Consider the following 143,130-nt stretch of genomic DNA (forward strand, 5'->3'; position numbering starts at 1 on the left):
CTACTTACTAGTCCTTCCAGACAAATTTCGTATGCATATACACCAAAGTTAATAAGTATTAAGTATTATGGAGTATTAAGTAGCAGTCTGTCAGTTATTAAAATTTGTAAAATCTATTTATGAAAGGTTATTAAGCCATATCATGTTAATTTGCTTTTGTAATCAAGGTGACTAAGGAAATAATTTCAGTTATACAAATAAAATCATGTATCATAAAAGGCGTAAACTTCTTTTCTCTTTTTAACTCCCTCGTTAGAAACATCAGGTTCCTGATTTTGATGTTTCCGTGTAAAGATTGAAATATCACAAGGAAATCTGTTGTTGTCACCCCTGGGGAAGTAACAATGCTCAAAGAACTAGGAGGTGCTCGGTGGTACCTTTGATTTATCTTACACAATATGTATGGGAATAGGTACATTTGTGGTAACTGTTAAAACTCCCCTTATCCCAACCTTCAGGAAACTTCTTCCTTCATGTTTCCTTCCCTGAAATAGAGCAGCAGCCATGTCGAGTTCAGGTATCTGTGGTTCTCTAGCAAATGTGGTTTATTTCTTGAAGCTGGAGTTGGACAGATATATGAGAGAGGGTGTAAAACTTGTAGCCAAAGCTGTAGGCCCACTGCAGTCAGAGGAAACATTCTGAGCCACTATGAGGGTTAAAAGACTACATGCTTCTGTGTAAGTCCTGTTGGGTTAGGCAGGCTCTCTCTGAACTCCTCCTCAAATGCCTGGCAGGGGTCCGGTGGGTCAGTTGACAAACACAAGCTGTTACCAACATAAATCTGATTCGTGGTTGTGTTGTGTACTAGGTGCCAAGGGCCCATGTTGTTTCCCATACACATGTGCATGCATGAAGACACACACATACACACACACACACACACACACACACACACGCATGAGCTGCTCCTGGCCCTCGGAGCTCCAGCTCCTGGCCCTCGGGACCCATTTCTGCTCGTGGCGTCCTCCTTCAATCTGGATCACGGAAACTGGAAGTAAATATAATTCGTAAAGTGGGCTATTTGTTATAGCCTTTTCCTCTGAACGTTTAGAAACCCATGCTGAGAAAAGCTAATACTAAAATACTAAAAGCCCCTTTTACAAGAGCTTTGAACTGCCATCAGGAGTGTGTGTGTATGTGTGTATGTGTGTGTTTGGTTTATTTGTCTTAAAAAGCACATTTCTCCACCAACTTCCACACAGGAAGCTTTCCCACCATAAGGCCATCTTATTTTAAGGGTGGAAATTTAGTTGAAGATAATGTCTGAGAACAGGGCGTGGACAAATACTTTATATATAAAAGAAAATTCAGAAGAAAAGCATAGGCTTCCCCAATATAAATGAAGCATTTGTCCCCCGGTGAATGGTTTCCTCTTCCCCTTTGAGCATATTCACATGTAGGATATTTAGCAGGTAACATTTTAGGGTGGTTCTAGAAGGTGCCTGAGAAACCCTTGGTTCTGTGGCCCCAGAAAGACATAGCATTGATCTGAAGGCCATGTTCAGCAGCAGGGCAGGGTGGCGTGGGGGTGGGGGTGGGGTTCCTCATCCTTTTGGCATGAAGATGTGTGTGGAGCTTATCCATAGCTCTTGCCCTCGTATGAACAGAAAACAGCCCTCTCTTCTGGGACTCTTCTGTTCTCGTCTCTCCTCCACAGGCAGCAGTCTTGATGGCCCCTTTAGAACTGTAGGGATTCATAGGAAGATTCTTAGCTGACATCACAAAAAATCAGCACCTCCACATGGAGAATCTTTCCATTTGAAACCCCTCTCCCCATCTGCAGCCGAGGCTGGCTGGGCGGCAGTGTAATAATGGCAGAGAGAACACGCCTCGTGCCCAAGGTTAAGGGGTACTATGAGTGCCCAGAAGAAATCACGGTTTATCTTTGCCACTCAGGTTTTCATGGTTGTGCCAAGCGATGAGATATTTTTGCAGGTGTTTCTGGGATGTGCAAATCACAGGACCTGGCCAGCCAACTCCTCTCAACCAGAGCCTGGGCCCAGAGTGTGACAGGAAGGCCATCAACAGGAACATGGTGACTACAGGAACATCAGTGTCACAGGGAACCGGGCCAGGTAGCATGGAAGGAGTCACAACCTGAGACCACCCCAAGCACTGTGAGTTCAGGAGTTCTATAGTCCACACCAGGAGGCACCATAATCCTGCATCCTTTCAGAGGACACTGAGAAATTCATGTTCAAAGTTAGCATGAACAGGCAAGGTAAGTACCTTCCAAAACTAAAAAAATACCAAAAAAATTTTTTTGAAAAGGAAATAATTTTGATATGCATACACAGGCAATATTTACTGTGAAAAGGGTCAAATTCATGAATAAAAATGTTATGTTCATTTTAAGTGTCCCTGTTTCTGTTTATCTTGGTCAATTTTGTAAGCAGTGCCAGGGTAAGTCATATGCTTTTTGGTTGCTCCTGTTTGTCACCTCCGCCAGTCCTTTTCTGCACATGTCATTCACCCCGTGGAGGAAAATCATTCCTGTGTGCTGGAAAGGGTCCAGCCCCAGAGAAGGAAGTATTTGAGGCTGCCTCTTGTTACCTGAGGCAAGAGACTTTGCCTGGAAGTCTGCAGAGAGCCCGCATGGTACCTGCGTCACAGCCTATCTTCAGACACTTCTCCCACCAAGGGCCTATGATGTGCTGCACGCTTTGTGCCTCTTAAGAGTTTTAAAGAGCTTAAAAATTTTCCTGGAGGCTCTGTGGCCACAAGACCTGGCAGTCCAGGTGCCTGCTAAGGGTCTGGGGGACTCCCTAAGTATATGGAAAGAAGAGATTATCAGAAATGATTTTTAAGAAAAGAAATGGCACAGAGGATGCAAAGGTTCTGGTTTCTCATAAGGTAGTCATTAAAAGAAGTAAAAGAAGAATTGTGGTAGAAAATTGTTTTTTTTTTAAGAGAAGTCCAATTACATATAATCTTTAGTTTCACAGAAGCAAGTAAAGACCATCCAAATGAAAATGAACAGAGGTTGTTTATTCTGGACTTGCTATAGCGAGGGAGTCAACCACCATCACTTGCTTTTAAAATAAATGTAAAGCAGGCAGAGGAGGGGAAAAGATTTATAGTTTAAAAAGGAGGTGAGGGAGGGAGGCTTCAGGCATGTTGTGACTGGAGGTTGTTGGCACGGGGAATCTGGAGGTAGGCTACCTAGAAGCCAGGCATCTTATGAGATTGGCTTTGGCAATATACTTGGCTTTCTCTGGTTGGTCCTGATTTGGAAATAACAAAAGTGGCACCAGCCCTGACCATTCTGGACTGGTTCCTGCAGAGGTGTGGGTCAGAGTTTCTCAGTTTACATGTGGTCCAATCATTGTCTGTTTGCATATTTGGACTCAGTCCTCCTTTCGGATCATTTGCTTGCTTGTGAGAAGTTGGAGAATTCAGGGAAGTCTAGAAATCCAGATCTTCGCCACTTTGAGATCGATTGTCCAGTCATCTCTCTGGCCAACTGTACCATGAGGTCTTTTCAACCTTTCTGTTATATCATCATGGAGATCATGTGATCTGTGCAGAAGCATTTCAGACCCTGGAGAGAATGCAGTAGACCAGTATCACGACCACTATGACAAGAACAAGAACAATTAATAACCCCTGTAAGATGCTTTGAACCCAGAACCCTAATAACCCAGGCCATGAATAAATCCCATGAGGTAGCTTTTGCTCTTAAGGTACTGTATTGCCTGCCCTACTTTCCCTATGTCACTGATCCAAGTATAATATTAGGAAGGGCACACACCATGACTAACCCACATGAAATTTAAAAACAATGCAACTGTCTATTTACAGCTTTTTTAGTGTTGCTTTAAGGTAGTAATCAATTTGTGCTCTATGAGTAGTATCAGGGAGAAATTTAGCTGTTTGGCATGATGATCTGTAGTGTTTGCTTGAGTTTCAACCTTGTCTCTTTTTTGCATGGTTCTCGAACTTCATAATAGCCACCTTTGCAGTAAGTAGAGTGCATCTAAAAACTGCTTAACTTGCTGTCCATTTTTGTGGGGGTTCTAGCATCCTAAAGTCGTGTAGTACTCCAAAAGCCTATTTTCTGTCTACATATATGTTTACTCTCTAGTCTTTGGCTAGTTAACAAGCTCTAGTAAATACAATGTATTCTGCCATTTGGACTGATTTTATCTCAGGAGAAGACTATATTCTAAAGGATCTCTTCAATTAATGATAGTATATGCTGCTTGATAACTTCCAGTTTCGAGAATGATTCATCAGCAAACAGGATTAGCTCAGGGTTCTCAATATGAGACTATAATTAACATATGAGTAAGGTACAGAGAGTTCTCAAATTATCTGATTATCAAATTATCAGCAATAGGCTCCCCTTCTTCTGATAGAGGAAGGAGAGTGCCTGGATTCAGGGTGTTGTAGCAGTAAGTAGGACCTGAGAGGGAGAGAATAATAGAATTTCATAAGAGTTTAATCAGTGGCTGAGAAGTGCTATGTTTCCAGTCAATAGTAATGTATCTATTTCAGGAAGAATCATGAGGTCAAGCAAGGAGCTTGGAACTAGCTCAGCAGAAGCATCAACAAATTTTGTAGCTGAGCACTTGCCCTAACACTGGGGGGATAAGTATTTACAGTGTGTCAAGGGAAGGCTACAGTAAGTGATGGGTTTTGGATAGTTCCCATGGAAGTCCAAGGGCTTGTCCAGATTGCTCTTGCACAAACAGGCAAAAGGGCTTTCTCCTGTCTCAGATGTCTAGGGAAGGAGACCTTTGAGGAGCCACCCACAGGTTCTAGAAAGCCTGTTCATATCTGGGCTCCCAGAGGAGAGAATCTCTTATTGTAAGTGTTGGCAATCAAGGGCTCGATGCTTACAGTTAACCATTCAGAAAACAGAGGAAAACTGTGGGTTGTTTGAAATGCTTTCCATATGCCATATGTTTACTCCCAGGAAAAAATTGAGCAAAAGTGACAGGGTTTAATTCAGAAAGAGTGGCACTTGAATCTACCAGAAATTGAAGAGGTTGCCATCTATAGTGGGTAGAATTGACCCCCCCAAAAGATTATGTTCAAGTCTGTAATTCCACAGCCTGTGAATTTGCCCTTATTTGAAAATAGGGTCTTTGTGGATGAAGTCATATTGCACTATGGGGGCCCCTAATCCAGTGATTGGTACCCTTATAAGGAGAGGGAAATTTGGACACAAGGAAGACACAGGGGAGAATACCATGTGAAAATGGATGCTGGTCTGGAGAGAACCCCAAACTCAGGTCTGTGAACCAACTTGAGCAACAGTGTTCTAGGGCCTATGCCAGCGTTCTGCCCTATGATTCTCCATATGTTAAACAAACTTTTAGAAAGTAGGCAAAACAGTAACATAAAAGACAGCAAAAGGGGATGAAGGGAATGGTCTGATTCCATCAAAGATTCCAAATAAATGGGAATCAATAACAAAACCAGATTCCCAAACTGAGAATTAATAGCCAAGGAACTCAAGGCAAAGCAAGCAGAGGTCAGACCCGATGCCAATTTGCCATATCCTTATAAACCAAGAACAGCAGGGCACAAGGGGCCTCTGTGAATACCATGCCTGAGTGAAAGCTATGGTCTGAGGCAATAAACAATGAAGGCCATAGCTTGGTGGCCCCATTAAGGAAACTATGGAAACAAACATGGCTCAGTGAGAATAGGCAAAGGTTCTTTAGAGCTTGCTATATAGCAAGGGAGTCAGCCCTCATCACTTCCATTTGGCAAGAGCTCAAAAGCAGGTTAGGGGAGTGGGAAAGCTTTATAGTGGAGGAAGACGAGGATGAGGAGTTGGGGGGGAGTAGGGGGAGGGGGAGGAGGAGAAAGAAGAAGAAGAAAGAAGGCACCGCCACCTCAGAGTGGAGATTCTTGTGGAAAAAACTCTATTCTTCTGATATTAATATACCATAACAGTACTTTTGTATTTTTCTCAATGGAACTACTTATTTTATTTGTATCACCCATTATCTGCCACAGAACTTGAATTATGCATTATTGTCTCTCCAAATTTAAATTACATGTATTTAGTATTTGATTTAGCAATTCAAAAAATAATAAAAAGCTAACAATTTAAATCCATTGATGGCAGAACCTCAATTATTTTAAAAACAACAATGCTAATGAAGAATCCAACTAGCAGTGTACAAGACATGACTGCTAACCCTAACCGCACTGCTTCAACTTCTGGTCGGTTCCTGTCCTGGGTGAGCCTCTGCAGTTTCCTCTCTGAGTTTCTGTTTTCTCTAAGGTAAACTGATGACCATAACCTACTCCACAGGGATGTCAATAAGATTGGAAGGGTTAAAACTGGGAGAAGCACCTGCTGCTGAATGCAGCCTGTGCCACACATGGCTACACAGCATGATCAGTAAGGAAAGTGTAGGATAAAGGAAGAAAAACAAAATGCTATAAATAAAAAAGAAAACCCAACACTGATAAGGCTAGTGGAGGTAGACAAAAAATAGAATGTTTAACGTGGAAGGGAGTGGTTCTACTGTGCACTGCCACACAATAGAAGGTGAGGCTCTTTTGCATCTGATTAGTGGAGTAGACTTATCTTGCTATTACTTGGCCCCCACTAGAGGAAAGTTAGAGCTGTAGAATTCACCAGTATTCAGTCATTCATGCATCTGTGGGTATGCAGTGGGCACGTATAATGGCTCAGGCCCTGTGCCTGGCTTAGGGGTCCTTGAGAGAAAAGGAGAAGCCATGTCCCTGCCCTAGGAGAGCAGATAGTCTCATCCAATTTAAAGTCTGTAGCGGCAGCAGAAAAAGAAAAAAGCCTAAGCATTTGCCGTTATTGGATATGAAACTGGAGGACGAGATCCACATACCCCTTTTTCTGTAGACTCCTAAGGTCCATCAGCAGGAATGTCAGGCACAGGTTGATTACAATGTCTTAACTAATAATATGTAGTAACTTAGAGTGGGATGGAGGGCTTCAAAGCTGCCAGCCTGGGAACATAATCCCATGACAGTTCAATGGACTTCCATTTATATTTACTTGCAGTAACCCCTTAAATATTTAAAGTACTTCTGTCTTATCCTCTTAAATTCACCAATACTGTGCTCTGTACCCACTCCCTAATTCTCCCACGAGAATTTACATTTGCATTTATACTCCCAAGCTGGATCCTCAGGTTCACAGAACAAAAACACCCATGGCAGTCTTAAACTTTAGAGAATTTATGCTAAGTAGACTCACACAAGGCTGACTGCCTTACCAGAGCATAATCAGGCATCTGTACAGAAAGCTTAATCATTCATGCCATCCTCTTGAGGGGTCTGAGATTCTGGATAAAGGAGAGATACTTGTGTATTCTTATTTTAACCAATTCAATTCACATTTATTGAATGTTTCTTACGTGCCGAGTAGTGGTAGATGAAAAAGACATGGTCCATATCTTCACAAGGTCCCAGACCCATGGAATCTATGACTAGATGAATTATTTACTCTTGGGCCAGGTTGAGGGAAAGAGTGTTAAAACTATAAATGCTTACAGTTGCTCAGAAATGACATGAGAGTGGAATGACACCTTGATATTAGGAAGAGGCTGGACATCCAGCAAGCCTGGCTTAGAAGTAGGCTATCTACTCTCTTAGCAATGGGACTTCCCACAAGACGTATGGGAGGAGAACATCTGTATTAAAGACATCCCAATAACCATCACACAATGAAGACAGCTGTGATTGGGAGCAAATCTTCCCTTCTAGGAATGCCACTTCTATGGGATGCATCCCATAGTCACCCGTCTTCTGCTCTAACTAATGTACTTAATGGTGACAGTGAGCTTCAACTGCCTGCCACCTGCCAGGCAGTGTGCCAAACGCATCAAACACAAAATTGCATTTAACGCTCACAACACCCTTAGGAAGCATATGCTATCATTACTGTCCCTACAACACAGCTGAGGAAACAGGCTAAGAGAGGCTAAGTGTGGTCACCTGCCAGGGTAGCCACTAAGGAAAGCAGAGCATGGTGGGAGGCAGACCCCACAGCCACTCTTAACCACCTCCGTGTCCTGCCCAGACACAAGCAGGGGCTGGTGCTGCCTGATATCTCTCCCCATGCACAGGCTATCACTCTTCAAGGCAGCGTCCTTGGGGGATGCTCTGAAATAAGCAGTTGAGTGGAAGGGATATTGGGGAGGGCTTTCTTTTTTTCCACTCACTAAGATCATACAGTCTTAGCTCTCAAGCCATCTTCCACAATGTCTCCCTCGTTTCACATATAAGGAAACCCACCCACGTCCAAAGTAATGGAAATGGCTAAAGGTCCAGTGGCAACTCAGGACTTCCTCGCTGGGGACATCAAGCGCAGCCCAGCACCCTCGAGGATGCTGGGACATCTCTGTCGATCTGTCAGTCCTTAGCTCAGTGCCCACGAAGGCACTCTTCGCCCCTTCGGGCTCCCAGGACAGAGGTCGCGAGCAGAATGGCGCTGCCATCCTCGGCTGAGTCCCTCCCTCTCGCAGTCAGCGGTCCACTGGAGCTGGTACTCCTCTCCCTGCAGACTCTTGTTCCTGCGGGAACGATTTTCTGCCTGGGGCACTCTGCCGGTCGCTCTAAATCGTTTTTGGAACTACACACACACATATTCTAAACAGATAATCGATTAGTCGTTACTGTATGTCAGTTACTGAGCTTCCCAAGCCTGACAAGGGGCGCGGGCGAGAAAGTGGGCGGGGCTAGGGCGGGGCTGCCGGGGTTTGGGTGTGGGCGGGGCGGGGCAGGCGCGCGCCGCGGCGGCAGCCTCATTTCCTCACGCGCGCCGGAAGTGGCGGTCGTCTGCGCGGCCGCGTGTGGTGGGCTGTGAGGCGGTGATAAGCCCTGTGCGCCGGGCGCCGCCGGGGTATGCCCGCGGCCGGGGAGGAGGTGGCAGGGCGGCGGTGGCCTTGTGCGGACTGGTGAGCGCGGTGAGTACCCGGCCCCACCCGGCCTCGCCTGCCAGTGGCTCTGGCGGCTCGGGCCGGGGCAGTCGGGGCGCGGGCGGAGGGCTGTGGGTCCTTGTCCGGGTCGGGTGGCTTTACTGACGAGCCCGCTGGGGGACCCTATCCCAATGGGGTCGCCTCCCGGACAAGCCCTCGGGAGGCCGCTGCTCTGTCAGGAAAAGTCACAGTTTTTTCGGAGCGGTTTGAGTTCTCTTTTGAGAACGATGCTGTCAGAGGACCGTTGGTTTGGGTGTGTTTTATTTTTATCACTTTTTTTTTTTTTTTTTTAAATCTAACTCACCACTCTCTGTGCTTCTCTCAGTGCATAAACTTTGTAGTCAGCTGTTACCTCTTTATGGCGTTAATGTAGTAGTCTCTTGACAGCAGCCCCTCGCTCTATCTGCCAGAAACCAGACGCCTTTAAAGACGCACATCTGTGTAGGAATTAGTGGGGCCGAGGAGACTACAGGACCGGGAGCTTCTTGCATTTTCAGTCTTCATCTACAAAATTGCGCTGTTTCTGAACAGTGGGCGGAGGAATCATTTGTAAACGCAATACTGATGCTTTTATTGGTGATGACATTATTTGCAGAATGAAAATTTAATTATAAATCTTAAGCTCTTATCCTTCAGCCTGTTCTTGAGATTTATATGCAGCGTCTGGACATTTAACCTCATTGAAGGTTCTCAGGAGCTGGGTCTTTATTTCTGGTGCAATTAATGTTGTCTTTAAATGTATTAAAACAGTGCTTCCAGGGCGCCTGGTGGCTCAGTCCTTAAGCATCTGCCTTTGGCTCAGGTCCCAGGGTCCTGGGATCGAGCCCCGCATCTTGTCTCCCTGCTCAGCCCGGAGCATGCTTCTCCCTCTCCCCCTGATTGTGTTACCTGTCACGCTGTCTCTCTCTCTCTCTCTGTGTCAAATAAATAAAAATAAAAATCTTAACAAAACAAAACACAGTGCTCCCAAATTTAGACATGGGAAATCAAGTATCATGACTCAGAATGCTAACCTTCATTTTGTATTATTTTTCTGATACCATTTGTTTAAAATCATCTTACAGCTAAAAGAATATAAAAAGGATTTGGGGTTTCCAATATTTATGACTGAATATGGTTGACTACAATATTTATTGAATATTGACAGCTTGGAAATTACATTTTTTCTTAACTTTTCTATTGAGGTATAAAATACATGTGAAGTCATCAGGTACATAAATCTTAATTATACAACTGAATGGATTTTTATATATTTATTAACTTGTGTTACCACAAGCTAGACCAACAAATTATATTTACAGAACATTTCCATCATCCCAGGAGATTTACTGTTTCTTCCAAGTTTTACTCCTGCCCCCAATCAGTGTTATGATTTCCGTCATCATCTTAGTTTTGTCTGTTTTGCGCTTGGTGTTAATGGAATCATGCAAAATGCTTAGCACATTGCTTGTGAGAGTTACCATGATGTTTCATGTATCAATGGTTCATTAACTTTTATTGATGGTTAATATGCCATTGGTATGACTACATGGCTATTCTTTTGTTGATGGATATTTGTGTTTTCAGTTTCTGTTATTACATATTTTGAAGAATACTATGAACATTCTTATAAATGTTCTTGGTGAACACCTGTGTGCATTTCTGTCAGCTATGGAATAACTATCATAAGGTGGGCAGAAAATTGTTTTAACCAACATGGAGTCTTTCTTTTTCAGTAGAATTTGTTATTTTAACTTCTGTAACATTAAAGATTGGTAAAAAGCAAAACTATTTTGAGTTCAAGACTTAAGCGATTCATTACTGTATTATTATTTATTTCTTTAGTTGCACATCTGTGACAATCTTCTACCAGCCTCTGATTACTTGTTTAACTGTTAGATAAGTCTGTTAGAGCTGGTGACGATCTGTCCCTGAAGCTTATTGCATAACACTTAGATAATAACTGTGTTACTCAAGTTGGTGGTTGTTAAGGGAAATGAAACACCAAAATGATGTGACTAAAAAATGGATAGAAAATCATGGGTTTGCAAGTTAAAAAATTATCTTGTTGTTGTCATACTATACAAGTCTGGGTGTAAGTATAAAATTGAATTATAGGGTTAGTTACAAATGTGAATTTACTGCAGGAGTACAGTGATTACCATGTATAATGAGATGCTGATACCTTTATAATGGGGATAAACAACAGAAATTAGTAGCGTGTAAGAGATATGTAGAACTGGATCTGAAGCAATGGAGTTGATGTAAGGAATAGAAGAAAACTTTAAAATTAATATTAGTATGCTCAGGTTTGGGAGGGCATCATACCTATTTAACATATATAGGCTGCCTTGAAAATAATTAGTTCTTGAATATTAAAAAGTAGAAATAGGAAAAAATAGTTATGACATGGAAAATAGATCCAGAAGAATCAATGAACATCTCATAGCAGTTCCAAGAAGAAATAGAAATTAGAAGAGGAGAAATAACTGCAGATCATGAGGGTAGGAGTATCCAAGCTGAATCTTGGGCATCCAGAGCCAAACAGAAAGATGTATCAGGAGACAAAGTGTTGGCCAAAAATCAGCCCTTCCCTCTCTGGTCTCCATTTCATCTGTGTAGTGGGAATGATCAGTAAGTATACCTTTTCAGCAAGCTTATAGAAAGATGTGACACAAGTCAAGAGTTTCTGGCCAGCTAACAGCTTCTATTCCCCATTCTCTTCCCCTTGCAACTCACAGTAGATGCCTGATTTCCCTTTCTCACCTTAGGGTAGAATGTCAAAAGAAGAAAGGAAAGCAACAGGACATTTCTCTAAGAATTATCTGAGTTTATGAATGGACTGTCTAGTTCATTCATACAGAGTCTTTTTTTTTTTTAAAGATTTTATTTATTTATTTGACAGAGAGAAATTACAAGTACACTGAGAGGCAGGCAGAGAGAGAGAGAAGGAAGCAGGCTCCCTGCTGAGCAGAGAGCCCGATGCGGGACTCGATCCCAGAACCCTGAGATCATGACCCGAGCCGAAGGCAGCGGCCTAACCCACTGAGCCACCCAGGCGCCCCCATACAGAGAGTCTTAAAAGAGTATTGATAGACACAGTAGATACATTCCAATGAAATTTATTAACCTCATGGGTAAATTAATAAACAGTCACATAAGTTTCCAAAGAGAAACATATGGTTACCTATAAGGAGTGGAAATCAGATGTGCACTTAGTCTTCTAATCTTGAACATAGAATGTTAAATAGCAGTGGAACATTATTTAAAAAGTGCTTACGAGACATCTTTTGAACTAAGAAACATCCCTAACCAACCTGTCATTCAAAGTGGAGGCAAAATAGGGGCCCTGGGTGGCATGGTCAGTTAAGCATCTGACTCTTGGTTTCAGTTCAGGTCAGGATCTTGGGGTGTGAGATCAAGCCCTGTGTTGGGCTCCAAGCTCAGTGAGGAGTCTGTTTGCTGGAGTTTCCCTCTCTCTCTGCCCCTCCCAGCACTTGCCCACTCTCTCATTCTCTCTAAAATAAATAAATAAATCTTTAAAAAAAGAAAAAGGTAGGGGCAAAATTGTAAGAGTATACAAAAATGTAAAGATTCAGAGCACAAGTTGCCAAATGTGGCTGTTCACCTATTTTAGTATGATCTGTGACCCAAGAGTGGCTTTTATACTTTTAAGTGCTTCAAAACAAAACAGTAAAAGAAGAATAATACTTTGTGTCATTAATTATAGGTAGTTCAAATTTCAATATCCATTGGAATATAGCTATGCTCACTCATTTACAGATTTCTGTGGCTGCTTTTGTGCTCCAAGGCAGGGTTGATGGTTATGATATTTACTACATGGCCGTTTACTTGAAATGTTTGAAAATGAAATGTTTGCCCTGATTTAGAGCCAGAAATAGATCTCTTCCACATGTATAGGAATTTTGCTTATGGTAAAGGTGGGATTTCCAATTAGTGACAAGAACATGGATTATTAAATAACTGGTAAGAATTGACTATTTGAGAAAATAAGTTTTATATTAGGATTATTTCCAATAAAGCTGAAATGGAGAAGTCATTCAGGAAGAGACCATTTGACTCCATTAACAACAACAAAACAAAACTTTACATAAGTGAAGTAACACCTAACACTTACTGAGCCCTTAATGCTTGTCATGTTTTACTTGACTAATTGTTATAATTGTTATAATATAATTGAAATGTTGGTTTTATAATTATTCTCGCTCAACAGATGAGAAAACTGAAGCTTATATATATTTTTAAGGATTTTATTTATTTATTTGACAGACAGAGACCACAAGTAGGCAGAGAGGCAGGCAGAGAGAGAGAAGGAAGCAGGCTCCCCGCTGAGCAGAGAGCCGATGCCAGGCTCCATCCCAGGACCCTGGGGTCATGACCTGAGCCGAGGGCAGAGGCTTTAACCCACTGAGCCACCCAGGCGCCCTGAAGCTTATAGAGATTTTAAAAACTTACCTATAATGAAGAATTAGAAAGTGGTAGAGGGAATATATGAATTTAGCCAATTATATGGATAAGACAAACTAAGAGAAATGTTTATAATCTGTTAATACCATTTTATAGGTGTTATCTATGTCAACACGTCTGGGTCTACCTTATTCTTTATGAATATTATATGACTGTCTGCAGTTTACTTCATCTTCCTATTGATAGACTTTAAATTGCTTTTCTCTTGCTGTTACATATAGCAGTAGTAAACATCTGCATGTGACTGTATACTAGTATGAGTATTTCCATAGTATAGAGTCTTAAAATCTTAAAAATGGAATTGTGAATTGCTGGATTAAAAAGCGTGTGCATAACATCAAATTTGTCCTCCAAAAAGTGTTTGTGTCTATTTTTAGTTTATCTTTAATGAAAGGAATTGGAACATCTTGGAAGAAATCTTGGCCATCCAGACAAATTATCTCATTTTATAGATGAAGGCCAGATAGGTTTAAGTATTGTGCCCAAGATTACACAGCTATTATACTTGACTTTTTTAGTTGCTTTTCCTGTGCCACAGGCTGCTCTTGACACATTTTTGCCTGTATTGATAGCATGAATATTTCTGTCATTTGTTTTGCTGAAATCTGAGTACCTTGAATATAGTTTAACCCAGAAACACTTCTCAAAATGATCTGGTATTACTTGTTCTTAGCACCCAACACAGTGTCTATCTTTTTTTTTTTTTTTTAAGATTTTATTTATTTATTTGACAGAGAGAGATCACAAACAGGCAGAGAGGCAAGCAGAGAGAGAGGAGGAAGCAGGCTCCCTGCTGAGCAGAGAGCCCGATGCGGGGCTTGATCCCAGGACCCTGAGATCATGACCTGAGCCGAAGGCAGCGGCTTAACCCACTGAGCCACCCAGGCGCCCCTAACACAGTGTCTATCTTAGTTAATTTCGACAGCCATAACATAGTACCACAGACTGACTTATGAACAAGAGAAACTTATTTCCCTTAGTCTGAGATCAGGCACCAGCATAGTTGAGTTCTGATGAGGGCCTTTTCTGGGACTGTCAACTTTCTGGCAGAAAGAGGGCTATGTTGTTCTCTGGGATATCTTTCATAAGAGCACTGATCCTATTAAGGAGGCCTCCCAAAAGCCTCATCCCCTAATATTATCACATTGGGATTAGGATTTCAACATATGAATGGGGATTGGGGGAGGAACATTCAGTCCATTGCAATACCTAACACACTAGGTATTCAAATATTTTTTAATGAGTACTACCTTCTGGTGACCAGTACTTTTATTTCTAAATACTTACAAACCATTTATTCAATGACATATTTTAAAAATCCATTTATCATTGTAACTCATCAATTGCTCAAGAAATAAATGGTTCTAATTCCTTTCCTTATAAATACTGATATTTCATAAAGTTTTAGGTTTTGTTTTTCCTGTTGGTGCTTCTGTTTCCCAAATAATTTTGTAACTTTGTTTTCATTGTGTAAAAAGTGAACTAAAAATTACAAATTTAGTTTTTGAAAACTATAGTAAGAAACTGTGCAGAAATTTAGGAAGATTATACAGAATAGAACTTTTAAAGTAAATAGATTCAAATGGATTGTATTTTGCAAAAGGCAGTAAGTTACTCTTACTACATAAGTTATTTTGGCACACTGCAGTATAAGTGCCATGGAAACGATGTATGAAATATGTATAAGTAGTACTGTAATATTAGAGAATCAAAAGATTGAGTAGGGGGTGCCTGGGTGGCTCAGTGGGTTAAAGCCTCTGCCTTTGGCTCAGGTCATGATCCCAGAACCCTGGGATCGAGCCCCACATCGAGCCCCACATAGGGCTCCTGCTCAGCAGGGAGCCTGCTTCCCTTCCTCTCTCTCTGCCTGCCTCTCTGCCTACTTGTGATCTCTGTCAAATAAATAAATAAAATCTTAAAAAAAAAAAAAAGATTGAGTCGAAACTGCTTAAAGGTCATATTGTTATGTAGTGATCAACATCATAGGATGAACTGTGTTTAGCACTCTTCTGTTGTCTCAAAATCACAAGGCAAATAGAAAAGATGTGAGACCTTCAAAGTAATAGGAGTTCTGCTTTTTTAAGAGTGGGTGTTGCTGATTTTGTTTTTGTTTTTTGTTTTTAAGTAATCTTTACACCCAACATAGGGCTCAAACTCATAACCCCAAGACCAAGAGTCATATGCTCCACCAACTTAGCCAATCAGGTGCCCCTCTTATATTGTTTTTTAAGTTCAAACTTGGAGTCAGCAAGTCTTCATGCTCATCTTTTTAATGAACAAAATGGAGTTTTCTTAAAAATGCTTCTTCAGTGCTACTACTAAAACTAAGTCTGATTTGGTTTTATTTTTTTAATGGCTTCATTGAGGTATAACTGACATATATATGCTATACGTATTTAAAATATATAATTTGATAATTTGAACATATGTATACATCTGTGCAATCATCACCACAGTCAAAATAATAAACCGTATCTATCACTCCCAAAAGTTTCCTTGTGCCCTTTTATAATTGCTTCCTTTTACCAGTTCCCTGACTCCCACCTGGTCCCAGGCAACCACTGACTCTATCTGCTTTCTGTCACTACAAGTTACCTTATATTTTCTAGAACTTTATATAAATAGAATTATACAATATGTACTCTTCTGTTGTTGAATTTCTTTCACTGAGAATAATTACTGAGATCCACCCAGGATAATGCATATATCAGTATGGCTGTACTACGGTTTATTTATCCATTCACTTGTTGATAAACATTTGTGTTGTTTCTAGTTTTTGGCTGTTACATCTAAAGCTACTATGAGCATTTGTGTACAAGTCTTTGTATGGACATATGCTTCATTTCTCTCAGATAAATATCTAGGATTGAAATAATTGAATCATGATAGGCTTATGTTTGACCTATTAGGAAACTAAAAACCATTTTACATTACCACCAGCAGTATATGAAAGTTCTGGTTCTTCCACATTGTCACCAACACACCCACTTTTTAATATTAACCATTCTAAAATTAGCCATTCTATGTAATGGTATCTCATTGTGGTTTGATGGTGTTGAACATTTTTTCATGTGCATATTTGAAGTGTTTGTTCAAACAGTTTGCCAAGCTTAGTCTGAATACAAGTCCTTTATGAGATATATGCTTTGCACCTATTTTCTCCTGGTCTGTAACTTACCTATTCATTCTCTTAAAAGTGTATTTCAAAGACTACAAGTTAACAAATTTTAATGAAGTCCAGTTTATCAGTTAGGGTGTTACTGTTACATCAAAGAAGTCTTTGCCTGACTTAAGGTCACAAAGATTTTCTCCTGTGCTTGCTTCTATTTTCATAGTTTTAGGTTTTTCATTTAGATCTGTGATCCATTTTGAATTATATCCTAGTGAATGTGTAGTACCTTCTTGTAGTTTTGATTTGCGTTTCTCTATTGGCTATCGATATTGAGCCATCTTGCATGTGCTTACAGGCCATTCTTAATTTTTTAGAGAAATTTCTAATCAGATCTTTTGCCCATTGGGTTATTTATCCTTTTAAATATTGAGTTGTAAGCGTTCTTTATATATTCTAGACACAGGTCCCTATCAGACAGATGATTTACAAATATTTTTCCCCATTCTATAGTTGTCTTTTTACTTTACTGAGGATATCCTTTGTAGGACTGAAGTTTTTAATTTTAATGAAGTCCAATTTATTTATCTTGTCTTTGGTCTTCTGGTGTCATATCTAACAAATCATTGCCCAATTGAAAACTACAGAGATTTACACTTATGTTTTCTTAGAGCTTTATATTTTTAACTCTTACATTTAGATCTTTGACCCACTTTGAGTTAATTTTTTAATACAGGGTAAGGTAGGATTCCAGTTTCATTCTTTTGCATGTGAATATCTGGTTGTCCTAGCACCATTTATTGAAAAGACTATTCATTCTCCATTGGATTACCTTTCTACCTTGTGGAAATCAGTTGATTTAATGTGAAGACTTATTTCTGGACCCTAAATTCTATTGATCTGTGTGTCTATTCCTATACGAGTACCGCACTATTTTTATTTATGTGTATTTAGTTAGTTATTGGGGGGCACATGTGGGAGGAGGGGCAGAGGGAGAAGGACAGGGATAAATAGACTCCCACTGAGTGTGGAGCCCAATGTGGGTCTCTATCCCAGGTCTTTGAGATTTCAGCCTGAGCTGAAGTCGGACACTTAACCAACTGAACCACCCAGGCACCCCAAATTAATTGATTTTTAGATGGTACGCCAATCTTGCATTTCTTGGATAAATCTCACTTGGCCATGTTGTATTATACTTTTTTTATATGTTGATGGATTCATTGTACTAATATTTTGTTGAGGATTTTTATGTCTGTATCATTAAGGAATATTCGTCTGTAGTTTCAGTGTCTTTATCTGGTTTCGATAAAATACGGGTCTCAGAATGAGTTGGGATGTGTATCTATTTTTGAAAGAGTTTGTGAAGAATTGGTTTTAATTCTTATGAATGCTTGGTAGAATCCACTAGTGAACACATGTGGGCCTGGATTGTTTTTGTGGGTAGTTTTTGATTATTTAGTGTCAACATAGGTCTACTCATATTTACTGTTCTGTCTTGAGTCACTTTCAGTGGTTTGTGTCTCCAGTTGAAAGGGATTTAAATAATTTGAAAATTTATCATTATCCATATTGTTAACATTTCTGGTTTCTTCATTGCTTTTTGTAGATTCCTGTTTCCATCTGGTATCATTTTACTTCTGCCTAAGGAATTTACAGTGCAGGTCTGATGGTGATGAATTCTTTTAGCTTCTTAAAGTCTAAAGAATTATTTTCCTTTTAAGATTTATTTATTTACTTGAGTGCGCATGTGTACATTTGTGGGGAGAGGGCGGTCAGAGGGAGAAAGAGAGAAAGAAAATCTCAAGCAGACTCCCTGCTGAGCACAGATCCCAATATGGGGCTCTGTCCCATAACCCCAAGATCATTATCTGAGCCAAAATCAAGAGTCTGACACTTAACCAACCAAGCCACCCAATGCCCCCAAAATTATTTTGCCTTGTTCTTTTTTTTTTTTTTTAAGATTTTATTTATTTATTTGACAAAGAGAGGGAGAGACCACAAGCAGGGGGAGTGGGAGAGGGAGCAGTAGGCACCCTGCTGAGCAGGCAGCCCAATGTGGGGCTTGATCCCAGGACCCTGGGATCGTGACCTGAGCTGAAGGCAGAAACTTAACAACTAAGCCACCAAGGTGCCCCTTGCCTTTGTTCTTGACAGATACCTTTTCTGCATATAGAATTCTAGGTTGACATATTTTTCCTTTCAGTTCTTTTTTTTTTTTTAGATTTTATGTATTTATTTGACAGAGAGAGATCACAGGTAGTCAGAGAGGCAGGCAGAGAGGGGCGGGGGAGGAAGCCGACTTCCCGCCAAGCAGAGAGCCCAATGCAGGACTCGATCCCAGGACCCTGAGATCATGACCTGAGCTGAAGGCAGAGGCTTAACCCACTGAGCCACCTAGGCGTCCCTCCTTTCAGTTCTTTAAAGACATTGCTCCCCTGTCTTTGTTTCTTATATGTGATATGTGTTTTTCTTGCCACTTTCAGGATTTTCTATTTATTTTAGGATTTGAGCAATTCAATTATCATGTGCCTCATTTTAGTTTTGGGTTTTTTTTTAAGATTTTATTTATTTATTTGACAGAGATCACAAGTAGGCAGAGAAGCAGGCAGAGAGAGGAGGAAGCAGGCTTCTTGCCAAGCAGAGGGCCTGATGCGGGGCTCGATCCCAGGACCATGGGATCACAACATGAGCCGAAGGCAGAGGCTTTAACCCACTGAGCCATGCAGGCACCCCTCATTTTAGTTTTCTTTATGACATTTGTATTTGGTATTCATTGAGCTTCTTTTCATAAATTTGGGAAGTTTTCAGACTTATGTCTTTAAATACTTCTCCTTGTCCCCTCTCCCTTCTTTAGAGACTCTAATTACATATGTATTAGACTGTTTGAAGCTGTCAGACAGCTTTCTACATGCTCTATTCATGTTTTTCATTCTTTTTTCCTTCTCTGTTTTGCATAATTTCTATTGCAATATCTTCAATTCATTAATATTTTATTCTGAAATGTCTTATCTACATTAATTCCATTCAATGTATTTTTCATCTCAGACATTGAAGTTTTCATCTGAAGTTTTCATTTCAGTTTTTTATGTTATCTGTGTCTCTGCTTAGTTTTTTTAACATGAGTATCTATTTAAAAACACTTATAACAATTTTATTGTCCTTTTCTATGAATTCTAGCATCTGTATCAGCTCTAGATCAGTTTCAGTCATTGATGATTCTCATTATAGGTTCTGTTTTTATTTTTCTTTGTATGCCTGATCATTTTTGTTTAGATGTCAGACATTGTGAATTTTATTTTGCTGGGTGCTCGATATTTTTATATTCCTATAAATATTTTGAGGCTTCTTGTGCAGTTAACTTGAAAACAATTTGATCCTTTCAGATCTTTGTTAGGCAAGACCAGAGCCATGTTTAGTCTAGAGTTAATTTTTTCCCCATTACTGAGGCAAGACCTTTTTGAGTACTATGCCCAATGCCCCATGAATTTGAGGTTTTCCAATCTGTCTGGTGGGAACATGCACATTATTCCTGGCCCTGTATGAATGCTGAGTTCTGTGTCTTCTAATTTTTTTTTTTAAAGCTTTAGTTTCTTTATATGCCTGCACTTGTCAGTGCTCTGCTCAGTACCTAAAGGGTATGCTCTTCAGATCTTTGGAGTTCTCTCTCTCTATGTGGCTCTCTCTTCTGGTACTGTACCCTTTCAACCTAGCTGCTTTGATCTCCTCAGACTGCTGGCTCCATCTCATCAACTCAATAAGTCACCAAGGCTCTACTTAGGAGGGGACTCCCTGGGATATGGCCTAGAAACTAAGGCAGTAAGCTGGGCAGTCATTTGTTTCCTGTTTCTACCAAGGATCACTGTCCTTTATTACCTAATGTTCAGTATCTTGAAAACCATTGTTTTATATTGGGAGGGGCGGATTCTGGATTTTATTGGTTGATTTTTTTTTTATTGTTTTAAGTACAAGGGTAAATCTGGTCCTATTGTTCTATCTAGGCTATAAGAGGAAGTCTGTTTAGTCTGTCTTAAAGAGTAAGAAAATTAATGGCTCCTAGGGCACCTGGGTGGCTCAGTGGGTTAAAGCATCTGCCTTTGGCTCAGGTCATGGTCCCGGGTCCTGGGTTCGAGACCTACATTGGGCTCTCTGCTCAGCAGGGAGCCTGCTTCCTCCTGTCTCTACCTGCCTCTCTGCCTACTTGAGATCTCTGTCTGTCAAATAAATAAAATCTTTAAAAAAAATTAATGGCTCCTAGGGTTTCTTTCAACTCTGAGATCTATGATTTTGTGTTATATATCTTTAATAGCTCATTTTCCCATCTCCACAATTATCTCATTCTCTCCTCACACTACTTAACTATTTGCTGTTTGTGCATAGAAAGTTGCTTGAGATTAACTCCGGGTTACAAATGAATCTTATTTATGATATGAACACATTACATAGAATGACGACAGTCAAGGTGTAACAGCTGAAAAATTGATGTTTTCTCCAACATGTTAATGTATTTAGAACTGTTATAATCTAGCCTTCTAGGATTTGGCTAAAGAGTTCCCTTCAAGAACTACACAAATAAGACTATAATTGCTATTGATGGCAGACAGGAAAGAAAATAAGCATGGTCTGCCTCCCTGAAAAAAAAAATTTGTGTTTGTGGTTTACAATTAATTTCATAAAAATTGTATTGTTAAAAAAAAGACTATAATTGATACATTTTATTTTTAACAACCACAGAGGTATGCAAATAACACTTATATTCTAAAGTAATTACAGCAACTTTTCTTTTGTTTCAGTGGGTAATATTCAACTGTAAAAGATGTAACTGTAAGATAAGCATGTAAAGTATTGCAAAACCTGTATTTTGCTTAAGGGAGGGGAAAATGAAAAACTCAGCTTTAATAATCCCACTCAATAGTTATAGAACCTTACTTACACCTTTCATTTTTTTTAGCTTATTGTTCCTTTCCAAAATGAAGTTAATATCCACATCCATTTTAAAAGGATGACATAGAAAATATGTAAAAATACTTTATAAACCAGGATTCTTCAGGATTTTTGGACCACAGCTCCCTTATAAATATGTTTTATGTAGAGATCTCATACATATATATATAATTGCAATACAAAACTTATTATATGTGGTGTACACTGATATTTCCTGGTCTTTTTCATTGAAAAGTAATCCTGTATTTAGTGACCCATTAAATGGATCATATCTCACAGTTTAAAATATATTGTCTATATAATGAAAAAAAAACTATAAAGTATAATATTAATAAAATTAATTAATAAAAATTAATAAAAAATAAAACTTAGATACTAAGTACCTCTTAGATACTTAGATACTTAGAACTAACATACTGTTAGTTCTTTTTCAAGTTTCATTTCAAAATAGTTTGAGTATAGTATAGTTATGCAATATTTTTGCAATTAGCACCTTTGCCATAAGCATTTTACCTGCATAGCTAATTGTCCATAAAGCAAAATCATGAAAAAAAAAAGGGACATTTATTAAAAAGGACATATGAAACATGAAAAATGAACAAAATTTAAGACTATTGTAAATTACAGATACTTATATTAAAATGTGTGTAGATTCATGGCAATATTATATAAATAACTGATTTTATTTTGTGGATTGTACCTAAGTACTTGTGTTCATAGTCTTTTGCTCATAGTGTTGTACTTTTTTTTTTTTTTTTGCTTGTTGATCCATGCCCTTGTTCAGCATTGCACTTTCTTTTTTCATGAAAGTTGTTTCTTTCATTAAAGAGGCATCAGTTTCCAAATACTAGAATATATATTTATAATTGAGCTTCCTATTGTATTGTGAAAGCCTTCTACACTATTGTTTGTTCTTGGCATATTACCAGGTGTCCATTGATAAACATTCCAAAGTTCTATGGGAAATGTGGGTTCAAAACTCTACCACTGTATAGATTATTATGAGGGCTAAGATTTATATAATATAAAAACAGGAGTACTGCATTGATGGAGCAGTGAAACCAAACTGTCAGCCAGTTGTTTTTTAGTCTTCTACAGGATTGCCTTATGGCCTATTAGCTATGCAGTGAAAATGCTTGTTGCAAATATGCTTACAGCAAAACTACCTGGAACCTAGTCAAATATGTATAATTTATTAATAATTAATACAAGATTATGACTCTGCATTTCAGTTTTAGTCTTTTTTTTCCCTAACAAGCAGGCTAGTAAGAACTTAAAATAGTTAAAAGAGATACCTCTGAGTTTTAGCTTTCAAATGATGATACTCAAGTTATTTCTTATGCTAAGAATTATGGTTTTGAGACATGGTAAAGTCCTAGGACTAATAACTTTGCATCCTTATTTTTTAATTAGATACTTGTCTCTTTTTTTTTTTTTTTAAAGATTTATTTATTTATTTATTTGACAGAGAGAAATCACAAGTAGACAGAGAGGCAGCCAGAGAGAGAGAGAGAAGCAGGCTCCCTGCTGAGCAGAGAACCCGATGCGGGACTCGATCCCAGGACCCTGAGATCATGACCTGAGCCGAAGGCAGTGGCTTAATCCACTGAGCCACCCAGGCGCCCCTTAGATACTTCTCTTTATACCAAAATTTTTCCTATTTTTTTCTGCATCACTTAAAACAAGCTTTACAATCATAAAACAAATGGCATCATATTAAAACTTCTTTGTAGTAGATTAAAATTTTCATGATACTTGGTTATCATTTGTTTATTGAAAGTAACAAATGGCTACAAATGGGTACTTAAGTACCCATTTTTAAGTCCATTATTTTGGTCTACTAGCTATAAGAAGTTTGAATCTATCCTACATTTTTATATAGATAGGTGCCACAAGGAAAAAAAAAAAAAAGGAAAAAGAAAAAGGCATTAAGGCTTTCCTAATCACTGAGAAGGTGACTAGGACTGATGTTCCCCCAGTGATCTCCCTTAAGTTCTGCTGCACTGGTAGAAACCATCTCTATTAAAAGCCTGCTGGAGTATCACACATCCTTGACAAATACTTTGTTAGAATGAAAGTTCTCTCTGCAGTGGAGGCCTCCTGTCTCCTAAATTTAACATTCTCTATTTATAAAATTAAGGATTCTTAGTTTAAAAAGAAATACGGAAGAGCTCACACAACTGGTTGAGTTGTGTGAACAGTATGGTATGAACAGTAGTGTGTGATTTTACATTTATTTTAAGTGTTTTTTTAAATTTTTTTCCCAGTAAATAACATTAAAATGGTCATCTTTTTTCTTTAAATAGATTCTAAACCTTTCCAGACTTGTAGGAAATCTGTTGCTGTGTAATACAGTGGAAAGAATTAGGTGATCTAATGCTCAAATAATCTATGGGAGGACTTTGGATGTAAAAATGTTTCTTAATGTGTTTTCCAGATGTCTGTGACCTTTTGGAATTGTCTCTCCCCTCACACACAGACTTAATTTTAAGGCTTTTTTATTGGTTGGGTTCAGCCATAGAAATTAATGAAATAGAATGCTTGAATTAAATAAACTAGAAGAAAATATCTGTCCCTAGTAAGCCATTATTAATATAACAAAAACAATTTATGGAAGCTCAGTTCCCAAATGGTGATATACACTAGGTGAGAAATGGCATAATAATCTAAATTTTGTGTTAATGAAGGGTTATAAATGTTAAAATTTTCAAATAATTAGAGTAATATCTCTGTAGCACAAAGTATGCTATACATAATTTTAATGCTCTGATTCATTCAGGAGGTTATGGTTGTGTAGACATTGTGGTTAAAAGTTTTAAATGTGGGATTTTAGTGTTTTATAAGATATTTCTCTTAATACTTTCTTCGAGCATTTACTGAATATTCTACATTGTATTAGCACTTCTCATGGTGTTCTACATAGAGTAGTCACATCACTAAGTTTACCGAAACTACCAACAATTTGATACATTTAAAGAAATAAGATTCTGGGGTGCCTGGGTGGCTCAGTGGGTTAAAACCTCTGCCTTCGGCTCAGGTCATGATCACAGGGTCCTGGGATCAAGCCCTGCATCGGGCTTTCTGCTTGGCAAGGAGCCTGCTTCCTCCTCTCTCTCTGCCTGCCACTCTGCCTACTTGTGATCTCTGTCTGTCAAATAAATAAATAAAATTAAAAAAAAAAAAAAGAAATAAGATTCTGATCGACTCTATCTATTTCTTTCAGGAAAATCACCACCCATATAATGGAATTTTATCTGATTCTATAGATAAGATTTCTTTATTCTGGATATCATGGTAACAATACAGGAAGTATGCACTATTTCTCATTTCTGCAAGTAGTCTTCACTGCTGAAGGAAGAAATTTTTAAAGCTATAACAGTTCATTTTGGTACCTTTAATGGAAATTCTGATTTTGTTAATTTTTGATAACTTTTTGCAAAGGTATGAACAACCAAAGAACTTATCTTGTTAGGCAAGTCCACATTAATAAGAATGCCTAGAAGAGGATTGATTCTTCAGACCCGGACCCACTGGCTACTCTTGGGTCTCGCTTTACTCTGCAGTTTGGTATTATTTTTGTACCTCCTGGAATGTGCCCCCCAAACTGATGGAAATGCACCTCTTCCTGGTGTTGTTGGGGAAAATTATGGTAAAGAGTATTATCAAGCCCTCCTACAGGAGCAAGAAGAACATTATCAAACCAGGGCTACCAGTCTAAAACGTCAAATTGCCCAACTAAAACAAGAATTGCAAGAAATGAGTGAGAAGATGAGATCACTGCAAGAGAGAAAAAGTGTGGGGGCTAATGGCATAGGCTATCAAGGCAACAAAGAACAAACACCTAGTGATCTTTTAGAATTTCTTCATTCCCAAATTGACAAAGCTGAAGTTAGCATAGGAGCCAAATTACCTAGTGAGTATGGAGTCATTCCCTTTGAAAGTTTTACCTTAATGAAAGTATTCCAGTTGGAAATGGGTCTCACTCGCCATCCTGAGGAAAAGCCAGTTAGAAAAGACAAGCGAGATGAATTGGTAGAAGTCATTGAAGCTGGCTTAGAGGTCATTAATAATCCTGATGAAGATGATGAACAGGAAGATGAAGATGGTCCACTTGGAGAGAAAATGGTATTTAATGAAAATGACTTCATAGAAGGTAATGTGAAAAATATGTTGATCCATAATTATGTTAGTATGACAATTCTATTACTCTATGCTGGTATTATAAGTCAGTAATTATTTACAGTATTAAAATATTTGAGTTTTTACTCAAATAATGAATTTGAAGTGGCTTTTAAAAAAAAGTTATAATGTGACCATAATAAAATAGAGGACCAGGGAAATAGAATAAATCTATATATATATATATATATATATCCTATAAGGGAATATATATATATATATATATATTCTATATATATAAGAATATGCTATACAGGGCTCAAGTTGAAGGGCTCTTAGAGCTATACGTATATTTGTACATGTATGTTTTTGCATTCTTATCTGGTCTTAATGTTCCCTTTTTGTATTTTTCAAAATATATGAACTAAAATTCATGATTTGAAAACCATTTGATGAAGGAAGGGAAAAAAACCTAATTTAGTAGATTGATGGTGATTCTATATTTTAGGGGGAGGAGAACCACATGTCAGAACATCAAGGGGGCATATGTAGTTTTGAAAAGCATATTTGGTATTTGAAAAAGTAAAGAAATAACCTGTTTTCCTAATACAGACTGCAGAAAGAGCATGAAATGTATACGTATCAAGATGGAGTATGACTCAAAAGTTGAGGAACATTTCTGTAAACTTAAGATATTTGCTGATTGGTGTAAATAGAAATACAGATCCCCACCCATCTCCATCTTAATATCTCCTGCCAGATATTTAGTGACAGGCTTAAAACGATTTTGGATATAAATCTGTCTTGAAAGTTCTCTTTGCTTGATTTTATGAACAGTATACCACATGTAATTTCTTTGGGCTTGAATCATCATGGATAGTACTTGCTATACTACAGTGTAGTAGCACCTTAAGCCTTTGGAGGCCATCAGGAAGGGCATTGTGCTTTCCATGGTACTTCAGCTGTCTTTTCATTGTAGTCACTTCTTTTTTTTGTTGTCACTTAGTGCAATTTTGAATGGGCTGTTTCTCTCAAAACTCTTCGAATTTTTCTTCAAATTCAGCTTTTTGTCTTTTTACCGTATTTGTAGCTTATAGCAGAACTGAAAGCTGCTGAGGAAATAACTCACTAAAGTATAAAATGTCTTCACATCTGCCTTAATAAAGGAAGGAAGCCATGTCAGTTTTATATTCTACAGCTTCTGCTTATCTTATAACTTTCTATTGATTCTTTCACTGACAGGATTTTTCTCTGCATGGAACATAATTTTGTCCCCCACTTTTCTTCCACTCTGCTAACCCCCTGGCAAAAATAAAAAATACTCATTATTCAGTAAGTCTTATTCCTTTTCCACACTTTAGCTTAGATATCACTTCACTTAGAAGTCATCTCTAACCTGCAAGTCTTAAGATAACAGTACTTCCTGTATTCTCTTGTAACCTTTACCCATGTCCCCTCTCATAGTACTTGTCATAGTATATGATGTTGCCCGTTTCCTGATTTGTAGTTCTCTTAGGCTGTTGTAAGCCTCAGCAGAGAGTGGATTGGTCTATCTCGTTCTTTATTTTATTCCCAGATATTAACTGACTCACACATTTATAGGTCTTCCCTCTCTCCTGATTATACATTTAAAAATCAGATTGCCCAGGAGACTTCCAAACTTTTCTCCTGAAGTTACCTCAAATCATCATTTTTAAATCTGTACTGATTTTTCTTTGTCTGACTTCACTCTCTTCAGAGAGAGAGAGAGAGTGAATGTGTGTGTGTGTGTGTATGTATTTGTAGAGTGAAATATGTATCACTGTATTGTTTTTATTTCCTTATTTTTCTGTCTCCCTCACTAGACTGACTGTTCCTCAAAACCAGGACTGTATATATAGCCCCCTTTATACCACCGATGAGTGACATGAAGGCACTCTATTCATTTTAGTTGAACTGAACCAAGCAATAGAAGTTTGACTCTCAGATCTAGAATTTAGTATTGGTAGAAGTAATTTATTTTCATCATATGATTACTGTGTTGATAGGCTATACTACTAAAAAAGTCATATGTAAAAAGGAATAATTGTGATTTGGAACATATTTTTGAATTGACTAATAATAGAGGAGTGAACATTTTTTGTAACCTCTCCTTTTAAATAAATAATTGTTTTCAACTGTACAATAGGGACAATTATTTTCACAAAATGATTAAAAACACTACATGTCTGGTTTTGTACTTTTGATCTCTGAGTAAAATCAATATTCACATTGAATTTATAAACTTTGACATGGAGACATCTTTGTCCCTAACTCTTTCCTTTAGGTTATTATCGCACCGAGAGAGATAAGGGCACACAGTATGAACTCTTTTTTAAGAAAGCAGACCTTATGGAATATAGACATGTGACCCTCTTCCGCCCTTTTGGACCTCTCATGAAAGTGAAGAGCGAGATGATTGACATTACTAGATCAATTATTAATATCATTGTGCCACTTGCTGAAAGAACTGAAGCATTTGCACAGTTTATGCAGAACTTCAGGTAACTCGCAGGGCTTAATGATTTGGCTAAGCACTTCTAAAAAATCACATTTCATGCCGATTTGCTTAATTTATCTTCACTGAGTGTGATTACTTAGAATTCCAGGGTAATTTTATAGGCTTTGGGGAATCTTAGTTTTTGATACTCTTTTTTTAAAAGCATGTATAATATATTGTGTTATTGGCGATTTGATTTTTTTTTTAAGATTTTATTTATTTCTTAGAGTGAGCACAGGGAGACAGAGTGGCAGGCAGTGGCAGAGGGAGAAGCAGGCTCCCTGCTGAGCAAGGAGCCAGATGTGGGACTCAATCCCAGGACGCTGGGATTATGACCTGAGCCAAAGGCAGCTGTTTAACCAACTGCTTAACCAACTGAGCCACCTAGGTGTCCCTGGCAATTTGAATTTTGAAGTAAATTGAGAGTGACAACGATTAGAAACTATATTTGACGACCTTTATAATTGTGTGTGAATTCATTTTAGGACGAGTTGAATTTTTAAAAATAGCTTTATTGAGGCACAATTTACATACAATAAAACCCACATATTTTAAGGATACAGGTTGCATGTCTTTTGACAAACCTTTATGCTCATAATTGCTTTCCCAATGAACATACAGGACAGGTCATTGCTTTTTCTCCAGAAAATTCCCTAAGAACAATTGGAATTTTAACATTGAAATAATTTTAGAAATACATTTAACTAAAAATGAGAGTTATTCCATCTTGAGAAGCAGAGACTATAATAATTTTTAAAATAATTTTTTCCTTTTTTTGTCATTAAATTTGGATATTTTAAAATGCTGAAGTGTTAAAATGTTAACAAGTATATATCAAGGTAGCCATGTGAGGAAAGTTTTGCCTTTTTGTTTGACAATTGCCATGTTTTTAATATTTTAATATGCTAGTTTTAATGCTTTATAATCCCAATCTTTATTCTCGTATTGAAATCATTGGATTTAAAAATTAATGTTTGGGACGCCTGGGTGGCTCAGTGGGTTAAGCCTCTGCCCTCAGCTCAGGTCATGATCTCAGGGTCCTGGGATCGAGCCCCACATCAGGCTCTCTGCTCAGCAGGGAGCCTGCTTCCTCCTCTCTCTCTGCCTGCCTCTCTGACTACTTGTAATCTCTGTCTGTCAAATAAATAAATAAAATCTTTTAAAAAAGTTTTAAAATAAATAAATACATAAATAAAAGTGAATGCTGCTCTGTAGCAGAATATCTAGAAATCATGCTTCCAAATGAGTTTTGCCTATTTGAAATTGGTCACCTGAGATCTGATTTTCTAAAGCATTTTTAACTGCTTTTCTTGGAATTGCTTTCAGATGCTACATTATTTTTACAGTAAGTAATCTCAGCCATGGCAGATATTTATTCCTTGATGAAAGGTATAATTTCTGGAATTAGCCAGTCTGAGGACAAAATAACTCTTGACTAACAACTTGAATATTTAGTTATTTGGTTTTTAGACTTCTTTCCTTGAGTAACTTGTAATTTGCTTCTGAAGGCAATACCAAAGCAAAAGTTTCAAAAATATTTTGGAATATGGCAACTTCTGTGGACCTTCAAGGACTGTATTCATGTGGTTATATTGTTATGCATTTGCTTATATTATGTCGTTAATAATTCAGCAATATTTCCACTTTTATATTTACTTAAAGCTTCATGCAGTGTCATTCTAAATGAGTAATGCCTTACTTGTTTTGTTAAAACTTCATGTGACTGCTTTCTGAATGAGTAGTGCCTTATATATTTTTTTGAATGAACTTTACTTTTCAATTCTATTAGGGATGTGTGTATTCATCAGGACAAGAGAATTCATCTCACAGTGGTGTATTTTGGTAAAGAAGGATTATCTAAAGTCAAGTCTATCCTAGAATCTGTCACAAGGTTGGTGAGCCATGTCCAAATTGAAGTCTTGATACATAACATTAGAAGAATGAGAATTTCAGATATTTAATGAGTTGATTTTTTTTATAAACATATAATGTATTATTAGCCCCAGGAGTACAGGTCTGTGAATCGCCAGATTTACACACTTCACACCATAATGAGGTGATTTTTAATAGCTGCTCTTTAAAAGTTGGCTGAGCAAATGAGTGGTGGTGCTAGTAAGTTCCTCATTTCACCCCTAAGTTCACTCATGCAGCTCTAAATGATTTGTCTTCCCTGACCTCTTGGCAGCCAGCCTGGCATGATCTGAGCCCTCTCACTCTGTGGCCCAGCCACCTTCTATTTATTTGCCTCCATTTATTACTTCTTCATTCCCTTCTGTTGGACTCTTCCCCTTTTTCTAAATCTAATCCCTTCACTTTGATGTCATCTCCTAAGCTTTTCTCTCACTTGTCACCTTTCTTTCCTTCCATTTTCCCAAGTTCCTTCTTCTTGCCCTGCAAATAATGCTTAGGTCTCTCCTGTCGTTAAGCCACCACCACCTGACTCTGTAGTACCAGTAGCTGCTGGTAGGTTTCTGTTCTTTCATAGCTAAACCTCACCAAACAGTAGTTCTCTAATCAGACAACTCACATAGTACCTGGCACATAGTAGGTACTCAGAGGTTTGAATGAATGAATTACTAATTCCTTAATACTCCGACATTAATTCTATAGCTTTTCAGCCTTTTCATCTCTAAGTTATAGGCCCAAAGTTTTGACCTAACTGCCAAATTCAGCCTTTTTTCTGTCATCCTCTTTGGTCGCTTTTTTACATTTGATGCCTAACCAGTATTTCTTTCTTAACATATTCCTCTGATGTTTGTAAAATGAATATATTTTGTAAATGTAAATACGTTACAGTGTAAAATTTTAGGTTGATTGCCTTTTCAGACCAAGCCAACTCTGTATCCTTTACCTGCTTCTTTACCTTTCTGCTAGTTGTGGCCATTCCCTAAGAGTCCAGATTTGGCCGGCCATTCTTCTCGAATTGTTCAACTAACATTCCTTGAGTCCCACCAACTATGTTCCAGGTACACCGCTCGGGAGTCTAACTGGGGTGGTTGGAATAGATGAGCACAGAAGAGAGTGTTATAGTTCCTACCCCAAAGGGACTCTCACAGTACATGTATTAAAAAAAACAAATACTGTCTTTTCTTCTCCCTTCACACTAGCTGCTTCTCTTGGTGACCCTCTTTCAGTTCAGACTAAGACCATTATCATGATCCCCTGGGATTCATGTCTGAGAGCTAGCATCTTTCATTCTTTACCTCTAGTCAGTTCTTACTTACTGCCCAGGACCGTTTCCCTGTCCTTTCCCTGCTACTGCCACCACCCTAACTCTTGTTCCCCCTCCTTCATTTCTTTCCTTCTCTTCCCTCTTCACCATTTCCAGATCACCCACTAAATGCCAGGCACTTACATTGGTACCACTGAAGCTATCACTGCATTACTTAAGACTCCTCTGTGGCACATGATAGAAACGCATCTTGAACTTGCTTAAGGAAACTGAGAGTGTTAATGGAAGAATCTTGGATAGTCCCCAAACTGAAGGGATTATTACAGCCAAATTTGGGGAGAAAAACCAAAACAGCTTTGATATTTTAGGGACTGGAACCAGAGACTTGAGCACCATGAAAATTCTCTTGTCTTCTTGTCTGTTTTTCTCTGCCTGTTGACTTCATTCTCCTATTGCAGATTGGCTTCTTCCACATGTGAGGTATATGGCTGTTGGCGGCTTTGGGCTCACATCTTCTCAGCTTTGCCATCAGAGAGGAAAGAGCTTTCTCCCAGATCCAGTTGAGAAAAGCCCAGGGAAGGAGTTTTGCCCACTCTTAAGTCAGTCACTATGGCCAGGTGGGATTTGGGTATTATGATTGGCCCAGCTTGAGTTTGGTCCCTGCCTCTAGGAAATTACTGTGGTTTGGGTGTTCTATGATTAGTTCCTCCACTAGGTGGTGGGAGTGTGACGTGGTAATCAGCAGTTTTCCCAAAAGAAGGGAGAGATTGATATCCATGAGAAGGGTAATGTGGGCATTCGGAGCATATGGAGTCCTCTCTGGAAACTATTTGAGCCTTTGCTTCCATCTCTCCATTCCCATTCTATACATTTATAAAGAGTAATCTTCCTAAAATGCCCCTTTTTGATCTGGCCATATCCTAGCGTAGTAGTTCTCCACCTTTAATATCCGAGTCCCCTGGTGTGACTTAACCCAGAGAGACACAGATGCTCAGCATCACCCCTAGTATTTGATGCTTGGGTGGGGCCCAAGAATTTGCATTTCTATTGCTTTCCCGGGGGAGGCTGATGCTGTGGGTGTTGGGACTTCACTGTGAGAACTGCCCTGGAGAAAAACTCCTTGCCTCAAGGACACTGACCAACTTCTTTAACTTCTCACAGAAGCTACTCCTCAGTCTGTCCCCTTTTCTGGTCTTCTCTCATTGTTCCCAATTTAGGATCCCTTCGTTCTCATCCAATTTGTCTAATCTCTGTTCTCTAAAATGCTTTCTACTTTCTTACCTTTTTGCCTTTGAGAATAATTAATTGGAATAACCTTTAAACTCACTACCAAATTCAGGAATTTAATCAAGGCATAACTTTAATTCTGCTTCTAACCTCTCTAGTCTCTAACTACTCTCAGACAAAAGCAAACTTTTTTCTCAGAACTGCTGTTCATTCATTCATTCAGCAAATATTTATTGAACTCTACTCTTTGAGGAGGCACACTATATCCACAATAATGAACAAAACAAAATCCCTGCTCTCATGGAGTTTATGTTCCAGTGGGTGGGGGGAGACACTCAAACAAACATGTCTGGTGTTGCTGAGGAAAGCAAAACTGGGCAGAGGGATAAAGATTAAAGAGAGGGAGGTCGGGACAACTTCACAAATGGAATGAGGGGAATCCCTCCGATAAGAGGACATGTGAGCAAAGATCCAAAAAACACAAGAGCACTCTTTGAATGTACCATTCATATGGAATGCATTGTTTATTACCAAACATTATGGCCATTTTTCCATGTGTATATTCCTTATCTCCCCAATAAGTTTTTAAGATCCTGAGGAGCAGTGATCCCTCAACACTTTTTAAGCTCACACCACAAACATGTTGCCTCAGATACGGCCATTTAGTGAATATCTGTCCCTGATGTTGATCATACATGTGAAGCTGATAATTTCCTTTCCCTATATGACTGTAGAACCAAAATTGAAAAATACTTGAAGTATAAGACATATTTTGTACGTCTTGTTGAAAGAAGAGAGTTGTTAAATTTTAAGTGGGACTTACCCTTTGTTATATATGCTTTTCTCCTAGTGAGTCTAATTTTCACAATTACACTTTGGTCTCCTTGAATGAAGAATTTAATCGTGGACGAGGACTAAATGTGGGTGCCCGAGCTTGGGACAAGGGAGAGGTCTTGATGTTTTTCTGTGATGTTGATATATATTTCTCAGCTGAATTCCTTAACAGCTGCCGGTTAAATGCTGAGCCAGGTGCGTAAAATCTTGGTAGATGAGTTGAGTGTAGAAATTGAGAACAGTGTCAGCATGTCTCATATTTTGGATCAAGTTAATTATGTTTTCTTAAAGTTATATTAGGCATACTTTAACTGGAATATCAAGTAGAAAAGTTAAAATTTGCCCCTCTGAAGTTCATACTCCTGTGCTCTTGTGGCCAAATCCATTGCCAAAATTTGAATCCAAATAAACAAAAGCAAAGAAAATGTCTTAAAATTGACAAGGAGGAAGCAGCACTTATCAGAAAAAGAGCCAAGCAGACAAGATGGAGATGTGTGAAAGAAGTACTCTACCTCAGGCAGGTGGTACCAACAGAGACACACACACATGAAGAAGCCTAGATATAGATGGTGCTTGGCATCCATACTACGTATGGGGATCATTTACTATACTTTGCTTTATGCTATAGGTATTTTTTGAAAATGTATGAGCAAATGATATTTTTATAAATCAAATTTTATTTTAAATGTGAAAAGAAAATTTTCTGTGCCAAAAAAACTCCTAGTAAATGCTTTTTGTGTAGAACTATTCATATCCTGCAAATTATTAGCCTATTAATTATTTTCATTAGGGATCTTTATCAGGAACTCTTTGAGCACCTAGTGAATAAATGAGGGTTCGGTTTACTTTTTTTGCACCAGACAATATGAAGTTCACAATGTGAAAGTGGAAGGAAACATATTTGCTCAATGTAAAAGAAATATTTTAATGTCTAGAAATAGATTTTCCTTGGGAATTGAACTTCCATTCCCTAAGTGAATTTTAACAAAGGTGAGATGAGCATCTGGTAGGGATTTTGTAATAGAAAGGCTGCCACATTACCACAAGTACTTGACGGTTCCTGAGCACTTTATATTATCATGTCTAACTGAGGCCCATCTTAGCAAGGGCTTCTCTGTTGAGGGCTCCTTAGTCTTCACAGGTCCCTTCACTGCTATCAGTTTGAATGCTAATGACAAGATTTTCTGCAGAGGCTATTAGATCAGGTATTTTTAACTTTTCCAAATCTTACCAAAATCTGTCTGCAATTCTGTATTTTAATTATTGTATACAAATCTGTTGATTTTATAGTATTCTTTGGATTTACTGTTCCTGTGATTCATTTTGAAGGATGGATTTAACACATTTCTAAGTTCTTGGTGATTGTCAGACGTTAACCTACATCTATCACTGCTAATCAGATGAAATGATGAGTAGTAAATAGCTCACCTATTGAATAACTGACCAAAAACTTGTGTATCTCTCCAAAGTCAGATGGAGTAAATGTGTGTTACACCCTTTAGTCTGTTTTTTTAGTCTCTTTTAGGTTATAAATTTTGTAGCTACTGATACATTATAAAATCATCATGTTCATCAAATCAGCATGATGTTTAGTAGCCTGAAAATTTACAAAATACAATATTGATAAAGTCACCATATATGACTAAAGAAATAGCAGTATTAAATATTGATAACACGGTATTGATCAGTCTTTCATTTTATGACTTTGTTATGTGATGTAACTGTGTATTTTAATTTATAGGTAAGAAGGTGTTTTACCCTGTGGTTTTCAGTCTTTACAACCCTGCCATTGTTTATGCCAGTCAGGATGTACCACCACCTGTGGAGCAGCAGCTGGTAAGACTCATTGTTAGTTATGAAAGGCCACAACGATCCTTGCTAGATTCCTTTATGTTTGTTTCACAAGTAGAAAAGAAAGTTTCGATAAAAAACTGTAGTTTTTTTTTTTTAAGATTTTATTTATTTATTTATAGGAGACTGAGTACAAGCCAGGGGAGCAACAGAGGGAGAGGGAGAAACAGGCTCTCCCTCTGAGCAGGGAGCCTGATTCAGGGCTCAATCCCAGGACCCCAGGGTCATGGCCTGGGCCAAAGACAGACATTTAACTGACTGAGCCACCCAGGAGCCCCCCAAAACTCTAGCTATTATAAACACTTTTCATAGTATCTTTTACCACCCCCCATAAGGTGATTTTCCACTTCCTGTTTTAGAATCAAGTATCATTCTAGAGAGGGAAAGAAAATTAGGCCACAGAGAAAACTTAATGTTCTAGAATATGTAGATTTTACAGTCACATCTGCCAATGTATTCTCAGTAATACTGAAAATAAGTTTTAATTTTAAAAACCTTATTTACTAGAAATTAAAACTACAAAATAAACTAAAAAGGAATGATATTCTGTGGTTAATTACTAAAGAAGTCATGGAGTGGGAATGCCCATAACAGAACTTACAGTTATTGATAAAGCTATATAAGTTTTTTTTTACTTTAAGTAAACATACTATGTTGGAATAATTTAAATTATTCCAGAAAAGTTGGAAAGATAGTATAGAGCATTCCTGTATTCCACCCCGTTTTCCCTCAGAATAATATCTTATGGAACGATTTGTCAAAATGAGAAATTAACATTGCTAAGTTACTACTAACTACACTGTAGATTAGGATTTCACCAATTTTTCTACTAATGTCCTTTTTGTGTTGCAGGTTCCAATCAAGAATACTATATTGCACTTAGTTTAATCTTTTATTGTTAATATTAAATAAAAATGGAAATAAATGAGCTAAGAAGTCAATTTAAGATATTAAAAAAATGAGTAACTCTGAGAAAAGAAATAAAGATAAGGCAGAAATTAATGAGCCAAAAATAATAGTTTGACTAATATATAGTAGCTTATTCTTTATGTGCAAAAAAAAAATTTCTTAACCAAAGTGGGCAGATTTGGGGTAAAAAGGAAAATATGACAACTGAGAGGAATCAATTTTTATGTGGTAAATTTTTTTATGTGGTAAAATTCTAAATAAAAGATTTGAGAACTTATAAACTATTAACACAAGCAAATTTTGTGTTAGCATTTTATATATAAAAGAGATGGAAGCTCTGAAAAGACTAAGAACCACTTAAAAATTAGAACAGTTATCAAAAAAATTACCCTGCATATGAATAGGTACAATGTTTTATTGGTGAGTTTTTCCAAACTTTTGAAGAACAGGTAAAGTAATACCATATGACCTACTTAATAAGTTTTATGAATCCAACATTATCTTCAGACTCCAGTCCTGCCTTTAGCAGAGGGGCTGGATATAATAAGCAATATATCTAATAGCTACAGTTGATGCTATAGCAATATAGCTATTAGCTACAGTTGATGTGTCTGTATACACACACCCTCTGCCTTATGTGTAGGCCAGTATTACTTGGGAATATAGAAACAAATGGGATCAAAATGACAAACCAAGCACCCACATGCCTTATCTGAAACCCTAAATCCTTTGTAAAAGCGAATTACTAAAAAGAAAAAAGTATATTAGCTTTGGAAAATGAGAGAAGTGCCCTTGGTAGAAAATTTTGAGAAATTGATATAAAGTGGCAATAGTTGGCATAGGATTGATAGAAGAAAGAAGAATCTGGAATATGTTCAGGAGAACACAAGATGGGGCTGCTCTGTATCCTCTCATCCTCTGAGCTCATGGAAGACAGAGCATGATGGAGTACATATTCTCTGGGCATGTGCTACGCAGCAGGCATCACAGGGATTGGACTACAGGCTGCGGCAGTGTATGTGGTCCCTGGAGCAAGAGAGGTAGGGTAAGGTTTTGGTAATATTGAGTTGTAGGATGGATAGGGAGCGCCAGGCTCTGAAAATGAGCTGCTGTTGGCACATTGTCCCCAAGACTACATTCAGCCCCTCTTCCACTATTACTAGAGATAGGCCCCTGTGATCTTAGCTGACAGCCAAGGGTTTTTGAACAATGATATTTTTTTTTCTTTAAGTATGCTCATTGTCCAGCGTGGAGCCCAACATAGGGCTTGAACTTAAGACCCCGAGGTCAAGACCTGAGCTGAGATCAAGAGTTGGTTGCTTAACTGACGAGCCACCCAGGTGCCCCTGAACAATGATTTTTGAAACAAAAAACAGTAGCAGTGAACTGAGAGTAGCCAAACCAACATTATGAAAGGGAGGCACCAAATTTTAATAAACAGAAAAGATATCACATGAGAATATGAATAGAGAATGAAAACAATTTAAGGTAAATAAGTCTTCAGGGAAAGAAAACATTAAATTAGTAAGACTAGGTTTGTTGCTAAAAAGGTCAACTTGGAAATTGTGAAAATCTAAAACTCAGTAAATGGGCTTAATATTGGAACGGTTACAGTTGAAACAAGCCTGTAACTAGAAGACAAGTTACCTGGGCACATAAAGACCAAGAAATAATGTAGAGAAAAATTGAGACATGAGGAATCACTCAAGAAGCTCCCAAAATTGTTAGAAGGAGCTCCAGAAGGGAGAGAAAAGCGAGAACAGACAGTGGATGAAATAGAAGAAAACTTCGAAGAGCTAAGGAAAGACAAGTCTGGCATTTGAGAACTTGTCTGCAAAGGAGTAAGAATCGGATTGGCATTTGCCTTCTTTTTGATGATAATTGGTGCTAGAAGACAATAAAACAATATCTTGAATGTTGTGAGAGAAATAACTTTAATTCTGTAATTTATATTTCACCTATTTGAGGGCAAAATAGATATTGTTGAATATTCAAGGACTCAAGGTTTACTTCTTACAGACCTCTTCAGCAGAATGAGAAATGAACCCGTTTGAAAGAAGACCCGAGAATAAAACAGTAGTCACCAGCACTAAAACCCCAGTAAAACTTGTTTAATGAAACACATAATAAAAAAAAAAAAAAGAGGATAAGGGTATATCAAAGGGATACAGCAGGAGCCTGAATAAACTCCCAATGGCAAAGTTAGAACAATTTGAGCAACAAAATAAATAACATAGTACTGGATTGCAACCCCAAGCATAAAATAACTATCCATGAGTACATACTGATATAAATAAATTAGCAAGTGAATAAATAATAATAATAATAAATCAATGGAGAGACTGATTAGATAGGAGTATATAAGGGAGAAGAGCTAAATCTTTGCTACAGAATTCTGAATAACTTATGTAGATACTTTCTTTTCCAGTAGGTGGAGCTAGGTGACTCACTTCTAAAGAATTGAGTATGGAAAGAGAACTATTCAGTGGAGAAACCTGGCAGATACCACCTTAAGCCAAGTAATGAAGGTTAACATCACCAGTGTTATTATGCACCCCAGATTTGATGAATCAAGAAGGGCATTTCACTTCTGTGGCCTTCCTTCCAGAAACCTAATCATGAGAAACACTTCATTCAAACCCACATTGAAGAGTATTCCACAAAATACCTCAGCAATACTTTAAAGTGTCAAGATCAAGGGTGCTTAGCTGGCTCAGTTGGAAGAGCATGCGACTGTTGAACTCAGGGTTGTGAGTTTGAGCCTCAGAGTGGGTGTGGGTATTACTAAAAAAAAAAAAAAAAAAAAAAAGTAATTTTTTAAAAAGTGTCAGGATCATCAAAAAACAAGGAAGACTGAGAAATTATGAGTTTCCAGACCAAGGAGGCATAACAAATGAATGCAGTGTGGTGCCTTGGACTGGATCCTGGAACAGAAAAAAGGACATTAAAGGAAAACTTGTGGAATCCAAATAAAGTCTAAAATGTAGTTAATAGTTGGGTGCCTGGGTGGCTCAGTCATTTAAGCGTCTGCCTTCAGCTCAGGTCATGATCCCAGAGTCCTAGGTTCAAGTCCTGCAACCAGCTCCTTGCTCAGCAAGAGTCTGCTTCTCCCTCTGCTTCTTCCTCATGCGTTCTCACTCTCTCTCTCTCTCTCTCAAATAAATAAGTAAAATCTTTAAAAATAAATAAAATGTAGTTAATAGTAATGTACTAGTGTTGGTTTCTTGTTTTTATAATGTACCACAACAACAATGTAAGATAATAACATTTAGGTGAAGTTAAAACTAGGTGAGAAGTATACAGGAACTCTGTTTACTACTTTGCAGCTTTTCTGTAAATCTAAAATTACTCCAAAATAAAAATCTTATTTATAAAAAAAAAATTGCTTGATAAACACAGTGTTAAATGGAGTCAATATGTGAGGGTGAAGAGGAATGTAAAAGCATGCTAATATTCTTGTCTGGTTTGGGAGGATGTGGGAGAAGAATGATTTGAATGTGGGTTCATTCTAGATGTTCCACACAAAAAAATAAGTTTAAATACTTCCACTTCAAGTTGTAGTTTCACTTTGTAACCTTTGCAAGTTACCCTTTCTAAACTTCAATCTCCTCACTTCAAATAAGACAAAAGCTTGCTCTCCATAATGTGTAATATTTTCTCCTTGATATTAAAAGTAAACAGGAAATACACCATTAGAAAAAAAAGGCTAAAAGACAGTTGGTAGTATTTCATAATAAACATATTTAACCAGCCTTACTAAGAATAAATAAAAAACAGCAGGGCAATACTTTTTTGCTGCTGTAAAATCAGTTTTTAAAACAGCCATGCAAACGAGGCGGTGGGGTAGGAGTTCTTCCATCCATGCTGGTGGTGTAGGAATGCAGACAAGCTTTCTGGATCAGGAGTTTTCAAATAGGTTCATCCCTCTGATTCCGTAATCTCCACTCCCAGGAGTCTACCCTGAGAAAACAGAACCGTAGAGCAGCAATACATATGATAATATCAACAACATTGGAAGCAGCAAAACTGTAAAAATAATGAATTATAGTACATAGGATGGTGAATAGGTAGCAAGAGGAAAATGTTCATGAAATGTAGATTATACAGTCATGTAAATGTAGAGGAAAATATAAAGTCTAAAAAAGGGAAATTATGTGTATTTTTTATATTTTAATACTAATACTATTTTTTTAGCTATCCTTTTCTTTGGGTAAGCTATTGTTCTGTTTTTCATACATGTTAACTCATTTAATCCTTCTTACACCTCTGAGGTATATGCTATTATTACCCCTGTTTTACAGATGAGGACACAACCATCTGGTGGTTGAGTGCCTGCCTAGTTGCACGGCTGGCATGGCTGGGGCCAGGGGCCCGGGCAGTGTATCTCCACTCTTATCCACTGCACAGATTTGCCTGTGTTACCATAATTCATCCAATAGGGTTCATTCTAGGCCAGCCACTATTTACTGCTGGAATCCCCAGCACCTAGAACCATATAGACATGGTTATTATTCATAAGAATCTTTATTCTGGTAGGAAGAGACAGAAGATGAAGTCAATTAATAAATACCATGCAGATCATTAAAACGGGCTGAGTTGTGAAAAATTATTAGGTGTTTCTGTGGTGTGTTTAGTCAGAAAGACCTTTTTGAGATGAGGCTGTTGGAGAGGCCATCCAAATAACAGGAAAGAACCTGCTACCTATTAACTGGGGGAAAGACAGTCCCAAGCAAAAGGAACAGCTTAACTAGGTTTCCTAAGGTGTCTAGGGCACAAAGCTGGGCCAGTCATGTTGAGCTATAAGGAATTTAAGCTCAGTATGATAGAAAACCTGGGGAGGGTTTTGATTCTGTAAAGAATGGATGGGGTGTGGCTGGCTGTAGCTACAAATAGCCAGTTAGGCTTTTACAGTGTGCCAAGGAGGTGACCGTGGCTTGGGTAAGGATGGTAATCGCAGAGAAAGTTTGAAGTATGATTTGTCTGACAGAACTTGCTGGAGAATTAGATGTGAGGAATGAAAGACAGGAATGGCAGAAGGAGAGATTAGGGATTCAACCTGAGCGTGGTAGGTGTATATGTTGTTTATTATTAGACCTCCAAGGGAGGTCAAGTTGCCACATGGATTTGTGAACCTGGCAGCCTGTGAGGGCCTGGGGGCTGGAGATGTAGATTATCTGTGGACACCTGCATCCCCCAACTTGCTTAGGAGAGGGAGAGAGAAAAATGAAATAAAACATTAACAATTCGGGATTACAGACAGTGGAAATGTGTTCTTTAAAAATGGAACAAAACTGTGGGGCACCTGGGTGGCTCAGTTGTTGGGCATCTGCCTTTGGCTCAGGTCACTGTCCCAGGGTCCTTGGATCAAGCCCACATCGGGCTCCCTGCTTGGCAGGAAACCTGCTTCTCCCTCTTCCACTCCCCCTGCTGTGTTCTCTCTCTCACTGTGTTTCTGTCAAATAGATAAATAAATCTTTAAAAAAAAAAAATCAAAACCAATGACTCCTTTCCCCAAGTGTGAGAATATAATATGGGGATTTTTTTTAAGAAACTAAGTTATAAAGGAAGACTTAATATTTGTAAAATTATAATTGTCATGGGGTAGAAATGTCAGAGTGAGTGTTTTATTTTATTTGCATGGAGTGGGGAGTGTTTTGTTTTAATACTTTGCACCAGGATTATGTTTTGACTAAGAAGATAAGAATATTGGAACCTGGTTTTGCCACAGAAATTATAATTTCATTTGACAAATGTTCATTGAAAGCCTACTATGTGCCTTGCCTTGTTTTAGGTGCTCCACATATAACAGTGATCAAAATCAACAAAAAGTCCTGCCCTCTAGGAGCTTTACAGTCTAGAAGGGGAAGAAGCCCTCCCCTGACCAAAAAAAAAAAATTTTTTTTAAAGAAAATACATACCTCACTTATTAGTTCCAACTTAAGCTGAGTCCTCAGTGCTGCCTGGTTCTTCTATTTTTTTCAGCCAATTCTCCCATTACATACAGCAGCTTTTTCAGACTCTTCCCACTCCTCTCAAGATTTGCCTCCTCTGCAGACCCATATACTCCCTTCATTCCCGCTATCTGCAGTATTTTCATGTGCTACCTTGTAGATCACTCACATTCATTATGCTCAGAACCCAGGTTTGCACCATTCAGCTCTGGGCCCTTTCCTCAGTGCTCCCACTATTGGGGGATGGCACTACCACATACCCATTATCCAGGACAGCAGGCTGCTGTCAGCCTTGGTTGATCCGTCCCTCTCACCCCAACTCCTGCCCATTCAGTCACTTCTGACTTCTATCAGTTCTTTGTCCTCAGTCTTTTTTTTTTTTTTTACACCCACATGCAATTTTTTCTTTCTGAACATATCATGGTAATTTTTTCTCTCTGAACATATTATCAGCTTCCCATTCCCAGATTATAACTATTGCCTCTTAACCATCCTCTCAGCATCCCTTCTTTTCCCCTCTTCTATCTCTTCTCTATACTCTAGCTAGAGTGATCTTTCCAAAATGTCACCTGATCATATTACTCCTCCTGTCCTGATTCTTCAGAGAATTTCCATTGCTATTAGGATAAAGCCAAAATATGTGACCAGGTATCCTGTTCTCTCTGATGTGGCCCTGTGGGTCCCTTAAACCATGGGTCATCAGTCTACGGTCTGTTGGCCAAAACAGCCTACTGCCTAGTTTTCTGTGGCTCATGAATGAAGAAGAGTGGTTGACAAATATTTTCAAGAATACAAATTTCAGCGACCATAAGTAAAGTTTATTGGAACACAGCATGCACACTTGATTACTTAATGTCTGTGACAACTTTCACACTACAGTGGCTAACATAAATAGTTGTGACAGACTTTATGTTCTGCAGAGCCTAAAATATTTACTGCCTGCTCTTTTGTAGAAGTTTGCTGAGCTCTGGCCTACATTTGTGGGCACCTGTACTTCTGTCTCCAACGTGGTCCCACCATCCTTCATCCACATGCTCTCTCCAACCTCCCAAGTCTTTGCACAACCTGTTCTTTTGTCTAGACCTTTCTCCAGCACGTCCCTCAGTTGACTAACTCTGGCTTATTTCTCAGATCCTAGTTCCAACTTCATTTCTTAGAGGAAACTGTCTTAGAACCTTGCACTTTGGGTGAGGTAACTCTCCTTTCTGTCACCCTTCTCATGTCTGCATCCTCATGTCTCTCCTTACCAAGCTCCAACTTTATAGTCAGCAGCCTCCTTGCCATACTCACCTTCATCCCTCACCCTGTCCAGTGTTTTCTCTTAGAACCCCAGCCTGGTTAAGGGCAACTCTTACATAGGCGCTTGAGCAGTGGAATAGGGAGGGTAAGAAACACACCTATAGTAAAGTCCCACTATAGGGCCACTGCCTTAAAAAGATGACCACAGGTCTCGGTTCCACAGCTGCCCTGACATTTGTACCTGACCGTGATCTACCCACTGTCCATCCTGCAGGCCAACCATACTGTCCTCCTTCTCTTGTCTCCCAGCACCCCTCACCACTTCTCACTCTCCACATACCTTGCTTCATATTTCACTTAGAACAGAGAAGCAGACATTTCACTTCCTTATTCTATCATAAGACTCATCAACCTCTCTCCATTCCCAGTGGAGGAACTGCGCACATCCCTTCATAAGGCCAACCTGTCCTTTTCTCTTGGACTAGAGCTCATCTTTCATGCCTAAACAAGCACTCCCCTCCAGCCATCCTTCACGCTCTCCTATCCTAACATTATGCTTCTTCTAGATCATTACCATATGCATACAAAAGAACTGTAATACCAATTATCCTTTAAAAATGTTAATAGCCCTTTCTTTCCACAGGACCTCATTCCTCTGCTCTTGCCCTTTTTTTCTCTGCTCTTGCCCCACTCATTCCCTTTCTGCTTCATAGCCATCATACATGCTACCCTCTTTGCCTGGAATGATCTCCTTTAGATATTTCACAGCTCACTTCAGTATTTCATTAGGGCCCCTGCTCGAATGTTATCTCTTCAAGGAGACCTCATATGGCCTTTATATCCAAAATGGGCTTTCTGTCTCTCATGGTCTCCCCTTCTCCTACTGTATTTTTCTTCCTAGCATGTATTACCACCTGAGATATATATTTATTTATTTGCTATTTTTCCATCAAAACAGAGGCTCTGTGATGGCAGAGACTTTGTCATCTCTATTCATTGCTATGTTCCTAGCTCTCAATACCATGTCTGATGGGTAAAAACACTTGCTGAATGCATGAATAAAATAAAGAATCTTTATCAGGTGTCAACTTTTACTTGATTCTGGGGTTATATATCATCAGAGCCCTGATTTTCTTTTTATTTCTCTGTTTGGACTTCAGTGGTGACAATTTCATTTTAAAGGACTATAGCAATTCCAAGCTTCACATCTATACCCTATACCAGGAGTTGGCAAACTTATTCTGTAAAGAGCCACAGAGAAATATTTTGGCTTTGCAGGCCATATAGCTAAATCCCTGTTGCAGCTACTCAACTATGCCACTGTACCATGAAATACACATAGACAGTTTGTAAACAAATGAGTATGGCTGTATTCCAATAAAATGATTTTCAAAAACAGGTGGCAGGCCAGATTTAGCCTGGAGGCTGTAGTTTGCTGACTCCTGCCCTACACCATCCAAAAAAAGCAAGTGTCTTTTCTAGTAGTTCTCTCAGAGGAATGAAGGGGCCTTGTTTTCCAGAGTTCCCAACAACCCTCCCCTTTTACCATGTTGGCCTGAATTTTGTCCAGTTCCTGTTAGTCAATCAATTCCTGCAAAAACTGGGTGACACTGTGCCACTGATACAGGCATGGTCCAATCTAAAGCTGTGGGTGGAAGGAGCTTCCCTGAAGCTCATGTGCTACATGGAGCCAAGTAATTGCCAGAGCAAAACTGTACACAGTTAGGTAAGGAGCAGGGAGGTGAATGCTGGATAGGCACCAAATAAGGTCTGTGCAGAATTAATTACAGTGTATTATAGGATGAGTTGTGCAACTGCTATCCTCCAAGAATGGAATGTAAGCTCTTTGAGCTCAGGCACAATACTGTTTGGTCATTAGTAACCCAGTTTGCACCTTGCCAGAGGGCTTAAATTCAGCTAAATTGAATGTAGCAAGAACCCTTTGCTGACAGAGAGTACTGTATTTTTGTTGATTTTATTTTTAAGGATTTAATCATGTGAATGCATGTGATCCATTGTCAGTCACAGAAATGACAGGAAAAATTGTTATTTGGAAAGTTTTAATTTTTTTCATTGTTGATTAAAACTTCTAGTTCTTGAGGTATTAAATTGAATTTATTTTTTTTAACTGAAGGTTCACAAAAAGGATTCTGGCTTTTGGCGAGATTTTGGCTTTGGAATGACTTGTCAGTATCGGTCAGATTTCCTGACAATTGGTAAGCATACCTTATATTTATGGAGGGGGTATACATATTTACTGTTGTGCTTTATGGCATTTTTCTCAAAGGCCTCAGAATCAAATATTTTCCTATTAAATTATGAATGAGATTAGCTAAAAAGAGGCATCTAGAGGTGTGAAAGGCAAAGTAAGTTTATAATTAATGTCTCTAAGTAGCAAAAATGAGATCATTTTTAAAAAGTAAAATAGAATATTTACTTGTTTCTTTAAAATCAAAACACTAGTTTTTTAAAATCATCTGTTTGGCTTGTTACCAATATTTACAGTTGTTACAAATACTCTTACAAAAGATCTCTACATAACTTTGGTGTTGTGCTCACAGATTGTTACATCTGGAAGTAATGTTAGATTATCTAATCCAAGGGCTTTTGCATTTTTTTAATTTAGAGATGAAACCCTCTTTAACTGTCTATTGAACTATTAATGAAATCCTAGTATTTAAAACAAATGAAAAGATAGCTTATCTTTCTAGCTCTGGTTGAAGTTGGAATGGGGCACTTGGAGTCACTGGCTTAGTCATCCACTCCTTGAAGCCAAAATAACCCTGAAGAATCTGGTCTAAGCCTCCTGCCCCACTCTAGCTTCAGTCTTACCCAGCAAAAAATGCATCAGAGTATGGTTTAAGAAAGCAGGCTGAAACCTGATTCCATGTCTCCTAATCAGTTGGTGGCTACACTTCCATAGCATATAAGAATGTATTTTATATATTTATGCGTGTGTGTGTATATATATCTAGATATGTATATATACATAGATGTGTATATATATCTAGATATGTATATACATCTATACATAGATATACATATTTACATATATATACACATACTTATCTATATATACACATGCATATACTGGGTTTTTTTATATTTTGTAATAGAATATATTTTGTGTACTTTTTAAGTCCATCTTACATTTATTTTTTATAATCAGCCATTTATTGTGGAAGTTCCTTCACCTTGTCTCTTTATCATTGTAACATCTGAATCATGCAAACAGCAAATAGTAACAAAAGGACTATTAAGTTAAACTAATGCCCTTTTCCCTGATTTCTGGATTAATAAAACCGGAAGGATACATCACTGCTTTCTAACCTGTGTTATTTCTCACTGCTCCTTTCTCATTATCTTTTTCCTCATATTCCTATTTGGTATGTGTTGGTATAGCTAATAGTGTTCCACATTTCTCTGAGACTCTGTTCTTTTTTCATTATTTTTTATTATTATTATTTTCTTTTTTTTTAATTTTCATTATTTTTTTGTCTCTGTTCTTTGGATTGCATAATCTCAATTGGTCTGTCTTCAAGTTCACTGATTCTTTGTTAAGATCTAATGAGCTACTCTCATGAATTTTTCATTTACATTGTCCTTTTTAACTCCAGAATTTTTTTTTTTAAGATTTTTCTTTTAAAGATTTTATTTATTTATTTGACAAAGATCACAGGTAGGCAGAGAAGCAAGCAGAAAGAGAGGAGGAAGCAGGCTCCCCGCTGAGCAGAAAGCCCGATGCGGGGCTTGATGCCAGAACCCCGGGATCATGACCTGAGCCAAAGGCAGAGGTTTTAACCCGCTGAGCCACCCAGATGCCCCATAACTCCAGAATTTCCACTTGGCTCTTTTTATATATGTAATTTCTCTCTCTTAATTAATATTTTCTATTTGATGAGACATTGTCATCTTGCCTTCTGTTACTTCTTTAAGCATGGTTTCTTTTAATTCTTTGAACATATTTATAATAGTTTTGAAATTGACATCTGGGCCCTCAGTTTCTCTTGCCTGCTTTTTCTGGTATATGGATCACACTTTTCTAATTCTTTACATGCCTCATAATTTTTTTCTTGAAAACAGGGCATTTTAGGTAATATATCATGGTAAGTCTGGATATTGATTCCCACCTGACTCCAGGGTTTGTTTTTTGTTCTTTTTTTTTGCTTGTTTATTGACTTGACTTTACTATTTTAATGAATTTTATCTCCCCCTTCCCCAGCAATATGAAGCCTCTCATGTCACTCCTTGGGGCATGGGCACAGTCAACTCTGAGATGACATGGATTTAGTAGGGCTCTCTTTTTTAAGATAAATAAATAAATAAAATAGAAAGACTATTTATTTGAGAGATAGGAGGACCAGGGGGAGGGGCAGAGGGAGAGGGAGAAGCAGACTCCATACTGAGCGTGAAGCCCAACACAGGGATCAGTCCAGGACCCCGAGGTCATGACCTGAGCTGAAGTCAGGTGCTCAATCGACAGCCACCCAGGTGCCCCTAGTAGGGCTGTCTTTTATGGTCTCTGTGCCTTTGTTGATAACACCCCCACTTGTTAGGCTCCACTCATTGCTCTCTTGTTTTTGACAGTGCTCTGGGGCATAAAAATCACTGTGCAGTCTGACCCCATTAAATTGAACCCTTTTGCAAGGTAGTTTTTGAGGCACATCTTTGAGTTTTGTTCAGACCTCAGGAGGGTTCTTCTTATCTCTCTCTTTCCCTGTTCTCTCCAGTAAACTAGCTGGCCTGCATTTTAGCTTATTGCTCTAATGGAGCTGTCAGCCTTCTCTTAATTGCTTACCACCGAAATCTCCATTATGTTCAAGAGCCCCCTTAGGCTTGAACTTCTGCACAGTTTCAAATAAAGTCAGTTCCTTCGAGAAGAGCTTTGGAGCAGTCTGTTCTTATGCACTGGCTCCTCCCCAGGGAAAAGTCTCCAAGCCTCCTCTGGAGCTGGGGATGGAGACACTGACAAACTTCTCTCTCCCCTGCATTAAGAGTAGGACATGGGGTGGAGGATCAGGGGTCCCACTACTTCCTGGGGTATATCCTCTACCTTATGACTATGGGCTGGAGGAGAAAGGGAGCCCCTGTCTTCCCAGCAGCACTTGTTTGGAATTTGGCCTCTTTCATTTTGGAGCTTCTGTTCCTTTCTCTCTTTCCTCTCCTTCTGATATTCCCATTATACATATGTTATACCTTTTGTATACAGTTCTTAGAAATTCTGTTCTGATCTGGCTTCCCCACCGCCATCCTCTTTGCTTTTCTTTTGCCTTTTCAGTTTTGGAAGTTTCTCTTGACATGTCTTCAACCTCAGAGATTCTTTCCTCAGCCAATACAAAGGCATTCTTCCTCTGTTACACTATTTATCTTTAGCATTTCTTTTTTATTCTTTCTTAGAATCTGTCACTCTCTGCTTACATTACCCATCTGTTCTTGCTTGTTGTCTACTTTTTCTGTTAGAGCCCTTAGCATATCAATTATACTTGTTTTAAATTCCCAGGCTGATAATTTCAATACCCCTGCCATATCTGAGTCTGGTCCTGATGCTTGCTCTGTGTCTTCAATCTGTTTTTTGTCTTTTGGTATGCGTCATTGTTTCCTTCATAGCTGATTATGATATATTGGGTAAAGGAAACTGCAGTAAATAGGCCTTTAATAATAGGTGGTGAGGTGTGCAGAAAGAGGAAACATTCCGTAGTCCTGTGATTAGGTCTCAGTCCTTTAGTGAGATTATGTATCTGGACCATTAACTTCACAAGTATTTCTCAGACACTGCCCCCAACCTTAAGTGAGACAGGATGACTAGTGTGGGCTGAAGTTGAGTATGTCCTTCCTCCAGGTAGGTTTGACTGTAGTAAAATAGTTTCTCCTGAAGGCAGGCCTTGTTAAGAAGAATAAAGTGCTCTGGCATGTTTCAGAATGATTATGTTCCCACTGCCCTTGCTGAAAACACTAGGGGATTTTGTTCCAGTCTTCACAGTGAGAACCTGCTAGAGCTCCAGAAGGTAAAACTCACACATGCATAGGGACCCTCCCACGACCCAGAATTTTCAACTCTCAGGCTTGGTCCTCTGAGCCTCTAGCGATTCATCATCTATAGTTCAGACTTTTTTTTTCCTACCCTAGTACTGGTTCCCCTAGAGATTTCTAGTGGTGGGTTTCTGCTCACATAGTTATGGTTCTGTTTTACCTGCCTGTCTCTCCAATTTGCTCTGTGACCTTATTTCTTTGAGGGATCTGAGAAAATTTGTTTATTTTTCAGTTTGGTTTTTTACTTCTTGTTAGGACAATATGACTTTGAAGCCCTATTATGCTGGACCAGAAACTGGAAGTCTCCCATTTATTTTAAGTATCTACACCATTTCTAATATTTGAAGACCTTTTATCTACAAAGAAGAAAAACCAGTATGTATTAGACATAGCTTTTAGTAAAGCTGTGACTATTTAAGGTAATACTTTTCAGAGATCTCAGGATTATTGTCATCCTGTGAGTATGAATCTAAGTAGCATATAATTATTTGATAGAAGAGATAATTTGGAAACCTAGCTCTTAATTGAAGAATTGATTTTTTCTTGGTTTTTAAGAACCTTTGCTAATTCTCAAAAAATTCCAAATGATTTGTGTTCTCCATGCTTTAGAAAGTTTGGTGTTCATCTTAAGTCAGTTTGAAAATAGTCTCAATTTTATCTCCCATTTCATGTGTTCACCCAGTCCAGTAAGCCATTTGCCACATCACTCCATCAGAATTGTTCTGGTAGGTAAGGTTATAAGTGATATTTATGTTGCTAGGTCTATTAGTTGTTTTGGGGGGGGGGGTAGTTAATTTATTGAGCAGCACATGCTTGACCGTTTCTTCCTGAAGACACTTTTTTTCACTTGACTTCTCTGATAGCTCATTCTTCAGAATTTTCTCCATCCTCTGGGATCATTTTTCAGTCTCTTTCTGATTTATCTTTCTCTGCATGTTTAACCTGTACATATTGGTATTGCTTAACATTTAGATCTGGGCCCTATTTTCTTTCTAAACTCCTTCAGTAATTTCATCCATTCCTGTGACTTTGAATCACCTGTGTGTCCATTCTCAAATGTGGATGTTCAAACTAGCCATTTCTTCTGTTTTCCACTCTGGAAAGTTGTCTGTGACCCAGAAAAACTTGTTATCTCAAAGGATAACTGTATTAATTACAATATTGATAGTGCTGAAATTATGGATAATTTCTATTTCCTTCTACTTTGACTTTCTCTAGATTTTCTATATAACTTAGACATTTACAAAGCATTCTTAAATATTTAACTTCATTTTGATACTCTGAACAACAGGCTTGAGCTCCTAGATCTCAGCTTCTAGCTGGACTTCCAAACCAGAATGTCAGTCCTCTATATCAGATATCTTTGGGCTGTAGTGTGCCATCTCATTTGAAGCAGAACATCTTAATTCTTATCAGGGTTGACTGTGATCTGGCTATCAGATATATACCTATAGTGTCAGTTTTCATCCTGCAGGTGGATTTGACATGGAAGTAAAAGGTTGGGGTGGAGAAGATGTTCATCTTTATCGAAAATACTTACATGGTGACCTGATTGTGATTCGGACTCCAGTTCCTGGCCTTTTCCACCTCTGGCATGAGAAACGCTGTGCTGATGAGTTGACTCCTGAGCAGTACCGTATGTGCATCCAGTCCAAAGCCATGAACGAGGCCTCTCACTCGCACCTGGGAATGCTGGTCTTCAGGGAGGAGATAGAGACGCATCTTCACAAACAGGCATACAGGACAAATAGCGAAGCTGTCGGTTAACATAATCACTGGCACATTAGTCTGAACCAGAAACCAGCACTATTTATTTAGCCTTAATTCCAATTCCAGATGCAGTGCCTCTTTCAGAGAAGACATGCTTATCTTTTGTGTTCTTTCTGATATTACTTTACTTAAGCAGTTTAACTTGTTATGAGAAGAAAAAATCAAGTATTTCAGTGCAAAGCCTGTTTTGTGGGCATACCATACTATGGAATCGCTGACAAATCAAAATCTGGTGTTTGCCCCAAAAGTAGTTTTGAGTTCGTTTCTACCCTGTACCCATGTTCTAATGTGCCCTGATTGCATATGGGTTGAGGGTTGGAATGGTGTTGTGCTCATGATAGGTCAGGAGCATCCAGCTCCTGCAGAGAGGAAAGAGTCAAATTTGATGCAGTGTGTAGACAAGGGTTCTTCCCCTGCTGACCACCAAGGCAACTTGCTTTTAAATTAAGATCTTTAGTCAGTTGCCTGAAGAATTCTTTTTCATTGAAGCAGAGGATGACTAAATGACACATCTGAAATTCACAGTCAATCAAAAGAAATAAAAACCCCTTAAACTGAATGTTGCTTATCTCCCTTAATGTGTTTTTAAATAAATGGATGATAGTAGAAAATACTTAGCTTAGAATCTATGACTTGATTAAAACTGTAATGTGTTGTTATCAGGATTAGTAGTCAACATTGTTATAAATTATTTTAAACAAACAAATAAAATGGAAATGTCTTTAATAGAACATTTAATTGTGTTGGAGCATAGGGCACTAATGATATCTGGGAACATCAGTTTACATGAGCCAGGGTGCTATCGGGGCCTTCTTATAGTGATTCAGAATAGATGAGCATAGCATGGTGTTGCGTGTTTTTTGCTTTGCATTGTCTTATGTAGCATGAATCCATATGTATTTATTATCCTTCTTTTTACAATATGTTAACAAAAGCTACATCTCTGTTTATATTATGATACTTTGAGTTCAGTTTCACTGAAGGGAGAAAAAAAAAATTTAATGAGGTATACCATAAAATTATACTGACTTGAGAAAAGAGGTGAAGGAGAAAGTATGAATAGAAATCTGAATTACAGAATATTTTAGAAAAATCTATTGTCTGCAGATAGAATAATATTTTAACTGAGGTATAAATTATGTTAATGAGACAAGATGAATAAGAAGTTATATTCAGATAGAACTGTACTATGTTATTTATCACACATGGATCTTTTACCATACGCTCCATTGCTAGATTCAGAAATTGGAGATATGGTGAAAGGCATGCACAGATTTTGAACCTTTGGCTTTCAAAAGGGACCTATATTGTATTCTTTCTATTTGTATATAAACCCCTGAGAATTCACAGAAGAAAATCTACTCTTTTTACTCAGTGAATCATATCACCTAAAGTATAAATCCCAAATTTCTTGGTGCTACATGAATTCACTTTACAGTAATTCTTAATAAATTATTTGTACAAGTTTTAAGTTGGGTAGCATTTAGGCTTTTTTAAGATGTGTAAAATGTGCAGAATTATTAAGGCCAATATCTCTTTTTACATACAATTATTTATTATGAAGACCAGTGAGTGTAGGTATTTAAAGTGAGAGAACCTAATTATTTGCAAAGGTAAGTTGCAGCTTGTTTTTTTGACAGAATCAAATGACTTTACCTTAGTGAGCTTTCAATTTAAAGATAGAAACTAAGTGATGGAAACAGTATATGCTATGTTTTTGACATTAAACGGTACCAATAAAGTATTTTATTACCAAAAGCTAAATGAAAATGTGATAACTAATTTCTCTCCATTACAAAATACCATAAATATGAAAAAGTATAAAAGATGTAATTGTGTACTTTAAAGAATAATAAAGCAAACAGCTACCCAGATTAAGATAACATATTCAGTGAAAGGCCTTTATGGGCCTCTTCTTGATCACACACCCTTACTCTCTGTAATTGTAACCATTCTGATTTCTGTGATAATTTTTCATTTGTTTTTCTTAGTTTTCCCAACTGTTATATACCTCTACCCAAAAGACTATGTAGTTTTGCCTGTTTCTGAATTTATTTGCATATTATTTCATTATCTATTCTCTAACTTTCATTCAGTATTATATTTTTGAGGTTCATTCATATTAGTCTCAAAATTCATTTTTATTACTGACTAGTATTCCACTGTATGAATATACTAAATATTCAGTAACTTTATTTTTTTATAGATATTTGGGCCGTTCATAGTTTGTTCTTTGCTTTTTGCTATCAGAAGCACTATTGTCATGAATACTGCTTTACGTGTCTCTTATAAGTGTACAAGAGTTTCTCTAGGAATAATGATGCTGGGTCACCGTTTGTGTGTACATTCAGTTTCCTTTCCAAAATGGACCATCTCCAGCACTGTGAGAGAGTTCATTTTGCATCCTTGGCAACACTTAATTTTGTCAGGTTTATTAATTCTTGCTAATCTAATAGACCTTAGGCATGAATTGTAGTTATAGTTTGCATTTCGGTCCTCTTGCCCATTATTATCAGTTCTTAGGAATTTTTCACATATTCTGGATACCAATTCTTGTTGGTTAAGTATCTTTTCCCAGAATGTGGCTTATCTTTTCCGATTCTTGGTGGTACTTTTTCATTAATAAAAATTGACTCTAATGGGACTATTTTTTTTCCTTTATGTATTCTACTTTTTAATTACTGGCTTATGACCTCATATTAAGGAAAGATAACTTAAAGCTGTTATTCTATATTGTCTTCTGAATACCTCATATATAGCTTTGCTTTTCCTAGTTAGGTCTTTAACCTAACTGGAGGAGCTTTTTGTGTATGACACAAGCCAAGGATTGCATTACACTTTTTTCCACCATCATCTTACAATATAGTCCATATTTTACCTGCAGAACCACTCTCATCCATCAGATGTCCAAATGCACAGGTCTGATTCTGGCTCTCATCTGTTCAGTTAGGCTTTTTGTCCATCACCATACTATTACATCATGGTCTAAATTACTTTAACTTAATACAAGTCATTATCTCTGAGAGCTAATCCACTTGCCTTACTCTTAAAAAGATTGCCATGGTTCTTTGTAGCCCTGGCACTTTGACATAAATTTTTGAATAAGCTAAATTTCACAAAACTTTCATGAATTTGATTGGAATCTCATTGAATCTGTAAGATCACTTTGGGGGAAATTTACATCTTTATGATACAGAGTCTCCCAATCCTTGAACATGACATGTCTGTTTAGGTCTTTATTGTCTTTAAATTTTATACTTTTTCACACAGTGGTTTTACATGTATTACTTTATAGATTTTTCCCTAGATACTTTGCATTTTATATGCCATTATAACTGTCTTTTTTTTAATATTTTACTGGTATTTAGAAGTCCAATTGCTTTTGGGTTCAGCAGCCTTGCCAAAATGCTTAATTCTGGTAATGTATTTCTAGTTTCTGTTGTGTGTTTTCTGTTATGCAGTCATATATCTATGAGTAGTGAAAATTTTGTTTCCAGTTTTTATATCTTTATTTTTCTTGTCTTACTGTGTTTATTGATTGGTATTTTATTATGCAGTGTTGACTAGAAGTGATAATAGTGGAGTTCCTGCCCCTGTTTCTGATTTCAAGGGGAACACTCTCAGTGTTTCATCAGTAAGTATGGTATTTGCTGGAAGTGTTTTTATAAATACCTTTTATCAAGTTAAAGGAGACTACTTGGTGAGTTTTTATCATGCTTGAGAGCATTTATCAATACTTTTACTGTATCTGTTGAGATGATCATGTGATTTTTTTTCCATCTTTGATATATTAAATTGAGTTCATCAGTTTTCTGAAGTTTCTTGCATTCGTAGGGTAAACTCGTCTTTCATGATGTATTATTCTTATTATACATTGCAGGATTTGGGGGGTGTGTGTGCACACACTTCATTTGCATATCTGTATATACTCATGTGGGGGTGTGTGTGTATGTATATATGTTTCAGGTGTTTTTCATCTGTGTTCATGAGTAAGAATGCCCCCTTCTTATGTTTATTGGGCTTTTTTTTTTTTTTTTATTAAGGTTACGCTTGCCTGTAAAGTACATTACAGGTGTTCTTTCTTACTGTTTCTAAGGAAGTTTTGTAAGACTGGAATTACTTCTTCCTTGAATATTTGGCAGAATTACCTGAAAGCCACCTGACTTTGTTTTGTGATGTTTTCTAAATGGGAAGATTTCTGATCACCAGTTCAATTTATTTAATGATTGTAGAACTATTAAGATTTTGTACTTCTTGGGCGCCTGGGTGGTTCAGTGGGTTAAGCCGCTGCCTTCGGCTCAGGTCATGATCTCAGGGTCCTGGGATCGAGTGCCGCATCGGGCTCTCTGCTCAGCAGGGAGTCTGCTTCCTCCTCTCTCTCTCTCTGCCTGCCTCTCTGCCTACTTGTGATCTCTCTCTGTCAAATAAATAAATAAAATCTTTAAAAAAAAAAAAAAAGATTTTGTACTTCTTTAAAGTCAGTTTTGGGGCACCTGGATAGCACATTGGTAAGCATCTGACTCTTGGTTTCAGCTCAGGTCATGATCTCAGAGTCATGAGATTGAGCCCAGATTCGGGCTCTGTGCTCAGCATGGAATCTGCTTGAGATTCTCCCTCTCCTTCTGCCCCTCCTACTCTTGCTCACTCACTCTCTCTCACTCTCTCTTTCCAAAAGAAATAAACCTTTTTTTAGAAAAAAGTCAGTTTTGATTGAGTTATGTAAGATGTGATCTAGGAATTTATGGTGATTAGTTTGAAAATTTAGATGAAATATACAAAGTTGTTTATAATATCCTCTAGTTATCTCTACTATGTACAGGATCTATAGTGAATAGCCTTTTCTTTCATTCCTGGTATTGTTTATTTATGCCTTTTGCTTTTCCTGCATTAACCTTGTCAGAAGCTGGCCAGTTTTTTCAGTCCTTGTAAATAACTGATTCCTACCAGCCACATTTGAGGGTTCCAGTTGTGTCACATTGTCCCAGCCCAGTATTTTCAGTGTTTTCAAATTAGACTCTTTAATCTCTGTTGAGTATGCACCGTTACTTCATTTTGGTTTTATTAGTTTAGTTTATCACTAGGGAAATGATATTAATTATCTTTTCATATGCTTATTGGCCATTTGAGTATCTTCTTTTATGAAATGCCTAGTAAATTTTTTTTTTGCTTTTTTAATTGCCCTTTATTTAAAGATTTTATTTATTTGACAGAGAAAGTACAAGCAGGGGGAGAAGCAGGCTTCCTGCTGAGCAAAGAGCCAAATGTGGTGTTCAGTCCCAGAACCCTGGGATCATGACCTGAGCTGAAGGCAGACGCTTAACCAACCTGAGCCACCCAGGCGTTCCTTCATTGCCTTTTTTTAAATTGATAGGATTTACTTCAGTATTCTGGATATGAGTCTTCTATCAGATTTATGTATTGCAAATATTTTCCCCTAGGCAGGGGACTATTCATTCTCTTAATGGTATCAGTTAGTAAACAAAAACTCTTAATTTTAATAATGTCCATTTTATTATTTTCTTTCTTTTATGGCTAATGATTTGGCATCCCAATTTAAGAAACCTTTGTCTAAAGTAACTTTGACAAAGCAAACTTTGTCCAAAGTAAAGAAGAAATTTTCATATTTTCTTTTAGATGCTTTATTGCATAAGATTGCCTATAACCTCCCTTTCTCGTCTTTGTTGAGCCTTTCATACTTAGATCTATGATGCATCTGGAAATAATTTTTGTATATAGTGTATGATTCAATCTTTAGAATCTCTTTCAGTGAAGGTCTGCTGACAGAAAACTCCATTTGGTTTGTAAGTATCTTTATCTCATTTAAAAAATATTTTTTGAAGGGTATAGAATTCTGGGTTGGGAATTTTATTTAGCACTTTGAGGTTATTCTACTGGGTTTTTTTTTGGCTTCAGCTATTTCCCTTGTGAAGTAAACTGTCAGCTTAACAGTTGATACTCCTTTAAAAGTAATCACCCTTGTTCCCATGGTTGCCTTCAGGATCTCTTTATTTCTCTTCTGTGTCGCTATGATATGTCTGTGTGCTGGGGTTTTTGTTTTTGTTTTTGTTTTCTTTTTTTCTAATCCTGCCTGAGATTCTTTGGGTTCCTTGGAATATTCTTTTATCAATTTTGAAATATTTTCAGCTATTATATTTTTATTATCTCTATCATTCTTTCTTTCAAAAGCTCTGAGAACATGTTAGATCTGTTGTTGTGTCCACCATGCCCTTTGTTTCTTTTTTTTTTTTTTTTTTTTTTTTTTTTTTTTTTTTTTTTTTTATAATTTTTTATTTTTATAAACATATATTTTTATCCCCAGGGGTACAGGTCTGTGAATCACCAGGTTTACACACTTCACAGCACTCACCAAATCACATACCCTCCCCAATGTCCATAATCCCACCCCCTTCTCCCAAACCCCCTCCCCCCGGCAACCCTCAGTTTGTTTTGTGAGATTAAGAGTCACTTATGGTTTGTCTCCCTCCCAATCCCATCTTGTTTCATTTATTCTTCTACCCACTTAAGCCTCCATGTTGCATCACCACTTCCTCATATCAGGGAGATCATATGATAGTTGTCTTTCTCTGCTTGACTTATTTCGCTAAGCATGATACGCTCTAGTTCCATCCATGTTGTTGCAAATGGCAAGATTTCATTTCTTTTGATGGCTGCATAGTATTCCATTGTGTATATATACCACATCTTCTTGATCCATTCATCTGTTGATGGACATCTAGGTTCTTTCCATAGTTTGGCTATTGTGGACATTGCTGCTATAAACATTCGGGTGCATGTGTCCCTTTGGATCACTACATTTGTATCTTTAGGGTAAATACCCAGTAGTGCAATTGCTGGGTCATAGGGCAGTTCTATTTTCAACATTTTGAGGAACCTCCATGCTGTTTTCCAGAGTGGCTGCACCAGCTTGCATTCCCACCAACAGTGTAGGAGGGTTCCCCTTTCTCCGCATCCTCGCCAGCATCTGTCATTTCCTGACTTGTTGATTTTAGCCATTCTGACTGGTGTGAGGTGATATCTCATTGTGGTTTTGATTTGTATTTCCCTGATGCCGAGTGATATGGAGCACTTTTTCATGTGTCTGTTGGCCATCTGGATGTCTTCTTTGCAGAAATGTCTGTTCATGTCTTCTGCCCATTTCTTGATTGGATTATTTGTTCTTTGGGTGTTGAGTTTGCTAAGTTCTTTATAGATTCTGGACACTAGTCCTTTATCTGATATGTCGTTTGCAAATATCTTCTCCCATTCTGTCAGTTGTCTTTTGATTTTGTTAACTGTTTCCTTTGCTGTGCAAAAGCTTTTGATCTTGATGAAATCCCAGTAGTTCATTTTTTCCCTTGCTTCCCTTGCCTTTTGCGTTGTTCCTAGGAAGATGTTGCTGCGGCAGAGGTCGAAGAGGTTGCTGCCCGTGTTCTCCTCAAGGATTTTGATGGATTCCTTTCGTACATTGAGGTCCTTCATCCATTTTGAGTCTATTTTTGTGTGTGGTGTAAGGAAATGATCCAATTTCATTTTTCTGCATGTGGCTGTCCAATTTTCCCAGCACCATTTATTGAAAAGGCTGTCTTTTTTCCATTGGACATTCTTTCCTGCTTTGTCGAAGATTAGTGCCCTTTGTTTCTTAACCCATTTCATATTTTCCAGTCTTTTCCCTCTGTGTTGCATTCTGGTAATTTCTTCAGAATTATAACCAAACGAATTTGGGGAAGAACCTTTATTTGGTTCTTCAAGAAATGAAAATGAATTTTTAAAAATCCAACAGGTAGATTAAACAGACACATCTAATAAGGAGAGACTTTTAAAACTAGAATCTCAGAATGTTTGCTTTTGCTGGCTAACTTAGAGATAGTACCCGTAGTTCAGAGCCACATTAAACTAGATTTTCAGCTTAACGTTTTTTTGATCAATGTGATGTTTGCTGCAAAACTTAATGAAATTCACTGACTTGCGGCTACAAATTATCAGTGGTAAATTTTCCCAACCTCCATTCAGTGCCAAGGTTCAAAACAGGCAGTTTTCTTTAATCCCTTTAATGAGTTTGGGGGAGAAGCATTTTATTGCAAGTTCGCTGTTATGGTGAAGGGTCGTTCTTCAGGATGTCAACTTTATGGGCTGGGGTCTCCTATTTGACCCCTCTTCTTAGATATGCCCTGAACTTTCTTCTCTATCCTCATGTAGACTTGAAAATGGAAGCTCATAATCCTTGCCCTCAAGGCAGAAGCTGGCTTCAGAGTTTCCTTCAACCTCTCTGGGGTTTTGCTTGGGTATTTACATTTTGCGTAACTTGAGCAGCTGATTTCCACAGGCAAGCACTTAATCTAATGTTGCCAGATACAGGTGCCTAACTTTCTCATACATTTTTTTAAGATTTTATTTTTAAGTAATTTCTACACCTACTGTGGGGCTCAAACTCAGAATCCCAAGACCAAGAGTCACATGCTCCCCCAGCTAAGCCAGCCAGGTGTCCAATTTTCTTATATTCCTGACAACACTGTTTCCTCAACATTGTTGCTGAAGATCCATACCTAAGTTTAAGGTATGTTATGATAGATATTTGGGCAAGGAGGGATGGCAGCACCTTCTTCACAGTATCATGACTTACTTTCTGGGAATAAAAAGAGAAATTGTGTTGGTATGATATAAGGTTACTAGCCTATATATGGGGAATAGATTTTTTATTTAGAGAGTAGTTTGAATCCCAAGTTTGTGGGAATTTTTTCCGTATATGTTTATATACCTGTTAAATTTAACACTTTAAGTGGCTCATTGGTAATGTTAGAATATATTGACCAGGACTTCAGTTGTTCCTTTGAGAAAATCAGTTATAATTCTTTGTTTCACTTTTCCCAGGAGATTCTGCTTTCTGCAGGAGAAGTGGGGTTTAATCTCATCAGGGGTGCCACTGCTAATTCCCTGCTAACACTGACTGCTTCTGATGAACCAGGTACTACACTTTCTGCCATGTATCGCTACAACAACCCCATGAAATGGAGAGTATTGTAACTTCCTTTTAGTTATGAGAAAATGGAAGCTGTAAAGGGTAAACATTTCCCTGGATACCCAGCTTGGAACAGGAAACTAGGACTCAAATCCAAATACTTCAGCTTCTGATTCCTTTGCTCTTATGCTTATCCTGTCTTGCCTCCCTGGAGAACATGACGCATACTTTATGTACAGGTATAGTGGTATATATTTCACAAATAATCTAGCTTTGTCATAGACGTCTCTTTGGCCTTAGGAGAGATCCTTAGCTTATTTCCTGTCACAGCTGAAACTGTAACATAGATTTTTGTTCCTGAAATATCTGTGTGAAGTGAAAGGTAGCATTCAGTCATCATATGGTGGTGTTAGGAGCTGCACACCATGCTAGTTGCTGGCCACACAGCTACACAAGTGGCTCCTACACAGCAAGCCAAGAGTAAGGGTAAGACAGATGCCAGTGGTATGACTTGAGAGAACAGGTAGGGCCCAGAGCACAGAGCACCGTTCACCAGGGAAGCTGTAAGGAGACTGGAAGAATGTGCATGTGGGCAGGACCACAGTGTATTAGAAGAGGTGCAGTGTGCCTGTGAAGCTGACTGCACCTGGGAGAAGTGGGCTGTGAGAATCAGCAGGAAAGAAAGCTTTGAAAACGTGGTAATTTCCCACCCCCATGTTTCCCTTTAGCGAGCCTGCAGTGGGGCCCCGAGAACAGTTCGAGCAAGTTTCCAGCGCTGCTGACACTGCTGTCAAATAGCCATGACTTGAGAAGCACTGCCTTGGAGGGACTAGCCCACAGGTGAAGGACAGCACTGTAGCTAGCCTGGTGAGCTCAGCACCCACTCCCAGCCCAAGCTCCATGGCAAAGGCACACACCAGATGATGGGCTGCACCTTCTTCAGCTGAGGTAGGTAGAAACTTTGAAAAATAACTTTACCAGGAAATTAAGAATTCCATTGAATTATAAAGACTTAAAAAATGTTGTCATTTACCCAAAACCCATTTAGGCATCTTCATGTATGTCTCTTTTGCTCCATAAACACCTAAGCACCTTTTGTGTGCTGTCCGCTCCACAAGCCACTGGAAGGGCAGCAGGTAACAAAGCTCCACCAGCCTAGTCTTCTGTCCAATAAGGTGGCCACTAGCTATTTAACCGAAATAAAATTAGAAATTCCGTTCCTCGGTTGCATTTTCACATTTCACACTTTAGTGCTCAGTACCTGTATGTTACCAGTAGCAGTGCAGATACAGAGCACTCCAGCACAGAGAGTTTTCTGATGGGCAGTGCTGGTCCAGTGGGTATAACAGACACTGAACGCATTTACAGATGCACTGAGTTAGCGCTAAGGGAGCAGGGTGAGGTTCATGAGCTGTAGAGTAGAGCTCATGCAGCCTGAGCATTGTTGACACGGTGGCAGTGGGACAGACTAGAGAGGAACAGGTAAGGGTTTGCCTTCCAGTCTAATGTCTCCGTTCTCTTCCTTCAATTCCACAGACTGAGTCCCTTTCCAAAATTCCTTTCTTTAGTGTTCTTGAATGTGACTGCACAACAGAAAGCACCATCTAGAACTGCATTCTGCAGACTGTTCTGCAGAAAGATGTCCAGAGGTGTCCCCAACTTCCCTTGCCCCAGGAGAGACCCAGTGCCCATGGGCACTGACAGTTCTGATCAGTCCTGCAGTAAAGGAGCCTTTACAATCTTATTTAGGTTAGATTTCCCAACTTACAGGGCCATGTGATACAATCAGCTTGTGATACACTTTTGGATCTTAGTTTGAGGAAAGCAGACTAGAACATGTGTCTTGTATGCTTTGTCTTGTTTTGCATTATTTATTTGAAAAGCCCTTTGTCAGAATGTGTTGTGTAGATGAGAATTCCTTGCTCATTCCTTGAAAGGCCATGGAGGACCTAGACATCCCCACACCTCCTGCCAGCATCCAAGCCATCAGGCCTCGCCAGCTACGCGCAGAGAGCAGGCAGGCAAGGGGAGCAACATATTCTTTTATTGATGCAAGTAGGTCCAGTCACACCAACAACTGATATCCTGCGTTATGGTACAGCTTTGTACTCAGAGTTCATCTCATAATACCAAAACATCATAGGGTGTGTATCAAACCGGGAAAATAAAGTAGCAAACATAGACACTGTATCAGGTAGGTACTAGAACTGATGACCCAGTGGAGCGCACATTGACATGAAAGCTCCTTAACGCAAGATGGAAAGTGTTCTAACATTGTATTCCAAATATATATTCTCGAGTTTTTAGCCTTTGTCTCAAATACATAAAGCAATATGTACTATCAAGATACAATATGTACTATCTAGAATGTCAGAAAAGTGCGAAAACACTGTGACAATACAGTGTGAATAATCTTGCTCCACCCAGGGCTGAGGGCGCCATCAGCTGTGGATTGCGGAGCCACCCTTTCCTGAGGCCTCACCACCACATCTCCAGGCTTTCCTAGGAGCTTTGGGAATTAGCAGCTAACTGCCCCATCCTCACTCAAGCATCTCAGCTTCAGGCTCCTGTGGGAGGAAGCCAGGCATGCGGAGAGCAATAAGGGTGCGTAGCTCCAAATCTGCCTGTGCAGAGTGAAAGCCCCCCTGTGAGGGAGGGAGAGAGAGTCAGAGGGGATGGCCCACCTCTGGCTTTTAAGGGACCAGGACTTGCCGTCCCACAGCCAGAAAAACAGAAAATGGAGTGTACTCCTCAAGTTTGGGTGTGAAAAATACCTCCAAATGCTGGGCAGTTTTATGTGAGTGGGCTCCAGCAGTGTGGTCTAATTTTCTGTTTCAGATTTCCTTAAAGGAGGCCCTTGACCTAGAGGAACGGAGAGGGCAGTCCGCTAGAATACCAATTTGTGAGTTGTTTCTTTTCACTTTGTACTGGAGTTTGAAGAACTGCTTTAAATGTCCCCATCCTTCAAGTCTACTTTGTATTCTCTTCATTACAGCTCAGTGTACCTGTCACAGCCTGGAAAACAGACAATTCCATCACACCCTCCCCCCGATATTATTTTAGATTTTCTCTTTTCCTTAAAATGTAGTTGAACAATTTGCCAGACATATTCCAACAGAAAATGTGCTGCCCGATATCACCCTGCCCCTCCCCAACCCCCTAAATCCCTGATAAAGGAAAATGAAAATGTAAACTTTGGAAAGCCTGTGCTCAAGGTTTGCTTCTAGAAGTATGCAAATGAAGCCCCCTGGCCAGCCAAGCCCTTCCTGCTGGACTCTCTCTGGCCTAGGCTTTGAGAGCGGGTGCCTTGTCACCCAGGGCAGAGCTTTCCTGGCATTTCCCCGGCACTGGCTGCCTGAGGGCTAAAAGAATGGAGTGGGAGACCGGCCCTCCAGTACTCTCTAAGGCACTAACCCCGACATCAGAGACACTGGCTGGAAGGGCGTCCAAGCAGGCAGGGCTCACATTGGTTTTGGTTGGGTTGTTTTTGTTTTTTTTTTTTTTTATATTTTTTCATACGATGTTAATAAAAGTAGAAAATAAAAATCTACATTTCATTAGAATAAGATGTTATCATGGATGCCATCTCCCATGATACTCTTTCCCACCCCTCCCAAATCAGGGCCCTGCCCTGTTATTTTAAAATAAATGACAAAAAAAAAAAAAAAAGAAAGAAAGAAAACCTTGTAAGTGCCAAAAGTTGATGCATGAAATAATTACTTTTTTTTTTTCATAAAAGTTATATACAAAATGGACCCCAACCAGTGAGGCCTCCTCATCTCAACCCTTATCGATCAAGATTCAAACTCAGTGCACGTGTGTGCTTCCTCCATCGTCTGCAGGCTGCATCCGTGCCTTCAGGCTCTGTTAAGGAGAGTGGTCCTAGAGGTAGGCAGGGCACAAGGAAATGGTGAGGCGGTTGGCAGGCCCTTCCCCTGATCAGGTAGAGGGCAGGCCACACTACTTGGGGAGGGCCTGGATTCTAAGAACCAGCCATCAGGGGGAAGGTCAGGAACCCTGAGACCGAAGCCCTCAGCCTCCCACCAACTGGCAGCCTGTGTGGAGTTACCCCTGGCTGCCTTTCAGAAGGGCATGTCCATCATGCTCCCCAGTCCTCTCCCTTCCTCTAGACCCAGGCATGGTACTGGTCTCAAGGGCTCACAGGCCTATCCCTGGGGCTCTCTTACCTGAGAGTCTTCCAGCTATCTTTTTCCATGTGGTTTTCAGGACCTTCACTTTCAAAGGAGGCGATGAAGAGAGCTGAGAGATGAAAAGCCCCTCAGAACCCATGTCCCCATGCAGTCAGTCTGCCTACCACACTAGTTATCCCTTCCTTTCTAGGGGAGCAGCTGGGCCCAGGCAAAGACTGTGACCTCAGGTCTGAGCCTTATCACAGGTCTCTATTGCCTGGAGTTCTGGGCCCCATCAGAGCTGCCACCTTCCTGCTTAGGGGCTGAGAAACTTCCTGGTTCTGTAGCATGAACCCAACCCTGTTCTGGCCCTCTCAGGTGGCTTCCAGAGCCCCATCTCTCCTTGTCCTCATCCTGTTGTCCACCCACAGCCCACCCTCATATACTCACCCCTATGGGCTGAGCTTCACCAGTGTGGCACGGGGACTGTGATCAGGCCTGCTTCCCAGGGCAATCCCTTGAGGGCAGAGGCTCGGGATGTGGGGGAGTCAGAGTGACATGTACCATGTGGAGAGGTGGGTGTGCTGCCACAGAGAGCTGGGCCTCACCTTCCTCGCTGTAGATGGGTGCCGTGAGCAGGTAATTCTGAATCTTCTTGTCTTTCTCGAAGGGACACTCAACCTGAGTCCATGTCATGAATTCATGGATCTGTCTGGAGATCTCCCAAAATTTCTAAAGATACAGAAGACCAACTAGATGTTCATAGGTCACCTTAAGCTTGAAATCCTTCGTTAGGGCAAGGGATATAGATTTTGGTTTCATTCTGCATCCCAGCAAGATGGGACAGTGTCCCTACTCAGCTGACTTTGTGGCCACTGCAGCACCTGATGTAACTTCAGAGCCAGTAAGTGTACCCAAGACCACTCTGTCCTGCCCTCCGCCTAGGTCATCAGGCTGCAGCAGGGTCTGTGCCTCCCTTGTGCAAGACCTGAGAAGGCCCCATGTGGAACTCCAAGCTGAGGCAGGTATGCCAGGCACACCCAACAAGAGCACCACCAACCAGAACATGCCATGATCTCACTCTTCGGGGCCGTGTAGGGATCCCTAACCCCTTCCGACCCCTAACCTGTGTGAGGTAAACACTGGACAACCCCACTTCTCCTACACCTCCCCAATCACTTTTGTCCCACTTTCTGCCCTTGGCCATCTACCCTTAGCTTCCATCTGGAAATCTGCTACCTCTAAGGAGCCCTGCTCAAGTCCCTTCTTGCCTCACTCCCAAATGCTTTCCTCACTCCCAGACCCTCAGGAGTAGCCCCTTCTCTGTCTCCTTGTTGAGCTCAGCCTTGGGACCAGGATCCTGGGTAAATACAAATTCCCTGTGGCTCCAAGCCTTATTACCAGATCATCTTCCCAGAAGGATTGGGGACACTCTTGTACCTCAAAAACAGCACACACAACCCACCCTGGAGCTTTCGGTCCTAAAGGCCTTTCTTTGATAGCACCACTGCCTTACAGCTCTAGTGGGACAAATTCTGCCTGCCTTAGGTTAAGACTGAGGGGTCTGTCCTGCCTTGTGGTGGGACAGTCTGCCTCCCCACCCTGCCCGAGGATCACAAGGGGGCTGAGCTCACCTTGAAGTTAACATGCCCGTTGGGAAGGTGGTTGGTATGGATTTTGTGCAAGAAGTAAATGTCCTTAACAAAAAGGTTGAACACAGGGATAACAATCTTTTCTCGGCTGCTGTTGGCCATCTGGGACCTTTGCGTGGCCCCCTGCAGGGCGGTACGGTAGTTGCAGAAGTTGCTGGAGGGGTCCATGTGGTGCTGTGGGCAGACAGGAAGATGGGGTGGGCAGTGTTCTCCCTGCCCCTGTGACTTGCTCAGAATGCTCCTTTGCAGAGTGGAAAACAGTGATGGGAAGGCCCTTCCCCACTGAACAGCCCTGGATGGTCATCAGAAGAGGCCTCTTTTCTAGGATTGGGCACCTGGCTCAGTACAGGGTTTGAGTCTAAGCATCATCAGGAGAATTGTAGACAAGTCTCACAGCTCACACACACGAACACACGCATAGACCCACCTCTTCCCTACCTCTCCCCTGCCCTTCTGAGCCTGAGTCTTTCAGACTTCTTTCTTTCAGAACCTTGCTTTGTCCCTCTACTTGGGCCAGCACCTCCCAAAGCTGACAACGTCCACAAGACATTTACAGAAAGTGGCTTCTGTGATCAAAAATCGGGGAAGGCTATAAGTGTCTACTCTTGGGCCACCCAGATGATCCAGGACCATAGGAATTCAAGCCAGGAAAAGGCCAGTCAGCTTAACATCATCTAGCACGGGGCTCATGGGCACACTTTTGTCAAACTACTTCCTAAGCACTCTCCAGAACTTGCTTTAGGCCATGCCAGTGCTGACTAAAGTCCCAAGGGCCAAGGAGGGCTTCAGCTACCTACCTCCTAGAGCAGCCAGGCCAGCTCAACATGCCCTCCGAAACCAGATGGCACTGTGCTCAGTGGGTTCTGAGCAAGGGGGCAGAGCATGATGTAGGTCCACCCCTCTGCAGGCCAATGCAGGATGAGGCTGAGGTGCTTACCTCTAAGACATCAAACTTGGCTGTCTTGACTTTGGACCATGTTTTCTTCAGCCTTGCCACAGGACTGAGGTTCATGCCAGCTGCAGGGAACAGCAGGTAGGGTCAGGGTGGGGGTAGGCAGGCCATGCAGAAGCTGGACAGGAAGCCCCTGGGGCCTGGACACTCACAGATGATGGCCATCATGGAGTTGAAATTCCCGATGTTGAAGCACTCCCGGGCCACATCAATAAAGAACTCTAGCATGCGGGTCCGGTGCTTCTTCTTCACCACCTTGAGAGCAGCCAGACAGCCTCGGGGTGAGCCCACCACAGGAGCGTTCCCCTCCACCACCCGCCCCTGAATGGCAGCCTGGACAGGAGCTACTCTGGGCCCTCAGAGCTGTCCCACCCAGGGCTGGGGAGGTGCTCATGAGCTGCAGAGGTAGGAATGCAGCTGTGGCATTTTCGATGTTGGGCAGAGGGGCAGGAGAGCAGTTTGAGAGGATAGGGGAGCCCCAGATGAACTCGAAGACCATGCTGGTGCACTCCATGGATGGTCTCACAATCACTATGAGATTGGCCAGGGGGTGGGGGGGGTTGGGGATGGGGTAACAGGGATGTTGGTGGGCCTAGCAATGGAGGCTTCTGTCTCCACTTTCATTATCTGAGGGATACAGAAGTCAGAGTCTCAGGCAGCCCCGTGGGTTCGGAGAAGTAACAGTGCCACCCCACCCACAGGGGCCATGCAGCGCTTACCCGGCACACCTCGGTGGCCACTAGCATGCTAAGGCAGTTGAACCAGTTGTCATAGGCCTCCAGGCTATAGGTCTTGGTCAGGTCCCCTCGGCACTGGAGGAACACAGCAGGTCACAGGGAGCCTGAGCACCCTGCCAACAGGTACTGCCCCACTCCTACCCCCCAGAAATGAGCAGGAGCCATGGCCAAAAGAGACAGAAGGTGACGGTGGGGTGTGGACAACTGGACAGATCTGGTTTTCCAGGATGCCCCCCTCCTCAGGCTCCTGGGAGCACTGGCCCCCTCCTAGTGTGTATCACCCTGCATTGCTGTCTGCTGACCCCTTGGGGCAGGCACCAGGCCAGACCCATGTCCACTTGGTTGTGAGATTGCCCTTCCCTGCATGGGGTATATACAGGTACCAGGCCCACCCTAAGGCCACCCCAGAACCCACAGCAGCCCCTCACCCTGTGCTTGTCCCGAGAGTCCATGTGGCTGACAATCTGCATCAGGTCCTCAGGGTGAATACTGCTGACCCTCTCCTAGGATGGGCAAGGAGACAGCACAGGAGAGTGAAAAGTCTGTTATTCTTGGGCAGGCCCCACAGTCAAGGTATAAGCCACGTTTAGAGTAGCAGTCAGGACCTTGCAGGTGTGTGCCATGACCCCCCCTTGATCACGGCACCCAGCCAGTAAGTAGGCCCTGCCTGCCCCTCCCCCACCAAATGTACCCCCCAAACACATGGGGGTCTGAAAGACACTGCCCTGAGAGGGGAGGAAACAGGGCTTCATGTGAGTGAGGCAGAAGCCTTGGGGCAGTGGCTGAAAGGTGCAGGGTACCTTCCCAGCCCATAGCATAGGCAAGATGAGGGGACGGGGGTGGGGGGGGAACTGGCTCTCCCCCAACAATCCCTTAACCTCCTGGGCTGGTCCTCCATCTTGGAGCCCCTGTACAGGGCTGCTGGGATCCTAGGGACCCAGAAGCAGTGGTTGGACCTAGCAAGTAAACTTCACGCAACACCCCAGTCTGACCAGCAGAGGAGGCCCTGCAGCACTGTGTTCAAAAAGATGCTGGGGCTGGGAGGTCCAGTGGCCTTGAGTGAGCATTGGTGAATACACCCAACCCCAGGCAGGGCCCCACTGCAGCACTGACCAGCTCAATGTGAGTCAGCTGCTGGGCCAGCACCAGAGGGTCACAGCACACGCCCAGGATGTCCTTCTGAGTGGCTGGCGGCTTAGCCTTGAGGACAGACCCTTTGTCCATGGCTGGTGAACGGAGCTTCTCCCGCAGCTCCTGAAGCTGGTTTCGGGCAGCCAGGGACAGCAGCAGGCTCTGTGTCATTTGGGCAATGGCCTTCTTCACTGTGCCATTCTCCTGTGGGGGGAGGGGACAGTGAAGGTGCTGGTGTGGGCTGGAAAGACCACCATCTCTCCCAAGGAACCCATCTCCTCTCTAAGGATACACCTAACTTTTTTTAAGATTTTTAAAAGATTTTATCCATTGATTTGACAGAGACAGAGTGAGAGAGAGAACAGGGAGTGGGATAGGGAGAAGCAGGCTTCCCACTGGGCAGGGAACCCGATGTGAGGCTCCATCCCACATGACCTGAGCCAAAGACTGATGCTTAACCTGCTGAGCCACCAGGCACCCTGATATGCCTAACTTTGAACCCACGTCCTACTCAAACCTGCCATTTGGGCAGGGCCTTTAGGCCTTTCAGGACAGAATGAAATACAGCATGAGCTCCTCTTATCCTGGAGGGTGACTCAGCCGGCTAGCCTGTGGGGTGGGCCTCTGGGTCTGAAAGCCATGGCTTTCCCAGGGGCGTCCACCTGAGCTACTACTTTCAGCCTTCCCACAGCAGAGGGGTGAGGGGGGCACAGCAGGGAAGAGAGCATCTGGAAGAGCTTCCTCTAGGACTAGGAACCTTCAGTCCCTGGGCAGGAGCAGCCCTGGCCCTGCCCAGAGGTCTCCCTGGGCTTTCCAAGCCCTCCAGCCAGACAGAAGCTGCCGAGCACAGAGAGCACCTCCCAGGTTTCCTGTCTCCACAGAAGGCCAGGAGTGAGCTGGGGGCCAGAAATGCAGACAGGCTCTTAGAACCTCTTATTAGGTTCTCACTGCACTCACCAGAACGTCTTGTGAGGACGGACACAAATAGAGCCACCCAGCAGTCATCTTGGAACAGTGACAGCACAGAAGACCACATACAGAGCTGTCCCTGAAGACCCACCCTTCTGTGAGTGTAAACCCCCTCCCCCAATCATATACCCAAGAAGATCTGCCAGAGTCCAAGGAAGACCTCACCTCATCACACTGTGTGACCCGGTGGGTGATGGCCTTCAGTTCGGCCATGGCCTTCTCATCCTGGAAGTCATAGGGGAAAGCCTCTGTCCACTCCTTTAACAGCTGTACAATCTTGGCTGAGAAGGACTTCAGCTTGGCCTGGGGCAGCAGGGCATAGAGTAAAGTCACCCCCCAGAGCAGGCAAGAAGATGACAAGTGATAGAAACCTCCCCATCTCCCCCACCCCCAATTACCGCCTGCAGGACCTGCCCTCCCCCGTATTGGGGTGAGGTTAGGCAGGGCATCCCCCACCCTGTCCACCTATGGTTTTCTTATAACTGCTATGTTTCATATTCCCCTTAGTTCAGCTCTCTTTCACTTAAATCCATTTTCAAAAAAATTTGTCCTTTCACCACGACATGGTAAACTAGTTTCCTTTGCTGTAATTAGAAGTTGCCCATTTAAAACAACAACGAGAACCGAGTAAAATTATTAAAAATGAGAGTCTCTCGCCTGTCCCCCTCAGTTAAAAGCCTCATCTGAAGCACATCTGAAGCTAGGAAGGGGCGTAGACACTCAGAGGCATCCCTCTCCTGACTACAGGTCAGTAAAGATGGGCGGGCCCCCTGCTGTTGCCCTCGGTCCACACACGTAAGGCCTGAGGTGGGTGTCCCAAAGGCGTGGGGCTGTCCCAGCCGGTCCTCAGTGCCCAGCCCCACACTGTCCCACTGAAATGACCACATGTGCCCACATCCCTTCTGTGCCCACCATGGTTCCTCCTCAGCACTGACCAGCTCCCTGCCTGCCTGTACTTGCCCAACCTGGATGGTTCTTGCAGCCCTGTAGCAACTCATCCCCACATCTTTTTGCCAACATCTGCCCCACCCCTGCTGAGCTGCCTCCAGCCTGCCTGATCCTGGCCACATACCCAGCTGGTTCCCTCGCAGTGGTGTCTCATGCCCTCCAGAGCCTCTCCTAGCTGGCCGCTCACTCCCTGCAGCCAGTCCTCCTCTCCAGAGCCCAGTGCTTGTGGCATCCAGGAGGCCTTGAGGACACTTCCCCCAGATGACCACAGCACCCCACACTCAGGAGCTAGAGCCTTGAACTCAGTGGCCCTGCAGTGCATGTCACCACGAACAAGGGCTGGCAGGCTCACTCCAGGCTCCTCTCACGCTCCTACTGTCCCCACACTGACCTTCCGCCTATAATTTCCTCTCCCTGCCCACCCGACTTGGCCTTATTTCCACCTGTCTCTCCAGGAGCCTTTCCTAATCCTGTGTGATCAGTGCCTGTCTCCTTGCACCCTGGGACGGCCTCCTCTAATGAGGAGACAGTTCAGAGGCCTGTGCTGCAAACCCACAGGGACAGGAGGCCTGGCCTTGTGGAGGGAAGGTAGAGGACAAAGTCAGCAGCAAACGGGGGCAGGATGTGCTCTGCTGCGGCCCAGACTTGGCCCTGCCGGCGCTTGGACTGCATGCCTACCACCCCGTCTCCTGCACCAGACTGGGCTTCTAAAAGCCTCATCTGAAGCACATGCCTCAGCTATCCTGGCTACCCAAAGCCTGCCTCAGTCAGAAGAGACAACAGGGGCAAAGAGCCCCATTGAAGTCACTGAAAACCACTGTGAGCAGGAGTCGGCCTGAGAGTGCTACCAACTGACACCCACCCACAGAGTGGGCTTTTCTACCAGCTGGGGGAGGCCCGACGCTGACCAGGATTCCTGGCACGCTGTTGGCTATGGCCCTTTCCTGGAAAGAGGTGGGAGTGCCCAGCAGGTGCAGTTACTTTCAGCATCCCATGAAGAGTGCTTGGCTCTGTGTGCTCCCTGTGCCCCATGGTGAGCCATGCCCTGGGGTGCCAAGGGATGCCAAGGGGGCCAGACACAAGCCAACCTTGCCCAGACCGGGAAGGCCCTCTGCTGGGCTCAGCCAGACCTGTCCTGCCAGCTGGCTCCGAACATGCTTCTCTCCCAAGTGGGAGCTGGGGGCACAGAGATAGGTAGCCCCCATCAGCACCCGTTACCTTCTCAGACCCTGTCTCCAGCTGCTGCCTCTGCTCCAGACAGATCTGCCCCACACGGGCCAGCAGGTCATGAGGAGGGATGAAGACCCGGGAGCTCAACAGAAATGTAAAGATGTATGTCCTCTAAAGAAAAGAGACAAGGAGAGAGAATGAAGACTAGGTCAGGCCTGGTGTGACCCCCACCCCCCCGCTACCCAGGTATGGTCAGAGCCTGTCCCGCCACCTCCCAGGCCTGCAGCCACAACTTCTGCGTAGTTTACTGCACCTTGAATGCCCTTCCTTTTCTCTCACTGCTACCCAAGTCCTGCCCCCGCAACCCCGACCCTGGCAAGACACAGATCAAATCCCACTTCCCGGAGGCTTCCCCTGACAATCTCAGCCCCAGCAGCCCTGCTCTGCTAAGATTTTCCCCCACCCTCTATCCTACCCCACGATGGGAGAGAACACCCAAGCTTGGATGTTGGTGGGATTCTCCCAATCTGTGTGAGCCTATAGCCCAGTCCACAGTGCTCCCAGGGCCAGGCTCCAAGCGTGCATCCTCCAGATTGTCACTGACCTTGCCCCCGACGGAGGCCAGTCGGGGGAAGGGTGGGCCATCTTGGAGCTGGCACCCAGCAATAGGGGACTGCTCCAAGCAGTCACTAACCAAACTGTGGACCTTATCTCCCCCTGGCACACCAAGGCCCCTCTGTCCCACATCCTATGCCCTTGTCACTGGGCCGTGTAGTACACTTTGAGGGGTTCTCATGATTTGAACTAAAAGGGAGCAGGGCCCAGGGTTTTCTGAAGCATTTTGTCTGACACCAGTCAGCACCTGTGAGCTCTCCACATCGGCCCGGCCTACAGACAGGTTGGACTTGGGAGGAGAGAAGCTCCTTGGAACTCTCCTGGGGATTCTACCCCTACATGGTTGCTGCAGGCTGGGGGGCCTACCACCCTTCACCCCCACTCTGGGCCCAAAGGGGCAGGTCTTCATGACAGTCCAAAGCAGGCTGGGCCATGTTTGCTGAGACCACAGGTCTTGTGGAACAAGACTCAGGACTCAGAACCTCAGGCCCTCATGCAGCCTTCAGAGGCTGATGGAGAAAACTCTCCTGGGAACAGCAGAGTTTCCTCTAACCTCCCCCCGTCATATCGAATGTCCTGTCCCCAGACTGTGACACATGGGTGCTGAGGGATCCCAGCTCGTCGGCAGCCCCCTCCTAAACAGATGGCTCAGACGTGTGATGATAGTCACCCAAACATCACACCTTGGAGTTCTTAGCCAAGGCAAGAAGAGCACACAGGGAGGAGCCCTGGATTTCTGAGGAGCACACAGATCTGCTGGTGTGCTCGCATCCCCAACTGCACACATACATGGGGCAGAGGCACATAGCCGGGGAAGGCTGGGGGAAATCTAGGAAATCCAGGAACTCGGCAGATGAGCTGGCGCCCCACCGGGCTCACCAGCCCTACTCTTATGCTCCACTGCCCCTTCACATTCTCCTGGGAAGCAGGCTGTGACCCCGGGACAGAGCGCTTGGGTGACAGCAGAGCTGGGGTTGGAGGGGCCAGCCCCTGGGAGGTTCGTACCCTGCCCCAGACTTCTCCAGGGCCTCGAGGCCTCTCTCCTGGCCCTGCCACCTGGCCCTCAGCTGCCGGGTCTGCACCACCAATACCAGCCCCCGTCTAGCTCTGGGAGGGTTTTCAAGTGGGATGGAGTGGACAGAGCCCCTGGAGAGAGGTGGGAGGCGTGACATGTTGGGGGCGTGGGACAGGAACACCTAGAAGCAGAGTTGGCTCCAGCACCAGTAGATACAAGCTGGAGAGTGGAGGGGGGACACTCCCTCCCCAACCTCCCAGGCAACAGTGTCTGACTTGCCAAGGCCAGTGAGCACAGTTCTGCCCTCAGGAGGGAGGTGGCAGCAGCCTTTCAGCTCGACCCTCCAAAGGGAGCCAGCAGGCCCAACACCACTGCTGCTAAGAGATGCCCCCTGTCTGAGGCAAAAGGGAAGCCACAAAGAACTCTTTCTAAGAATGTACCGATGACATCTTGAAATGAAGAGGGAGGATTTGAGTTGCTGCTGAAGGTCAGTCCTACCCATGCACATGTGCTTTGGGGTCTGCATGCTGGCCAGGCATGGCAGGGCTGTCTCCCTTCTTTCTGAACTATGGCAGTTCTTGCACAAAACAAACTTCCCAGCTCAAGGACAGGACACATGCTGTGCGGACTCTTAACAGGATCCCAAGATACCAGCCTTACCCCTTAGACTCCTCTTCCTACCTGAGGACCCTGTCCAGAGCTCAAATCCCTGTGCCACCCCCTTCTGTATCTGCTTCCTTGTGCCATCAAAGCCCTCTCCCAGCTGTGCGCGTTCAACAGGGAAGTCACTGCAGGTTCCTCTCCCCTAGGGGCAAGGAGGGCTGAGGATCCCTGATGCCTGCCCCTCCCCTGCTCTGGGGCTCCCTCCCCACCCCAGAAGCAACCTCTCCTAGAACCTTGGTGGCCCCCCAGCAGTCCCACCCACCTCCAGGGCCTAGACACTCACATCCGGGTAATAGTCCACTGTGGGGACCAGGTGCTCCATCAAGGCCTCAAGGGATCCAGAGATGAGGCGTCCTTCTTGGAAGACGAGGTCCCCTGAGCTGCCGGCCCCACTTCCTCGCTCCCCCATGCCGGGCTGCACCTGTCCACTACAGCTGGGCCCAAGTATGCTGGAGAAGACGACAGATGTCTGGGGCATAGTTTCCTGGGAAAAAGAAAAAGGTATCACAGGCCCTCCTCCTCCCAGTCTGCATCCTGAGTGTGTGCAGGGGCACAGTGCGAGCCCCAGCAGGGCCAGGAGGGGCACCCCACCCAAGGGTGGATAATAGAGTTCAGCTCGGGTGGGCAGACAGGCTCTTCGGCAGCCCGCCAGCCACTGGTCTGATAAATGTTTCTCCAACACCTGCTCTGTGCATACCAGGCCTCACTGCTGGAGCCTAGACACACAGAACGCTGCTTCCTGGGGTTACATTCCAGTAGAGGAAGAGAAACTATGGAGGAGAACATGAAGCAATGTAGGGGTGGTCAAGGCAGTCTCAGGTAAGGTACCATTAGACTGATGGTACCCATAGACTGATAGTGTTAGTCATGCAGCATCCTACAATAAAAAGGAACATTCTAGGCAAAAGGGATAGTAGGTGCCAAGGTCCTGAGGTGAGTGTATGTTGAAGGGAAGAAGTAGAGAGAACATGCTGAGGACAAACAAACCAGACTATGCACAACCAGGGACTAGGGGGCCATGTGCTCTTCCTCTGAGTGAGACAGGACACAGGGTGACTCTGAGCACAACAACAACCTGACTCAGAGTGAAGGTCACTATTTCTGCTATGTGCAGACCAAGTGAGGGAGGGATCTGAAAACCAATTGGTGGGTTTTGCCATATTCCAGGAAGAGACTGCTGAAGTCAGGTGGTAGCAGAGGAGGAGAGCAGGGTTGACACTGGATGCTGTGAAGGATGGCCTTGGGCCTGAGAACTGTGACCAGCATGGGGAAGAGCATGAGGGCAGGTTCTGGGGAAAGACCTGGAACTTGCTTTTCGACATGCTGAATTTGAAACGCCTATTAGATATATGTGTCAGCAGCCTGGGGTTGCTCAGTGGCCCCCCAAACTGGGGCCACTCACAATGGCCTGGCATGACCAGGAGGATGAGGGCGCCCACCTCCCACTGCAACACAGCCTCTAGGGGAAGTCTTCCTGAGGCCTAGGAGAGTCTACAGCCCTCTTGGGCCTCAGTTTCCCATTGCCCACGGCAGCTGTGCCTGGGAGGTGCCACGTGGGGATCAGTGAGGCACACTGGCCACGAGGCCTCGAAAGCTGGTGCCCCATGAGTTCTCTCCCTCCTGCAGCTGAGAGGCCTGTGCTACTGGCTTGTCCCACCCTCACCCCGCGTAGAGGACAGGAATGGACAAACGGGCACCTTCCTGTGCTAGCTCCCGTGTCTGGTGAACACCAGCCAGCAGGCACACGGCCCGGCTCCCACCTCTCCAGGCAGCTGCACGGCCCCACCTCCAGAGCGCTGGAGGCTGCCTCCCCATACAACCCTCCGTGGGCTTCCCGGTGCTCACCGCCGCTGCTGCTGCTTCTCCAGCCCTGGCCTGCTTTCTGACCCAAACTGGGGCAAGCTTCTAAGCCAATGTGGCCTCAGTTTCCCCACTGTGCGAGCAAACGGTAGTCATGATTATTTTTGTCATGATACAGCCCAGGGCCAGTGCGCTCCAAGGTCCACACAATGAGATCCGACTCCCAGCCTACAGCCCATCAGCCGAGCTTCACATGCGAAAAAGGGCGCTCCGCCCAAATAACGTAGGCTAAGGCCAAACACCTGAAGGGTGCCTTAGAATTCTCAAAAAATCTTCTGGAAGGAGAGTAAGAGCTCAAGGAAAGCCCGAGGGATTGAAATGCTCTTGGTCCCTAGGCTCAGCTGCCCCACCTGGGACACGGCTTCAGACTCACAGAACACACCCCTCAACACACATTGGAATGCACATTCTCAGGCCCTGCCCCAGACCCGCCAAGTCAGAAACGCAGGCCCGGTCCTTGATCTGTGTCTTAGCAAGCCATCTTGGGGGCTGCCCAAATCCATGTGTCTTAGGCAGCCCCCTGCCCATGGCCCAGGAGTCCTCACCCTGCTCCTCCCCCAAGGATCCTCAGCCTCACGGGGGGTCTCAGTCCTCCAGGGCACCCCACCCACATCCAGACCAGACCAGACCAGACCAGCAAGCCACGGAAGGAGCTACCAGGAAAGGCACATCCCTTTGGCTTGGGGTGGTGGCCCTTCCTTCAGCAGGCTGGGCTCAGGACCCCATAACTGAACTTCCCAACTGCATGAGATCCTGTATTGCCTATTTTTCAATGACATCAACAAGAGTTTACATAAACGCACAGAAACACGTGGCCGTCCACCACCACAGACCAGTTACAGAGTTTACTGCAAGGGACCTGGAGAAGGAGACTTTCATTTTCCATTCTACACATTTGTAAGCTATTTGGTAACTTGTCTAAATGGTACATTCATTTTGTCATTTTTAAAATAACTTCATTTTCTTTACTACAAAGAGGCTGAGTTTGGAAATCAGCCCTTTTTATAAAGCCACGTTAGAGAGTCTGAAGCCCAGGGCTGGGCCTGTGGATAGAGCCACAGCCACCACCACGAGTCCCCTGAGAAGGCAGGCTTTGAAGCAAGGGCCTGGAACCCACTCAGACAGCAGGGAGCTGTAGGGTCCACGCCAACATCTCCCCTGCCCAGGGACCAACCGGGGATGCTCCCTGCCTACATGTACTCCTCTCTTCCTGAGCTCAGGAGTCCCGGGGGGCCACTCAGCCCCTAACAGAGCCCCCACCCCAGCCATGAGCACTGAGGGGTCTCCAGGTGCAGCGCCAACTGGGCAAAGAGAGCACCCTTGGGTTTGAATCCCACTCTGCAACAGCCAGCTCCTTGCCCTTGGCCAAGTCTAACCCACCTCAATTTCCACAGCCATTGAGTGGGGATGAGGACAACCCCTGCCAAGCCCTCTACCTGCCCGGCATTTCCGCTGGCCACCCCACCTGGCCTCCTCTGTTCTTGCACATGGCGTCCTCTTCTCCCTTCCCAGCAGAGCAGGAACTGCCATCAGTGGCCATACTCCTATGTGTCCATTGTCCCCGACCCGCCCCCTTCTCAAGGAAGTGCCCCTCTGAGTGGCGCCCCCAGGATCTGGGCTCCTGTCTTGGGCAGGGGAGTCATAGCAAAAGCACTATCATAATAAGAAACAAAGCCCAGACTGAGTAGGTCCGCTGAGTAGGTCCATTGGTGTCAATGACACCAATGCTAGCACTGAATCATCTCGTTAATCCTCATAAGAACCCTCACAAAACCCATTATTCTCCACATGCTGCAGATGAGGACAAGGCACAGAAGGATGAAGTAACCGGCCCGGATCATGCAGCTAGATGGTGGCAGTGCCAGGATGGCCACAAAGGCAGCCCAGGAGACCTGACCCTGAGCTTGGCCTGGCCACTGGGAGCTCTGTCAGGATCCTCAACCTCTCAGAGCCTTCATTTCCCTACCCATGGAATGGGCACAGGGTGTGCTACGTCCGAGACTTGCTGGGAGGATGCAACGGGCACTTGTGGAAAGTGCTGTACGCGAGACATGCTCTCCCCTCCCCACCCCGGAGGAGCCAACTCCCACAGACGTGCCTGCTCGGCACCCCACAGGGCTGCCCAGGACACACAAGCGCCGATTGTTCTAGACACGCAGGACCCCAGAGGCCTCAGGGCCTCAGGGCCGTGCAGGCCCCACTCTGCACGGACACTCTCAGGCCTGCGCGGTGCCCGACCAGGACAGCAGCACCACTAGGGAACTCGTGGGCAGTCCAGAGCCAGAAACCACCCGTTCTCGGGAGTTCTCGATCCTCTCTGAAAGCAGCTGGGCTCCAAGCAAGGTCCACCCGGCAACACCTACGTCCCGCGCCCCGCGAAAACACAGCACGAGTTCCAGCCCCAGCCTGGCGCCTTGGAGAGTGTTTGCCTGCGGGGAGGAGAGTCTGCCTCCCCAGGGTCAGCCCTGTGGCCTGAGCCAGAAGCACCCAGAGCTTCACGCAAACCCCCTGCCCACCCCACCACCCAGCAATCCTGACTTACGTGGCTGGGGGTGCTGCCGGGCCAGGGCAGTTTTCACCAGTTCTTCCAGGTGAAAATGGGAACAGGGGGTACAGGGAGCCTCTCGCTCCCGTTGGCTGCCATTGGCTACACCCAGACACAACGGGAAGCTGCGGACACTGTGGGGAGAGCCCAGGAAGCCTCTTGAGGCCAGGCCCAGCTCAGGAGAGGACGGAGCCTGGGTGGGCCAGCCTTCCACGCCAGCTTCCTTAGGGCCCGAGGCTGGAGCCCGCACCCCCCCCCCGCCCGCACAAAACAGCAGCCTATTTCCAGGAGGGGGAGACCGACTCACCCCCACCTCCCAACCCTGCTCTGCCTCCTTGCAGCTCTTCCTCCTCTCAGGCCCCGGCCGGAAGGCAAGCGCCCTCCAATTACAGATGCACTCGGCCCACAGGCAGGTCCAAGTGATTCTCCACGTCCCAGGTGGGTGCAGGGGCAGCCCTGGGGCTGGTCCCAGGTGCAGGCGGGAGAGACCTGGCCCAAGAGTAGGGGCAGCAGCCACGGCCCAGCGCTTGCCTGGCCCGCGCAGGCTTTACTTACTTTACTTGCTCTCTGGGGGCATCTATGGAGGAGTCCTGCCTGCACCTGGGCCCCAAGTTTCAAAGACAGTCGGGGATCCACGGTGCTGGGGTGCAGGGGACGGGGGAGAGGCAGGGCACTGCTCCTGCCCTGCAGAGTGGAACCGCCGTGCCTGGCATGGGATGGGGGCAGGTAGGGAGGGCCGGCCTGGCCGAGGCGGAGTCCTCACGACCCTCTGCAGTGTCCAGGAGGCTTCGCCTTTGACCTCTCCATCTTTCTGCCCCTTCCCGGGGCTCCCCCACCACTCCGCTCCATCTGGCATGTCTGCTGCTGCTCCCCAGAAAAAGAAGTGGCTACAGGGGGGTCCTGCAGCTACCCCTGCTCCAGGGCTCACTCCTGCTCCCCCTCCATGGTCCAATAAGGGACATGACCTTGGGAAAACCCAGTCTCCTTCAACTCCACTCCTTGAGTGCTCCTTGTCTACACCCCGACCCGTGACCACCCACCCGCACCTACCCACCCAGGTCCTTTCATTGGGCTTCAGGTCTGGGACCTTCTGTGTGAGAGTCCAGAACGGCGTCAGGAGACACACCGGCTAGAGGACAACAGGGAAGACTGTGAGCTGCTCAGAGACTCGCTTCCCCTGCTGTCAGCTGGGTAGACAGCTTCTTGCCCCACCTGCCTGGCAGGGTGATGGTCAGGGCTGGATGAGAAAATGGAAGCCAGCACTGCCAGGAGTGGAGCTAGATGCCACCATGGACCGCCATCTCTGTGTCTGGCCTCAGTGACACCGAGTGGCCAGTACTGGCTGCCACCACTTCGAACCTCCAGCCCCTGGCCAGGGCCTCACACCCTCAGCAGGCCACATGCCTCTTGCCCTCAGCTGCAGGATCTTATTAAGGCCACATTCTGCACATCCGTCCCGACCCCACGCACAACCCAGAATTCAGTGGGGACCAGCTTACACCCCAGGGGTGAACTCGGATCAACGGGTCATGGGAGGCAGAGTCAATTCCCCTTCCTCAGTCCAGAGGGACTGTTGGAGACACCAAAGTTTTACAGAACCTCTCCAAAGACATCCAGTGAGATGGACTCCTTTCAGAAAGCATCCCGCGTGTCCATGCCTTCCCCGCTCCTTCCCTCCTGTTTCCCTGGGACCATATTCCCCAGTACATGCTGGCATAGAAGTTATGGCTCAGGCTCAGAGAAGAGCGTCCGTCTGTCTTGTTTCTGTGCCCCTCGCCAGGACTACAACGGCTGAGCTTATGGGACAGGGCACTGGTCCCTGAACTTCACAGCGGGGTGGGCATGCAGGAGGTTTCTGGTGCAGAACAAGGGCTCACAGGCAGAACCAGGCCATCGCAGCACAGAAGGTAAACCCCGTTCTCTGGGCTCTGCTCGGCCGAAGGACTGCCTGCACCTGGTCCTGGATGCCAGGGGGCTTCCCACGGGGTACGGTCTGGAGCTCTGCATCCGTGCAACTCGGACCCAAGGCCCCATTCAGCTGACTCAGCCGAAGTAGTTCACTTCTGGGTACCCGCAGCTGCCCCGCCTCTTGCACGCTCACACACACACACACACACACCCTGACAAAAGCATCAAGAGCATGGCCAGAGGGCCCCCCAGCAGCGGGGGGGGGGGGAGGACAGCACAGTAGGTGGGGGCAGTCTCAGAAACTTGTGGAGACTGAGGAGAACCCAAGCAGCCCCAGTGCCCCCAAGAGACCAGCTAGAGATGGGGAAAAAGGGTTTTTAGGAGGTTTCTGTAGATTATGAATCAAATTCCCTCTTGCAGCCTCTTTAAGAAACCTCAGCTAGAGATGGAATTGCCACTCACTGCCATGGTGTTTCCTGATGGGGCGTTTACACACGAGCCTGGCAGGGTCCATGCCCCTCCCTAGGGCTGCAAAACACACAGGGGGGCATCTGCGTCTGGCCACACGTCCCCTGGAAGGGACAGGCATGCCCACGTACCTGTGTGCACCTTCTGTGACCTGGAGCACAGTCCTACTTGCAAACTCCAGCAGGGCCCAAGATGGCCTTCACAGACACCACACCCCATTGCTGTCTTCCCCAGAGAACCCCCAGGCCTCTGGGAGCTGCAGCTCTGACGGAGGCCCAGATCTTTCTGGGCCAGGGCCTCACTACGAGACCCAGAGCCTGCTGTGGGCAACCAGGTAGTCCGCACACTGTGTGTCCCATACACCCCTGTCCGCCCAGGCCTCGTTAAGGGTCACCCTCCCCCACCCCCCCGCAAGCTTTTCCTGCTTCCTGTACTGAGCTCCCCAGCAAGGCCGGGGGAAGCCTGACACTGCCCCCACGGGCTTGTAAAACATTCCCACAGCGGAGGAGCTGACGTCGTCACAGTTTACTTGAACATACTCAGGGAGGACCCTGACTCTAGACAAAAACTCTATAAAGGACCCTGAATCTAAAGAAACATCCAGTCACTTGCGGTATCCGTGCACTGAGCCATCCGTGTTCACAGCTGTCCGGGCAGCCCCAACCACCTTCCTGGAGATGGCCATGTGCCCACCTGAACCCGCCCTCATCTCCAGCCTCCCAGCCCTAGAGGGAGCCTCCAGTTCACTGCTGGCCCGCGCCCCCCAGCGGCTTCACTCAGAGCGGCCAGATGTGGGCGGAGCCTCATCCCAGGAGGGGCCGTGGCCCATCCCAACGCTGAGCTCCCCACACCAGCTCTGTCTCCCAAGCCCTGTCCTGGGACTCCACCCCGACCCAGGGCATCTGCAGGAAGCAAGCACTTCCTTCAGCCCCAGAGGAACTAATGGAGGAACACGAAAGATAACCGGCTGACCTCAGCCAGAGCCAACTCTGCCCCAGCCGAGAGTGGGGACAAGCGCCCATGGAGGGGACAGTTCCCTGCACAGCAGGACAAAAGTAGTGTCAGGCCTCCATTTGACTCTGAAGGGGCGGACTGGGGTAGGTTCCCAGAGCAGTCAGAATTTTAGGACTCCTTCCAGATGGTGGAGTCTGCAGTTCTGGAAATTTCTGAGACACACAGAAGCAGGGATAAGCTTTCCTTTAACGAATCGTCAGGTGTTTGTCATCAGGAGTTGGAGCCCAGCCATAGGCTGGGCATCACACATCTTACTGCAATGCCCCCTAACCCAGGGGGTGGCACAGAGACACCCACGTTTCAGATGAGAACACCTGTGTACTGGTGCCCAGGCAGGTGGCGGTGACTACGTCTGCCCCATAGTCCTGCTCCTTCTCAGGACTGTCATTTCTGCTCATCAGTGGCCCTGACTGGGACAGGATCCCCAGCGTTGGGTGAAGGCTGAGACCCTCGCCCTGGACATGTGGATGAAGGCCCACTCCGACGGCATTCTGCATATAATTCCAGGGACTGATGGGGTACCAGAAGTTCCTCCACTGATGCGAGGTTGAGAATCCCAGCTTCCTGGAAAACAGGGACAAAAATGGCCTTTGGGGCCCAGCCGGCATGAGTCCCCAGGGGCGTACCAGGAGGCAGAAGGGGCCCCGCCGTCCTCACCCCTGCCAGGCTTTGCCAGGGATGCTTCTTTCGGAGGCAGCACGTGGGCTTCTATTTTTTAACCTACTCCACAAAAACGAAGACTATTTTTAGCTCAGCAAGCTGCAGGGCATCACAATTAGCAACTGAAAATTACACATCTTGCCAGTCTCCCCTCTTTTGGCTGGAGGAGAAAGAGAGACAGAGAGACAGGAGGGGAGGAAGGGAGAGAGAGAGAGAAAGTGCTCCTGGAGGGAGCTGGGTACCAGCCCTGTCACCCCACCCTGGCGGGCCACTTAATTGAGAGGGCAGCCTTTGGCACAGATTTCAGAATAAGTGCATCCAGTGAGCTATCTTATTCCATCCCAGTTCCAGAAAAATCCAGCCTTGGTGGGAGCAAGTGGGAACCCCATTCGCACTCAGAGGCTGCAACTGGGGAGAAAATCTTGCTGGCTACTTGGACCAGGGCCAGAGACCCACAGAGCCCCAGCTCTGCTGGGGAATGTGGGGCAGCCAAGGTTAGGCCAGGCCCCCATCACCCTTCTAGGGTTGTCTACTTCCCTAAAATCATTTGCCCTGTGGTGTGGTAGGAGGTGGGGTGTCTCACAGAACCCTCTCCTTGCCCACCCATCCACCCATCCATCCATCCATCCATCTACAAATGTTACCAAAGACCGGCCTAGACCCTGGGGATCCACCAAGGGGCCCCCACGGGAGCAGACTGTGGCCACCGTGCCTGACCATCCACATAAATGGGTGAGCTGTCACGGGTCTGACAGGGACAGAGTGTGGGGACCGAGCAGATGGGGACCTAACCAGGTTGAGAGATTGGCCTCTAAAGGAGGCTTCTAGAAAAGGAAGTGGAGAGGGAAGGGCTAGTGCCAAGGTCTCCAGGCCCCAAGACCTACCAGCCCTACCATCCCACTGGTTCCCTGGAAATCTTCCCTGAAGCATGTCTGGCTTGCTCACTTCCAAGCAAATATTTCCTGATTCTCTTTCAGCCACATTAAATGTGGCTCTATGGAGATGCCTGGGTGGCTCAGTCGGTTAAGCCGCTGCCTTCGGCTCAGGTCATGATCCCAGGGTCCTGGGATCGAGTCCCGCATGGGGCTCCTTCCCGGGCAGGGAGCTTGCTTCTCTCTCGGCCTCTGCCTGCCACTCTGCCTGCTTGTGTGCACGCGCTCTCTATCTCTCTCTCTCTCCCTCTCATTGACAAATAAATAAATAAAATCTTCAAAAAAAAAAAAAATGTGACTCCACGCCGGGCTGCCGCGGGCAGGGTGTCCTCCCTGCCTTCCTCCCCTGCCTACATGGGAGACTCTTCTGGCATTTGTCCAGGACGAATCACCCCACCAGCAAGCTCTCCTGGGATCTGAAGGTGACCCCCATGGGGTGCAGACTGGGGAGAGGAATCGGCTGAGAGGAACCCTCCCTTTACACAGCAGAGAAATGTAAGTAGGAGGTTGCAAGACAAATCCAGCCTGTAGATGAAATGCTTGTTGAAATGCATGCCCTCCCACCACGAAGCACAAGGCCAGACCAAGGCCTCAGCTCCCAAGCAAGACAGGTCCGGTGGCAGAGACAGGGCCACCTTAGTTTCCCCATCACCCCACTAAATGTCCCCTATCCTGTGACCCTGCTGTTTCCCAACTCATTCCACAGACCAGAAAATGGCAGCAAAAGCTGGAGGGCCCCAGTGGACACACAAGCCACCGAACCATGGCTCCGCAATCCAATCTTCATTGCAGGGTGGCGGGGGAGGGGGAGAGATCCGGAGGGCTCCCCCAACCCCGGATCCCACTAACTGGCAGAAAAATCCAAGCCAGAGAGCCCAGCCTAGCCGGGAGCAGTCACGTGCCAGACCCTTGGGCTGGCTGGGGGGCTGGGGGAGGTGGGGACTGCTGGAAGCCTGGCCCTGGGGACACCGTGCCCACAGCCAGGGAGTGGGGAGAGGAGGGGTTGCGGGGGGGTCTGAAGGGAGACAGAGGGAGGAGGATTACCCGGCCCAAGTACAGCCACCTGCCCTCTCTTGTCCTCCCTGCTCTGCCCAACTCTCTAATGCACCTGTCATTCATGACAAGCTCCGTGTCCCTCCCTCTTTCGCCTCTCCTTCCCCCTCCGGGTCCTTAGAGGTAAGGCTGCTTCCCTGCACTGGGAATTCAAACCCTCTCAGGCGGCCTCCATCCCCACTTGGGGCCAGGTGGCGCTGGCAGCTCTTCGGGCAGACGGCCCAGTGACCTACCAGTGGCCAAGCTCTTGGGGCCCCATCTGCAAAGGGCACAGATAACTCCTGCTTGAGAGAGTCCGCTTGCTTAGCTCACAGTCATTCCCGTAGACTCCAGCAGGTACAAGAGCTCCCGAGAGCCAAGACCCCACAAGCCTTACGTTGCTCCGGCCCCAGGCCAGCCATCTGGCCCAGGGGGGGGGCTAGATCCTGGGCCACTGGGAAGCAGCTTCCTCTGGGCCTGCTGCCCATCCACCTCCAGCTGCTCCCCCCAGAAACAGAGGACCACCCCCAATAGCAGAAGGGCACAAGCAGCCCCCCGCCTGAATTCAGACACCCTGAAGGCAGAGACCTCCCTACCTGGGAGTTGTTCTCACCTCCCCAAACCCCAGCTCTCAGATCTTCCTAACTTTGAGCTGAAACGTGTCTCCCTAAAGCGCCAGAGAACCTGGTCCTGTCTGCGGGGGCCACGTGCCGCAAGTATTTGGGGTCTGGCAGCAAGCAGGAGATGGGCATCCCGCGGACTGGCAGTGAGGTCTGACCACTCCACGAGCTGGGGCCACCCTGTCCTCTGTGAAAAACCAGCAGCTCCAATACCGATTTCATGGGTGGCAGTAAGCACACTACGAGGCCACCTTGCTCAGGACGTGTGCGGTACCTGCCAAACTGGGTGGACTTGTCATCAAATTTACCTGCTGCCTTCCTAGACACAGATTATGGGGGCTGGTGCTGTCCTCTCCCTGACACCACCTCTGGGGTCCCTTCACCTCCCCATGCCCAGGACAGCAGCGGGCCCCTCCTGGCCACCAGAGAAAGTGGACAGAAGCTACTTCCTGCTTCCAGGTGAACAGATCCACTAACCTGGCAAGTGGGGCTCAGAGCTGGCTCTGGCCTCAGGGTGGCTGCTTGGCCCCCGCCCCAGGTGCGGGACTGGCAGGGGTGACACACCCCTGTGCATGGGTCCTCAGCCCGCCCTCCCTCTGTACCACCATGGACTTTCCGGCAGGGAGGTCCTTGGGAGGACCTGGCTGGTCCTATCCCTGCAGGCTGGGCCTCGGGAGTCCCCTGCCACTCCCACCTGTCTGGCAAGGGAGGACAATCTTTCACATGAACTCAGCTTACCTTCCTGTCCCCTGCAGACCTGGCGGGAACGTCCTGGGGCCTGGCGGAGGGCCGCAGCCGGACCCCAGCCAGGAGACGGCTGCCATGGGAACCAGAGCCAGCCAACACCTTGAGGGGCAAGGCCTCCACAAAGGCCCAGCCTAGGGACGATGCTGATCATTAAAGGTTTGTTACAGAGGCACGTTCTATTTTTTTCCCCCTTCTGAATTCCTTCCTAGCACCAAATACTATTTGAATTGAGTGAAGGAATCTTGCCATCTCCTCTTCACACTCCTAAATACAAATCCTGCCGAGCCCGGCTTTTTTCCTCGTTTTTTTTTTTTTTTTTTCCTCCTTCTTTTCTCCTTTTCTGTCCAGTCAGCTTCTTCTGGTGGCCGCTCAGGGGACAAAATGTCATTGTCCACCAATAACCATCCCATTATTGAGCATTGAGAGGCCCGGGGACGGAGCAGGTAGGATTTCAGAGAATCCCTGCCCTTTCCTACAGGGCGGCTGGCTGGCATGCTGGCCTCCCACCCGGGCCACTCAGGGCCCTCAGGGCCGGGGGCGGATGCCTGGGGCCTCCCCGTCCCCAGCCCCGTCTCCTCTGGCCTCCTTCCCCCTTGGGCCCACTCCACTGGATTCCACAGCGGTCACCCCGGCACCCCTGCACGCAGGCGGCTTGGACTCCGGAGGCTGAGCCGGGCGCAGGCTGGGACAGGAGAGTGAGCAAACTGAGATCAACTTGGGAGCCAGTGCTGTCCTCTCTGGGCGTCCTCTCAAGGTGCCCCAAAGGGGAGCAGGGCACAGGTGCCCATGTCTACTGAACTCCCTCCTCTAGGGTCCCACCTAAGGGGCTCCTACTCAGAGCCTGCCTCACACTAGGACTCCACCCATCAAGTAGGAAGAGCCCAAATTCCAGGAGGGTGACAGTGAGGGGACTGCATCAGAGCTGAGGGTCCTTGAGGGGCAGGGAGGCTGGGTCCCTCAGTGTGGATGTGTGGGGTGGGGGACAGGCCGTGGCCCAGACCTTTCCAGGAGTGAGTGTCAGGCTCCACCTCCAAGGCTGCCTGGGGTTGCTGGGGTAAGGAAAAATAAGAACACACGATTCCTTTATTTTTAAATGACATCTAATTAGGCTGAGCAAGGACTTTCCTTTGTGCTTAAAAACAAATAAAAATCAATTTCCTTTACCTGAATTGTTATCCTCCTGGCAGACACCCCCTAGGGGTACCCCTGGGACCCCTCTGTGCTGCAGGAGCCAGAAGCTGAAGGGTTCTGTGTACGGGCCTCGGGGTGGAAGGTGGGGGGTCTCCCAGCTCCCTGCTGGGCCCAGAGAGCCATGGCCTTGTCCGCTGGCCACAGCCTCTTAAAAGGACCAAGACACATATCTTGACCCTCCAGCAAAAAGTTTCCCACTCCCTGTGCGACTTCTCATGGACGCTCCCTTGTACACACCTGCTATGTCCCCTGGCCCAGAACCTGGCCAGCCCCCAGGAATACCAAGGGCACAACAGCCTCCATCCCTCCCCAGGGCAACGCACTTCCCCACACAAGGCACTACACATGCTGTCATCCCGTTTTCCAGAGGAAGGAACAAAGGCTGTAAGGGCTACGTCCTCAAACCAGATCTTACAAGCTCCAAAGTGGGGGCTGAGATCTGAAGCCTGGTGAGTATGACCACCACGATCTAGAACCATGAGCACAGGCTCAGGAGAACGGCAAGCAGGTACAAGACAAAGGCAGGTGGGAGGCAGCAGGCACCCTGTGGGATGGACTCAGCCTGGGCCACGTGGAGCTCCCTGCTTAGAGTATGCAGAGAGGGCCCTGATGAGCACTGTGCTGGGGCTGGGCTGGATCTGGGGGGCAGAGGGGGATGGTCAGGCCAGGGTCCCAGGGCCAGCCATGCATGTGCCCTCAAGAATCCCTTGCTGGGAGGGATTCAGGACCTTCCTCAGACAGCGCAGCAACCTCACTATCAATGAAACTTTCACAGGAGCTTCTCCCCTGCTGGGCCATCCTGCACCTCTCCACAGCACCCTCCAAGACATTACTAACCACTTTCCAAATGAGGTACAGACCAGGAGGCTAAGGACAGCCGGAGGTCACTGGGGGCCTAGCCACATCTCCTGACTGCAGGCTGGTTCTTTCTGCCAAGGGCTGAAAGGGAAAAGTGAGCAGGAGACTGGGCCCTGCTATGCCCAGAAAATGGGTCACCGGTCCAAGCCCAAGCACAATGCAGTGAGCTCCCCTTCGTGGACCAGACAGCAGAACAACAACTAGAACCTTCTACAATTTCTGACAAGTGGGGGATACCCAGAGACGTGGGGTAGAAAGGAATGAAAATAGCGCAGTGCATTCCCTTGACCCAGGGGTATAGAAGCATGAAGAGACAGTACATGGAAACCGTGCTGTCAAAACAGAAAGCCATATTCTTCCATCATATTTACCTGCATTGTTCACACATCCTATCACCAGTGAAACTCCACAAGAGCCCCCAAACAGAAACACACAGGTGACCAAACATTGTGGACACAACTTAACACAACAGCTGGATACTAATAAAAAAACAATGAACCAAAAAACTCTACCCACTTGATTGAAAAAACTTCCCTAAATCATATCTGTGTTAAAGAGGCAATCAAAACTCCAGTTACAGACACATCAGAGAAATAACCTTTATAAGAAAACTCCTTAGGAAATTCAAAATGGCCAAAGCTGTTCTCAGAGAAACATTCATAGACTTCGATATATTTTAAGTAAACAAACAAACCAAAAAAAAAAATGGAAATGAACTCAGCACTGACTCAAAAAGCTAAAAAGAGATTCCAAACAAAACACACCCATAGCAAAGCAAACTACCAGGAGGAATTACGGAAAGATAAATTAGTGTATTTAATGAAATAGAGAGTAGAATTTGCTGATTAAAATCAAGGGCTGGTTTTCTTTTGAAAACACAAAATGGGAAGAAAAACTTCTGGCCGTTCTAATCAACAAAAGGGTCGAAGAAAGTGCAGGAGGAAGGAAAGCAGGAGGATGGAAGGGAGAGAATGAAAGGGCAGGAAGATGGTGGGAGGGAGGAGATGCAAAAATACAGCTAATAGGAATGAAAAAGGGAATCTAGCCTCAGAGATGGAGAAGAAGCTTTAGAAGAATCAGCTACATAAATTTGTGCTAAAAGATGTTAGCATTTTAAACGGGGATATTATTTAGAAAATATAAATAACCAAAATAGACGAAAATGCTTAAAACCCCAAAAGACCAATAACCATAGTGCAAATTAAAGTAAGTTGACAACCAACCAAACCGCAGGGAAAAATTAAACCAACTCCTGGCTGAGACAGTTTCTAAAATGAATTATTTTAAGCCTCGGAGAATAAGATAATTTTATATGATATTTAAACTATCTCAACTATGCAATTCATATTGAAAACCCTTCCTATTCATTTTACAAAGCTGACATAACTATGATTTATAAATGTGACAAATCTGTCCCCTAATAAAAAGTACAGATAAATTCTTACTTATGAATATAGATGAAAAGGACCCTAAGCAACTTATCAGGAGAATGAACGCAGAAGCATTTTAAAGCACAATTGAGTCTGACCCAGTGGGATTTATTCCAGAAACATGAGGATGATTTAGCTCAGGAAAGCTAATAAGTCAACACATTAATAGGTCCAAGGAGGAAAGGAATTTGATGATCTTGCTAGATATAGGAAAGCTTTCAATGAAATTTAATATCCATTCTTGGTGGACTGTCTGGGCAATTAATGAAAGAGAAGAGTATTCTGTTCATGACGAAGAGTATCTATTGGAATTTAGAGCCAATTTCAGACTTAGTACAACATTAGAGGCCTTCTCATTAAAATGAAGATCAAGCCAAGGACAACTGCCGTTATTAAATGTCACTTTACCCCTTTCAGAAAACACAATACGATAAGAAAATAAATAAAAGATACATTAGAAATGAAGAGCTAGAATGTTCCTTATGTGCAGATAATCTGATTAATTTCTGAGGCTTTCTAGAAGCCAAACTGAAAATCTGTTCAAACTAGTAAGAGAGAGTTCACTTATCAATTATTTAACAAACATTTTTAAAAAATGAATAGCATACCTATCTACCTCCCTTAGGTACAGGTACAAGTGTCCCTGTCCCCAAAGATATCCCCACTCAGTCTATGTGGAGCAGGGGCTGTGACGCTCACTCGAGCAGCAGGAATAGGGAGAGGTGTACCTCCCAGCCCTGCAGGTGTCCCAGCCTTTAGCCAGGGACACAACATCCATGCAGGTCAGCCACCTCTGTCAGCTACCTGGCCCACAACATGCTTTCCTGACCACACACCCGTAATCCATACCATTGTGCTCTCTGGGCCGGGCACTGCTGGTTTCCAGCCTCTTCTGGGAACCTGCCAGCCCTCTTCTAAGGACGTTGCTCACAGCCCTAGTGCTCACGGAAAGGCCAGGCTCTGGGATCAGTTAGTCCCAGAATGAAGGTCAGCTCCTCCTGCTCCTGGTGCTGCCACAGCCTTTGACCTTGGAGACCCGGTTTCCACGTGTCTTCCTGGCATAGCGACCTCTTAAGGGTTAAGGGAGACCCAGAAGCTGGCCCCGGGGGTCCTCTGACTCATACTGGCTAGCCCCACCTCAGGCAGGGGGCGGCTGGTGTGGCAGCCACACTGACATTTGGGAAATGCCGTGGGCTTGGCCCCTGGTCAGGCAGGCGGGTATGAGCAGGATGGCGAGGGCGGGATTATTCCACTGGAGGCTGAGGTGCAGGACAGTGGACTTGCCAGAGAAACCCCACATGTGACAGGAGGCCACAGGGCCAGAGTCCTTGTAAGCCCCAGGACTTTTGAGGGGAGAGGGCAAAGAACCACAGCAAAGGTTCTAGAACCCTTTCGGCCCTCAGCAAGTCCTTGGCCCTGGCAGCCCTCTTCCTCCTGAGTCCCCGAAACTCTGGTGCCTTCATGCATATGCTCCCACCTGACTGCTCACCCAAGGGCCCCCCAACCTGTCCTTCTCTGGGAACCCCCCATTGTCCTGGAACCCTCCATGACCCAGCGAGCTTAGTACCTGGCATGGTGGAGGCATCCTGGTCTGGGAGCCACTTCTGCCCCTGACCTCCTAGCTGAACTCAAGTAAGCCAGGTTACTACGGGCCTCGGGGTCCCCATGTGTAAAACAAGGAGGCAGGACGAAGCGGTCTCCATGGGTCCTTTCAGTCCTCATGTTTGTTCCTTCCTTCCTTCCTTCTCTCACTTAGTCAGCCAACATCCACGAGCCCCTACGGACCTGTGCCGCACACTTGGAAATGGAAGAACCCACAGACCTCAGTATCTGCCAGGGCAGACAGACGTAACACCACAGCGCAGGGCAAACAACTCAGGACCAGAGTCTGCACTGAATGCTGAGGAAGCACAGGGAGGGGTACTAACTGTAGGAAGAAGTCAAGGAGGGCTTCCTGGAAGTGGCGATTTTGAGATGAACTTCCAAGGATGACGAGGGGTTAGGAGAAGGAAGAGCAAGGAGACAGCAGTCCTGACAGACCCAGCCCTCCTCGGTTCACTCACCAGTGGTTCCCTGAAGGAGGGGCGGGGCACAGAAGTCCAGAGGTATGGTGGGTTCAGGCAGCTTCCAGAGGTACCCCAGCTCCAACGTAGGCCATGTCATTTCTGTGTCAAACCCTACCCGTTCCAGAGCATCGCAGGACTCTCTCCCCGAAGCAGCCTACCATACTGCCTAGCCCTTAAAGGCACACCACTGCAGTCCAGTGCTTAGTGGATACAGGACCTGCAGCCAGTGCTGTCCCCAGTACTCCTGCCCTTGGCCAGTCCCTGATGCATGCAGCAGCCAGGTCAGCACAAGACCCTGCAGCTACCTCAGCCCACACTGCTGTCCCTTGTGCAGCTCACAAAAAGGGCCCCCACCCCAGCGGGCAGAACCAGCAAGATGGTGGTGTGGGGCCTGGGGCAGGCTGGGCCCAGGGCCAGGCTGTCCTGAGCCAGGAGGCACAGGTGTAGGCAGTATGGCCAGGAGGCAGCAAGGGGCCCACAGGACAGGGCAAGCTGGGGCTCCAAAGGAGCCCTCCATGCCAGACCTCTCCCCAGGCTCCAGCCTGCCCACCCACGGCGAGGGGACATCTCCCCAGGGGATGCCAAGCCACTTCTGCCTCCTGCCCACTCCCAGCCATTCCACGTGCATCCTTTCCCACCTTTTGCTGTGGGCAATGTCCCTCCTGGTGTCAGTCGGCCTCTCTCTGTCCCCAGTGCCACACCTCGGCCCTCAGCAAGTCCTCTTGCTTTACTTCAGAGTGTGTTTGGATCGGCTCTTCTCTTCTCTCCTCCACTGCTACCCCCTGGATATGAGCCCTCCTAACATCCAGCCACCAGTGTCTGGCCTCTGGACACATAGGCGGCTTCCTGCTCAAAGCCATGCCTAGCGCTTTCCTGGTGTGCCCCTCCACTCCACCTGCCACTTACCTCCTTTCTACCCCTCTGTCAGCTCCTCATACATGTGTCCCACATGCTGATGTCTCCCGTAACTGTCCTACCCCAGGCACAAACAGCACTCCCACAACAGTGGTCAGTATACTGGGCCCTACTTGCCAGGCTGGACAGGACTGTCATTACTGGTCCTAGTGACACTGAGTGGGGCCATGTGACTCGTCTCACTCAAGAGCAGCAAGTAGAAGTGACAGGTGAGACAAGAACATTCTAGTGCAGGAGCCTCTCTTCCACTCTACCACGGAGCCTGGCAGCCTGGGGCCTTGAATGACGAAGGCTTGGAGCGGGGTCCAAATTGCACTCTGCTGTTAAGAGCCACTGGATGCGGGGCGGCAGCGGGGTGGGGGGTCTATTTCTGCAGATAACCTAAACCATTCTGACCAACATACCCTCCATAGGTCCTATTCCTCTTTCTTGCTTTGCTCTTTCTCTTTAACACTTACCACCATGCAATATTTTCTGCATTGCATTTATTTTTTTTCTAAGTTGTTTTTTTTTTTTTTAAGAAATCTCTACTCAAAAAAAACCAAAAAACAAACAAACAAAAAAACAGAAATCTCTACTCCGAACATGGAGCTCAAACCCACGACCCCGAGATCAAGCGTCGTCGCATGCTCGTCCAACGACCCACCCAGGCTCCCCTCCTGTTGCATCTATTGTTCGTGCTTTTTCCCCAGTCTCACTTGCTAGAAGGGGAGCTCCATGAGGACAGAGACTGTGGTGTTTGGGTCCCTCCTGAAGCCGCAGTACCTGCCCACAACAGGTGTTCGATAAATGTGTGCTGAGTAAGTGGTGAATGAAGAAACAAACGCGTCCTGCGTCTTCGGCTAATGGGGGCTGGCCAGGTCAGCCGGGGCCCTCTTCTGTGCCCCCTACCCACACTGGACCTGAGCTCCCACGTCTGTGCGGTCAGCTTCATGCTAAGGGGCAGGGGCAGCACCCTGTGCCCGAATCACACTGCCAGTCCGTCTCCAAGGCTGGGTTCTAATAAACAGCCATGGAAACGCAATGTCCTGCCTCGTGCTCAGGACTAAGTCCAGGACCTGATCTCAGCCGCCTTTTTCCTGCAGGAAGGAAGCTGCCCCTCACCTTGGAGCCCACACTCCTTGAAGCCCCACCCTGAAGCTCACTCTCCTTAAATACACAGGCATTTGTGGGCCCACACAGGCACAACCCTGCCCCCATACACACCTCTCCCTCCCGCTCTCCCTCTCTCCCTCACACGTACACATCCCATATATAAACACGCCTGCATTTTCACATACTCTCACTCTCGCCCACACATGGCACACACACATACACACCTCCCACGAGCGCTTCTTCTCAGATCTCCTCCTCTCCCCCACCTCTCCCACCCCAACCCCCACAGGTGGTTCTGTGCCCCCCAGATTTCAAAAGGGATCCAGGGCCGTCCTGGCTAGCAAGGACGCCTCCCTGGCCCTGTTCACCCCACAGGGACCCTCACTAGCTTTGCAGGTGTCTTCCAGCCATAGACGATCACTGGCATCAGCAAGCCAGGCCAGGAAGGGCAGTGGCAGCCTGAGCCATCCACCCATTCTGAGCCCTGGCACCGCCCACCTGGCAGCAGGTACCCCCCGTGGGGACACGGAGAGGGAGTGGTTCCCCAGGGCAGGCTCCTTCCGAGCCCAGCGGGGCCAGAGAGGTTCCTGATGGTCTCACTAACTGCCGTAGGTCAGCACCTCTCCCCCAGCTCTCGGCGGCGCAAGAACCCCCGGCCCGCGGTCTTACCGCAACCGAGGGGTTGCCCTGCGTGCGCACCCACGTCGCCGCCTCGCGACCCGCAACCCTGCACCTGCCACGTGCCGCAGCCCTACCTGGGGCTCCAGAAACATCCTGGCTGCCCGCTCCCCGCGCTGTACTCCGGCGCTGCCAGCGCCCCGCGTGCCGCCGGTCCTCTCCCGGAGCGCCGAGGAAGCTCCCGCCCCCTGACCCCGCCCGCGGGCTTCCCCATGCCCGCTGCCCTCCGGCTAGCTCACAGCCTTGCGCGGGGCGGGACGGGGCGGGGCGGGGCCAGGGGAGGGGCTTGGCCAGCCTGCGGGGCCAGGAGAAAGCGGGGGTGTCTGGGTGGGGCCGAGGGATGGCTGGGTCAGGCCAGAAACGGGGCGGAGCCTGGGCCGGGGGCGGGGGCCGGGCGGGGGCCGGGGGCTCCCCAGGGGCGTGACGAGGGCAAGGCGCACCTGCCTGGCGCTGGGTTTTGGGACGCTGGGAGTATACAGCCCGGGGCTGTGGCGTCAGTCGTCGGCGGCACCAGCCGTCGATGATGGGGGCACCTATGTGCCACCGGGCGAAGGGGTGCTCTGTCCGTAGGGACTCAGTGAGGGATGCGAGCTGGTGTGTTGGTGAGATCCAGCAAGCGGGGAGCCCCGCTGTAACTCCATCTCCTCCCTTGAGCATCTCTTCCTCCTTTACGACCTCACCTCATGGTAGATATCCACTACAGAGCAGGTGCTTGGTCAGCACTTGGCTTGAATGCTTCCCTTGACGGGGTGCTCACTCTGTTCTCAAGCGTCACACGGAACTCTGTTCTTCCATTTCCTTGAGTGAACACGGGATACGGCAGCTGCTTTTGTGGGAGGACTAATCTGAGGCATGGTGTGGGGCGGGCCTGGCACACATGGCACAGTGAGGCATCTTTCCACCCCCAGAAGCCTCAGTCCTCTGAAGGAATCCTGTCAGGTGACAGGTCACCTCCTCCATCGTGCGCCCGCTGAAGACCCCAACCCAGGTGCTGAGACTGGATGGTAAAGATGGACTGAGCCAAGAGCACCCTCCCCGGGAGATCTGGAACTGGAGGGCCCAGGGGCTGAGTTGGGAGACCAAGCTGGAGTAGGACTCTGGGGGAGTCACTACTAGAGAGGAGCAGGGACATTCTCAGCTCGGCCCCTTATGGAGAGGAGAGGGGGATGCCCAGAGAGAGGCTGAGACAAGCCCAAGGGAGTTCATGAGCAAGCCCTGGGGCATGGATGGGCAGAGGTGACTCTATCTGTGCCCATGCCAGTCCCAGGATGCCCACCCTCGGCCCAGCAGCCTGGTGAGACAGCCATCTCTTCTGCCAGCTCCCCCTTCTTGTTTGCCTGCTCTCTTAACATTCCCAAGATTGGCCTCCAGGCTGAGTCCCACGGACGGTTATTTCTGTCCTGTGCAATTAGAGGCCATGCAGGGTCCACTCACCCGCCTCCCTGGAGTGCCCCACTCTCGGGGTGCCGGAGTTCGGAAACAGGTGTCTTTCTCTTGGAGCTCTGCCCACCACCCCCTCACTCTCTCTGCTAGGACCGGAGCCCGGCTCTCACCGCTCCAGCACCTGCACTGTTAACTGCAGCCTCCAACGGCTCCTGCCACAGCGGGGGCAGAAGTGGCCAGGGCCACAGAGGAGGAGGCTGAGCTATCAGGGCACCTTCCTGTACAGTCACAGGGCCATCCCCCCCCCGCCCAGGTTCCCACCCACAGATTTCACCAGCATCCCCAAGGACCTCAATAAGGGAGATGCTTCCCCAGGAGGAAGGAAGGCCCCTCTGCCTGTTGTCTCCACAATAGAAACGTCTTTGCAAACCCAGACGGCATTTTCTCCCTTGCTCACAGTTATGACTGCAGCCTTCACGTGTGTATCTGGACTATAATTATACCCTTCCTGGTGTCTGAAGGGGCAGGGAGATGGGCATCCCGGGGGGCTGACCCCTGCGGGGCTATTTCCCTCACTTGAGGCTATGGGTGGGGCTGGGCTCAGGGAGTAAGAGTGTAGGGACAGCTTTGGGGACTGACAGAAGAATCTCGTTACCTTGCCAGATTTTGGCTTTAGAAAATGGAGAATGAGCAAGGTGTGGTGTGGCCAGCGGACATCTACTGGGGGTTTCTGGAAAGACAAGACCCATGGAAAGAGCTGCCCCAGATGATGTGAGCTGCACATGAGGTCAAGAACAGTGTCGATCCAGTGACCATGAAAGGATGCTCTGAGGACAGCAAAGAGCAGAGAAGCCTGAGTCTGGGCTGACAGTGACCCTGGACGTCCTCACCACTGCAGACACCTGGGACAGACGAGACCCTGGGACAGGAGGCTAGACCTACTGATCTAGTAGCTCCAAATCAGTGTCCTTGCTTCCACCCATGCCTGCTCAAGACAGTGGCCCGTGGCCAAGGGCCTTGTTCAATCCTGAATCACACCCCATCCTCCTCTGCCCGGGACCCAAATGAAATGACAGGCAGAGCCCCAGGGACCGGGTGACCTTCCCCCATCAGAGGCCTGTCACCTTCCACACAGCCCTCACTCACTCTGTGCCAGCCCCCACAGGCCTCCTCGCCCTCCCTCTGCCCGCTCCCCTCTCCCCAGAGGTCCTTACCGACATGTCACCTGCTCGGTGACAGATCTACAGGGTTTAACCTCCACCACGGCACTTCCTCCCACACTGAACTTTTCTCCTCAGGGTTCTGCAGTCCACACAGTCCCTCCACTTCCTCGGTAGTCTCCTCTGGGGAGAATTCGGGCTGCGTGAGTGCAGGCCCTTTTCTCTCCTGCTCACTGCTGCGTCCCCATGACTGTGATGTTTGTGTGTGGGGGCGCTCCACTCCGATCTGTTGAATAAATGCATGTATGTGCGTGCGTGTGTCTGTGTATCTACGCGCAGGTACAAATGTAGATTTAGGTATCCCACACAGGCCAAATCAAAAGTGTCAAAAAGATCGAATTTTGAAAAAATGGGCAAGAGCATTAAAGAGGCATCTCACAAAAAGCGGTTCTCCAAAATGGTGATAAATGTAAGAAAAAGGAAATAACACTCAATTTCATTCGTCATCAGGGAAGGGAAATTAAAAAACCACAGTGTGACACTGCCATACACCCACCAGAATGGCTACAATGAAAAGGCAGAAAACTCCAAGTGCTGGTGAGGCTGGGACCCAGTGGAAACTCCGAGCCGCGGGCAGCGGGAGCGAGAACTGCTAGAGCCACAAGGGAAGCCAATGCCCTATAGGCCTGGGAAAGCAGAGCCTGCTCTAGCCCGGGGATTCCTCCCACGGTGCAGCACCCCCAGACAAGCTTACAGATTCACACCAAAAGGCTCACCCGGAGCGCTGATAGCAGCGATACGCTCGATGGCTGCCCTCCACCTGCGCTGTTCTTATCCACCCAGGGGAGCCTACAGCCACGAGACCGGACGAAGTCAACCACCCACAAGGACCAGTCTTACCAAACCACGTACAGCTAAAAAAGTCACGTGCGAAAGGACCTCTAATCAGGACCCCGTGCACATCCAGCTCTGAGGGCCCTGCTGGGGCTGGGGCCCGACACCCATGTACTCATGCTGTGAAATATCACCGGGGCTTTATACTTAGGACTCATGCGCTTTTCTGTAAGTATACCGCACTTCAAGACAGTTTATGTTGAAAAAGTTGAGAAAGAAAAAAAATAATGATGCAGGTCAGGCAGAAGTCACCTGAGCTCAGGGACCTTCCGAGGCTGCTGTGGGCTACACCTGAGAGGAGCTGACCCAGGAGAAGGAACATTTCAGGGACCCTGGGGCCTCGGCCTTCCTCTCCTCATCTGCCCAAGACTAACGGCCCCTCTGGTGAAAACACCTGCTCCCTTCTTTTAAAAGTAACCTGCGGGGCGCCTGGGTGGCTCAGTGGGTTAAGCCTGTACCTTTGGCTCAGGTCATGATCTCAGGGTCCTGGGATTGAGCCCCGTATCGGGCTCTCTGCTCAGCAGGGAGCCTGCTTCCCCCTCTCTCTCTCTGCCTGCATCTCTGCCTACCTGTGATCTCTGTCTGTCAAATAAATAAAATCTTAAAAAAAAATAAAATAAAAGCTGTAACCTGCAAGGTGTTGGTTGGAAGATGGAAGGTGGCCTAAATTGGGGTGAGTGACCTCGAAGAAGCAGGAACCCAAGTGCCCCCACAGAGGGTGTTGACAAGGACAACAAAGACCTTGCAGAGGCTAAGGCCTCAGAGGCCTGAGGTCCCGGGTCGGGGCAGGGTTGCAGGGAGAGTGAGGAGGAAGGCCTAGCTGCCTGGAGGCATGCGTGAAAGTCGGTATGGCACCTGTGGGACCATGCAGGAGCAGACACTGAGGCGGAGGGAGATAACAGTAGGGCTCTGCTTCCTGCACTGACCTCCCACCCCTGGCCCCTTCATCACCCAGAGCAGCTCTGCCAGCAGAGCTCATCTCCAACCCCCCAGGGTCATGGGCAAGTCAGGGGACCCTCTCAGTTACTGTTTCGGGTATAAAGCAGGCTTCATGACATACAACTGTCAGGATGGTTGACAAAACATGAAGCAAAACAAACCAAGCACTTCTAAAAACTTCTATTTCCAAAGGTTCACACTGTCCAGCGGCTCTAGCCTCCCTTGGGAAATGGCCTGAGCTGTCTACACTTAACAGTCTTCTCAGAAGTCCTTGCTAAGAGCATTTACTAGGAACCATGTGACACACTGTGGCCTGTGGGGCGGTCAGCTCTCTCAGAGCGGCCACTGATCCCTGCGGAGCTCGTACCCAAGCACACCCATGAGCAGCTGTACCTGAACCCCGCCCAGTTCTCCTCAGCTGCCGATGTCATCCCTGAGGGATCCCGACCAGTCGGGCACTATCTGATGTCCACTGGGGAAGCCACACAGGCCTCTGCATCTCCCGAAAACCATCCTCTTAACACTCCCTTTTGGGGGATAACATTCTAAGCAAACAAATCGCTAATGGTTTTAGGCACCACGGACGGAAAAGGTGGGGGCGGGAAGAGTGGGGGAGGACAGCTAACCTTCTGATGCCTCCCTCATACCACAGAGGCTCATTACCTAAATAAATGACACCCCCCCAACCCTGAGGGGGGAACCTCCCAGGCCTCTCTCTACACCCCGCACTTGCCCTTGCCCTGTGGCCCTCGCCTTCATCCTGACCAGATAACAGGTTCAGGGAGAGCTGCCACCTGCCCCGAGGGTGACTGACTAACCGGACATGGATAACTCAGAATGGAGCTAATCATAACTAACTGCACAGACGCCCCATTACCGGTCGCAAGGCGCCCCTCCTCTCTCCCCCTCCCTGTGCACAGGGATCCGTGGGTGAGGGGTGAGGTGGGCTACGTGGGGATCCAATGCCAGGGAAACAGGATGTTGCCTGGAAGGGCCCGGAGAACCTTGCCACTGAAAGGCCCCCAAAGGCTAAAGGTCCTAGTGCACCTCCTTCCACCTGATCTGGCTCTGTCTCGTGCTCTCTGTCCACTCTGCAGGCGTCCTGGGTCCACATCCAGAGGGCGCAATTCCCCGGGGGGTCCTGGGTGCTGGGGAAGAGCCTGGGGTACCTAGAGTGGAGGCTGGGAGGACACGGAGATCCTGGTTCTCCGGAGGGAGACCCTCCTCCTGCAAAGGGCGCCAGTAGGTGCCGGACGGTTAGAGAGAACACACCCTTTGGAGAGAGTTGGGGGTGTGTGAGGAGAACAGTTCGTGCACCCAGCCTGGCCTCTGCTTCCGCGGAGGGAGGAAACCTCCGTGCAGATGAGGTCCCTCAGTGGGACCCAGGCTATCTGTGGAAAGACGAAGAAAAGACCCAAACCTGGCCATGAGCACCCGTGGGTCCTGCCTGCACAGGAAAGGGGTGGGGGTCAGATCCTAGCAGCGCCCCCCCGACCTGGGCATGCTCCCCTGGGTCCTGTCACCCTTCACACGGAGTCTCCCCCATCCCCAGTCTTGGGGGGGACAGAGGTGGGCAGAACATGGACCATCACCCACCATACAAGTTAGATCGCCAGACAGAGCTGCGGTGACCCAGCACAGGACATGGCCCTGGAGTCCACCAGTGGACAAGCTGGGCCAGGAACCAGTGTGGGGGTGGGCAAGCCCTGTGACCAGGGCTGCTTGAGGCCATGCTCTGGCCCTTTCCACTGCTCCACAGAAGGCCTCTGCGAGGTCACACTCAGAATTCCTGCTCATGAAGAAATAAATTACTTTCTCACAAGTGAGGCTTCTCTTTGGGGGACAACCCTGGCCAGGCCAGCGAGGAAAACCGAGGTTGTTTTCCGGTCTTTGTGTGACACGAGCAGCCACGATTTATCTTCTGAGAACAGAGAAGGAGACAGAATGCTCTACTGAGGAAAGGCAAGAAGAGAAGCACCCGGAAGGAAACCCAGACATGCCTCCCTACAAGTGCCAGCAGTGGATGGACAGACGGATGGATGGATGGACGGACACTGCAGAGGAAGCCAGCTACTCACTGCTGTCGTATTTCCACCAGACCCAAGCAGCAAGGCCCCACCTGCCAGCGGCACCCCAAAAGTTTCCACTCCTCTGACACGGGCATTGGCCACACAGAAAGGCTGCCTGGACACTGGGGGCCTGGTTGCGTGACCAGCAGTGGTTGTCCTCAGAGAACATTCCCTTTGCTGAAGGGATACAGCCTTGGGGTTTGGAAGCCATGCCAGGGAGCTGACCCTGGAGTGGTGACAGGGAGGTCAGGTCTGAGGTAAGACTTCTAGGTCCTGCAGTGTCCCGGGGCTAGGAGGGACAGAGACCCTGAGGCTGAGCCCTCCAAAGTGCGTGACCTCAGGCTGGGAAGTCCCTCGGCCTTGGGCGACAGCAGGCCACTGTGTCCAGGAGAGTGGCTGGTGTCTGGGCGGCAGGGAAGTAGGAAGCACAGGGGACTCGCTGTGAGCTGCCCGTGGACTGTGATGTCATCAGCAGACAGCCCTGGACTAGTTCACAGCCACTGTAACTCCCAACCCCAGATGCAAGGGACACTTGTGACGATATTTCTCACAAGATGGTGCTGAGAGTCAAATCCGACTGGGGGGGGGGGCCTGATTCTCAGGCAACCTTTCAGCAAAGAGGCCTGTGAGGGGGGCCCCCAGGAGGACAGTGAATGCTGAGCAGGTACCCCACCAGGACGGATAGGCGACAGGATTGGCTTTGTCTGGGAGGAAGGTGAGCACCAATCAAGGCCCACTTGGAGAGGCAGCGCAAGGGCAGAAGGAAGGATCACCCGGTCTAGCATTGTCCCTCACGCCATCCTACAGGGAGCGGGCAGAGGCAAGATGCACCGGGTTCCAGTGCAGGAGGGGCAGTACCGGACAGCCCAGACCACTGTCCTCTGCTTCTGTCAGAGTGTCATTCCTACCCACTTCATCTGACTTCATCACACACAGCCACAGGCCTGTCGGTCACCGTGATGACAAGCACCAAGCAGGGGGCCCTCCGCGGGGATACTGTCTGGGTTTGCTTTGCCCCAGAAACCAGCACAATTTGGACACAACCTCCACATGACTCTTAGGTGAGGAGAAGGGGCCCAGTGCAGAGCTTGAACCTGCTGGAGGCTGCAAAGCAAGGCGGGGTGAACTTGAGGCCAGCTTGGTTCCCGACAATCTTGGGGGGCCTCTGGCCAGCGCCCCCTTTTGGGCTACAGGAGGACTGCGTCCTGGAATCCATGCTGTGCGAACAAGAGACTCTACCCAGGGCTTCTCCGTGTCTTGTAGATCCAAGGAGGGCTGGAAACTCTAGTCTTTGCACTGCCTTCATGAGAATTAGAAAAAAAGCCCCCCTTGCCCCAGGAGGGCCTGGTCACAAGCAAAAGGCGAGCTGGCTCTCAGCCCACGCGCCCCTTGGCCTGTCGCCTGTTGGTGGCAGCCATGTCCTGGAGAGATCGCTGGGTAGAGCATTTCTCAAAGATATTTCACCACAGAGCTGCTTCCTCCCAAACGTTCCAGGAGACCCTGCAGTAGCTGAGGTCCCCCACATGCTGGCTGGCTCCCCCAGGGCCTGCTATGGGTCTGCAGCTCTGGCTTTCCTGTAGGCCTGCCCCACCCAAGCCCAGCATCCAGGCTCAGGGCTCCCCCACAGAGGCCCAGCCCAGCAGGTAACTGAAAATGTGTGTGTGTCCTCCGTCATCAGCACCCTCCGTCTGCACAAATGCACTCCTTTGGGAAATGCCTCAAGGGGCCACAGAGGATTCATGGCTTCCAAGAATCCATCCATTTGCTTCTCCTCCTGGAGACCAAGGGACAAGACTCCCGAAGCTCCCTGCACTGGGGTTTGCTGGCCCCACTGTTGGCTCTGCAGGCCGGGGAGGCCACACCGGCCCCACACACATACACCCAGGTCTCAGCGGCCCGCCACAGTGGCCACAGGTGCAGGGGTGGGAGAAAAGGCCAGCATGTCGGGCTTGGGGGTTCCCCCAGACAAAAGACTCTTCAACCTGAACAAATCCTCCCAGAACCTGCAGAAGAGGCACCTGCCAGGCCCAGTCCCCAGAGATCCTGCCTCCATGGGTGTGTGGGGACTCGCTGCTCCTGGAGATGACATCAGGACCTGATTGGAGAGCAGGGCCGTGGGACTGAGGGGACAGTCAGAAGGCATTCTAGGAGAGGAGGGCAGGAACATAGGGCAGTGGAAACCAGTGAGACTCAGGGGGATAGGGGTGGGTGTGAGAGAGGTCTGGGAGAAGGAGGCGGGGCCACCCACAGAGGCAGGGGCTGGGACAGGTGACTATCCCAGAGGAAGTAGGTCATGGCAGAAACCAGGCACTCATAAGGAGCCCACTAAAAGTGTCAGTGGGGGTGGTGAAGGCAGGCGGTGTCAAGGGGAAGACAGAGGGAGCCCCTTCCCCCACAAAGCTCTCAACACCACCACCATCACCTGCATGGCCTCAAGAACAGGCCAGCACCCATGGGACAAGGACAAGGGCTGAAGGTCCCTGTGTCTCCTGCAGAGCCTCCGCCTCCAGCCTGAAAGAGGGGGAGGGACTCAGTCTCGTGCAAAGGAAGAAGCAGGAAAGCCCATCAATAAGGAGCAAATTGCTTCAAGGCAACAAAAAGCCCCGAGTAATCAATTTTCCCCTGTGAAATCTGCAAAATGAATGTTCAAGGTAATACAGAGTGTTAGCACACACGTCGGAAAAGGCCAGGGTGGAGAAGGGCAGAAGTGGGTGACAGAGGTGGGTTTCCACCAGGCCCCTCACACGAGAAAAGCCACTTCTTGACAGCAGGCATGGTTTAAAGCACAACAATCCACGTGTGTGTTTTTGTGCACAAGTGCACACGTGACTTTTTATGTGAGCACATGTGTGTGCATGTAATCGCACATGTACAATCCATACATGAGTATGCACCTATGTTGTATGCACACTTGTGTGCGTGTGTGCCTACGTGTGCATTTGTGAGCACACGTGTGTGCACGTGCTCAGAAACCCAACCAGCCCATACACCCTGAAAGGTTAATCAGGGCGTGGGCCCCGTGCTGGCCTCTGCTCATGCCCTCCATTGCTCTTCATTTATCCTCGTCAAGCACATCCCAAATTTTCTCCAAAGGACGTGAATGGCTCTGTCATCAGCCTAACACAATGCATGTTCTTTTTCTAAAACCAAGACTTGAAGCGGGAGCTGGCTGACAGGCTCCTGGAGAAAGGGAGACTTGTTCCTACCAGCCGGGGTATAAGCAAAGCATGGAGGCTGCCTGGGGCAGACGGAGATAGGGAGCATAGGAGATCAGAGAAGCCGAAGACCATCCTGGCTGGGTGTCAGGAAAGGCTGCATCAGGCAGCACAGCATCACGGGAGCTGACACATGGGTCCAGACCCATGGGTCTTTGGAGGGACAGTCTCTCTTTTCTGTCAAAGAACCTTGAAGAATCTGACAGGCTGTCTCAGGCCAGGGTGGGTGTGCTCAGCAGTGTAAGTCACTCCTCTCCATGCATCCCACCAGCCTCTCCCTCCAGAAAGCCGTCCTGACTTGGAACATCCTCCGGGTCCTTAGCCATGGACTGTTAGCCTGCTCCTAACATGCACCTTACAGCCTGGTCTTCCTCTCACTACCTCTCAGCTAGTGGCTCCCTGCAGGGCCCACTGTAAGGAACAGAGCTCATGTCTGGGCTCCAAGGAATGAAAAGCACTGGGCTTCATTTGTGATGTCTGACTCAGGTGACAGTTAGGAGGGGATGGGGACACCTCTTTGGGTGTCCTAGCTCCTCATTGGTGGGTTCTTCAACCACTGGCTGGAAATTTGTATTCCTGACTGGACCATTCACTTACTCATTTTTAAAAGTTAATGAACATTTACTATGTGCCAAGTTCTCCGAGACACAGTCATTGCCCTCAGAGTTTATTCTCGGGGCCACAGGAGCAGGATATGGCAAACAAGTAAACCAGTGAACAAAACAGAGCTGGTGATAGGAAAAGCAGCAACATAGAGTTTGTGGATGACAGGAGACCTCCCTGGGAAGGGGTCCTGGAGCAGAGAGCCCACTGCTGGGTTGGAGCCATCCTGTAAGGGTACCAGGGGCCATGCAGGGCAGAGGGCACAGCAAGGACAAAAGTCCCGAACCTATAAAGAGCTCAGTACATTCAAGGCACAGAAAAACCAATGTGGTGGGCACCTGGGTGGCTCAGTGGGTTAAGCTTCTGCCTTCGGCTCAGGTCATGATCTCAGGGTCCTGGGATGGAGCCCCCCATCAGGCTCTCTGCTCAGCAGAGATCCTGCTTCCCCTCTCTGTCTCTGCCTGCCTCTCTCTCTGTCAAATAAATAAATAAAATCTTTAAAAAAAAAAAAAAAGGGAAGAAAGGAAGAAAGGGAGAAAAACCAATTTAGGAGCCTGGAGCAAGAGATACCTGGATAAAGGACTGTCCCAGAAGTTCCCCAGAAGCTCAGCAGAATGACTGCATTTGGGGCCAGGGCAAGGGGGTGCCCTAGCTAGGAGGCTCTCATCACTTCTCTTATGGAAAGCCTTGCAGGGTTTGGGCACCCCACTTGAGGCCCTGTACAACTACAGTGCCAGCTTTATCCCCTTCGGGGCTGACTCAACAGTAGCTATTTTTCAGCTGGATGTGGATGGAAGCTTCACTGCTTTAGACCTAGGCTAGCCATCCGTGTGCGGCCTAAAGCCTCCTTGTCATTCGGCTTGTCCTTCCCGCTCTGCCTCTCCTCCAGGGCTGAGGCCAGACCTAGTGCCTGCCCTCCTCCAGGGCTCATGAAGATCCCCTGACTCAGAGGGCTGACTTTTCAGAGCAAGGCTTTGTTTCCTAAAAGGGGGAAAGGAGGCAGCAGCCATTAGGATGGGGTGTGAATCAGGGCTGGGAAGCCTCACTTCTTCCCCACATCTCAAAATCCGCAGTCACAGTGGTGGGAACTTGGGAATACATACTCCCTCTTTCTCTGAGAACCAAGGGAACCACTGTCTTCCCATGTCTGTGTCATCCCCCACTCCCAGAATGATGTCCCAAGATTACCTAAGGTCCCCACCTGTTGCTTCTGGACCTCAAGCAAGAGCCTGCGTGTCCCCTGGGCCCTTCTGGCACCCAGAGGGACTAGCCTCTTGGCTGTTGGCATTTTCTTCTTGGACAGAGTCCAAATGCTGGCAGTATGATTTTGGAAATGTAAGCATGGCTTGTGTGGACTTTGGTTATCTCAGTATTTCAAAAATGCTTTTTCAAGAAGAATAAACAGAGGCCAGAATCCATAAAAAGTTCCTCCTGGCACAGATGAAGGAATGAGGGGCCAGCCCAGCAATAGGCCCTGGGACAGAGGGCTGTGTGGCCCCGGGATCTGTATTAAGGCAGTGAAGCTCGCCAACCCTTCCCCACCCAGCACTGAACTAAGGGCACAGGCTTGTTGTGGGGCCCCGGAGGACCCGGTGTTGGAGGGGTAGAAGGGGTCGAACGGGCAGAGGGGTGCCAGATGTGTTTGAACTCCGCCTCAGAAAAGGTCTAAACCACAGAACACATGGTCTCCTAAGCCTGAGCTTCTCTATTTACTTCACTGACTTCAAACATTTTGGATAGTTACATTTCTTGACAGTGTATTTATACTTTATTATAGGTTTGAGGAAGAGTTTGGGTCCTTCCTCTGATTTTCTGGTTCATTGTCCTGTCCCCACACCTTCAGATGTGGTCACAAACATTCCTTCAAAAGTCCCGCAACCCTGAAAATGCTCCAGAGTCACCGTGAGGGTGCTGTGTGCCCTCCCCAGCCCTCTCCCTTCCAGTGAAGAGAGGCTGCCCATGTTGGACAGGGAGGCCCTTCAGCCACTCGGGTGTCTGAGCAGGGGAGGAGCACTGGGGAACCCCAAAGGAGCATCGGGGTGAGGCTGGTAGGACTGACGGCAGTGGGCCTCTGGGAGTTGTGCCCCAGTTCAGCCCTGGGGAGGGCTGAAGCTGCCTGCCCATGAGCATCTGTGCATAGGCAATCTCTCTTGAGCTGGAAAGAACAATGCTCCAGGCAGGTGGAAGGGGGTTCGTTGCCAACCAGATGTGGGTGACCTCTGTGTGCGCCAGGTTGTGTGCTATGCACACGTCTAGTCCTGAGCAGACACGACATTCCTGGTAGGACTCTTTCTCTTTCTCAGGATCACTGGCTCCCAAAAGATGCTATTGCCCCTTCTCCTCTTAACCCAGATAGCTGTGGTCCCCTGGCCAGTGCTCCCAGTTCCTGGCCCTCGCTATCTGAGTGGCAGCCCAGGGCCAGGACTGGGCAGGGCTATCCTGAGGATACCCAGTGAATCCACAGAGCTGAGACCAGAGCACATGCTCTTTCCCCTCCGGAGGCCCAATCCTGTCCTGAGGACTCTGGAGGAGGGAGAGTGGTGGGCATGGCCTGCAGAGAAGTGTACTTCATTCTCCCAGCCAACACCAACAGTTCGAAAGATTATATGAGAAAAAGTAAGTCCCCTTGCACCCTAGGCTCCAGCCGCTCCCCAGAGACATCCACTATTGACCTTCTTGCATGGAACCTTCCAGAATCAATCTGTGTTCATGAAATTATTTACATGGGCATACAGGGTTCTTGTTCTGAACTAAAGGGCTCCCACTTCACAGACTATTTTCAATTTGCTCTATTTTTTGGGCAATTCCTCAGGTTCTGTAAGAGCTGCAGGACATTCTGCCAGGTAGCTGGGCTGTCGCATGCAGGTTAGACCCCCAGCAAAAAGTGCTCAGGTAGGGTGTGGTCACCACAAACATTCCTATACTTAGCATCCATGGCCAAGGGTCTTTATTTGATGTTGATCATATCTGAAGGATAAACTCCTAAAATGGGATGTCTCAGATCAGAGATTATAGGCATTATTAGTTTAAAGAGACATTGCAGAAGTGCTCTCAAAAAAGGATGTCAATGAAATGGTTGTTGAAGCACCTCTGAAAATCCTGTCCCTGTAAAATCTTTCTCCCCAGGAAAACTAGCAAAACTGATCAGAATCAACTTTTTCAGAACTTTGGAAATTAATTAGGGACTTGGAGAAAACCAGGAAACATTAATTCTAAAAAAAAAAAAAAAATTAACTGAGTCTAAGAATTATAAGCTTTGTGGCATTAACTTGCTGTAGTCCCGTCCTCCACTCATTAGCTCCCCATGCCTTGAAAAACAAGACCCCATACTTGTCATGGAAATCAGTAGCCTGGAAGCTACTGCAGAGTGCAGAACAGGGCTGAAACTCTTTCAAGGCCTCATTCTCAGAAAACTCATTCTTTGACCTGTGGTACAAATAGTGGTGGTTCCCTGGAAGATCCCATTTGCAAGGATGTCAGCATTTGACCCAACTCAGAGCTCATGCAGAATGAAAAGCCTATTCCCCTGGGCTGATTGTCAGAAACAATTACAGGCATTTAACTTCACAGTTGCGCAGTGAATAACAGCTGGAACAAAGGACAGACTAACCAAAAACCTTAAAAGACAAAGCTCCATGATGAGAGGTCCACAGGGTCTTTAAGAAGTTGAAATGTATTCCTGGGAATCCAGAAGGCCACATGCATGTCCAGGCATGTGCATATACTTAGGGAAGCCCTGGGAAGGCCCTCAGCTCATGCCAACTAACTTGGAAGCAGGAAGTAAAGGCTAAGGCAGAGCTGTCCACTGCCAGGCTGAGAGTTGAAGGTGTGCCCCCAGTATGTGCACAGAGCCCCTGGGCAGACACTGGGAGACTTATTGGTTCCAGGCATTTAAGGAAATCTCTGTCCAATAATTAAATGACAATTAAGATAACCAAAAAGAAACTGTAGTGGTCACTATGCAGAAGGAATTCAGGAAAGTCACTATACAAAGAAACCACAGTGACTTCAATGAACAGCAGTTACAACAGACCCTGAAGAGTGAGGATCAGACTTCCACAGTGGCCATATCAATTATTTAGAATATCCAATTTTCAACACAAATTATAATACATGCAAAAAAATATGGCCCATGAGCAAAAAAGCAACCACTAATAACCGTTCCTGGGGAAGTCCAGACATTTCTTTTTTTTTTTTTTTTTTTAGTAATCCCTACCCTCAATGTGGGACTCAAACTCACAACCCCAAGATCAAATGTCTCATGTTCTTCCAACTGAGCCAGCCAGGTGTCCCAGACATTTGACTTGTTAAACAAAAGTTTAAATCAGCCTTCTAAAATGTATTCAAAGAAACTGAGTAAGGCAATTTACAGAATGAGTAAAAGTATTTGCAAAACATACATCTGATAAGGGGATCATATCCAAAATATACAAGAAACTCATGCTACTCGGGGCACCTAGGTAGCTCAGTGGGTTAAAGCCTCTGCCTTCAGCTCAGGTCATGATCCCAGTGTCCTGGGATTGAGCCCCGCATTGGGCTCTCTGTTCAGCAGGGAGCCTGCTTCCCTTCCCCTCTCTCTGCCTCTCTGCCTACTTGTGATCTCTCTCTCTCTGTAAAATAAATAAATAAATATATAATCTTTAAAAAAAAAGAAAAGAAAAGAAACATGCTACTCAACAGCTAGCTAGCTAGAGAAATAGATAAATGGAACACAAATAATCCTATTTAAAATGGGCAAAGGACCTGAACAGACATTTTCCCAAAGAAGATATCCAAATGGCCAAAATGTATGTGAAAAGGTACTCAATATCACTAATCATTAGGAAAATGCAAATCAAATTCACAATGAGAGATCACCTCGCATCTATTAGAATGGCCGCCATCAAAAAGATAAGCAATAACAAATGATGGTGAGGAGGTGGAGAAAAGAGGACCCTTGTGTACTGTTGGTAGAAATATAAATTGGTGCAGCTAGTACAGAGATTCCCCAAGCAATTAAAAACACAGCTACCATATGATCCAGCAATTAAATTCCACTTCTGGATATTCAAAGGAAACAAAAATGTTATACCAAAGAGACATGTACACCCCTGTATATACCACAGCATTATTTACAATAGCCGAGTCATGAAAATAGCTTGAACATCCATCACTGAATGAATAAAGAAAATGTGAATAGAATACTATTCAGCCATAAAAAAGAAAGAAACCCCAACATTTGCAACAACATGGGTGGAATCTGAGGGCATTAGGTTAAGTGAAATAAGTCACACAGAGAAAGAAAAATGGTGTATGATCTCGCTTTTATGTGAAATTTAAACTCAGAGAAACTCACAGAAACAGAGATCAGATGTGGGGTTGCCAGAGGTAGAAGGTAGATCAGATCTGGAGTTGCCGGAGGCAGGAGGTAGGGGATAGGGGAATTAGGTGAATGTGGTCAAAAAGTACACATTCCCAGTAAGACAAATAGTTCTGAGGATGTACTGTACAACACAGTATATTCAAAAGTTGCTAAGAGAGTAAATCTTTAAAATTATCACAAGGGAAAAAATTGCAATTATGTGAAGTGATAAATGTTGACTAATTTATTGTGTAATCACTGTGAAATATAACATAAATCAAATCATTATGTTGTATACTTTAAAATTATACAATTTGATATGTCAATTATATCAATAAAACTGGGAGGAAAATAATTTTTAAAAATTATGGAAACTGGGACACCTGGGTGGCTCAGTTGGTTAAGCAGCTGCCTTCGGCTCAGGTCACGATCCCAGGGTCCTGGGATTGAGTCCCGCATCGGGCTCCCTGCTCGGCCGGGAGCCTGCTTCTCCCTCTGCTTCTGCCTGCCTCTCTGTCTGCCTGCGCTCGCTTGCTCTCTCTCCCTCTGTCTCTGACAAATAAATAAAATCTTTTAAAAAAATAAAAAAATAATAAATAATAAAAATTATGGAAACCATGTCTAAATAATTAAAGAAAAGTATGGAACATGATTCACCAGATAGAGAATATCAATAAAGTGGTTCAAATATATAGAGAGAAAGAAATTCTGGTATTGAAAACTATAACGGGAGTGCCTGGGTGGCTCGGTCATTAAGCATCTGCCTTCGGCTCAGGTCATGATCCCAGGGTCCTGGGATCGAGCCCACATCAGGCTCCCTGCTCATTGGGGAGTCTGCTTCTCCCTCTGCCTCTCCCTCTGCCCCACCTGCACTCTCTCTCTTGCACACACTCTCTCTCAAATAAATAAATAATATTTTTAAAGGCTAAAATAGCTAATAACTAAATGAAAATTTTAACTAGAGGAGCTCAGAGTCAGATTTGAACATATTAAAAAAAATAAAGAATCAGTGAACCTGAAGGTAGGTCAATTGATGTCAACAAGTCTAAGGAACAGAAATTAAAATTATGGAGAAAATAAACAGAGACTCAGATACCATCATACATGCCAATACACGTATAATGGGAGTCCCAGAAAAACAAGGGAAGGTGGGAGAAGGAGCAGTCAGAATATCTGAAGTATCAGATATGGCTGAAACATCCCAAATTTTATTTTTAAAAAAAATTAATTAACACATCCTAAAGGCTCAACAAACTCCAAATAGATTTCCCATCAGAAATCATGGAGGGCAGAAAGCAGTGGGATAACATATACAATGAACTAACAGAAAAAAGAGATGTCAGGGTGCCTAGGTGGTTCACTTGGTTAAGCATCTGACTTCAGCTCAGGTCATGATCTCAGGGTCCTGGGATCAAGCCCCGGGTCAGGTTTCCCACTCAGCAGGGCATCTGCTTCTCCTTCCACCCCTCCCCCTGTTCTTGTACACACACTCTCTCTCAAATTAATAAATAAAATATTTTTTTAAAAAGAAAGAAAAGGGAGAAAAAACACAAGAGATTCTTAATCTCACAAAACAAACTGAGGGTTGCGGGGGATGGGGGGAGAGGGAGATGAGGTTATGGACATTGGGGAAGGTATGTGCTATGGTGAGTGCTGTGAAGTGTGTAAACCTGGCGATTCACAGACCTGTACCCCTGAGGCTAATAATACATGATATATGTTAAAACAAAAATTAAAAATTATATTAAAAAAAAAAGAAAAAGGAGATGTCGACCAACAAATCTTTATGCAGAACAACTATCCTTCAAAAATGAAGAAATTTCCCAGATAAAGGAAAACAGAACTCATCACTGGGATAATTGATCTGTGATAACTACTACAGAGTGCTCTTCAGACTGAAAGGAAAGGACACTAGCCAGAAACTCAAATCCACACGCACAAATAAAGAGCCCTAGTGAAAGTAACCATATAAGTAAATATAAATGACAGTATAAATGTATTTGATGCTTATAACTTCTTTCTCCTATCTGAATTAAGACAACTGCATAAATCCCGTAACTGTAAATATGTCCTGAGGAGAACACAATGTATAAGGACTTAAATTTTATGAGGATAAGAGCACAAAAGAGAAGTTGCAAAGGAGCAAAGTTTTTGTATGCTACTGACATTTAGTATTCATCTGAACTACATTGTTATAAATTAAGATGATGACGGTAATCTGCCAAGCAACAGCAGAGGTAAAAACTCAAAAATCTATAGTAAAAGAAATGACAAGGGAATTAAAATGGTAGTACAAAATATCTATTCAATACAAAAGAAGACAACAAGGGAGGAACAGAAGAATGAAAATGACATGACATATGAAAAACAAAGAGCAAACCCTATCTTCCCAGTAATTACATTGCATGCAAATGAATTAAACACTTCAATTAAAAGTCAGAGATGGGCAAAATGGATTTAAAAGCATGATCCAACAATCTGCTTTCTACAAGGGACACACTTTAGATTCCAAAGACAAATAGGTTGAAATGGGAAAAGAGATTCTGTGTAAAAAATAACCAAAGGAAAGCTAGAATGGCTGTGTCAGACAAAACAGACTTTAATATGGGACATCACAGAATTTATCAGACAAAACAGATAAGAAAAATTGTCACTAGATATGTCAAAAAAGAAGTTTGTATGATTCTTTCATGGTTGGCAGGTTGAAAACAGTATTTTAATAAATGTGTTTCTGTAATACAGGTTAGGAAAGTATTTAAATACATTTATAAAAATGTTTCTAAGAATGACATTCTCCCGGGGTGCCTGGGTGGCTCAGTGGGTTAAGCTGCTGCCTTCGGCTCAGGTTATGATCTCAGGGTCCTGGGATCGAGTCCCACATCGGGCTCTCTGCTCACAGGGAGCCTGCTTCCCTCTCTCTCTGCCTGCCTCTCCATCTACTTGTGATTTCTCTCTGTCAAATAAATAAATAAAATCTTTAAAAAAAAAAAAAAGAATGACATTCTCTCAGAAAATTGAGAAAGATATAATTTAATTAGGTGTATGTGTGGACCAATTGGTACTGAAAAACTGATTAAACACACATGTGAAAAGAAAACATATTTCTGTGTACAGTCCAGGCTTGTCAAGATTTACTTCTGTGAACAGATGCATGTGCTTATAGGTCTGTAAAACATGCAGAGACATGTTAAAGACACAAATATAAAAGAGGTTTCTAGAGGCCCACATACTCAGAAGGTTGAGAAAACTGTTATTTTGGTATATGGATATGATTTTTAAGATTCATGTTTGAGAAAAAAAAAAAAGACTCGTGTTAAAAAGCTATTTCTAAGAGGCACTTAGGTGGCTCAGTCACTTAAGCGTCCAACTCTTGATCTCAACTCAGGTCTTGATCCCAGGGTCATGAGTTTAAGCTGTGTTGGGCCCCATGCTGGGCAAGGAGTCCACTTAAAAAAAAAAAGCTATTTCTAAGATTGCTACTTATTCATTATGTTGAACTGTGTCATGTCAGTTATTGGATGTGACAGTAATTCTGTAATAATGTACAACTGTGTATGAAGACATATAAAACAGATGTTTCTGGGATGCCTGGGTGGCTCAGTCAGTTAAGCATCTGACTTTGGCTCAGGTCATGACCTCAGGGTCCTGGGATCAAGCCCCAAGTAGTGTTCCTTGCTCATTGGGGAGTCTGCTTCTCCCTCTGACCCTCCCCCTGATCATGCTCGCTCACTCTCTCTCTCTCCCTCCCCCTCTCAAATAAATAAATAAATATTTAAAAAAAAAAAGATGTTTTTAAGATTGCTGAAAAATTTTTACTAGTGACAAAAAAGGAGATTTTTATAATGAAAAAAAGGTTAATCCAACATATAACAATTATAAATATATGCACCTAAAAATGGGCCCCAAAATTTAAGAAGTAAAAGCTGATAGAACTGATGGGGGAAATAGATAATTCAACAAAAATAGTATTCAACTTCAATACCCCACTTTCAGGGGCACCTGGGTGGCTCAGTCAGTGAAGCATCTGCCTTCAGCTCAGGTCAAGCCCCACATAGGGCTCTGCGCTCAGGAAGCGCTCCACTCCGTGCTTCTCCCTCTCCCACTCCCCCTGCTTGTGCGAGCGCTCTCTCTCTCACATAATAAAATCTTTTTTTTAAAAAACCCCACTTTTGGGGCGCCCAGGTGGCTCAGTGGGTTAAAGCCTCTGCCTTCAGCTCAGGTCATGATCCCAGGTCTTGGGATTGAGCCCCGCATTGGGCTCTTTGCTCAGCAGGGAGCTTGCTTCCTCCTCTCTCTATCTCTGCCTGCCTCTCTGCCTACTCGTGATCTCTGTCTGTCAAATAAATAAAATCTTTAAAAATAAGTAAATAAAATAAAATTTAAAACCCCACTTTCAATAATGAATAAAACAACTAAATAGTAGATCAGTAAGGAAATAAACTTGAACAACACTGTGAACCAGCTACACAGAAGCATATCTATTCTCCTCAAATACGCATGAAACATTCTCCCATATGACCTATGTTAGACCATAAAATGAGCCTTAATAAGTTTAAAAGAAATAAAATCGGGGCACCTGGGTAGCTCAATCAGTCAAGTGTCCTCCTTCAGCTCAGGTCATGATCTCAGGGTCTTGGGATCCCGCCCAACATCGGGCTCCCTGCTCAGCAGTGAGTCTTCTTCTCCTTCTTCCTCTCTCTGTGATCTCTCTCATTATTTCTCTCTCTCGAATAAATAAAAATCTTTTTTAAAAAAGGAATAAAATCATACAAAATATGTACTTTAAACATAATGGAATAAGAGAAGCCAACTACAACAACAAGGAAAAAACCCTGGAAAGTTCACAAATAGATGTGAAAATTACACAATATGTTCCTAATAACCACAGGAAAAAGAAGAAATAACAAGGAAAAATTTTAAATGCCTTGAGGCAAATGTAAACAAAGACACAACATATCAAAAATTATAGAATGCAGCTAAAACAATGTTTAGATGAAAATTTACAGCTGTAAATGTCTGTATTTTAAAAGAAGACCTCAATTTCTATTCTGTATTGTACTGGAAATTCTAATGAGGTCAGTTAGGTAAGGACATACATATAAAAGGCATACATATTGGAAGGAAAGAGTAATATGATCTCTACTTGCAAGTGACATGATCTTGTAGATAGAAGATCCTAAGGAGACACACACACACACATACACACACACATTATTAGAACTAATAAGTTCCACAAGGTTGCAGGATACAAGACCAATATACAAAAACCAGGTTGCAGGGTACAGGATCAATATACAATATCAGTATATAATTCTATATACTGATAATAATTCCTTCATGATAGCATCAAAAAGAATAAAATAATTAGGAATAAACAACAAAAGAAGTACAAAACTTGTACACTGAAAACTATAAAACATTCCATGTTCATGAATTGGAAAACAATATTGTTCAGATGATAATGCTCCCCAAATTGATCTTCAGAGTCAAGGTGATCCCTATCACAATTCTAGCTGCATTGGGGGGAGTGTTTTTTGGAGGGGTTTTGAAGAAATTGACAACTTGCTCTTAAAATTCACATGGAAATGTAAGGGACCTAGAACAGCAAAAGCAATCTTTAAAAAAGAAAAAAAAAAGTTGTAAGACTTTCCCCCATTTAAAAACTTAGTACAAAGCTATCGTAATCAAGTCTCTGTGCACTAGCACAAGAATAGACATCTGGACCAAGGGAACAGGTTGAAAATCCAGAAATAAACCCCTGTATCTATGTTCAATTGATTTTCAACAAGGGTCGCAAGGTAATTCATTGGGGAAAAAAGAAGGTTTTTTTCAACAAATGGTGCCAAGACGACTCCATAGCCTTCTGCCAAAGAATGAAGGTGAACCCCTTCCCCACCTGACGGATCCTCCAAATGGTTCCAAGACCCAAATAGAAGAGCTAAAACCATAGAACTCTTTGAAGAAAACACAGATGGGAAATCTTCATGACCTTGAATTAGCAACAGTTTCTTAGATATGATATTGAAAGCATAAGCAACCAAATAAAAACATGAACTGGACTTCAACACAATTAAAAATGTTTGCACTTCAAAGGATACTATAAAGATATTAAAGTGGCAACCTCCAGAATGGGAAAACATATTTGTATACCACAGTATATATGATAAGGGTCTAGTATCCAGGTTATATAAAGAACTCTTACAATTCAGTAATAGACAAATAACCCAATTAAAAGTGAAAAAACAATCTGAACAGACATTTCTCTAAAGAAAATATACAAATGACTAATAATCACATAAAAAATTGCTCAACCTCAGGGCACCTGGGTGGCTCAGTGAGTTGATCTTCTGCCTTCAGTTCAGGTTGTGAGCTCAGGGTCCTGGGATCAAGCCCCATGTCGGGCTCTGCTCAGCAGGATGCCTGCTTCCCCCCTTCTCTCTGCCTGCCTCTCTGCCTACTTGTGATCTGTCAAATAAATAAAATCTTTTAAAAAATTGCTCAACCTCATTAGTTACTAGGGAAATGCAAATCAAAACCACAACAAGATATCATTTCACACTCACTAGAAGACTATTAAAAAAAAAAAAAGATGGATAATAACAAGTGTTAATGAAGCTGTTGAGGAATTGGATCTCTAGTACCGGGCTGGTGACAGCATGGAATTGTGTGGTCGCTTTGGGAAACAGTCTGGCAGTTCCTTAAGATTTTCAACATAGTTGTCAGCAGTTACGGTCCCAGGTATATAGCCAAGATATCTGAAAGCTTATGCCCACATAAAACTTTTATGTAATGTTCATGGCAGCATTATTAATATTAGCTACAATGTGGAAACAACCCACTGTCCATCAGCTGATGAACGGATAAAGAAAATATGGTGGGGCGCCTGGGTGGCTCATTTGGTTAAGCAACCGATTCTTGATTTCAGTTCAGATCGTGATCTCAGGGTCCTGGGATCAAGCCCTGTGTCCATCTTCCCACTCAGCGGGGAGTCTGCTTATCTCCCTCTTCCTCTGCCCCAATCCCCTGCACACTCTTTCTAAAATAAACAAATAAATCTTTTTTTTTTTAAAGACAATGTGTGTCCACACAATGGAAAAATATAATAGAAAGGAATAAAGTGCATGCTATAACACAGATGAACCTTGAGAGCATCATGTTAAGTGAAAGACACCAGACACAAGAGGCCGCATGTTATAGGATTCCACTTACATGAAATGTCCAGAATATGGAAATTCCAGGTCACACAATAGAGAATGGCCGCCAAGGGCTGCCAGGTTGGGGACAGGAAGCGGCTGCTAACGGGGATGGGGGCTTCTTTCTGGGGTAAAGAAAAGGTAGCGAAACTAGACAGGGGGATGGTTCTACACCCGGTGAATATACTAAAAACCATTGAATTGTTCACTTTAAAGGGGTGAATTTCATATGAATTACATTGTTCAACTTTTTAGAAAAGGAGGAAAGAGACAGCACAAGTTCATTCCACTGGGACGTTGGGATGGCACCCAATTCCCCTCACGTTCCCTACAATCTAATAATAGGTGAGAATGATCTCATTGCAGACTTGATTTGTATTTCTTTAATTATGAATGAGACTGAGGCATTTTTGTCTTGAATTGCCTGTTTGGGGGGTTTCCCCTTTATTGAACTGGCTCATGGATTTTTTTTCCTTATTCATTTGGTAATTACATAGCGAGCATATGTCTTACACTGTTCTAAGTACTGGGAATACAGTCGCAAATACAATTGACAAAATCCTGGCCCTCATGAGGCTAACATGGTAGGGAGAAGACACAAATAGGAAATGAGTGAACACAGATCAGCTGGCAAGAAGTGCTGTGGAGAGAACTAGAGCAAGCAGGGAGGACCCGGAGTAGACTGGGGGCGTGGGGGGTGGACAGGGGACCTGGGGGCTTTGCTGTCAATCAGAGAAGGCCCTTCTGATAAGATGGGCCTTCATTCAGCAAGACCTGAATGAAGTAATTCATCTGGATCTAAGGGGACAACAAGTGCAAAGGCCCTGGGGCAGGGGCATCCACAGCCTGTTCAAGGAACATCCTGTTCAAGGCCAGTGTTGCTGGGATGGAGTGAGGGTGTTAAGAGGTAAGGACAGATCCTTCTGGGCCTTGAACCATGACCCCTGCTGGTCAGGATAAGGGCATGGATTTGTTTTTTAGGGTTGCCATACAAACTACCACAAACTGGGTGGCTTAAAACAATAGAAATTTATCCTCTCACAGTTTGGGAAGCTAGAAATCTGAAATCAAGGTGTCAGCAGTCCAATGTTCCCTCTGAGGTTCCAAAGAAGAACGCTTCCTGGCAACTTCCTAGCTTCCAGCAGCTGCCAACAATGCTTGGCATTCTTTGCCTTCTAAATGCATCTCTTCAATCTCTGCCTTCACCATTGCATGGCCTTTCTTCCCTCCATGTCTCTATATCCCCCTCTCCTTACAAGGACACCCAGTCATCGGCTTTAAGGCCCACCTTAATCCAGTATGGCCTCATTTTAACTTGATTACATCTGCAAAGACCCTATTTCCAAATAACGTCACATCCCAGATTCCAGGTGGACATGAACTTGGAGGGACACTGTCCACCTCTTCAGACCCCCAGAATCTACGCCTGTCTGCCGTGTCCCTGCCTCTTTCATTGCTCTCTCTTCTCTCATACACTCTCTTTACTTCCCCCTGGAGGCTGTTAGTGGAGAATGACACAATCTATTTTAACCACTCTCGTTGATTTATGGAGACAAGACAAAGGGGCAAGGTCAAGGTAAGAGATTGGGTAGAAGCTCTTGCAGAGTCTGCACACGTAGGAGGGTGGCCTAAAGCAGGGCATAGCAGGGCAGGGGACGGGAAGTGGCAGATGGCGGACTTGATCAAGGATGGGATTTGCTCATTGATCAGATGTGGGTTCTGAAAGAGAAATCAAAGATGCCATCCCGACTTTAGGCTTGAGAAATGGTAACACGGCTATGGATTTGGAAGAACAGTTTTTACAGGAAGAAATTCTCCTGACTTCTAGTTCAAGATGATGCATGGAGCCCATGCACTTGCTTCTCACCCTTCCCAGCCTCCACGAGACAGATAAAAGGACAGAGAGGAGAAGTTGTGGAAGAGGGCGGGTCGTTGGTGGACAAGAGTGACTCACACTTCCGGAAAACGGAAGGCAGGTGGGGGTGGGTGGATGAACCACGTCACAGAAAAACCTGAGCAGGAAACCCCACCTTTCAGGGGAGAAGTGGACCTACAAACAAGAGACCATGCAGAGGTCTGCCGCAGGGACGGCTCCCCCGGCCCTCCCACCACAGGACACCGACAGGTCATTACCAGGCTGGGAGGCAAGGGCAGACTTCTTTTTTTTTTTTTTTTAAGATTTTATTTCTTTTAAGTAATCTCTATATCCAACATGGGGCTTGAACTTACAACCCCAAGAGTCACACATGCACCAACTGAGCCAGCCAGGTGTGGCCCAGGAGATCTGTCTTCTAAGCAGATGTCCAGTGTGCATCCAGGTGCCCTCACAGCTCAGGCACTGAGGGGAGGGGTGGTGCTGCTGATAGCCGGGCCCTGGCACCTAAATTGGCCTGAGAGCCAAGTGCTGACTCATCTGGTCTGACCCCAAGACACCAGGGGGAGTGCTCAGCCAGGCCCCAGACCCATGCCTTAAAGCAGAGCGCCCCAAGTTCAGCAGGCACAAACAGGCTCAAGGGAAGGAGGAACAACATGACAGCAAAACGCCAAAGGGCCAAGGGAAGAACTGATCCCAGAGGAAACACATACTTTAGGCCAACAAATCTTAAAAGAAACAATTGTAAAAGAGCAACGAAGACCCCTCCCTCGCCCCTGCCCCATACCCAATCCATCCCCCAGTCCCAGAGGCTTTGCCTGTCCTATATTTCCCATGTCTGGTGTCCATCTGTCCTCCCCATTGGCAACCTAGTCCAAGTGACCATCTCTCCCCCACCCGAACTTCCTCCAGGAAGGAGGAAGTGGCCCTGCTAACAGGGCCACTCCCCTGGTCCCCTGCTACACCCCATTCCAGCCCCTCTCCAGCTGCTAACCACTCTACAGATAGGATCATATGTGTGGTTCTTGCCTGCCCCAACTTCTTAAAACATTCCAGTGGCTTCCCACTGCTTGGAGGAAGATAGAACTGGTGACTTGGCTGGCAAGGTGCAGACTCCCCTTCACCTGGTCCCCACTGCTGCTGGGTGGCTCTGGTCCCTCCCCGACAGAGCTCTGCAGACTCTTCCCTCTGCTCAGAATGCTCCACCTTCCCCCTGCTGCCCCTCCTCCCCACTAGGGCTCACACAGCAGAAACCTCCGCTGCCATGCTCTTCCAGAGACCACCCTATGACTGTCCCCCCTACTAGACTCTCAGCCATCTTCCCCACCTCCTTTCAAGTAGAACCTGATTCCCTAGGATCGATTCTACATTATCTTGGGTTTCTTTCACTGCTAAAGAAAGTTTGGAACCACCCACCGCACACCATGTCACCTCCAGTTTGGAAGGGACCCTTGGAGCAACAGGCTGAGCCTGCCGGGAACCTCTGGACTGAGTCCTGCCTCTGGAAGGGTGGGGGCCTCGGGGTGTTCTGCAGAGCAGGAGACAGCAAGCACCCCTTCTCCGCCGGAAGAAAGGAAGGACACAGGACCTGAGAACAGGTTCCAGAGGTGGGTGGGATCCTGCCTTCTCTGCTAGCAGGCTCACAGTGTGGGTTCAGCTTTCCTTCAGACTGCTGCATGTTTTCGCTGCGAATAAACCTTCTTTACAAGGCACATTAACAATTCACTCTCCATCTCCAGGAATCTGGGCTCAACACTCCCAGCGAGCACTGAGGCCAAGGACCTTGGGCAGAGGCTCCTGGGCAGGCTGGGGAGGTGGGGGAGTGCAGGAGATCACATCCCAAGAGCGAGGCGTTTTGCCTGGGTCCTGAGCTGCTACTGGGGCATTCAGCTCTGGGGTCTGAGAGCTCCTTAATCAGGGCAATGCTCCTGCAGATGTTTCAATTTGTGTGGCTCAAGTTTATTTTTAAAGCAAGATCATTCACTGCCCTCTTCAGGTACAGCCCCCGGGGGAGGCAGCCCAGCACACAGTTGAGTCAGGCAGCCTGCCGAGGCACCCGGCTCTGCAGGCCCCACTGAGGGCACTGGCACAAGCCTTTCCCTGCTCTGTACCTCAGTCTCCCCTTCTAGAAAATGCAGCCTGCGATGCATACAGGGGAGAAAGAGCACAACTCCCAACCCGGCAGCCTCTCCCAGACCTGGTGGGGCACCCTGGGGCCGAGGGCCCCACAGCACCGAGCCGCTTGCCAATTCTGGGCTGGGTGATGCAGAGATCGGCTCCCAGCTCCCTGCTATGTCACCAACCACCAGGAGACAATCGTCCCAGTGGACCAAGGACGGTCTGGCTTTGGCGGGCTGTCTGACATAATTCACTCTCAGAAAGTAGCCCCCATCCCCACCCGACGAAACTGCTAAAAATGGATCCCTACGCCCCACCCCCAGATTGACTAAACCAGTCTTTGGAGATGTGGCCTGGGCTTTTAGGCTTCCTGCATAGCCGGTTTGAGAACCCCTGGGTGTGGGGTGTACATGCCACAGGGAGGGTGGGTCAGATACCTGAGACTGCTTCCTTCGCTATCTGCCCTTTCCCCAGCACCCAAAATGTTAAAGGCCCCCGGGGGTGGGGGGGTCATGACTCAGCTGTCTGCCCACCTGCCACCTGGCCAAGAGCAGCTTCCTATGGGGCAGGGGAAAGAGAGCCAGAGGCTAGGGCAGAGACCGTCCTCAAGGGACTGAGACACCTGGGTCCTCACTGCCAGAAATTGTCCTGGGTCCGGCAGGTGCCCCTGCAACCTGCTTAGCCTCTGAGGGACTGGTGTGAGGGGGCTTCTGCCCCGACTCGCAAAGCAAGCATCGTCAGAGCCTGGCCATCACACAGTGCGAACTGTTCTGCAAAGGACATAATGAGGGCATCCCCCAAGGCCACAGGGCACCCGAAGCAGGAGTCACCCCCTGACCCACAAGGCAAGGGCTGGGGAGATGCCATAAACCCAGATAGCCCCGAGAAAGGGCCATGGAAAGAGGCTACTCTAGGGGTTGGAGCCCGGCTTTGCTTGTTCTGTGACCCCATTTCTGAGACTCAGTTTCCCTTCCCACCAGGGCCCGGCATAGAGCACAGACCAGCCAGGAGCAGCGACCTCACGGGCTCCTGAGCAGCAGCCCAGTGAACCGGTTGGCAGGGTGGCTCCCCAGCATGGAGTACAGGCAGAATGTCGCCTGCTGGCCACGCCCAGGCCACCCCCTCGCCATTCTGTGATCTGGAGCTTTACTAGGAGCTCCTCAGGCAGCACAAAGCTGGAGCAGGAACACACCCACACACAGACTGCGGAGGGGAGAAGTCGCATGGATGGATTTGCTGTTCCTCACTGGCAGAGAGCAGGAGGCTTCGGCGTGTGATGGGCACGAGCTGCTGTGAAAACTGAGATGTCAGCCCTGAGCGCACAGCCAGGCTGTCTCCCCTCCAAACGGGCCCTGTTCCCCGCACGGCCCCTGGGCGTGCTGTGCCGTGTGCCCGCCGTGCTGGCTGGAGACTCCACAACCTCACTCAGCCACACGGGCCCCTGTGATCTGCCGCTAACCACGCACGGACTGCTCCTCCAGGACTGGACCCGAGGGTGGACTGGGCGCAGCTGAACAGGGATCCAAGCTGGCTCTGGCCCAGCTCTGCCTCCGGCTGGGCAGCCTGGACCGGACAGGAAAGATCACCTCCTCTTCTCTAGGGTCCACCCCTAGACAGGGAAAGGCCCGCTATGGGGGTCGGTCACTCCCACACACTGCCCTGTGCGTGGCATGGGGAGGGCACTGGGACCTGATACTCCCAAGCCAGGGAGGCTGGGCTGCAGGGGAGCCCCTATGATTACCTAAGGCCCCTCTTAGAGAGGCTTCTCTGATGCCCACATAAGGCCCCAACAGTGGCTGTGGTCCCCAAAAATGCCTGCATCATGATCCCTGTAACTGTGAAGGTGACAAAAGACACTGTTGGCAAAGGGACTATACTTCCGAAGGGGCTTTGCAGATGCGATTAAACTAAGGCTCCTGAGATGGCGAGATCATCCTGGATCATCCCGGAGGGTGCAATCTAATCCCACAAGTCTGTAAAATTGGGGAGCCTTCTCAGCTGTGGGAAGAGCAAGGTGTATCCATGGGGCAGGGTCAGAGAGCCAGATCCAGCCCTGCACTGCTGGCTCTGAAGCAGGGATCTGTGGGCAGGGAGTCAAGGGCAAGGCCTCAGGGCTCAGGGGCCCCCAGCCTCCAGCCAGCAGGGAGCGGGGAGCTCAGTTCTGCAGCACAAGGAACTCACCCGGGGTAAGCAGGAAACCACCCTCCTCCAGAGCCTCCAGGGATGAAGAACAGCAGAGGTCCCTTGACCTTAGCCCGCTGAGACCGCACTGGCCTCTGACCCACGGAACCGTGAGATGGCAAGCACGAGTTCGTGAGGCCATGAAGCCTGTGGCAATCTGTTAGGGCAGTAAACTCTACACAGGTCCCAGGGTCATGGCGACCGTCTCTGCTTAGGAGCCCCAGAATGTGGCGGGGGTGGCCCTCCCCAGGGGGCCTTCAGGGGACCTAGAACACCTGGGCTTCAAGGCCCCAGGCCATCTGACACATCAGCACCCAGGTGAAGGCCCTGCCTTCCCCTGCTGCTCTCAGGAGCATGGCCTGGGTCTGGCACATTCTCCCCCATGCTGCAAGGCCACTGTGAGGACTGAAGGAGACACACATGCGGGGCCCAGTGGGTGTCGGCATGCACTGGCAAACAGGCCTCCCCCCAGAAAGGCCTCCTGGGATCTCAGCATGAGGGGCCTGAGGAGGAAACTGGCTGGACAAACCAGCCAATGTGGGAAGCCCAGGAGCTTGGGGAGGGGGGGACACAGAGAGCACAGAGGGGACAGAGGAGGGTGTCCTCAGAGCCTCCCAAGCACTTCACTGGGACAATGGTACCAAGATACCAAGTAGGAAGACTTCCTGCCTGCCCCGGGCCCCGCGGCTGCCTCTCTCCACCTGCCCCGATGCCCACCGCAGTCTGCAGATCGCCCTGCCCAGTCCTTCCTCCCTAGGCCTCTCCAGCCCCTGCTCACAGTGGCCCTGTCGCCCCAGCCCCCAGTCCCCTCTCTCTCTCCTGCGTCCAGTCAAGTCCCATTGGCCTGGAGGGCCTGGAACTGACACCTTCACGTGCCCACCACACCACTGCCACACAGGGTCCCCGCGGTGCCGGAGCAGGGGGGTGGCGGGCCTGGGGCTCCAGCGGGCACCCTGCTAGCAGTCGCTCTGGTGGTGCCCCTCCAGAAGGTTGTGTTTACTAAACAGAGTTGCCAAAACAAGTCTGAAACCACTGCTGTAGCTCAAGGTCACTTTGGAGTGAACTCCAGGCAGAGGTTCTCCCTGGAGTCGCCAAAGTCATCGCTAAAAGGAGGGACCAAAGAAGTCAGCCTCTTCATGGCATGAGAGCAATGACATGAGTGACACTGCAGGCTTCTGTGTCTCAGCTCCCCTGGCCAAAGAGCACAGCAGGGAAAGTTGGGGATTTTCCTCTTGGGCAGAGGCCACCGAATTCCCAGGCATTTGGAGGAAACCCGGGAGGCTCTGGGGTTTCCAGCACCTTCCTGGGAAGTCCCTTCCACCACCGCCCGGTCACTGCCCAGCAGAGTAGAGCCGCACCCAGCTTAGCCCAGACCCTCTGGCTGGGCTGAGGTGGACATGCCAGGAAAGGAAGCACATGGGGATGCAGGAAAAGCCTCCCAAAGTCACTGTCCTGCCACAGGCCCCTCCCAGGAGCCAACATCCGCTGGCAGACTCCCTCCCCCCACCGCCCCGTGCCTCCGTGGACTTTGATGTCCCATCCCCATCCCCCGCTGGCCACCTGCTCAGTGTTGCTCCTTCTCACCCCACCCACTGCCACCACCCTTGCCTCAATGGCCACTCTTGAGTCTGGACCCCTCTAGGGATGTCCTGGACAGTCATGCCAGCTGAGGTGTGCAGAGCTGACCCCAGTCCTGGTCCAGTCTCACAGCTGCACTTCTGTCCCATTTGTCCAAAGGCCTGGGATAGTCTGGGGGTGTCCTATCACCCTCATCTGCTCCTGGGGGCAGGGGTAGCCCCTCACGGAGCATCCTGTGTCCTGCAGCCCTACTTACAGGAGCTCAGTGTACCCTTGAGGACGGAAAGGCCCTAGGGTTTAAACACAAGGTCTCTGTCATCTACTCCTCGCAGTAAATCCTTTGAAAGCTACTGGCCCATTTTACAGTGCAGATTGAGGTCAGAGATGTGACACTATCTGTCCAAGGACCCAGGACACTAGTCAGGGTCAAAGTAGAAACAAAGCCCAGACTCCCACATCAGGGGTACCCTGGAGCCCAGTGCTGGGGCGGAGTGGGGGGACACCTAATTTCTGGCTCAGGACCATCAAGGGATAGGCGTGTGGCCAGTCCTGGGAGCCCCATCACCCTTGGCACCTCTGGGAAGACAACTCTGGAGGGAGAACCTAGAGCCACCTGGGGCCTGATTCCCAGCTCTGTCTGTCTACTAAGGTTAGCCTGTAGTGGGGCCGGGGCATCCCTATGGTCTGGGCTCCTGACACCCTCCTTTCTCATCTGGTTGCCAAGCAACACTAAAAGCTACCTCATGCATGTGAATTAGGGAGGTCCTTCTGGCCTTCCCTTCCTCTCTCCCCGTCCTCACCCCTGCCTCCCCGCACCCCCTCCCCCCGCATCAGATTTATGGCAGAGACTGTGTGCTGGCCCCTGCCTGGAGAAAGCACTGCAGAAAGTCCCCGAGGCGTCCTGTGGTGCCCCTGACCACAGCGAGCCATGGGTTGGGCTGTTGACTGTCTGCACTGGACGGTGGCCGGGGCTTACCCACTCTTGGACCTGGACCCCGAGAGACTGAGTGGAGTGCAGCCATGTGGGCCTGGAAAGCCCTGGGGCTGTGAGCCTTGGGGGCCCCATGCCAGGTGGGAGAACTGGGACAGGGGACAGGCTGGAGGACACCCAGGTCCCTAGCAATGTGCAGCGTCACCTTGCCCTGGAACACAGCTTATAGGTCACCTCGTTTTACAGAGAAGGCCTCTGAGACCTAGAGGGAACAGCACGTGAGCAAGGTGGAGGGGGCAGGGCTGGCTCCAATACAGGAACCCCCCCGGCCCCCCTCCCTGCACTTGCTCGGCACTGGGAGGATCCCGCAGGAAGGTGGTCTCCCTGCTTCCTGGCCCCCCTGACAGCTTGGGACATGAGTGAGGGAAGAGGGCCCAGGCCTGAGCAAGTGCTCTGTGCTAGGGAGTCAGGGTCAGGACGTAGGGCCATCAGCGGGGAGGGAGATGTAACGGGGCCAGACCCACAGCCCAGCAGCCCCACCCTGTAGGAAGCATCTCTGACTTCGAGGCATCTCTACCTGGGGTCGCTAACACCTCCTTCCCCTCCATGTCTTGAGGAGGCCCCCAAACCCCCAAAGGCCTATGGGGCCCCTTGTCAGCAAGAGGCGACAGAGCTGAGCTGGCCAAGGGAAAAGGATGGCGAGGGCAGGTGGCGATCTGCTGGCACGGGGCACTCAGGGAGCCAGTACTGGGGGTCTCGTGAGACTGTCTATGCTGAGCCCCTGTGCACCCTTGAGAGAGCTGGGACAGCCTCGACCCAGCTGTCTGCCTCACAGATAGGGAAACTGAGGCTGGAGGTACCACACTGCTTGTCCTGGGCCCAGCCAGGCTAGGAGCCTTGGTTCTGGGCTAACCCTGGCTGCCTAGAGTGTGGGTCCCACTGCGCTGTGGGAACAGGAAAAGGAAGGGCATGTCTGGCCACCTTACCCCACCCAGCGGAGGCAGACAGAGAAACGGCCTGTGACACTGCCTCCCAGGGCAGCTCTGCCGGGGTGCCGCGGGCAAACTCAGAAGGCACATCTGCCAGGGGTGGCCAGAGGGCCTCTGAGCCATGGGGGCGTGCACACCAAGTTGCTTTCTGCCAAGCCACGTAACAACCAGAAACCACGATGGACCCCAACAGCCCTGGCAACAGGCCTGGATGGTGAACTATTCCCAGCCTTCAGAGGACCCCCAGGCACCACTCAGTGAGCTTTCCTGGGTCCTCTCACTGCATCTGACCAGGAAGGCCCTTTCCCTCCCATGGCCCCCAGGGCCTCAGAGGCCCCGGAGGAAGTAGAACAGGCCTCTGCCACCTCCAGTAATGTCCCCACAGGCATCTCCGAATGGGGCACCAAGGGTCCAAGGCCCACCAAGGGGCCCCATGACTCCTGAAGTGAGTTCCAACTCGAGGCCCCACACCTGGGCCTGGTCTCCTTCTCTGCAGACAGTAGCATGGCCTGGAGCCAGCCCGTACCTCCCCTAGCCTAGGAAACTACAGGTAGTTTCCCTACCTGTAAAATGGGGCAGGAACTGCCCTGTTTCTCAGGGCTGATGGGACTAGTGGAGTTGATGTGGGTGAGATGCCCCAGTGCCCCTAACAGAGCATGTGAGGCACAGACGTCACTAGAGAATGCACTCCGCTTGTACCCCCAGCTGCCCGACCCCACAGAGTGTACCCGAGCCCCTGCACCTGTAGCCCCCATCTGCACCTCCAGAGTGGGAGGGCAGGCCTGCGGGCATGTAGGCAGGCCTGAGGGAGGGAGGAAGGGCTGCAGGGCCCTGTAGATGTTCCCTCTCCTTCCTCTGACTCACAAAGGCCGGCGAGGTCACCCTGGTCTGGGCTTCCTCAACTTTGGCTTGGTGCTCTGCTCGCCCCTGGGAGGGGTGGGGCTGGGACAGGCAGCCCAGCTGCAGGGGAGGAAGGTGGAAGTCAGGATGGGGGCAGTCAGGGTGTGGTGACCAGCGAAAGTTGGGAGCCAGGACAGGGCACAGCTGGAGGGTGTGAGGGAGGCAGTGCAGAAACAGGATGGTCACCCTGGACAGAGTCAGGGCAGGGCCTGGGCAGGGGCTCAGAAAAGGCCCAGGCGGACCTTAGCCCAGAGACACAGTCGTACTGGGACATCAGCACCAGGCCCAGGACCCGCAGTGGCCTAGGGAGCAGGCTTCCAGGGATTCAGCCTGCCAAGTGGACCAGAAGGCAAGGAGAAGCTGGGGGCTTGGGTACAGACCAAGAGTGATGATCTAGATGGAGATGGGGAGGGGATGCATTTGCCTGCCATCGGTCAGTGGGTACACAAAGGCCCACAGGGATGAGGCTGAGGGTGGGCAGAGGTGGAGAAGGGGGTGGGCAGAGCTGGAGAAGGGGAAAACCCTAGTGGTGAGGGAAAACCACTGGAAGTGGCACTGTGGGTGACAGGAGGGAAGGGTGAAGGGAAAGGCTGGGTGGGTGGCAGGCTGGGGCCGCCAGGGAGGGTGAGCCCAGCTACAGGGGTGAATGAATGGAATGGGGCCTCATGGCATTGGTTGTGCCCTCCCCCACCCAGGACTTCCCCTGGATTAGAGGCTCCTGTCCCCCACTCTCCCTGGGCTCAGTCTCTCCCCACATCTACCCAGGACCGTGGGGAGAGTGAGAGCTTGGTGGCTCGCTGGGAGGGCCGGGGCCGGGCGGGTAAGATCCACCCTCTGAGCTCTCTTGGTGACAGCCCGTCCTGGGGACATTTCTTCACTCACTAGTCCCCTGCACTGTGCTCTGGACCAGTTGAGGGAAAGGCAGGTGCTGCAACCTGGACAAGTGTGTAGACAGTCTGGATGTGTGGTCTTCCTAGCGATCCCCCTGGGCTCCACGCCTCATGAACAGCCCCTCAACCACCAGGTCCAATGCAGCCTTGACCCTCTGTCCAGTGGTAGGCCCCGGGGCCATGCCATGGAACCTGCCCCTTCCCTAAGCATGTCCACCACCCTGGGTCCGGACTGCCTGGCCAGACGGCCAACCTGAAGGATGCTGTGGGTGGGTCCCAGCCTCTCTGACACCACTCCTGGAGCTGTGGCCCAGAGTGGCTTCTGTGGCTACCCTGCCCATGGGCCCCCATTCACCATCCCGGAGCACCTGTCTCTCCCCTACCCTCCAGGGGCTATACAAATTCTGTCCACTCTGTTCCCCTACAGAAGCTTCAGAAACCATACAAACACATTACAGTTTCAGAAAATCCCATGGTAAGGACACAAATTTGACTTATTTAATAACTAAACCTTTTCCCCTCTTTTCCTACAGGAGGGAGAGAGGAGAAAAGCCCCAGGCCACGCACTTGCTCCTGGAGACCGTGCCTTGGGTTTTGCAGGATGAGCAGGCCTGGGACTGTGGGAACAGCCAGACAGGGTCTGAATCCCAGTGCTGAGCCTTCCTGCTGTGTGACTTTGGTTGGCTTTCTCAGCCTCTCTGAGCCTATTTTGTGCTCCTGCAGAACTGGAGAAAACGGCTATCTTCAGGCTCTGCAAGAGTGAATAGATCTCATCTGAAAGGGCCCCCAGGTATGATGCCCTTCCCTCTCATCCCACCACTTCCCTTAGCTAAAGTCAGGGATCCTTTGTCAAATGATCCATTTAAAGAGGGACTCCACCAGGTACAATCTCTCTCTAATGGCAGCAGCTCTTTGACCTGGATGTTGTTTGCCCCGGGGCTGGGAGAGAGATGCCAGCAAGAGACGTCAGCACCCCAAGTGTCCTGGAAACCCTTCCAAACTCCCAAGTTCCTGAATGCCAATTACGGGAAGTCTGATTCATCTGCGCGCTGAGTAACTGGGTCCAGTGACTCCCGGGTGATTGTCTGAGCTCAATGTGTGTGGGGGTGACAGGCAGGGCTGCCCCGGGAAATGAGCTCCCCCACGTCCTGGCCCCGGGCCAGCCACTAACCTCCCCGAGAGGGCTTTCGATAAAGACATGGCCCAGAGCCCCTGAACCATCCCAAAAGCGCCATTGGCCTGGGCTGGGGGAGCTTTCTGCTGTGACCGAGGCTGAGTCAGCTGAATGCCACACGGCTCTCTAGAAACCAAAGCAAATATGATGAACAGAAAAGCTTCCACTTTGTATTGAAGGTCCCTGCACCATACTGCCTTTGGTAATCAGTTACATACCCAGCATGGTGAGCATCTGGGGCCCAAGTGGACAGAACATTCTGGGATGACCCTGGTGGGTCAGCATCTGGGAGCAGGCTTGGCACTCAGCAAGGTTCAGTGGGCTCAGAACCTCAGGCTGTGGCCTGGGAAGTTTTCAGAACCAAGAGAGAAAGTCTTAGTCTTGTCCAGGCCTGAACCCCTTAAGGGCTTGCCCTTAAGAAGTGGTTCTCAGGCTTTAGTGAGCATCGGAATCCCCTGGAGGGCTTTTCAAAACACACATTGCAGCCCCTCCTCCCCCACCGCCAAGAGTGTCTGATTCAGGAGGTCTAGGATAGGGCTGGAGAACCTGCATTCCTAAAAGACAGTTCAAGGGAATGTTGATGCTATTGGTCTTAGGATCCCACTTTGAGAACCAATGTTGTAAAATTACAGCTGGGAGAGGGCCTGGAAAGCAGAAGCAAGAAAGCACTCTGAGCCTGGTGCCCCACCAGGCCCAGCCAGTGGCAGCCTCGGGGTCACCAGAGCCCAGGCCGAGGGAGGCAGGGCTAGGAAGCAGGTGGCTCAAGATGAAGGCCACTCTAGGCTTCCTCACCCCTGCCCAGCACTGCCCCACACACCAGGGCCCAAGGAGGGGGGGTCATAGGAGCTTCCAGAAAACTGCTTCCTCTCAGTGTTTTTGCCCTGCCTCTGGAGCCTTGTTCACTGCCTGCGGAATTCCTCTATGCTTCTACCAGGGAAGACTCCAGGCCTCACCTGAACAGAGACCCTGTTATGGGGGGCAGGCCTCCCAATGCCCACCACAGCGTTGAGGCAGCAGGCCAGGCAGCTGTCAGTGTGGCCACCTCTGTGGGGTTCATTCATTCATTCAACCCACATCAGCTGGGGGTGTGGGGCAGGGAGCCCACCTGGGAGCACCTGCTCTGCAGGGAGGGGAGGCCACCTAAACACTCCAACCCCTCAATCCATGCACGACCATACCTGCTGGCAGGGCAAAGAAAGGCTTTATGAGTGGATGCTACTTCTAGTGGGTTCTTCTGATCAGTGAAGTTAGACAACTTCTACCTATTGTCCCTGATCCACCCCAGCATCAAGCCACCCGCAGGGGCCCTTATCAGACCCCAAAGGCAGGCACAGCAGCTCAGAGGCAGAGCTCAGATCCCCAAAAGTCAGCATGGATACCTCAGGGCACTGAGCTAGGGTCTGGAGCCCAGGGACTCACAGGGCCGGCCCTTCCCGGCAGCCCTGGTCTCCCACGTCTCGGCCTCGACGGGCGGCTGTGGCCCAGTTCCCGAGGCCCTTCTTCCACCAGCTCTCCTCTGTACCCCGCATGGGGCCTGCCTCCCCAGTGCTCTGGGTACAGCAGCTCCCCGAGCTGGGACCTCTGTCGTGTCATGAGGGCACCACTTGTCTGACGTTCCCGAATGTTCTCAACCCTGCCAAAGCTCCTCCTCAGCTGCAACAGATCTGGACCTATGAGGGCCTTCAGCTTCCCCTCTCAGCCTCTTTCCTGACGCGGAGATGGCTCCCATCAGTGAAGGAGAAAGGACGAGACAGCTAGGATGCACGTCTCCCCACGATCCAGGGAGACTCACCCTCACACCCTCTTCACCAGCCTCCCAAATGTGCAGGCATCTCTGCTACACTCAGATCTAGCCATCTGGGGGGGGAAATGTCACCTGCTGGAAGGTCACCCCTCACCACACCAGGACAAATGAGAAAACCAGGTGGGGCCAACCACCCGCATGGGCTGTGATGTCACAAGCAGGAAGCAGCCAGCTGCAGTGCCCACCACAGGAATGAAACAAACTCAGTCCTACCAGGCAGAGCAACACTGGCGTAGATACAGGGTTGTGCCTGAGAACCATGGCAAAAGCAACTTGATGAGAAAGGGTGCGGTGGGCCGGGGCTGCTGAGTTATGGAGACAGGCACAGATTGCGAAATCAGGAAGAGCCATGTGTTGGCAAAGGAAAGAATTTAGCACATACCCTACCTTTTTTTTTTACTGAAATCGTTTTGGGGTAACCAAACAGCCCTGGTTGATGAGAGAACGTTCCTTATAGACGAATCCTACAAATGCGCTGAGAAGGAACATTTAGGAAGGTGCTGCCTTACAGCCCTTGATGGGGTACTTGACTCAGACCGTGGCTGTCAAGAGTTGAGACCGCCAGAAGGATGGAACGGATGCAGGGGAATGTGGGCCCGTCGCCCCCACGTTCTCGCCCACTGCCACCAGATCTGCCGTGGCAGACTCCTGCAGTGTCCGGGCCAGCGCCACGAAGCATTCTTGCCAAGTAACGTGGAGCCCCGTAAAACGAAGTTGTTTGAGCTGAGCTCCGGTTTGGAGAGAATACTAGGAGCGGGGGAGCTCGTGAAATGACACCGCGAGGAAGCAAACAGACAAGTCTCAAAAATAGGACATCCTAGAGACACAGACTCACCACGGTTCTGCAGCAAGCCGATGGCTTAAAGAAAGGGGACCGGGGAAGGAAGGACTGCTTCACATCACGGAGGCTTGTGACAAATTAAAGCCACATGTCACACGTGGATTCAATTCGGTTACTAATTTTGCAAGTCAACTGGAGAAGAGCATTTTTAAGACAATTAAGGAAAAGCTGAAGATGTGCTGGGCATTGGATGACAGCAAGGAATTGCTATTAATTCAGCTAAGTGTGATAATGACCACGTGGCTCTGTTTGCGGGAGACCTTGCTGGAGAGATCCACGCTGGAGTATATAGGGGCGAATTACAGAGGTCGGGGGTTTGATTTAAATACGTCAGCCCAAAAGAAAAAGGATAAGAGAAAAAGAAAAGAAAAAAAAGAGGGAGGAAGAGAGGGAAAGAAGGACGGACGAAGGAAAAATGAGTAAGTGAAGCAAGCGGGCGAGAGCTGAATCTGGGCAATGAGAACATGAGGTTCCTTACTCGATTCTCTTTACCTTTCTGTGTGTTGGCAAATTTCATGGTAACAGTTAAACCTAAAACATGGTATCCGCACATGAATATACAGTCAGAGCACTGAAGCAAACCAGAAAGGCTTGAATAACCCCAAACACATAGAGCAGCTTAGTATAGGAGTAAAGGTGGTATTTCAAGTCAGTGAAGAAAAGGTCATTGTTTAATAAGTGATGTTGGGCAAACGGGTGGCCATCTGGAAAAAAATAAGATTGGAGTCCTACCAGATAAATCAAATACTCCCATTTGAAAAACAAAAACATAAGCCTCTGAGAGGAACACATGGGAACATTTCCTTGTGGTTCCATGGTACAGAAGTTTTTCTGTTAGTTTGAATTTCATGAAATTACAGATGGGCAACCATTTTTGACCAAGAGGAACAGGAGTTTCACAAGGTTTAAACACAATAGGTCTGCTACTGACTACATACATTTTTTAGATTCTGCATGGTGAAAAATCATAACAAAACAAAAATACAATAAATTGAGGAAAAGATTTGCAACTCATGCTCCAAGAGTCAGTTTCCTTAATATATAGAAAGTGTCTATGAATCACTAAGAACAATACCATCAGCCCAGCAGAAATACTGTGCTAATAATTCAGACACCAGTTCCCCAGAGAGAATGAAGGTAAGTCTTGTACATATGAGAATCTGCTCAAATTTCACTCATAGAAAGACACTAACATCACAACAAGATATCATTTTTCACCTATTAGATAGGCAAAGATAAGGGGATGGAGAAACAGGTGTTTATATCCATCACCTACAGGAAGATAACTTACTGTAGTGGAGGACAGCTTAGCCAGAGCTCTCAAACTTACAAACGCACCTCCATTTCACCCTACTGTTCTATTCTAAGGGATTTATCCTACAAATACACTCACACTTGGAGCAAAAGGATGCTTGCTACAGTAACCGCTTATGAAAGGAGAGGGGACACCATCTGAATGGCTACTCTTCAGGGCCTGGATGAAGGAGCTACCACACATCCGTGGGCAGAAGACCACGCAGATGTTAAAAACAGCAATGCGGGCCTCTTGGGTGGCTCAGTTGGTTAGGAGTCAGCCTTCAGCTCAGGTCATGATCTCCAGGTCCTGAGATCAAGCCCCATGTGGGGACTTCCTCGCCATCTGCCCACCCCTCTGCCCTTCTCATTTTCTCTCTCTCTCTTTCAAATAAATTTAAAAAAAAATCTTTTAAAAATATAAACAAACTAAAAATAGCAGCCCCACTCCATGCACACTGAGATGGGGCTCCAAGACATGAACCAAGGGAAGGAAAACGAGGCCCAGGGTCTGGCCACATGCACAGCAAGGACCAATGCGCTGTGCGTGCGTGTGTGGGCCAGAGACGTCGGGAGGAGATCTAAAGCAGATAACAGCTAGGTCTCTGCCTTCACAAGCTGGCAGGGATGAGAGGAGACAGGCTGCACATGGACCTTTTTACTTGTTGCATACATAGTGAAATAAATACAATATGCCAAACTTTAGAAACTGGGGCGGGGGAAGGGCAGTCCTATAAGGAGGCTGGGCAGGAATCCCAGGGAGGATGAGTGGAGGAGGAAAGGCAGAGTGGGGAGAAAGAAGATGATGTACTGTGGGTCGGGGACCCAGGGTGACCTTCCCAGAATCTCCACCCCCATGGCTGCCCACAGGCCATGTCTCTCTCAGGTCCCCAGAATATCTCAGTTCCCCAGAACATTCGATGTAACTGCATCCCCCAAGCAGGCTCCCTCACTAGCTCTCTCCTGGGGGAATCTCAGGGCTGAGGACTCAGCTGGTGTGGTGGGTCAGTTGCCCCTCTGTTGGAACCATCTGCATACACATGGCTAAGCAGCAGAGATGGCATGCGACCCCAGAAAAGCCACAAGGCCACGGCTTACCCCAGAGTAACATGTCCTCAGTGGCCCCCCAGTCACTGCCTGCCATGGATTGTGTCCCCTGGCTTTCTTGGCTTCCTGGACATGGTAACACATGTCTACCTTGGGGCCTGGGACCAGCTATTCCCTCTGCCAGGAGCCCCCTGCCCCCAGATGTCCAAGGCGCTCAAACTCTACCTTGCAGGGAGGCTGCCGTAACTACTCTATTCTAAACAGAAGCCCCCGGCTCTCCCTCTCTCTTCCCCTAACCACCTTCTAATTACCTGTCCTGCTCATTCCCTACCTATTTCTGAATTTTGTCTGCACTCCCAGAACCCGGACCGGGCCAGGCATGCTGCTTCTCTGCACACACTCAGTGGAGGGGACGATGATCAGACATCTCCCCACATTCTTTCGGTTTCTCACTAGCTTTTCCCAAGTCCCTCTCAGATGAGGGATGAAGGGTAGAAGCACCTCAGAGCATGGGTTTCACATGGCCCCGGAGGTCACAGTGGTCACAGTGAGGTGGTGAGGAAGGACAGGCTGGGGTTATCCAGCCTTGAGCAGGGTTTTTAACCCCTTGGAGTCTTTTTTTATTATTATTTACTTTTTTAATTTAATTATTTTGTAATTTAATCCTTTGAGAGAGCACAACCAGGGCAGGGGAGGCAGAGGGAGAAGCAGACTCCCTGCTGAGCTGGGAGCCTGACATGGGGGGCTCCATCCCAGGACCTGAAGATCAAGACCTGATCCAAAGACAGACACTTAACCATCTGACCCACCCAGGTGCCCCAGCCCCTTGGAGTCTTGCTGCTACACGCATGACGATTTCCATGCTCTCCTTGGGCCAGCTTGTATCTAATTGCCCCTCCACGTCCACCTCCACGCCCCCTAGTACCTGGACCCCTCCTCCCAGTCTCAGTCTCAGGCCCTTCAGAGGTCTGCGTGACATGCGTGCATGTGGGCAAAGCACGGGCACCCAGGACACACTCAGAAGCTGGTCACTGCTGTTGCGGGGCCCAGGCACTCTACAACCCAGATGAAGGGCAATCTTTATGGCCCCAGAAGGTGGCAACACCATGTGCAGGGAGCCCTGCCCAAGCTGAGGCCTGAGGTGTGTGTGGTCAGAGAAGCATGAGGTGGTCACAGTCAAAGCAGGAAAGGGGACGAGGGCCAGCTCGGGGCCTGGACACCAGGAGAGGTAGCCGGAAGGGCACAGGAAAGTGAAAAGAGGTACCAAGGCAGCATATTACACACTCTCCAAAGTTCTCCCTGGCACAGAGGAGAGACCTGGGTTCAAATTCTGCCTCTGCCCTTCTCTCCAGATAGGAAGCTCATCAACAAAATGGGTTATAATTACGCCAGCATTAAAAAAAAAATTTAGGACATTAAATTAAGTCACTTATTAGTGAAACACAGCAGAGCGCTGGGGACAGAGAGCTGCCCAAGGATCCCTTCCTGGTGCTTGCATGTGAATGCAGGTACACACACACACATGTACAAGTGTACATGCGCATGCACGCGCACACAGAGCCCACACACAGGCCCCACGGACCACAGTCTGAGCACAGACAAGTGTTCCAAGGGCTCCGGACTCCACCACACTGCAGGCTGTTCTCTCCTCCCTGTGCTTGGACCCAGGGCCATTGCTGGCACCCAGACATCCTTCTCATCTCCTCACAGCGCGGCAGTCACCTCACAAAACAACAGCTCTTCAAAATCTCAGCCCAGCTGTAGACATGCCTGGCAGTGCCTCCTCTGGGGTTGTGACCAGCTGTGACCTGGAGCTGCCCCCCCCAATCCCCTCATCTCTGCAGACTCACAGGCAGAGCAGTTCCCCTGACCCCAGGCTGGCCTGACCAGGGAGAGAAGCTGGGGGACTCCGCACTTCCCCCAGGCACCCCTGCAGTCCATGGGAGACCCAGCTGCCAGCTCCCTGCCTCTAATCCCTCTCCAAGGCGCCACTTGACAGGCTCTGTCCTATCTCCGGGGCAGAGAAGGAGGCACCTGTGCATGGATTTCTCAAAGACCAAGGGCTCTCCAGACAAGGTCGGCTGGTGACAGCAAACGACCCATTTGCAGGGCCACTGAGGCCGTGTCCCACAAGTATTCCTCTTTCTGTTTTTATCCCTTAATTCAATTATCATCTAATTTCTAGTATTATCTCTTATTTGATCCACTGCATATTTACACGTTTTAAATTTTCCAAATATTAGACTTATGTTTTGTTATTAATTTCTATCATTATTGCATTGTAGGTAGAAAACGTGGTCGGAATCACAGTGGGTTTGGTTTTTTTTGTTTTTTTTTTGTTTTGTTTTGTTTTTTTTTTTTGCTATTCCTTGAGATGTTTTTATTGCCAGTTTGCGGATAGTTGATCTCGTCGTTCAGCTAGTACCCCTGAGCACGCCAGCCTCGGCATCTCCGGCGGCGTGGTCCAGGTGGTGACGCGAGCCGTCTGGGTGGCTCCCCTCCAGGCCCCGCCCCATACCCCCCCACCCACCCACCTCCGCGGGCACATATATTCTAGGAAGTGATCTGGCGGCCCTAACCTTTCCCAGAGCAACAGCTTGGACTCTGGCCAACCCTGCTCTCTGTCAGACCACCCTCCCAAATCGTTGAGAAACCTCACTTGCTAACCCAGCAGTGGGGGACCCAGGGACCAAATGCTCCCAGGTCACCCACTCCAGGATTCGCTCACAGGAACACTCACAGACGTGCTCACCTTGATGGAAGGTCAGCTGGGCTCCCAGGCCAGAGGTGGGAGGGGCTGCAGGGCTTGGGAGGCCCCTTCATGGGGTGGTATCCAGCAGGAAGGGCCCTGGCCTTCTATGGGCAAGGTGGAAATGATGGGGGCTCTCCCGAGGGCAGCCCTGGCCTCATTGGCCCAGTAGGGTCTACCCGCTACTAATACCAACAACAATAAAATGAATAATTGATGGCCTCCTGCGTGGTCTGAGTGATTAACTCATGAAAGCTGCAGAGGCTCCCACTAGGAACTCCGTAATCATCTTCTGTGTGAGCTTCCAAACCCATCCAGCTCTAACCACCACTTCCCTCCCAGCTGTTTCCCCTGGCCAGCCTCCCCCTTCATCCCTCTCCCTCAGTTCTGAGGGCAGAGAAATGGGTCCCAGCAAGCTGGACCAACCCCACCCCGCACCAGTCCCCACAGCCAGGGCTGCAAAGCTCCAGGCTCCCACCCAGCGCTGCATGTCATTACCTCATGTGATCAAGACCATTGCCTCAGAGGAGGAAGGGAACCCAAATGTTCATAGTTCACAGCTGGAAGGGGCTTGGACACAGAACCAGTCTTCAGGAAATCCTAGGCAGGAGAAGTTTGGGCCTCCAAGCCTAGGTTTCTATGGCAACAAAACCGCGTTCCTCACCCCAGGAAGTGCTGGGGTTGGGGCTGGGCCCATGGCCCCATATCCCAAGTCAGAAGCCTCCCTGGGTCTGCCCCAGTGACCCAGCTGTGGCTGGGATTCAGGCCACACCCAGATGGAATCCAGAGACTTCATGACATTCACATGGGAAGGGTCTGAGTAGCAGAGGCCCAGAGAGCGCCACAGGCAGAGAAGGTCCGGGGAGGGGGTCCGTGCTGTTCAGGCAGCCGTGGGGGTGGGGAAATCCGCTCAGCTAATAAACCCATCAGAACGGGCACACCCTCTCCCAGCCCCCTCAGCTTCTGGGTGAGCCAGCCTCCTCCACCAAAGCTACTCTTTGTTAACAGTGTTGCCATGGCAACCAGATCCAGGGAGAACTCTCTCTTCAAGGTAGAGTCTGAGGGTGACACTTGAAGAAACGGAAGTGGTGGTGACAACAGGCAGGGGCCTAGCCCTCCAGCCCTACCCCCACTACTCCTTCCTGATGAGCCCAGCTCCCCAGAGACTGCCCCTTGCTGGTCCCAGAGCTTTGGGTCTGCTTCCCTCTCCTCTCCCTGCTGGTGGGTCAGCAACATGGGAAAGACCAGGCGCCCCCAGCCCACGATCCCACGCAGATCTGTGTGTCTCTGCCCCATCACACAGGGACGTTACCACTTCCACACATGTTCCGGGACAGCCTGCTGAGTCCACCAGCCCAGCTACCATCTGGAGCTGAGGAGGCAACAGGCCAAGTGTACACTTGACTCCAAGAGATCACAGATAATTACACAGGGGCAACGTGCTGCAGAGGCCTGGGGCACCACCCAGGAAGGCTGGAGGCCAACTCGCTCGGGATAGGGAGTCCTGCATGGGAACAGAAGTTTCGGAGAGTTTTGACAAAGAAAAAGTTTAAAAGGTCACCTGGGTGTAGTTTAGGGAAGGAACTGCCTGGGAAGGAGGCTGCTGCAGGTGTCTGGGGCAGAAGGGGGCAGCCTGACCTGTGGAGGTAGCAGTAGGCAGGGGAAGGGGTGGAAGAGAGGTCTGGGGTGATGGGTTGAACACTCAGTCGATGTGAGGACAGACCTGGAGAGGCAAGAGGGAGACCCTGGCCATCCTGACTACTTGGGACGGGGAGCAGGTCAGATTCAGGGGCACAATGACATCAGACAGGCTCCCCCTGGCCATCTAAGTGGCATCCAGCAGGCTTGGGCTGGACCACTGACAGAGCCCAGAGGACAGGCTGCGCTGATAGGGGTAAGAACAGGATCAGCACAGGGCACCCAGGTGGCTCAGTGGGTTAAGCCTCTGCCTTCGGCTCGGGTCATGGTCTCGGGGTCCTGGGATCGAGCCCCACATCAGGCGCTCTGCTCCACAGCGAGCCTGCTTCCCCCTCTCTCACTCTGCCTGCTGCTCTGCCTACTTGTGATCTCTCTCTCTGTGTCAAATAAAATATTAAAAAAAAAAAAAAAAAAGAACAGGGTCAGCAGGAGAGGGACCAGGAGCCATGGCTGGGGAGGAAAGGGTATAGATCCAGGTCCTAAGGAACAGGAAGAGCAAGTGGCCCAAGGAGAGGCGTGTGACCTGCAGAGAGGTCTGCAGGGTGGCCAGAGGACACGGAGGCCCAGGGGTGGGCCTGCAGAGCCCAGGGGACGAGTGCCTGGGAGCAGGCACCATGAACACCGGGAGGGCCATCGATGTCCACAGGCACCTGAAGACAATTTCGCAGGAGTGAAGAGGGCGCACCAGATTGGAGTGGGCTGGGAGCGAGTGGGAAGTGAGGATGTGGAGTGAGCCAGCAGGGAACACGGCTTCAGAGTCAGCCTACTTGCAGGGGAGGAGAGAAGGGGGAAAATAGCTGGGGCGAGGGGGGGCACAGCAGACAGCAGTTTGTTGTATCTAAGCTGAAGAAGCTTTATGAAAGGAAGGGCGCCTGGGCGGCTCCGTGAACTAAGCCGCTGAGTGTCAGACTCCTGGTCTGGACTCAGGTCGTGATCTCAGGGTCTGGTCTCAGGGTCTCAGGGTCATGGGACGGAGCTCCAGGTAGGGCTCCACACTCGGCGTGGAGTCTGCTCAAGATTCTCTCTCTCCCTCTCCCTCTGCCTTTCCCCTGCTTCTGTGCTCTCTCTCTCAATGGATAAATAAAATCTTTTTTAAAATTTTTAGAAAGAAAATCATATCAACTTTGAAGACATCACCTGTCAACAGCAATACCTTCCCTGTGAGGAAGTGACAGGAGAGCTGGACAATGGATGAAGTGTCCCCTGAGTGCCTAATGTCACGCCCGCAGGGCTGGCTCCCTGCCTCGGGGGGCTCACAGTGTGTGACCCATGGGCAAAACGGGGTGTTCTCCTCTAAAGAGTCAGGGACACTTGGTGAGGCCCAGTGCCAAGCCTCTCCTTGAGCTGATATTGGCTCTCAGCTCCCTGAACTCACCCTGCTGCTCAGAAGGGACAGAGCAGGCTCTGAGCTCCCACCACCAACCACCATGCAGGGCAGCCCAGGCCTGCAGCCTGTCCGCCCAGACCCAGTACAGGGGCATGACCATGATAGGGTGAGGGGCTCTTTTCTCTGTGCTATGTCCACATCCCAACCCTCGCCACCTGCAGGAATCCTGAGACGCTTCCCCAGCAAATAAGTGAGGTGGGTAGAAGCTTCCCCAGACAGGATCATCGGGAAATGCCCTGAACCATATTCAAAGGCACCTACAGGGTTCTTCAGAAATGCTTCTGCAGAGGAGAGCGTTCGGACACCCGAGGTCAGGCAGGTCAGGCAGTGGCAGGCAGCAGTCGTACCGCCCCCACCTTGGCAGGCATCGTGTGGTTCCTAACACGTTCATACTGTCAGCAAGACGCCTCTCCCAAGCCTCTCTGAAGCCCGTCCCAGGAGGTGAATCCCCAGGGTCCTCCATTCCCAGGGATGAGCCCTGCTCCTCCGTACCTCATCCTTTTCCCTGCCATGCTCTGGACAGGCCAGGGCATAACCGGGCTTTCGGGCTTTCCCTTCCACATTTCCTGCCATGCCACTCCAGGCTGCCATCAGCTGACCTTCCCAAACCCTGCTCCAGGGTTGTCAGATTGGGGCTGCCTGGTGTCCCCAGTGTGGGGACATTCTGAAGGGATCCGTAGCCCACTCTGTGCCAGCCAGGCATCCCCTGTGTTCATTCTCTGACACGTGAACATACAGCCCCACAGCCCCAGGCTCTGTGCCCATACTCTGAAGAAAGGGCAGAGCCTCCTCCCCAGAGCCCTGCAGGCCAGGGGGCTTGGCCTGGCATGTGGCCGGTGGGTGTCAAGGGCCCTCCCCACCTCATGCCACTTCGGCACCCCGAGATGATAGGCCTCCCTCCCCCCCCTCCCCCCGCTCCCTCCTCAGATTCTGCCTGGAAGACAGGTTGCTAAGTAAACACTCATCTGCAGGAGGGAGGTGGACAAGCGAGGGCAAAGGAACCGAGAGGCAGCCTGGAACGGGTGGGAGTTACTGGAGGCAGATTTCGGCTCAACATTTGGAAGCTCTGAGAGAAAAACAGCCAGAGCAGACCAGGCCTGAAGCAGATGGCCTCAGGAGGGAAGGTGGGAGGGAAGAGCGGTCCCAGCGGGGGGGCCTCCCTGGGCTGTGGCTCTGCACTGGGAGCAGCACTGCTAGCATCACCTGGACACGCCCCGATCTGCCTCCCCAGCCCTCTCTGCCACCAGGACCCTGGGACCTGCCCCCAGCCCACCGGGCTGGGGAGGCCCCAAGCCCCTCTTCCACGGTAGGCTCATATAGACGTGCGTATCCTACACCCCCACTTCTGAGGACTGTGGTTGGATGCCCTGAGACCTGAGCCTCACTTGGCCTCATTGACAAATCTGCTTCTGTATGGCTTAAGAAGGGGGTTCTGTGGTTAAAAAACAGAAATCAACAAGAGCTATTCCAATACTGCCCCAGTGTACGCGGGGGCTCTAAGGCCATACCTGAGCATCCCCGCCCCCCACTAGTCTCCTCTGAAGGACCCAGGGAATGGAAGAATGGGTCTGTTCCTCCCCGGATCAGCCTAAGGGAGCCCATTACGCCAGGACACCCTCCCCACTTGGCCAGACTCACAAGCCCCCCACCCCACTCAGGACAGCCCAGTGCAGATGCCAAACGCGGAGCACTGGTGTTTCTCCCCCACCCTCCTCCTCTGCCTGCAGTTGCTAAGTTACACCAAAAAACCCTCTGCTCTGTGTGAACTGTTCCATTTCCACAATTTGCCAGGTGGAAGGGAGCCATCAGGCTGGCAGTTCAAGGATGCCTCCCAGAGAAAAACAAACTTGCTGGCTGGCTTTCAGGCCCCTGTGGCATACCTGGGGCCACCTGCTTTGGGTGCTCCCAAATCCAGGAGCCATGTGTGAGAGTACACAGCTCTGCTGGGAGGCTGTCAGCATGTGGATCTCTACTGCTCATTCCCTTCTCAGGGTCAAGGTCTGTGGGTTCCACTGTCATGCTTTACCCAGCCATGACCACCCAGAGGGGTGCTGGTCACTATGACCCGTGTCCCTAACAACAAATAAAAGCTAGGACGACACAGAACCCATGCATACGTCCAGAGCCAAGGTTTTCCACTTGCTCCTACTCTGGATGCCCCCCTCCTATTCTGGGCTGGGGTCCTGAGGTTCCAATGCAAAGTGTCCCCAGATGTCAGGGCGGAAATATCCCTAAAAGTCACCGAAACCATTTACAGATGGGGAAGCTGAGTCCCTGAGAGGCCCACAGCCTGCCCACAGCTCGGAAGTCAAGACCTGTGGGCTCCCAACTCCCTAGCTCCCTGCTCATAACAGGAGCTGCTGCTTTGCACTCTAGGCCTCCTACCTGGGAGGGAAGGCCTGGACCCAATCTAGGCTGCACTGGGCAAGACTGTGTCCAGAAGCAGGTGGAAGACCCCTGAGGGGCAGAGCACTGCCTCTTTGAGGTTTCCCTGAATGCCAACCTATCTCCTGGGCTCCTCGAGCAGGTGGCCATCTGGGCCCTGCCCTGGCTCCAGAGGGTGGGAGAAGAACCATAGCAGTGGGGAGGATAAACCAGATGGGGTTCACAGCTCCAAGCAGGGAACCAGGGTGCTCAGCCACCACCACATCTCAGCCCCCAGGTGGCTCCCAAGAGGCAGGCAGCCTCCCTGTAAATATCCACCAGCTCCTGCGCTCAGAAGCAGCTAGAGATGCAGGGGGCAAGGGCCTGCTGCCTGTCCTCCCCAGACAGCAGCAGCCCCCTCCCCCCTCACACGCGCGCAGCCCAGAACGAGCTGCACCTGCGAGACATGGGGCAAAGAGAGCACGGTCCTTGAAATGACCC

General features: G+C 47.1%; 2 protein-coding genes and 1 long non-coding RNA gene across 16 annotated transcripts; 2 read left to right on the forward strand and 1 right to left on the reverse strand.

Annotated features, from left to right (window-relative positions):
- Positions 1 to 8,735: 8,735 nt before the first annotated feature.
- Positions 8,736 to 52,822, forward strand: CSGALNACT2 (chondroitin sulfate N-acetylgalactosaminyltransferase 2). Of its 10 annotated transcripts, XM_004749704.3 has the most exons (9): positions 8,737 to 8,909; positions 24,662 to 25,591; positions 27,863 to 28,079; positions 29,865 to 29,966; positions 33,325 to 33,503; positions 35,050 to 35,144; positions 45,393 to 45,474; positions 49,544 to 49,663; positions 50,763 to 50,891. In XM_004749704.3, the coding sequence occupies exons 2-8, from the start codon at positions 24,931 to 24,933 to the stop codon at positions 49,624 to 49,626; spliced, it is 1,419 nt and encodes a 472-aa protein (XP_004749761.1). In that variant the 5' UTR covers positions 8,737 to 8,909; positions 24,662 to 24,930; the 3' UTR covers positions 49,627 to 49,663; positions 50,763 to 50,891. The 10 variants fall into 10 exon arrangements, 8 of the variants coding, with proteins under 8 accessions (XP_004749761.1, XP_044924415.1, XP_044924416.1 ...); XR_006603124.1 differs by lacking the exons at positions 49,544 to 49,663; positions 50,763 to 50,891 and adding an exon at positions 36,012 to 37,108 and having other exon boundaries at positions 8,738 to 8,909; XM_004749702.3 differs by lacking the exon at positions 49,544 to 49,663 and having other exon boundaries at positions 8,738 to 8,909; positions 50,763 to 52,822.
- Positions 52,823 to 58,480: 5,658 nt separating this feature from the next.
- Positions 58,481 to 63,683, forward strand: LOC106005531. Of its 4 annotated transcripts, none has more exons than XR_006603129.1 (5): positions 58,481 to 58,528; positions 59,927 to 60,020; positions 60,743 to 60,962; positions 62,442 to 62,618; positions 62,853 to 63,683. It is a non-coding gene; the product is annotated as an uncharacterized LOC106005531 (long non-coding RNA). The 4 variants fall into 4 exon arrangements; XR_006603130.1 differs by lacking the exon at positions 58,481 to 58,528 and adding an exon at positions 59,529 to 59,612; XR_006603128.1 differs by lacking the exon at positions 58,481 to 58,528 and having other exon boundaries at positions 59,681 to 60,020; positions 62,853 to 62,916; positions 63,010 to 63,683.
- On the reverse strand, positions 59,527 to 94,264 carry RASGEF1A (RasGEF domain family member 1A). Of its 2 annotated transcripts, none has more exons than XM_004749709.3 (13): positions 94,093 to 94,264; positions 74,280 to 74,480; positions 71,752 to 71,874; positions 69,751 to 69,888; positions 68,599 to 68,820; positions 67,914 to 67,988; positions 67,468 to 67,560; positions 66,901 to 67,003; positions 66,734 to 66,813; positions 65,779 to 65,970; positions 64,753 to 64,876; positions 64,202 to 64,274; positions 59,527 to 59,681 (listed from the first exon to the last, which is right to left on the reverse strand). In XM_004749709.3, exons 1-13 carry the CDS (start codon positions 94,108 to 94,110, stop codon positions 59,675 to 59,677), a joined length of 1,449 nt encoding a protein of 482 aa, XP_004749766.1. In that variant the 5' UTR covers positions 94,111 to 94,264; the 3' UTR covers positions 59,527 to 59,674. The 2 variants fall into 2 exon arrangements, with proteins under 2 accessions (XP_004749766.1, XP_004749764.1); XM_004749707.3 differs by lacking the exon at positions 59,527 to 59,681 and adding an exon at positions 62,040 to 63,896.
- Positions 94,265 to 143,130: the final 48,866 nt, after the last annotated feature.

The sequence above is a fragment of the Mustela putorius genome, unplaced genomic scaffold (assembly GCF_011764305.1).
Source record: "Mustela putorius furo isolate JIRA1106 unplaced genomic scaffold, ASM1176430v1.1 tig00003909_pilon_pilon_pilon, whole genome shotgun sequence".
In the NCBI taxonomy this organism is placed as follows: Eukaryota; Metazoa; Chordata; class Mammalia; order Carnivora; family Mustelidae; genus Mustela; species Mustela putorius.

What these genes read in the sequence shown, in the direction of transcription:
- RASGEF1A (XM_004749707.3), bottom strand. An exon ending in GGGTCACACAGTGTGATGAG is followed by an intron (nt 68,821 to 69,750) that starts GTGAGGTCTTCC and finishes CTCCCCCCACAG; the next exon opens with GAGAATGGCACAGTGAAGAA. An exon ending in ACTCTCGGGACAAGCACAGG is followed by an intron (nt 67,561 to 67,913) that starts GTGAGGGGCTGC and finishes GTGTTCCTCCAG; the next exon opens with TGCCGAGGGGACCTGACCAA.
- CSGALNACT2 (XM_004749702.3), top strand. Translation starts at nt 24,931, where the DNA reads ATGCCTAGAAGAGGATTGATTCTTCAGACCCGGACCCACTGGCTACTC. An exon ending in TGAAAATGACTTCATAGAAG is followed by an intron (nt 25,592 to 27,862) that starts GTAATGTGAAAA and finishes TCTTTCCTTTAG; the next exon opens with GTTATTATCGCACCGAGAGA. An exon ending in GTCAGATTTCCTGACAATTG is followed by an intron (nt 45,475 to 50,762) that starts GTAAGCATACCT and finishes TTCATCCTGCAG; the next exon opens with GTGGATTTGACATGGAAGTA.